Source organism: Chamaea fasciata, unplaced genomic scaffold (genome assembly GCF_029207755.1).
Source record: "Chamaea fasciata isolate MVZ Bird 193981 ecotype frontalis unplaced genomic scaffold, bChaFas1.0.hap1 SCAF_7, whole genome shotgun sequence".
Lineage (NCBI taxonomy): Eukaryota > Metazoa > Chordata > Aves > Passeriformes > Sylviidae > Chamaea > Chamaea fasciata.
The window spans coordinates 44237528-44381706 of record NW_027094092.1 but is presented as its reverse complement, the minus strand read 5'-3'; the positions used below and the strand labels follow the sequence as shown (position 1 = coordinate 44381706).

The 144179-nt window shown below is 36.8% G+C and overlaps 2 protein-coding genes across 4 annotated transcripts; one reads left to right on the top strand and one right to left on the bottom strand.

Annotated features, from left to right (window-relative positions):
• Nucleotides 1-60234: 60234 nt before the first annotated feature.
• FLRT2 (fibronectin leucine rich transmembrane protein 2) lies at nucleotides 60235-119179 on the bottom strand. 3 transcript variants are annotated; one of them, XM_066188612.1, is made up of 2 exons: nucleotides 119095-119179; nucleotides 60235-67589 (listed from the first exon to the last, which is right to left on the bottom strand). In XM_066188612.1, exon 2 carries the CDS (start codon nucleotides 67177-67179, stop codon nucleotides 65194-65196), a length of 1986 nt encoding a protein of 661 aa, XP_066044709.1. In that variant the 5' UTR covers nucleotides 67180-67589; nucleotides 119095-119179; the 3' UTR covers nucleotides 60235-65193. The 3 variants fall into 3 exon arrangements, with proteins under 3 accessions (XP_066044709.1, XP_066044707.1, XP_066044708.1); XM_066188610.1 differs by lacking the exon at nucleotides 119095-119179 and adding an exon at nucleotides 118858-118943; XM_066188611.1 differs by lacking the exon at nucleotides 119095-119179 and adding an exon at nucleotides 71858-71879.
• LOC136291569 (uncharacterized) lies at nucleotides 114393-122891 on the top strand. Its single transcript, XM_066186746.1, has 3 exons — nucleotides 114393-114494; nucleotides 118776-119377; nucleotides 122039-122891. Exons 1-3 carry the CDS (start codon nucleotides 114393-114395, stop codon nucleotides 122889-122891), a joined length of 1557 nt encoding a protein of 518 aa, XP_066042843.1.
• The last annotated feature ends 21288 nt before the right edge of the window (nucleotides 122892-144179 follow it).

Here is a 144179-nt window from a genome sequence, read left to right as displayed (position 1 = left end):
TTTTGTGGAGTCCTCTCAGAGCAGGTAAGTGAGTAGTGTAATGCTCCATATAGCAAATCTGATTAGAAAAAATTAATCAAAGTTGATTGCCTTTCAAGCCTCCAATTTTTATTAAAAATTGTCTTTTTCATGCACAATTCAAGGCTTTATCACTACAAAAGGTGCTATCATGCCAGAAAAGTCTAAAGACCTACCTAGTCTTTTAATGATAATATCTGAAACTTAAAATGTATCTTCTCCTGTTTTAGTGTAGCATTACATTATTAGGCATTATGGCATTAAAAAAAAAACCACCCAAACAGAACCAACCAAACAAAAATCCATTGTAAAAGAATTAAAGTAAGTAATCACAAAGGAAAATACTAATAACTTGTAGGAGATAAGCTGTAGTTGAATCATCCAGACTGAGCTACATTGGTGAGGCCTCTAGGCCGTGGCACTGAGGCCTGTAGAGGCTTGTGGCGCAGTTGGAGTTTCGGTGCCAGGAGTGTGTCGCATTTGGGGGTTTCACTTGGGGTGTTGGCAGGGGTCAAGGGGTTTCATGGTGGTTGGTGGGTATCGTGATTGGTGTGGACGTGGTGGCTACCTTGGACAGTTTGTTGGGCAATGGGTGTTGGCATTCTTTCCTGTGCCATGTGCCAGTGAGGGTGTACCTGTGATTGTGAACTGTATGGAGTGTGTGGAACCTGCCATCTTACATAGAATAAAAGAGAAATGTAGCAGTAATCATATTGATCAGACCTGCGTTTGCTTTGCCAACTTCCCTTCATTATTTCGGGGTTCCCCTGCGACTTCGATAACTGAAGGTATTTGGAGCAACATAGTTTGCATATTTGTCAGAAATTAGTGATTGCCTTTTTTGTTTCTCTTGAGATTTGTCTGTATATTAGGAAGAGGAGAAAATGGAACCTAAATCACATTATTAGCAATATTCTTTTATTGATGAAGATGGAATACAACAATTTTTCCTTCCTTTTCTTTCCTAGATCACTGCTTTCAAAAAAATCTAGAAATTCTAGAATCAGTGGAAATCTGATTTCCTCCAAAAATATATATAGTAGAAGTCATTATTCACTGCTTTCTGAGACATCTCCTATGTGACTCCTACAGTCAGAAGAGAGGTGTTAAAATTTTACTCTCTCCTCCATCGCTCCATTAGCATTGAAGGCAACAAGAACCTACATTGACTACACAATTCATTATTTTTATATAGTTTGTACTACTCAAAAGAGGTTTTATTGTGGTTTTCTTAATGATACTTTCACCCACTGGACTTGCATTTTCTACTGAATTTGAATTTTACTGGCTGCAATGCTTCTGGAAGGCAGCTTCCAGATACCTGTCAGTGACTAACTGCAGAAACCAAGCAGTGACAATAATAATGCTTTTTCATGTATCCACCCATGCAGAACAGAAACACCACCATATGACTGCTCTGGGCATTCTCAGATTATTAAAGACTGAATACTGACAATGCCTACAAAAATTTAATAAGAAAACTACATTCTTAGTTGACAGAATATTCACAAAAGAATGACTAGGAAGAAATTGTTAACTTTTCATAAATAAGAGGAGAAGACAATACAACAGCATACTACTATTTTAACACGTTTCACTGAATGCATGCTTATTTAGTATGTTAAAAAACGTTTTTTTAAAATTTTGATTTTGTATTCAATTTTATGTTTATGCTTTTTTAAATATATATCATCCATACATTGTTTGAAATGAAGGAGGGAAAAGCTGAACATTATATCAATTTCCATATGCTGAAACCCAACATAGTTTGGATCATTCAGTATTTGAACTGCCACTGTTTTATATTCTTATGGCAGACAAGGAAATTATCTGTTATACTTTTCATTGTATTCCTAGCCTCTGTCTTCTCATACTTCTTTCTTCACCTTGTTATGTATCAGTGAAAATAACAGAACTATTTCCTAGAAAAAAAAAAAACAACAAAAAAAAAAACCCCCAAAAACAAAAAAACCCCAAAAAACAAAAAACAAACAAAAGCATACAAACAAACAAACCAATCAACCAAAAAATACTCCAAAAAAACCCCAACCAACCAACCAACCAAAAAAAAAAAACAAAAAAAAACAAACCAAACCAAAAAACCACAAAAACATGAGTATGACCTGTGACTAACCAAAGGGATGGTTAGTAGACTGTTCACACATCATTTCTGTGTCATTTCTGTGTCAAGACAAACTTTGATGGGCAACGTTACTAACCTGAGACTGTTGCACGGTCAATTTAAGCTGATTGATGACCCCATTTCTATTCGTTCTAAATGTCTTGGATACCACAAAAGTACTTCGGCATCCTCAGGAAAGGTCAGGAGTTTAAAAAACTGTACTGATATACTACTTTGTCACTGGTGGAGATGACAAGGCCTGGATTTAACAAGACAGTTAAAGGGGCAGTAGCCTCCTATGCTACAGTCTAATTATGGTGTGTACAGTCTCAATCGTGTGACAGAAGCGGTGTATTTGGTATAATCATCCCATCCATGTTGGCCTCTGTCAAGCTATTCACCTAAGGGAGGCTAATAAATGTTTGTTGCTATGTTTTCTCTTGAAATAGATTGTAGATATGAGACAGATTTCTTTCCACAAAAATGTTTCAAGGCACTTAGAATTTTTTTCCCCTAGTAAAATGGAGAAAAGAGTGCATCTTATTGGTCCCATGGGAAGGAACTCTGCAGCCAATGTTAGAAAGTGAAAAATTGAATAACATTGGCTCTTAATACATTTACACTGAAACCCAGTAAATTTTTAACTGCCTCTATTGTGAGGTTTTGAACAGTCTTCTACTAGATAAATTATCTGAAAAAGTAAACTGTTTTCTGGATCAACTTTGATTCATGTGAGAACTTGCAAGTGTCCTGAATTTTTTTCTCCTATATATGATCCTAACTGTATTCTTTGAGCAAAAGATTGGCAGTCAGGAACTTAAGTTGTCATCTAGTATTATATTTTACTCCCATAGTCACTGTTGGTTTTTCCTTTCCCTAATCACAGGCATAATTTTACAGCAGTGGGATGGTCTTTATCTAACTTTGATCAGAGCGAGTTAGTTCGTTGTTTATAAATTTATGTCAAAACTTTATGAAAATAAATTTCAACTTCTGCTTAGTTCATGAATGATTAAAATATTGCTCAAAGTAACTCTGTTTGAACAGAGAATCGTGTCACCGCAGTGATATGTTTTTGCTCTATGACTAGATGAACTCCAAACAAAAAAATTCTATTTTATGTAACAAATATTTCTGAAATTAACATTTTAGTAAATATTTTCCACATGAAAGTGAATAAATGTTTTCAAGTAGATAAAAGTTTTATCCAAGGTAACGCTTGTAAAAAGTTTTTAACACTTGCTAAAATCTAGACTTCAGATGCTGTTGGATCATTGTATTTTGTGCAGTTTTTGATCAATCTCTTGTAATCTAATTCAGGTCTTTTTTAAATTTTATTTTTGTTGGAGTTATCTTTCCTTTGCAATGAAATATAAGAATTGAAATATCTTTCATGTTATACCAGACCTTTATTTTCATTAGATTTGAGAATTTCTTGGGACATGTGCAAAATTTGAAGCAGCAAGAAAAGCATGAGAGAAAAAAATTAAATATCAATATCTCTGTGGACAAAGAATCATCTTTCAGCAAAGAAGTATCTTTCCATATGCCTACGTGGGAAAAAATTAGATTAGAAATTAAATGGGAACATTATCTGCGTATTCATGTTTTACAGAATGGTAATGAACCCTTTGGAATAAGTTGTTCCCTTCCCTAACCCTTCGTAAAGAGTTTAGACCACTTGCTTAAATTGACTTTTCCTCTGCTTCTTGATAAGTCAAATGCCACAGGAATCAGAGTAAAAATATACTGACATTTATGCCATTGAAATAGATTATACCTTTTTTTATTGAAGGAAATTTTTAATAAGTTTCCACATATATACATATAAAATCAGTTAGAAGTTACAGTTGTCTTTTCTCTTTATTTTTAATTTGTACTTGTGTTTCATTGCTTGTCCTCTGTCAAACTCAGAAAAATTAATCTGCCTTTTTGCTGCAAGTATCATACAAAATCTAAATCATAAAAAGCACATAAAGAATAAAATTGGAAGTCTTAAAAACAATATTTGAACCTACAGCCTTGCCTCTTTGGAGGTGGAATCTCTATCTACAAAGTTCACCATCCATAAGAAGGAAAATAAGATCAATTCTGGTCTTGAACAGATAGGTAATTTGGAAATGTTCTGCAACCAATGACTGCCACTATGGAATTTCTAGGGAGCAAAACTCTCTTTGGTAAATTAAAGGCCAGATTTTAGCACATATTTTCATAGGTAGAACCCATGGATTTTGTTGATTAGTGTCCTATTCATTACCTTTCCCCAGGAGAAGAAAACTTGCTTTGTTGAAATAGCTGACAGGAAAGTCCACAGAATGGCCCTGGTAGCATAGGAGGTGTGTTGTGATTCTCTGGGAAAAGGTTTTTCCCCCCAAGACCACTAATGTCTGTAACCATATGGTTTGACCTTTCCTTCCCTTCTTTAACCTAATTGGCTGAGTGCCAGGATCCTCCCAAAGTGGGAAACTAGATAAGACCCCTGTCTTTCTTTGTTCTGTCTCTTTGGCCCCTGGAACCCTTCGAGGAACAAACATCTTGGAATAAGCCGGGGTAAGAACCCCTTTTGGAATCTTTTGTCCTGTCCCTTTGGAGATATTCCTCCAAAGCCTCTCCAGAGCTAGTCCAAGGGGGGGCTGCAGGGAGATATTTCAGAGGTGCAGAGGTTCCTGCTAGCAGCAGATGGGGGATTCCAGCATCTGTCACAGGAATTTAATTAATATCTAGTTTGGTTTTCAGGTCAGGAATTCCTTTAAAATTTGGTTTCCTATTTTATAACTATCTCGGAAAATAAACCCATCTAATTTTTAACTGTCAATGGATAAATAAATAAATTGTGTCTGAGGGTCAGGAAGGCCTAAGAACTTCACATTACAGAATCTTTTGAATCAAATCTGAATTAGTAGGAAACAGAACGCTGAGGTTGCTTAATGTTGTTTGTTAGAAAGTGAGTTGCCTGTCTCTGTTCAAAATCAACAGCTTTCTAGACCTCCACATCCAGAGTTTCAAGTAGTATTATTTATGCAGAGGCAGGAAATATCACATTTATCATACATACAGAGTTCTAAAAAATCTTGTGACTATAGACGTTGAATTTCTGTTTCAATTTTAGACAAAAGTTTTTTTAAAATCTGGAAGAAAAGAGTATAGAAAATTTGTCCTGTCATTTCTCATATTATTCATGGAAGAAAGGTGTTCAGTCTTCCTGAATAAAAACCTTTCTTTATAACTTCAGCTATCTAAAATTTCCATGTATAGTGTAAGAAAATAAATTTTCATTTCTTGTATTAAATACTGTTGAAAGTTATGCATCCAAAGGACAATTCATTTAATTTTATAAACAGGTGATAATTAAGTGACATGAGCTGCACTTTGGTGATATTTTTTTCTGTTTTCTCTTCCATTCTCTAATTAGGACACCTAGGCTCCCAGACTAGAAAAGGAAACAAATTTGTACATCGAAAAAACAAGAGGGAGGAATAGAAATACAAGGCTGTTAAGTCTGTATCTTTTGACTGAAACTTAATTTCAATTTCCTCTCCTTCTGTAATCTCCTTTTTTTTTCTTCCGTTGTTGTGGAAATAAAATTTGGTTTTGCAAAGAAAGCATAGTTTATGCAAATTAGCAAGAAGAAAAAAAATATATATATACATAAAAAAACACCACCAAGACTGAGCTGAACAATGTCAGTCTATTTCTAGTGTGAGTTGTATACATGGACCTGTCTAAGTAATCTGATGTAAGACCTCTATCTTCTTCACATCACAGCTTGGAGCAAAACGAGAAAGATGAATATTGTAGACCAACTGGCACTTTAAGTCTCCATAATAAGCTGTGTGTAATTTAAATCCTTGTTTCCTTCAATAATTATAGCAATAAGGACAAAAAATCAGAGCTTGGACTGAAATATGTGTTACCAAGTTGGTAATCTGCCATTTTCACATTCTCCTGTAAAAAATAAAGTTGTGAGTCAACAGAAACAGAAGACATCATCCCAGAATAACTATCTGGAGATGGCCCAACTATTATCTCATCAGAAGTTAATGCAACTATATTTAAAATTAAAAGCCAGAAAAAACAACAGACGGAAGGAATGCAGTCAGCAGCAAAAAAGCATTGCTGTTTAACTGTAATTTTGATCCTGAACCTTTCCCCAGGGTCCTTTTCCATCTTACACTGTATCAACCAGTTGGCTCACTGAGTGCTGTGCACAGGATGGAGATAAGCTGCATATGCTGCTGTGTGTGTTTGGCACACAGTGGGTGGCACTGCACGGCTGCTTGCAGATATTGGAGTCAGTCTAAGAACTTTGTATCTCCCCCACACCATTTGAAGTTTCCCTTGCTAAGCCTCCAACACCCTTCATGCTGTTTAATTTCAAACAGAATATCTCCTGAACATAGAAAGCAGAGAGTAGTTTTGTTTGGGCAGGTTTCTAAATTATTATAAAAGGAACAGTAGCACAATTATTTAGTCCTTGTGAATTTCATTCATTAATTGGAAGGGAAAATGTGATGGTGGTTGTTCCATTGTTTTTTTAGGGAGAGAAAGATATTGAAGAAATGGTTATAGCTTTTATTAGACCACCTTAAAAGTGAAGGAAAAGCTGAGTTTTGTAAATCCAGATCTCTCTTTCCTCAAAGAAAAACAGACCAAAAAAACCTTTTCTTTTTTCCAAAATTACAGCATTACATGGCTGGTGGTAAAGGAAGGGAGATTAGTAGGTTGGGGTATTTTTCTAGAAAAAATTGAAGTAGAAATATATTCAATGGTATGTGGATAGAAATATAGATGCATAAGGCATTTGGTTTTATTTTTGTTTTGTTTGTGTTGCTTTGTGTTTTGTTTTGGTTTTTTTTAAAGCAAAACTTCAGACTCAAACAAAACTCCTTTTACACTTCTAAACAGTTTTGGCAAAATTCTAAAGCTGTAATATGTCTTGACTGCTTTGTGTTTTTTTTTCCATGTCTGTTCCAATACAAAGGGTTAAAGATCACAAGTACCTGAAACTAATCTAATTTAATTTAGGAGAATGCCCAGGATTTGGACTGTGGAACCTGTGTGAAAGCAAATAATCTCAAAAAATTTCTTTTTGTTTTGAGCTAGGAAACTGCAAGAAGAGCATATGAAATTTTGTTTCTGACATTCATCTTGCTCCCTGGCTTACCTTTTTCCTGACACTTGATTTGGAATGAGACTTCTTTGTCCCACTTATTCATAATTAGTAATCTCTTATAGAAAACAAAGGAAAGAAAATGGTGATTGCACTAAGAGATATGGAAAGAATGTGTTCACTTATAACCCAGAGAAGCTACAATTACATGTAGATTTTATATCTCCTTGCTGTTTATCAGAGACATTCAGAAAGAATGACTATTATTTGTTCTTGTGAGACCTTGGCAAGAAACACAAAAAAGATGCAATAATCTAATAGGTAAAATCTATTGCCCATTGAGAAAAAAAGATATTGACAAATGCACTATGAAGACTAAAACAAAATTTATTAAAAGGTGAAAAGATTACAAAAAATAATGATTATGTAGGAGTTATGATAACATGGAGGATACATTGGCAGGAGAGGATTCCATCTCCATTCTGAGTCTGTACTACAGATGGGGACAACTAAAGCCCCCAGTGTGGTTATTTTACATTCTGGCTCTTGGGTACTCTTCCTGCCCATGCATTTAATCCATGGAGTAATCAGGGTTTTGAGCAAGTGCAGGTGACGACAAAGGCACTTCTAGAGTTAATGGCAGCATTTTCAAATGTCTGTCTAAAGTGTACAAGTGAGACTATAGATTTCAAACAAAATATAATCTGAATTTGGAAATGTGGGTGAGAGGTTTAATAAGAGATTAGCCTTACTATTCAAAAATGAATAGGTGATTAAAAGACTTAATGATCCATTTTTTCACCTGCTTTTTTCAGAATTCAAGCTGTGTACTTACTAAATTTGTAATGCAGAAACTTGAACACACAGATACACACATATATTTAATAAAAAGGAATGTTAGATTGCTGCAATGTACAAGATGGCACAGCCAACTGAAACCCCATTAGCAAAAATGTGTGTTTAATTAACATAGTAAAAAGAATTGTCAAACTTCTTTCTAGCCCACTGCAAACCAAATCCAAAATTAAAACCATGCATGAATCTTAAAAGAAAATCTATTGTAGTCAGTGAGTAGTATTAGCAAGGTTTTTGTGTCTTTGTTCTTTTTTTTATACAGGGATCACTTTAAATGCGTGATGTGCTCTCATGTATGTTTCTATACATTTGGCACAGATCTCTGACTGGTAATGATGAATTTTCCTGGCAGACAAATACTTAGTTCTATCAGATCATGGAAATAAGCTCTTTTGGACTGAGGTCTGCATGGAATTGTACCCGTATGTGTGCACTGACCCCAAGTTGACTAGAATGTTTCATTTCAACTATTTTAATGGAGATTGATAGTTTCTGTTGTTTTCAGAAGACTTTTTTAAAAATTATTATTTTTGTTTTGCCTTAAAAAAGCTCAAGAGACATCGCAATACTTTTGCCAGAGAGAAAATCAAGAGGGGAAAAGTGCAAGTACTGGTTTAGCTCATATAACATTTAACAGGATTAAATAAAAATGCTAGTGATGCAGAGAGTTTTACCCTAGTCTCTTCCAGAACTATGACTTCTTGATTTCACATGGCAAACCTATTCACATGAAAAAATAATTCTGAAGATGCATAACACAAAAAACCCCACAAAACACAACCACAACCAAAAACAAACAAACAAAAACCCACTAAACCAATAATCACCTGTGGAAATTCATTATATTTTGTAGCTGATGTATTTTTTAAGTTTTTTGCATGCTGGAGATCTTGCTGTTTATCCTCAAATTTATAGAGATATGCAGGTGTACTAGGCTTTCACGACCTAGTTTGGTAGGCTTCTGTGAGAAGCTGCTAGAAGCTTGCCTTTTGTCCAACGGAGCCAATGCCAGCTGGACCCAAGATAGACCTGCCGCTGGGCACAGCCACAAACCAGTTGGTGACAGTGGTAGCACCTCTGCATTTGAAAGGCTAAAAATGCCATGCACATTATCAGTGGGAGAGGGGAGTGAGTATATGTCAGAGAAACATCTCTGCAGACACCAGGTCAGAGAAAGGGAAGGAAAAGGAGCAGGTACTCCTTGTGCCAGGGTAAAGGCTCCTCTGCAGCCTCTGGTGAGCACCATGGTGAGGCAGCTGTGCCCGTGTAACCACGGATGACCAGGGGGAGCAGAGGCCACTTGCAGCATGTGGAGAACAGTAACTGGATGGATGTGTCCAAAGGAGGTTGAGCCCCCATGGGAAGCCTGTGCTGGAGCAGGCTCCTGGCAGGACCTTGGAATGAGGAGCTCACGCTGGAACAGGTTTGCTGGCAGGGCTTGTGGCCGATGGGGGACCCACATTGGAGCAGGCTGTTCCTGGGGAAAGAATCCATGCTGGAGCAGTGTAGAAAGAGCTGCAGCTCTTTGGATAGAACTGCAGAGTATTGGAAGGGCTGACATTGAGGATTTCACGGAGGGCAGTCTCTTGTGGGATGGACCTCCTGCTGGAGCAGGGGATGAGTGTGAGGAGTCCACCCCCTGAGGATGAAGGAATGAAAAATATGTGTGATGAACTGAGTTTAACCCCACCCCCCATCCTCTTCTACCACTTGAGGGTGAGAAGGTAGAGAATCAGGAATGACTTTGAGCTTAGGAAGGGGAGAGAGGTGGTATGAAGGTGTTTTTAAGATTTGGGTTTACTTCTCATTATTCCACTGTAATTTGGGTGATAATAAATCAGATTTATTTCCTGAAGTTGAGGCCATTTTGCCGGTGATGGTAGGCAGCTAGTTATCTCCATCTCTGTCTCAATCTGTACCGATCTTGAGCCTTGAACCTTTCCTTATATTTTCTTTCCCCTGTTTAGCAGTGAAGGGATTTGATAAAGTTGTTTGGTGGGCACCTGTTGTCCAACCAGGGTCAACTTACCATGCCAAGTGTGTTAAAAAATGTTGCATCAAATATATAAATATAACATCCAGTGCAGAAGCAGGAAATATAGATAGTAAATTTTTTACTTTATCTAATATTACTCTGGATTTAGGAAAGAAGAAATAATGGTAGACAAAACAAAAAGTATGTTAATAACTCAAATAATTATAATAAAATCTATTATTAAATTTCATTTTCACCGTTTGTAAATGAAAAATTATTTACCTACTCCTGTTTCTTCTGAGACATTTGTCATACAGCTTTCAAAAGAAGAACCTTTTCTTCTATTATGCAGGGTGATGGCTAGGCAAACTTTGTCTTCTCTGTTTTTAGAACAAGTCTTTACCTCCTCTACCTTGAAAAGCTATGACCCATATTCTGCATATCTTTTCATAAGGGTAACACTTCTACCAGTACAAGTAATACCATTTTGTCGGGCTGCTCTAGGGGCTGAACCTGCTGTGAGACTGAAGCAGAACACCAGTGACAGGGGAAAACCGTGGCCAACAGCAACTCTGACTTCTACCTAAATGAGGTCATCTCACACTCTTGGTACTTTTAGACAAAGAAAATCTTATTTAATGAGAAACTATGAGCTGAATTAACCAAAGAGCAAGTTAATTTTATTTCTAAAAGTAATGATAATTACTGAATTTTTATATGGGCAAATAGAGGTACCTTTTATAAGTGGATAATTTCTTGTGTCTATACGAATTCTATGAAATTGTTTTCACAGAAATAATATTAATAAGGCTAATTTTAGAAAAAATTTCCACTAATTTTACTTGCTTGAACAGATTTATGATAAGGGTCCATCTGAGGGAAAAAGGTTATCCTTTTTAACAAGCAATAAAAATGTCTTTCATGGCTTTTAGGTGACTAAGGAATGAAGGTTAGGAAAATAACTGAAGTACGGTGCTTCTGCATAGTACTACATTTGTGGCATAATTAATAAACCTGAAAATTACTTATTCACAATAGAAATAAGGTGCACAAATTCATAGCCAGGAGATTGTTGTGGTGCTGCCTATTATTTTGAGCTTGACATAAGTTTGATATTTTTCTTAAATATTCTGTTTTGGATCATGTAACACAATGCATTTCAGATTTCTTTTTACATTCTTTGGGAAAGAAATAAAAGCTATAAACTAAGATTTGTGAAGGTTCAAAATACCTGATAGAAAAAAAAAGAGAAAGGATACCATGAGCTAAAATTGTGGAGACTTTGTTTATTTCATGACTTCTAAGGAATAATCCTCGAATTTCAATCCTTCATGCTGGCAATATTTTTCTCTTCCAGAATAATTAGTAGCACATACTACTACTACTAATAATAATAAATTGCACATAATAAAAACTCAGTTATTTCCCTCAGAAACAAGAAAAAGTATGTTATTTGCCTTCCTTAAATATCAGAAAATTTTATCACATTAGCAAAAAGAGTTATTATTAGTTCTATCACCTTTCTGACGCTACAGAAAATTCTTCTTACAATAAACAAATTAAGTAAAATCAGATGTCCACTAAAGCATTAATAATTTTATATAGTGTTATTTAATTTGAATTTTTTCCAGCTCTGTCTAATGAGATTTTCTGCTTGTGGATTTACAGGTTGGGCAATTAGTCTACTTTTTATTGTAATTTTTCCTTTCGATCCATCTGCCTCAAATCATAAAAGTTCTCTAAAATCTATTTCATTTCAGCAGATTTTTGTTTTCCTACCTCTAAAGGCATGCTTTGAAGACTACATTTATTCTGCTTACTCATTCTCTGCTGTCCTCCTTGTGTCTCTGGGGAAACAGGAGCACAAATAGTGGAAGTGACTATGATCCTCATGAGGTCTTAGCTGAGTTACAACTTTGAGGCTATCAGAGCATGGATCTGCTGAATATCCTTTCCTCAGTAACGAAAAGCCTCCTTCCCCTGTCCCAATTCAAAGCATGGTACTGTCACAGTTGCTTTTCACCCTGTCACTCAGTTTTACAAGTCTATCGCTGTGGTTCTTCAGGACAGAATCCAAATTTTCTGCCCAGCAGAAAATAAAGCAATTGTTATAGTTGTTACAGTGTATAACTGGTCTCCCATGGGAGATATCACAACTCCCAGAGCCTCATGGGTTACATTGCAAGTATTGTGTGATACTCCTATCAGTGGCTGCAGACACTGGCCCTTAGGAGTTCTTTCTGCAGGGAATCCCTACTGAAATTATTCTCACCATGATGCCATTTGGCCTGGCAGGTGCAGCCAGTTCACAGGTGGGGCCATGTAGCCCATCCTCTTACTGAGTTTATGAACTCTAAAATATGGAGAAAGTTTTCATCTTGAACTTTACCATCACTAAACTGTTTTGAATTTGCTCAATTTACATGGGGAATATTTGCTCCTTGAATAACACTGCTCTTGAGTCTACAATCATGGATAAAATTGAATTATGCCTCTAAGATCATCTTTGGAGATCCAGAGTCACCCAAGGAGGTATCAGCTGATGACACCACCACCACAACACCAACAGGAAGGTTGGGACGGCCTGCCTGAGGGGTTCTGAATCACAATTGGCACATTTTTAAATGCAGATATTGTGTGTGGCTTCAAATTTGTTTCCTGTATACAAACTAGGAAAATTGATAAGTGGTGGTTTAGGAAGTTTCATCTATGAATTGTTTAAGACAATTTTCAGGCTCTTGGAAATGCAAAACTCCTTTAACTCATCAAAAATTCAAATAAATAAATGACTTAGATTCCCAGTCCTACTATACAAGGAACTCTATGGACAATTTGAGAAAATTAACTATTTAAAAATCTCATAACAGCTAGATAAATTTGAGATAACTTTCTTTGCTACATTTTCAATACTCGGCTCAAAAAAGAAACCCTTGGAGACAGGCATACATTGAAAGACAGGATATAGAATCAGCACTCCATATAAAATGGGATATAACACACATTAAAAAAATAATATTTGAAAGTAGAGAAAAAAATCACGTGGGTAAGATGAGATTTTCAAAAGCATGAAGTGTAGTTCTCTGATTGCCCTGAAATCAGTAGTGAAGCATTCAGTGACTTCTACAGGAGCAGATCAAGTACAATGCTGCTCACATTTTTAACTCCTACTCATAAGTAACTTTTATATATCTGAGAATAGAGAAACATGCTCTGGTAATGAATATTCAGTTACTCCAGAATATTCTTAGCTTTCATTTGAAAAGTATATGAGTACATATGGCTACGAAATGTGTGCTGCATCCAACCTATTTTCCTGATCCTTGATAGCACCAGTCTGTAATTGAATTGGTGGGCAAATTGATAATTGAACCCATTCAAATAGCTGAGGTGCTTTTTCAAAGATTTCTCTTCTGCTTGAAAAATGCATGTTTAATAAAATGTTTTTAGCTTTAAAATCCCTCAAAATCTTTTAGGAGTAAATATTGTTGAATTACACAGTGATTTTCTAGTGCAGAGAGGCAGGCAGATATGCTTACATATCTCTTCCTGACAAAACTATGATGACTTTTCAAGTGCAAAAAACCCATTTAAAGTAGCAATCATAAAGGGAGTGCCAGAAAACACATAATGAAACACTACAGATGAGTCCGTGCAAATCTGTACATTTTCAGCTGCATAGCCTGCAGCATGGAAAACTGTCTGCAGGATGCTTATTGACATAGCTGCAGGTCAGCTTTAATAATAGTAATACCTTCGACAATGTAATTGCTCAAAATGTGTTAGTTAATTACATGATATGGACATGAGTCTAGATAGAGCCCTTTAGTTTTCATTATATTGAATGGCAATCTGAGATTTAACAGCGCAAAACAGGAGACTGTGAAGTCTGGATATGATGTAAGGTGACTGGAGAGTACCACCAGAAGAATCAGGATGCTTTTTAGGAAAAAAAGTGAATGCAGGTGATATCTTCTGATGTCACCTTCTGCCTCTGTGAGACAGACATGATGTAAAAATGTATTGCACATTCTATCCAAATGCCTGTTTAATAAATTCGCATTATACCAAGTTAATTAATCACATGTGAGAATAATTTATCTTATCATATGAAATACAGAAATAAATTAGCAGGAGTACAAACCATTTTAGTTCCAGCTTAGAACTGTGGTATATGGATCACAAAACCAATCATACCCCGGACAGAGAAAATTACAGTCATAAATAATAATCCATTCAATGCCCTTCAGTCAGGAAATACAAAAGTCTCAGAGAATGTCAATAAACTAATTGAGTTTGAACAAAAAAAGGGTGAAATTTCAACAGAAAGCTGCAGTCAAAATTAGACAGGATCGAATTACATGGTTTTAATGGGAATATGAATCTGAATCTACAGTGTAACAAATATTAAACACAAATATCAACTATAATTGCCTTCTGAAACTATTTTTCTGATTGGGAAGTTAGAGAGAAAACAAGGAGAAAATTAATAGAAAGGAAAAAAGGTTGACAGAAATCAAAGTAGAGCAAAAGAAATATTACATTGGCCTAGACTGGCACTGCACCTATACCACTATTTTGCCCCTAAAGAAGGGAGGCCAATCCTTTGTTTTTCTCAGATCAAATTTTGGTGTGCAGAAGGCCAACACTGCACAGAAAAATGAGGCCTTTATAAATCAATGAAAAAGTGCATAAACAAAGCATTAGGACACGCTAGACATGCAGTTTGGTCAATACCCAACAAAGTAATCAGCTTTTACTTTCTTGTCTCAGTCATACTTTTCTAAAAAATAATAAAGTCCATTAGAAAAATAATTTTAAGACCTTTGTACTTTCCCATAAAGGCTTTTGTCTAAACATGGTGGCATACTAAAAAAGGTTTACACTCAAATAAACCCACTAGAACTATATAAAAAGCATAGATTTTATTTTACTATGAAATATGACACATAGGAATTAAAAAAACAAAACAAAACAGATATAAACTCACTCTCTGTAGGTTTAATTGATTTAAATTGCTTCAATACAAAAATTTATGATGTAATCACATGAACCTACTGCGCTACTATCACAGATTTCTTTAATCAATGAACAGTTATTTCAATAAAATATTGAATATGAGAAGACTGAAAGTATCTGTGTTCAACTGAAACCATATCAACATATTTGGTATTTAGTATCCACCTTTTATGTCAATAGTAAACAAAGTATTTTAGCACTATACTCTCTCGTTACTATGCAGTGTTGCTAAGGCAAGAAAACATTTACTTTGTGTATTATTTTTACAAAATTAGGCAACATTTTTAAAATTAAATTTAAAAAAAAAAATCTGCTATTCTTTGCAGTTGCTCTGATTGTATCTTCCCCGTATTTCAGATTGAATAACAGTCACATCTTTTTTATATAAGGGATTACTTTTTAAAGTCTTCAAAAATTACAGAGTTGTTTACCACTGTACGGTTGTGTTTCATTGATAGATGAGGTTCTTCCAGTTCATCAATTTGGTAAATGTTTTGAGAAAAATGGTGTTGAATAAAGATATTATTGATATACTTAGTTTGAAGGCCATGTAATGCAGCTTCATAAAGTCATACATATTTGTGGTGAATAGCTATTAGGTCATCTGATTTAGTTCAGCCACAAATAACTCAAATGAATTTTGCATTATTTGTATAAGGCCCTCTGGGAAATTTTTCCACCGACATAAATTTCAATTATAGTAATTGTATCCTGATACTCAAACTAAATTTTCCTTCACTCAATTTCACCTCACTCACCTCTCTCATGTTCTTGGAACTATCCAAGGTTGTTAATGTCCTTTTGTAAAATAATAAACACTTAATTATATTTTTCTTCTTTGTTATCAAAAGACAAGGGTAAGACAGGAACCCTTCTTAGTAAGGATGAAAAATGAATAAAGGGAAACAACCAATGAGACAAAGACCTCTGCAACTGTTTTGAAAAGAGGTGATAATCTTCATGAAACATTAAGAAAACAGAGTACAATTAGGCAATATTAAAAGGAAGGGTTAAGTTTTGTTGAGTCAGTGACAGCAATCTGAAGGGCAAATTTAATTCTACTTAATTGTTCTTTTGCATGTCACTGATTACTAGACCTTGATCTGTATTTCCAGAAGCCTGCTATGAAGACATTAGAATATGAGGAAAGAGAATATATCCATATTTTTTCTATTCTCCAATCATCGTTTAACAAGGCTATTTGCAGCTAAAGCATCTTAGGTAAACTATCATGATTTTCTAACTTAACAGCTGCTTAATTTGTTACTGAATTCAGTTAAGCAGTGCCTTTGAGGTCAATGGTCGTATTTTCAAAAAAGCTCAGATCTCATAGGCATCAACACGAATTCTCTAGATTTTTCACAGTCCTCAATGAGACATAGTTTGCAATGATCTTCTTGAAGCTTTTAATAACCATGTCATAACCACAATTTTTAAAATCATGCTGGTTTTTACATTGATGATTTGGAATATTTTCTGTTTCTTATTGTGTTTTGTCTTGATATATATGTGCAACAACACAAAAATTAGTCTTGAAGCATGAGTTTTATTCCCTAATTCAAGTATGATATTAGTGTACTAAACACAGTCTAGCTCTTAATTGAGTCATTAATCTTTCTTTTTAAATTTATGCATTATTACTTTGTCTTTAATTTTGGTTATATTGTTATAGCTTGCATTAAATCCAAGGCTAAAACAGCTCTGTCTTGTTGACTGTAAGCCCTTTTTAACTTCAGTGCATCTAATGCCAACTACTATTGCAGTTTCCTATATATTCTTCTTTCCGTAATGTTCATCAAGTATTAAATTAGTATTTATAACAGTCACCCAAAGGAAGCATCAAGAGTTGGCAGAGACAAAAGTCCATCTCAGAATGCACCTGATCCTAATTATGTTATTTTATATCAAATAAAGGAATTTAATAAGACTGGATCCAGGTCATCCTGGCATGGGTCATTTGTCTCATATGATTATTTGTGCAATACTTCTTTTAAAAATCTTTTTTAAGTTGTGGTAATTATAATTTAGGAAATAGAGGCAATGGCTTTTAGATTTAAAGAAATAAAACACTTGGCTGATAAATTTCAGTGTCTGATCACTGTGAACTTTGTGCTGATCTGTCAATTTCTTATTCTACAGTCTTTTCTTTAAGCCAAGTGGTTTTAGGTAAGAGAGCAACAAAAGATGAAACAACCCTGATCAAGTTTGGGTAGTGAAAGGGCTTGAATTCAGATAGTTCAGCTGCAGTGAAGCCAAAGATTTACTGTGACGTATCACTGAAATAAAGTACAGCAACTTCATGACTTAAATGTCATTAAGTAGTTACAAGAAATCTTGTAACTATTTAAGCCTTGATCTATGCCTGTACTATAAACTATGTCCAGTTTGCTTATCTACAAATAGATGTCATATTATTTGAGCTGAGATATCAAAAATGGTAAGAAAATGAAGAAAGATACATCACTCCCTTGACTACTTTTTGTAAAAGAACCTAAGATGTTATATGGCTTTCTAAACACAGATGACTATTGAACATACATGTTTTTGTAGACAGTATCTTCAAAGGACTAAAAATATTCTATTCTTTGGTATTATATGGCAATCCTGTAAACTAGTTAAATCCTGTAAACTAGTTAAATAACATTATCGTAATTTTTTTTAGCTGAGGAATCTGAGAAAGTGATAACTGAATTATAGGCTCATGTTAAAAAATAACTGACTTCAAATTGCAGAGAATGTGTACCTTGTGATTACATTCCTATTCTTAGATGGGGAATAGGTACAAAATCACCATGAAAGTTACATTTTTCCAATTATTCAGAGGTTCTCCCTAGTTTGCTGAATGTGAATCCAAACAAGGTCTCAAAATCAAAATGTGCATGAGAAGCAGAAGATATCTGACAAATTAAATCTACTGTGTATTTATTTGACTTTTGTAGTAACTATAGCCATTAGAGTGACTTAAATTTCAAAGCAAAAGTAATATGCCTTAACTGGTTATAGTTATGGATGTCTAAAGAGTTAACTTAGAAATGCAGGAAATTGTGTCAATCCTTCTCTGGGATATTAAATAAATCATCAGAATAGAATCAATAAATATCAATGTATTATAATGCACTTTTATAGTGAAATCATTAATTTTTCTTATAGCAGAGACAATTACATTTTGGCAAGACAGTCAAGAATCTACAGAATATATGAAAAGGATAACCACTCAAGGCAGTGTCATTTTATTATTTTCCTCCCTAAACTTAGTGCATCTGCATGCAAGATTTGTCTGTGTCTTTTGGCATTTCTCTAATCCCAGAATGTTGTGTGTAGTAACTTTGAACCGATACCCTCTAGTGGTAACATTCTCAATACAAAATGGATATAATTTCCTCCTCAGAATGGAGTATTTACTTAAGAACTAAAAATATGAAACGGATACTCTCTCTTTTAGTTTGCCCCTGCATCAACAAAGGGAAATAACCTTGGGTTTCTCTGCTCTCTGACAAGTTTATTTCATTCCGTCTTTTATCAATTCAAGTATAACACTAGGAGGCTTCATGGTCCCTTGCCCCTGTTTTGGAAAGATATGAAAAAATTTCATCTCCTGAAATAGATGTACAATCACCTTTTGGCCTATTTTCAGTTAAAAGTACTTTTTTTCTTAATTTCCTGCAACGTCAGTGCAGAATGGATTGAATATAAATTATTGCAGAAATATTTTCTACTGTTGGAACAAGGGACATTCAACCAGCATTTTACTCCCAGGTCTGTAACTGAGCTTTACCTTTGAATAGGCAGATGCACACTGCACACTCCAGTATGAAATAGGTATAATAATGATTACTTCCCTTAAGCATTTAGCGAACCATTAAAGGTGTATTTGTCAATTTTTTTTAAGTTTGAGCAGCAAGAAGTACAGATAGATCCACACCACTCCCTACAGTGCCCTTTCAGAAATAAGGCTTAATGAAGAAATGTAATCAGTGACATTTTCAGGATATATATATATATTCCTGAAGTTCTCAGATGCTCTTCTCTATCTCTACTACATAAAGAGGCAACCTGTTCCTTTCTTACCAGAGATGACAGAAATTACTAGATCATTCAACAATGTCTAAGACATCAAGAGAGAAGAAATCTTCTATCTTCAACTAATATAAAAAATTAGAGATGTTTAAACAAATATCCACAGGGCATTGGAATGACCAAAGCACCCCGAATCCCCAATGACCTGCAAGTACTGAAAGGCAGCTTGATTAAAAGATTTTTTCACTTACTTCACTGAAAAAGTTTTGCAGATATTCACTTAAAGAAGTCTACATGCAGCAAACAATTGGTTACCTCAGATATCTTGTCTGCATGTGAAAATAATGTGCAAACTCCAAATTTAAAATTACAGATGCTCCAGAGATATTGTCAGTCAGAGATCAAGTATTTGTCAATTTATAAATTTTGAGGAGAAGAAATAAATATACGGAGCAATGGAAGGAAGAAAATTTTGTGATTAGAATGGAAACAAAAATATCAGTGAGACCTCTTAGTAAGAGGTAAACAAAAAAAGTATGATGACTCGGCCTCTTTCCTGGGAAAGTAACCTAGGTATAGGTTAATCAATAACAAAAACCAAACAAACAAGTTAAAAATTAACCTTCAAGAAACTACGTTTCTTTTAAAAATGCAATAACTATTTTTGGAATAATAATTTCTGAATTTTAATACTGGCTGTCCTATTGGTAGGCACATATGTTTATTTGACCTGGAACTTCAAGCATTCTGCATGAATTTTATTTTCCTGTTGATTGTGAAATAAATCTATTTTTCTATCAGTCTGAGGAATCAAAGGGAATTACTACTAATACAATGTTAAGTGATTATTTGCTATGTGCTATTATAAGCAAAAAAACTTAGTCATTAAACTGATAAGCTTAATTCCACTTTGAAATATCTTCTATTCTTCTGTTCTACTTCACCAGAATAGTTCATAGATGCAAGATTTCAGAAAGGAGTAAAAAGGAGAAGGCTAATCATGGTGATGCTCTGTGAGTGTATATACAAATAATACAGCAAATATATGAACACAGAGAAGTCTGCAGTAGCAAACAAGGACTAGATACGAGTTGACATAAAGCGCATTGTATCTGTGCATTTTTAAACTATCTTCTCTGCACTTGTCCCAGATGCTAATCCTCTCTTATCATGTATGTGTACATATGTACATGTCTTAACATGTACAACGTAGCAAATGGCCATAGTTAAGACTGGCCCATTAGGTTAAGCTGTCTGTGCTTTCTCTTCATCCATAGGCAATACAAAACTTTCGGGAGCATATCAGATATATTTTCAGTCAAGAAGGAGATAACTCCAAGAAACATCTGAGTGTGGGCCAACTTTCAGCCACTGTAGGTAAATCTGTTTGATGTTGTGGTGGGTTAACCTTGGCTGGACAGTAGGTTCCCACCAAGCCACTCTATGAGTCGCCATCTGTGGGAGACTGGAAGAATTGCTGGCCCAAAACATATCAGATGTTGATTCAGTCTTACATGAGGCCAGCCTGTAATAAGCCTCCCTATGATGTATCAAGCTCTGAGGGTGTCCAGCACTTCTCAGAATGGCTTAGAATAATTGTGAGATGGCTGATCACGTGTGCTTTATAAAGCAAAGGTTTTAATAAATGAAAAAATAACAAACAATACAAAAACAAAGCAGAAGTCATGTTCAGGTGCAGGAAAGCCCTCATACCTGGCTAAGGCACCCCAAAAAGCACTGAGCACCTCTGTGCTCCTTAAGTACTTCATATTTTAGGGGAGCTTTTGGCTTGCTGCCCAATAGAAGCTAGCTACATTTCCGAGGAGCAGCAAGAAGGTCCAAGAGGTGCTCCTGTCCTGGCCCTGAGCCAATCACAGTTTGAATATCTCAGAAGATTCCAGGTCATTTTCCTTTTAAGTTCAGAAGTAAACTGAAACTCTTTTTCTTATATAGAATCATTTGCTCTGGTGTGGGAAATGCATTGCAACAGTGTGTGTGTGTGTGTGTGTGTGAGGGAAGGGGCAGGTGGTGAGGCAGTGAACTGCCCACACACTGCCCCAGGGCCTGTACCCCAGCCCCACAAGGCCACCAGTCACTGGCACATTGGAGACAGCGCTCCACACCTGCTCTTGCAGCATCAATATACCCATGAGTGGCCAGATGACCAGAAGTCCCACCTGGGGGCAAGGCCCAGGACAGCCAAAAAAGTACTTAAACAACGACACAGGGCAGGCATAGGTTTTGAGCCTACCTCCCCTTGAAATTTGTATCAGCTGAACGCTGCTGGAACCCAGGAGTTGTAGCTATATTTGTTCTATTCTGTTTCTCTTCTTTCTCTTCTTCCCATTCCTTGTTCTCAGAGTTTTGAGTGACTTAAAATTGTGTTGGCTTGGAATTTGCTAAGTTAATTCTTTGAGTAGTGTTTTATGTTGATTGCATGCTTCCCTAAAATTGTGTCAAAAAGTTCTCTGATTTTTGGAAGTTGCCAGTAAAGTTTTTTTGTTGTTTTGACCTCTTGAGAATATCTTGTTGTTATTTCTTCCTAACTCAGAGTCCATTAAAACCCTGTAAGTCTTTTTAAGGGACTCATTGAGCCTGTTTTTGGGGCCTTACACTTTCCCAGCTGAACAAGGGACTGAAAAGAAGATGGGAAACAACTCTTATTTTGAGTTAAGACACTTTATTAAAGTAAAAGCAACTATGTTGCCCTGAATTGCAGAAAGTACTCTTTACTGTTTTATAGTTGTCTGAAGGGTATTCTGCAAGTTTCTTTGTTCTGTATATCTTCAGATTTTTACAGTCTTCCATTTCATTCCTCTTGTTGATCAGGTTCCTGAAGAACATCCATCAGTATGAAAACTATTTTCATCACAGCAGACCTGCATTACAAAGCTAGTTCACATTAATTATGCAATAAAATGAGATTGTTCCTCATGTTTTTATGAAATGTTGGAGCTGACCTCTGCTTTATGGGGTAGTATAGAAGGCAAATAGAGAAGGATCAGAGAAAGACATCATATGTCAACTCCATGAGCATTAAAGGCAGCTACCACAAGCCGATACCAGTCCAGAAGTCACGTGAAGCCTACACTAGTAAGGGTAAGAGGCTGTAGAAATAACATACAACATATATTTTTCCAAACATGAGTCAAGCCCTTTCTACAATGGCATAAAGGCTTCCAAGCAGACAAGATTAACACACAGAAGCCTTCACTTTGACAAACTTCAAACTCATTCTACCCATGGGTTTGTTTCCCCTTCTAAACCAGTCCTATCATTTTTGTGTGGGAAAACGTTGCTTCTGCCTCCATTAAGTTTATGGTTAGGGCTTTAGTTGAGAGAGAGAAAGCCAACAGCTCCAACTGGAGGGAGGGCAGGGCACAAAAGGGGCTTCCAAAGGACATTTCCTTTTGCAGTCAACCCAACCTTTTGGTATTCACTTTCCAGCTCTAATTCAGCTGGAGTTCTAGACTTTCTAGTGTTCTCCACTGTAACCCTACTTTTAACCTGGAGTCTAACACCACTGCTAAAGGTATAGCAGGGGGTTTTTTTGGCTATGCCAGGCTTTTCTCACTTTGAGCCTTGTGTAAAGTGAGACGATGAATGGGCGGTATAGGTCTCACTGTGGCTTGGTGACACATCTCCCCCCATGCCCCATGGGGAAAGCCAAGGTCCAGCATTTGGGATTGTACTGCAGGTGCTTAACGCTTGTATATTTGACTGACTGGTTTGGAGGTAGATAAGCCTGTTACTGGAATGTAACAGGGCCTTTGTGAATTCACTCCCTGATGAAACCACATGATCAACTTCAGATAAGCCACCTGAATTAACTTCTTGCAACCACTGCTGGTGTTCCTCACACTGAAAACCATGGCTAAGACTCAGAAGTGTGGCTTAAGAAATGAAACAATCCCAGTTGCATTATACACTCTCAGGTACCCACTTACTATCAAGTTCTTTAGTATATTAAGTTTTTTAACTCTGTCAGGTATCATTTTGAGCTACGTTTCTTACTTTTGCTTTTTTTGTTGTTGTTGTTCTTTCTTTAATATAAAAACATTTTTTTAATCATAATTATTCCAAATTTTTGACAAAATTGTTCCTTGAAAAAGTTAATATGTTTTTGTACCAGTCTTTTAAATATGATTAATTTAACAAATTTGAAAAAAAACCTCTGACTAGGTAGATCAGTTTTGCTACTGCATGGAAAACATACCCACTCATTCTATTGCTGAGATGTGTCTGGAAAAAAAGAAAATTTAAATTTAATTAATTGCGTACCATAAAGGTCAGCATTAATGAAAATCAACATATGCATTATTGAGCCCATAGAGAAAATAATAAGTAATACTTTCGTGTCTTGTTAAAATCAAATCAAATGAATAAATATTGCATTTTATCAGAAAGGCCATTCTTGTCCCCCACAACAGAAGAAAGACCTTCAGAACTTAATGTAGCTACCTTGCAATTTGAATTATGGGATGATAAAGAAAAGTTACTTCATAAATTTCAGTCATTATAGCTGGTCACCATGTGTCCTTCAATGCTTCATGAAAATTATACTTTTTTTCTGTGGCTATTATAAAATTTCTCCTATTCACAGAAAGAGTTATGAGTTTTGGGAAAATTTTCAGTTCTTTCCATTGATCTTTTTTTCCCACTTGTCATCATGAAAGTGTTGATAGGAGACATTAATATGGCACTAGTGTGGGAAATGGCAGAAGCATTGTCAGTGCCTGTGTTTTTAGAAACTCAGAATTGCTGGTTATTACCTTTACTAAAATTAGTCTTCTCTTTTTTCCTACTGCCTTGAAAATTTCAGGTCTACTTGCTGAATGTTTGCCACTTCTTTTAATGGAAATAAGCTGTTAGACATATATGGATGATTTCACTTACTGTTGATTCACAGGTAGAGTCTCATACATTTAAGATGTGAGTAGTCTTAGATGTTAAAATATGGGGTCTTTAGGTATAGAAAAGATTTCCAAATAAACATAATCCTCAAACACATTGGCCCTGATTCTTGTTTACATAAAGACCCCTTTACAGATTCTGGCAGCACAGAGGAAACCTAAAGTATATTTAAATAAAATTTATGCCCACTCTAAAGTTTTTTATGCTGCCAGAACTGTGTAAAAGAAAATCAGGTCCATTATAACCAAGGTGATTTTTTTCTTTCAGCTGTCGCACTGTATATATGAAAAGGCATTTCTTTGTAACTTCCACAAGGCCAACACCACAAATTTAGAGGTAAAAAGGAAACAACTTTGTGGAGTTAATCAGGGAAGAAAAATTAGAATTATTCTGTTTTAAAAATAATTTTAAAATAGGTTCATTTTATGAAAAGCAATCAATTGAAAATTCCTTTCCTGATTTTTCTTTTGTTATTCTGTGAAGCTGGGGTGGGCAATGCTAAATATCAGAAACGTTGGGTTTGGACCAGGTTTCAAAACAAAAGAAAGATGGCTTGCAGAAAATCAAGCCTGTGACCCTTCTTACTATAGAGCAGTCATAGCTGTTTTGTAATGATAAAATAAAAACCAGAAAGAATCACATTAAATGGCATGTATAGGATGGTTCTTCTACCCTGAAGAAAATGTGTTATGGAGGCAAATTTTGAAGAGCTCTTTTAGACTGACCATGAAAAGACATGCTTGAAAATATATTGAAGGGACACATCCAGTGAATTGTTTTAAAACTGTAGTACCTCGGGCCTTAAGAGTCAATTGCAGACAAAAAAGAAAAAAAGACATTTCTGTTTGATTACAGCCCGTTTCTTGGGCAAGTTGAACAGAGTCCAAGGTCAAGCATTTGTATTTTCTCCTTGAATGTCCCTTATTTAGACCTCTTACCTGCAGTTCTGTCATTGGCCTTGCTCCATTTTAAATTTGTTTTTCCTTACATTTATGCCAAGATTCCAATGGATTCCAGCCTTTCCCTGTGCAGTAAAATCCTCTTATTTTTTCTCCCAGTAGAATGTGAAAGCATAGAAAACAGAAGACAGCTTACGCACTTAAAAAGATAATTTTTTTTCTGCATTAATTTGTCACTAAATGCATTATGTTCCAAATCTGTACTGACCTGAAATTTCCCTATTATTGTTTGAAGTCTATAGAAACTGAAAATCTTCAGTTCTCTGCAGTGTTCTTGTGCTTTGGGATTACTTCAGTGAACTCCACAAGCATTGGCAGTAAAACAGGGGATCCTGTTGGTAACCGTGATTTGTACTCCAGTTGGAAAGGATTCAAAACCCTTACTCTGCCCTTTCTCCCTTTATATCTGCTCTTCCTGTCATAACTTTTGCTTTCCCCTGATCACTCATTACTCCTGAGAACACATACATAGCTAACAGGAAGTCTGCTCTAGCAAAAATTGTTTTGGGACAACTAGTTCTTCATGAACCTCAGCCAAATTTGAACAAAAATCAAAATTTTCTCTAGTCCCTGAAATGGACAGCACAGTTTCCTGGATTCAAGTATAAGAAAAGAGGGTATCTGGGCTTTTTAACCTGTTGGTGCCTTTTGTTCATCTATTTCATCAATCAAGATAAAACTTAGATTCTTAGATTCTTAGATTGTTCTGCTTGGATTATCTTATGATGTTATTATTAGAGGTCTCACAAAACTGAGTGAAAAATAGGTGCTGCCTATTATCATGAAGAGAAAACAGAAATTTTACCTCTTAATATAAATTATTTTATCTTCACTGACACACAGAGAAAAAATGCTGAAATATCCTGGATCAAAGCCAAATGACAGTGTGAGGTGGAACAAAATAATCATTAGTTAGACAAAGAGCAAAGTATTCAGGTATAGTTATAAAAATGAGCTAGCTTTATACGTACATGTAAATCAAGTATCTAAAGTAAGAATCTTCTTCCTCTATGAGATTTTGCTATGTTTTCCTTAATATGAGTCTACTTGTTTTCTTGTCTCCCTTTGATTACTTGTACAACATATGTCTTTACTCAACTTGACTTCTATATATTTCTCCAGTTTGTGGGACTTTAATTACCATTTTAATTACCAATTTGATAACAACTTAAAAGACATATAACATATAATTCACGAATGAGTGAATAGTTCTCAGATCCTGGTTTAAAGTTCACAAGCTGTATCCACCATTGCAATTCCCCCCTTATCTGACAGAACTGTTCCTTTACATTCACACAAGAAAACAAAAATAACCAACAGACCTACAAGAATGATGTTTAGATGACTAAGTATTTCTTCTGTTTCAGTGATATAATAGATGCCACAGAAGGAGATAGGGAATTCTGAATATATCAGCAGAGCGAGAATCAGAGTACTGAAGACTGAGTGTGAACCTAAAGCAGCCTGCTTCTCTTCATAATTACTTATCATTAGTCATTTTGTAGGCAGATATTAAAAAATAGAACAAAAAGAAACATATATTGTAGTGTATCCACTGCACAACCTCAGGGCTGCCAGCACTATATAAAACAAGCAAACAAATAACACACCAAATCCACACAAAATCTTCAAAGACAGGGGTGAGTGGTATAACAGTTTCACCTTTCTTAGCACAATAGGTGAACTCAGCCAAAATCATACCACAGTTTTTTCAAGTTACCTTGCTGCAGTGTGTTTGTTCTGATGCTAAACCTGAATCGTCATCACTTTAAAGAAACAGGTAATCTTCCTTGAAAATATGCACAGGGGGAAATATAGCAAAATCTCTTCCTTGCTATTAGAGAACAATAAAGATTGTATTGAATTACTTTATGAAATTACACGGGGCCTGACTTGTAAAGGTAAAATAATAAGGATTTTATCTGAATTAAACAAAACTGGATAGAGAGACCCCATAGAAGTTTAAGCCCTAAGTCCCTCACTGTTTTTGCAACTACATCTGGCTAGCTCTTTTCATGCCCACTTTTGCATACATAGGTAGCAGTTTCAGAAGGGAGGGCCTGGGAATTCAGGCAGTAAGGAGATGGATGAGGAGAGCTCTTCTGGATGTAGGATCAAGGTTGCTAATCTGGCTTGCTGTCCAAACTGCTGAAACTCTGATGGATTCAAAGCCCTTTCAGAATGGTTTTTGGAGACCTGAATGCTCATTAACTCCTACTACAAATGCACCATTTACTGAGGCAAAGATCCTTTGTGATGTTGAGCAGCACCAGAAATCAGATCCCTTATGACAATGTTTATATATTTCCTACAAGGCTTGTTTCCCCTTGTAAAATGTACATCTCATATGCCTTGATGTATGACATCACAGACCTCCATAAACATCTTTCTTTTACTGTAGTCCAGGTGTAGTCATTCACCTGAGTCAATATATCCAACACAATTAATTGAAATAAATCTATAAATCTTGAACAGCTGCAGCTTTTGGAGAAAAAAAATGCTTTATGAACACAGATCTATTGTCACCCCCCGCACAGTCACATTTTCACCTGCACACATAAACACACAGAAACTCATGGTATATGACTCTAGCCATTCTCAATAGCATTCGTTCCACTTTAAAACACCTGTCAAAACAGCCATTTAATTAGGTTAAGCTGTCTGGCTTTGTGAAAAGGTTTTACTGTACTCTGTTGTCTTTACCATAAAATTAATAGTTTGACCAACTTCTGAGGGGACAGGTTTTAGCACTTGTGAAAGTCAAATAAAAGCCACTTTTGCCAAACAGAATAATAATAATATAAAAAAATAAAATCTCAATGTCTGAAACTTTGAAAGCAACACTTCATTTATAATCTTTTCCTGGTGCCAAAGTACAAATTATGTAACAAAATAGAACTGCAGCTGCAAAGAAACCAAGACTGTAACCTGGAGCACGTGTTGTCCTTGCAGTTCTTGGGGCAGCTGCAAGACAATGGAGCTATCAAAGGACTTGTACTTTACTCTGCACAACATATTTGCTGTCCAGTTCACTGAAGAAGAGGGAGTTTTACTTCGTTTTACTATCATCTCTCTTACACCTATGTAGGTCTCATTCCAGTGACTATCAAGGTAACTTTGTGCTGGCCTTGTGAATCACAAGCTCCCTGAATACCAATTTAGCTGGGAATTGAAAATAGTCTGGTGATACTGATCTATCAGAATAATCTTTTTTGTCAAGGGGCAACACTCAAAGTGGATGTCTAAACAAAAAGGAGCATTGTTAGGCATTGTTAGACATCTTGGTAATTGCTAAGGAGCACAGCCTCCTGCCAGCAGAGGCTGATTTCAGTGGGAGTAAAAATGTCCAAATTCCCGTCATTGCTTCTACCTTGATTTGCCTGGGGTTTTTTCAGGCTAGTGAGATTCTAAAATATAATTCAAGAGAAGCTTCCATTTTTATGGTGATTAATACTGGTGTCACTTGCTAATACAAGTGACAGTACCATGCTGAATGTCTATTAAGAATGCAGGACATATTCTTTAAATTTATAAAAAAATTAATATGATCCCTGAGGCTCATACAATCTAATTAAGATAGAGTTATGAAGGAGATGATCAATTAAAGTTTACCTGACAAGGCATATGCAGGTTTTAAAATTTTATTTTAGTTTTGAACTAACTGGTTACTTAAATGCATTGACTACTAAAATTTTGGTCAATTTGTTTATTAGTATTGTAACTGCAGGGTATGAAATCAATTTTATCAGAATGACAGCACCTTGAGTACATTAAAAATCAAATAGAGGAAATGAGAAGAAAAGAATTTAAAAAATAATCAATAATTTACATTTTATCTTGTGCTAGTTATGCATAGTTGGTTTTTTTGTCCTTTTCCTTGGGAAAAAATCTTATTTTAATTGTTGAATTAGTTTGCCTGCTCACAGAAGAGTGGGCCACTTGGGATAAGATGAAATAACTAGTTTTTATCAACAGCATTTCAAAAATACACTGCTCTCAAATACTCGTCTGCACACAAACTATCTGCACACAAACTATCCTAAGGTGCATCTATGCTACAGTTACAACAAAATATAACTCAGGTGAGATTTCCAATATGCATAAAAGCTTAATATATGAAAACTTAAAGTGTAACTTCTATTTTAGTGTAAGTATTGTCCATCTTCTATACAGCTATCAAATAAGTTACTTCTGTTGGTACTTCTTATTCTCTAGATGCACTTTCACAGACTCACAATAAAAGCTGAATTGGAAGGGACCCACAAGGGTCATCCAGTCTAACTCCCAGCCCTGCACAGCACCATCCCCAAAAAGTCACAACATATGCCTAGATCATTACCCAAATCATTCTTGAAAACTGTCAGGCTGGTGCTGTGACCAATTCCCTCACAGAGGCTCTGTAATTTTTTTTGGTATAAGCCAGCCTCAACCAGCAGTTTGTAATCTACCTTCCCAAGTAAACAGAAATGGATTTTGAACAAGCCAGCAAGCCATGTATTTATTCTTTAAAAAAAAAAAATCTAACATGCAACATTTTTTCATTTCTGGTAGCTTTTCATCCAAGCTTCCTTCTCTTTATTTTTTTCCCTGCTCTTGCTGTTTTCTGTAAATTTGTGTGCGATGAGTGAAGTAGAACTTTGTTTTCCAGGCTCATATTACACTTCCATGTGTGGCTTTCTTAAAGTCTTTCTGTTTCTCCAGTGTTGCTTTGGCTGAGCAGACGCTGCGGTTTACCAAGAATGTTCCCTGGAATGTGCAACCAGTGGCAACTACAGTTTCCATAAACCTCAGAGTTATTTTTCTGATAACCAGAAAACGTCATGCAAATAATTATATATATTTTAGGCATAATCCTTCTTAGCCAATACCAGTTTTTTTGATTCAAGCAGAACTTTTTTGCACCAAGTAGATCGCATTGCTTTTAGGCATTTCCTCGCTTGCTTTATTTGTTGTACAATGGCTGGACCATTTCTGCTTTGTAAAATGTGTATTGTGGACTACTATAGTGAGGTTTTCTGTTTGTTTCTAAGATTTTAACTTTATGCATTTTGATACAATACCTTATAAGTACTTTCAGGAAAAAAATACCCCCCCCCCCCCCCCCATGCTCCTAAGCATATGGTACTGCAGTTTTCCTTTTTGCTAGGTCTGTTGATCATGCAGCTACAAGGCACAATACTTTGGTAAGCTCATTTGACAGAAAAAGAACTACCAATAGTGTTCTAGTACTTCTATGGAGCAATATGCCCTCAGTGGCTTTGGTTCCTGTAACTCTTTCTAAACTTTCTTTAAAATCTTCATAACTTTTGTGTCAAAGAGATTTCCTGTCGATTTCCTGCAGATTTTCCTGCAGCATCATTTCCTGACAGCACAATGAAGATGGCAGGTGTGGTTCTGCTGGTCCTGGCTTGTCAGCATGATGTATACTGAAAATACTGGCCTCAGTGGAGATTTCCTACAGCTGGTCAACTTTTCTGCATTGTTCTTTATTATCGCTGTGTGCAGCACCCAAAATTTCACTCTAAGACCCGCAAATTGCTAAATATATTTGCAAATATTCTGGGTTCACAGAGAGGTTTTGGAATCCCATTCTTGGGTCATATATCTCTTTATTTACTGTCAAAGTCAGAAAAAAGCCAGCTAAACTTCTATTTCCTTGCTACCTTTTTGGCACACTTCGGTTTCAGTGAAAGCAGTGTATTTCTAACATTGTCTTACATAAGAGGTTTAATAAGTCCTTTTTGCATTTAGATAGATGTTGGCTTTTGGTTAGATCACCATCAGAAACAGAACAGTGCTGGAAAAATAAATAAGGCACAGATTTGTTAGGACACTTTTCTAATATGCTCTGTTCTCAGCAGCTCAACCCATCTCAAAAAAAAAAAAGTCTGAGAAGTCATATCCTGGGGCATTTACTGTTCTGGGTCCTGATGGGGTCAATGCAATACTTACCTAACGGTGCATGAATCTAAGTTAGCAGTTACATTTAATATAGCTGAATTTATGAGAGCAAGTAATTTAGCTTGTGCCGGAGCTATAGACTGAAGCTAATTTTCCTTGCATTCCCTTTTTGCTTGCCCAAACAATCAGCCCAGTGGTGCATAACTTCTTTCATTTTGTAAAAATTCTATGCTGGGTGGTATGATAACTCAATCTTATTCTTATGATTTCCTTATATCCTGGCATGTGTGACACTACTGCTGCTAAAGTTGTAATTTTGTACTGGATCGTGGTGTGATTGTTAATGTGTGTTCTTCATCAAAAGCATAATGGATGGGAGCAGTAATTGCATAGAGTTAAAAGGGGTTAATTGGACGTGCAGTCTTCTCTGCAGGTTGTCTGCTTGGCTGTAAAATCCAGTGACACTGCAAAAAAAAAAAATCACCTCAGTAAAAATATGATGTCTCGATATGACATACAAAGCATGCTGACATAATTTTGACACTTCACTATGCTAAGCTGTTATTAGTGCTGTGAATAAATTTATATAAATATTTATATAAATTCTGAATTCATTTTGTTAGAGGTTCTATTGCCACAGTTAAAAAAGGGAAAAAAATTGCATTCAGAGTATATGTATATATATTTATAATCAAGTAAATGCAATTTAAAAAAAAAGTAACCTGTATGTCTCTAAGTGTGCATATGAGAAAAATGGGGGAAGAAAGCGAGAGGCAGAGTCCTTATGAATTTTTTTGATTATCTGGAGATTCCTTTCTCCGTCAGATTTCATTCACGTCTTTTTCATTTTATAGCTTTGCAGGAAAACAATGATCAGTGTCTGAAAATCATAATGCCCTGAGCAAGCACTAGGCACAATTCTATATGCATTTATATGTACCCATGTAGCTACCGCTGCTACTCCACTCAGCCTCTAAAGGCTCTATGTATTGATGATGCTCAAGTATTGTAACTGATGGCAGAGACAGATGACAACAATTGTTATCTCAGTGCAAAAATTTCATGCTGCAAAAGCTGCTGACATTAATGGACCTTCTGTGGCAGCCCCATGAGTGAACAACTCTGCACTGAGAGTGGAAAAGCTCAGATTCTGACTGAAGTTATATACTAAAATGAAATACCATCTTCAGTGACTCTTGGGGAAAAAAAAAAAGTAATAATGCTTAAGAGTTGGGGTGACTTTAAGGGATAAAAATACTTCCCCATTTTAGTAGTACAAGAAATATGTCTAGTTCATTAAAGTTAGAAACACTGCTTCATATGGCTCTTTGGGATAGGAGCGATGGGACTGATTTCTGTATGCATAAGTGTAAGCAACTGAGCAGTTTATTTATTCACATATTCATTGTCCTACCTGACAGCCAACCTGAGGAAAAAGGTATTACAAATAATATCCACAATAACTGCATATACGATGTTACTCAAGACAATGGATGTACACAGAAGAAAACACTATACCCTCTATTTATGTTTAAAAGCCGTTACATATAGTTACAAAAACTCTAGTTTTGCTCAATAATTTTACACTAGCATAATTTAACTACTCACTGTAATATTCTACTGTTTGATAATCTTCAGAGGGACAAAGTATATTGATGATACTGTGTTTACCATACTTTCAAACATGTGTTCTCATAAAAGTGGCCATCTCTGTTTTGATAACGCATTTACAGAAAGGATTTGAACCAAAATATTCACACTGACAAAGTTTCGTTGATACATATTTCATTGATATAGGCAAAGCCTTAGTAACTTTGGATATTTAGTTACATCTAAGGAAAAAAATCAGTCAATGGGCTTTTCAAAACACACTTTAAAATATTTTGAAATTAAAAAATGCTAAACACAATAATATTAAACACAGTGTATATTTTTTTCTTGGCAATAATAACTTGATAATAAAAACAATAATCCTTTGCAAGAAGCCCTGTTTGTTTCACTGTGTGTTAGTTTTTATGCTAGCAGGACTTGGTATATGCATCAGCAGGGAGATATAATTCATAGTAGCAGCCACAGTGATTTTACACACTTCCTTTAAGGCAGTACTTTCTCAATATTTTACAAATTATGATTAAAGCTCACAACCTCATTGGATTTATAATAAAATAATGCCTTTCAATCATAAAGATGAACAGAATTATATTTTAGAGAAGAGCCTGCTCTCTCAAGCCCTGCTGTAAATAAGACATGCCCAGATAGCTTTGAAGAAATCTTTCAACAATCCTACTGGGTATAGTGGCTATTGTATAAGAGATGCAACCAATGGTTAATAAAGCAGTTCATAAATCTGCAATCTATTATCTGGCTGTAGAAATGATGCAGTTCCTTAAAAATACATAGAATGGGGTTGCATTGAATGAAATTAAAGGGACACGGTCAACCTGATATCTAACCGATTACTAAATGTGAGCTAAAAGTGCTTCTACAGACATTTTAAAAAGTGCTGCCTGCTTCCTAGAATTTGCAGTGGGATTATTTATAGGTAAATTACATATTTCTGGCTGATTGCTGGCAGGTCATAATCCCAAGTTTTTCTACTCTGATTGCTTTGAGTTTCAAAGACCTTAGAAATGGAAGCTTTCCTTCCCTACAGAGAATACCCATTCCATACAGGCTCGCACAAGTTTTAACAGAGTGAAAAGATTCTTTGTGTGCTCCTCCCAAGCTGCAAACACACATAAAGAACTGCTGCTGTCTGGCTGCAGGTAAGTACTGTGCTTGGAAGAACAACGAAAATATAAAAGGTGTTTAAAAGTGTTTTTTGTTCTGTACACCTATCAAAAAAAACACAGCAGGGCTGGTCCCCTGGCAATAAAAATAAGAGACTCTTCATTAGTGGTGTTGTGCATAAATAGACACATTATACCTGTCTGAATGGGAAAGATGAGCTTCTAGTGTGATGGAAAAATTCCCAAATAATTTATGGGGTTTGGAGTCATACTGAAAGGAAAGCAAAAGACACTAAAAATCTTCCATGGAAGTAAATTTAGGGTTACAAAGGGAATAATTATTTAGCACAGCTTTTTATTGCTCAGGTGGTAGTGACACAGAGAAAATGTAATTCTCACCAAAGCCTTCAATTTGCTGGATCTCCTCTGGCAACTTAAAATCTTTACAAATTTTATCCTATGCAACAACTGGGAAATGTTTAACAAAGATTGTTATTCGGTAAAAGACTCTTAAAGATTAAAATGAGGTTAAGACATTTGGGAGAGTAAATCTTAGAGATTATTTTTATTTTCGAGGTGTAAGGTACAAATCTAGAAGACATTTTGAGACATGCTGAAAACCACAGAGGAAACATCTTACTTTCTGGACATATTCATCTTTAGGCAAGTGTAGACAGAGTGACCGTGTCATGACAAGCTCAGAGCAACCTCCAAAAATGTCCAGAACAGGATAGCACAGAAAAATCTGACAAGTTGTAACAAATCTCACTCTCTCCTTTGTGAAGACTAATATGACAAAGTATGAAGGAGAGCTAAAATTAAATTCCCTGCAACATCCATATCTGATTTAGTTTTTTAATATATACTCCCAGTGGATTTAGAGAGACCTCTCTGATTGTTTATGTAGTGATGCTGAATTTGGCTGTTTACACAGCTAGATGGACAGTGAAATTTGTCTTAAGTTCTACTTTGGAGAAGCAGAAAATGTGCATTTTTGCAGAGATGTTGTTTAGGTAAAGATCAGGAAAAATCCTACTAGAAAACTTGATGCTTCAAAGTAGTTCATTAAGAGAGTAAGTTGTTTACCGAGCATGGGATTCTTTGTGAAACTTCCACTGTTTTTCATTAAACTCAGTTTTTCCATGAAATAAACTTTCATCTGCAGCAAATCAGACTCCTCAAAGTAGTTATTCCAACTCTAGAAGTCTCTTGAGCCAGTAATGCCTTAATCATACAGGGCGGAGGGAGGGGAGGATAGTGGAATATTAGGCTTAAGCACAAGTTAATCTTCAGGTTTCAAAGAACCATACAATATGCTGAGTTGGAAGGAGTCCACCAGGATCTAAGTCCTGGCCCTGAACATGAAACCCCAAGACACTACATGCCTCCTTTGGATACTATCTAATAGCTTAATATCTTTTTTATGATGTGGTGCCCAAAACTGCCTTATTCAAGGTGAGGCCACACCAAAGCGGAGCAGAGGGGAACAATGCCCTCCCTTGCCTGGCTGCTGTGTCTGGTGCCCCCCCAGGGTACACGTGGCCCTCCTGGCTGCCAGGATACACTGATGGCTCATGCTCAACTTTCCATTCACCAGGATCCCCATGTCCATTTTTGCAGTGTTGTTTTCCAGCCTCTCATTCCCTAATCTAGGCACAAAATGAGAATTGTCCAGTCTCAGGTGCAGAATCTGGCACGTGTCCATGTTGAACTCCATATTGTTGGTGATTGCCTATCTCTCTAATTTGTCAAGGTCTCTCTGCAGGACCTCTCTGCTCTCAAGGAAGTCAACAAATCCTCCCAATTTAGTGTCCTGGACAAACTTACTTAGTATTCCTTTGAGTCCTGTGTCTATGTTGTTTATGAAGATGTTGAAGAGAACAGGACTGAGGATGCAGCCTCACCCAAAAGCACTTATGACTGGCTGCCAGCCTGATGTCACCCCATGTACTATAGCTCTTTGTGCCTAATCTGTAAGACAGTGGCTCACCCACTGTACAATACTGTTATCCAGCTGTGTGCTGAACATTTTGTCCAGAACAATATTGTAAGAGAATTAAGGTAACAAAGGTCTAAAAAAGTAGAGGGTCAGAAAAAAAGTAAAATTAAAGCTCTCTTCATATGAGAAGGATTACAAAACAATAATATGAAAATTCCTGGACTTATTCTGTGTGCAATAAGCAGAAATGAGTGAGCCTCAGCAGTAGAATGCTGTCACTAACACATAAAGGTCCATGTCATGCTGTTCCTGAACCTCTGCCTGTGGCGTGTATCAGGTCACAATGCATCTGTCCACGTCCTCTTGTAATGTAGTAATCCTAGTATTATGTACTAATGAAGAATACTATTTCTCACCTGGACTTAGAAGAGAGCATCTTGCTTTGCGTTTGTGTGAGCCCTATTTCCAGGCTCCAGTGGAATTGCAAAGCTCCTCAGAGCCAGAGATAATGGCTCAGTGTGACATTTAACCAAACTCTGTACCATGCTTACCTGTAGCCTGAGTGGCCAGAGACTAGCCTTTATGCCATTTGCACATCCTGGGTCACTTTTTTCTGCCTTTGAAACCAGTGTCTATAAAATGAAAGATTAATGAGATCATCTGCAGCCATCCCTCACACATATAGCATTCATCCGCTCATCACGCTGCCTCAACGGAAACGACAGGCCTGCTTCATAAAACACTCTGATACGACAGACAGTGCAGGATCACTTCCCCAAACCTCTCTATTCTAAAACTCATGTGCCTGAACAAACTGAGCTGTCTGGTAAGCTATTAAAACAAGTCTTTTAGTACAGCCACAACAGATCAGCAAAATAATGACTATAAGCAAAATAGGTTTCCAAAATTTTTTTCTTACCTTTTTTTTTCTAAAAAATGATACAAAAATTAATTTCTATATTGGGATTAAAAAGAGGATTTGCAGAATAAATACAGAGAGAGGAGAAGGAAGGAAGGAAGGAAGGAAGGAAGGAAGGAAGGAAGGAAGGAAGGAAGGAAGGAAGGAAGGAAGGAAGGAAGGAAGGAAGGAAGGAAGGAAGGAAGGAAGGAAGGAAGGAAGGAAGGAAGGAAGGAAGGAAGGAAGGAAGGAAGGAAGGAAATTGATAGAAAAATAAGAAAGAGAGGGAATAGGAGGAGAGTAACTTGCATCTGTACACAAAATATATTCTCTACGGTGCAGGAAACTGAATACTACATACCTAGTGAACTCATGTATTAAGTGATTTATGTTAAAGAAAAAGTTTTACCACACTCTATATTTTCATAAACTGTTTATTCTGGTTACAAAGGAAACTACAAATCTTCAACTGATAACTGATATTGCTCCTTTTTCCATAATCAACTATTTAACTAAAAACCATCTGGCAGCCTTCTATATGCATTCAGCTCATTCTTCAGATTTTCATTTCAAATTATTTGTTATGATATCCAAAAGACCCTTGCTATAGGGGGAAAGGAAATTAATCCATGTCCCATTGTTTCTTGCATAAAACTAAATCCTGTGCTTCTTCCTCCTTCCTTTGGGAATTGCTGTGGTGCAGTACAAAGCATGCATTAAAGAAGAGAAGTTTTAATGGATCATTAGCTCTCTTACTGGAGGCTTCAGCCAAAGAAATATTTTGCTGTGGTCACTGGTAAACACAAAAGATATTAATGGATATGAGACACATATTTTTATATCCAATTTTTTCTGTGCTTCTACAAAGAAGAAGAATGCAGAGAAGCTTAAAGAAGTTTGAAAGGGACTAATATAAGGGCCCTGCTATTTAGAACATTTCCTTTGTCAAGGACATCAGGAAACTCAAGTTCCAGTTCTAATTCAGGCCATAAAAGTGACTGGATCCTTTCTGATTACCAGGTGTTCTACAGTAACTGTTCTCTGTTTTTTTTTTTTTTTTTTTTTTTTTTTTTGTTTTTTTGTTTTTTTGTTTTTTGTTTTTTTTTTGTGGGTGTTTGCCCTCTTTCTCCCTGTTCTTTAAAAACTGAGCAAATAAAATTGTCCTAATGAATAACTTGTGATATTCCAAAACATTTATTTTCATACAAAAGTAAAGCTTTATCCACTACAACCCATATGAACCTCATCATTAGTACCAGTGCACTGGATTACTCTCACCATTGAATTGTGGTAGAGAAAAGTAGAGAAACATTTTTAGCATACCAGACACGAGGCTAGATGCTGTAACTGCACTACAAGTATTTAGGAAGGAAGAGGAGTCAAAAACATCTTGAATCAATGTCCAGAGAACTAATTATCAGGGATGTTCTTGAAAAAAAGGATAACTCTAGCTAAAATAAAGTAGGGGATTAAAATAATCCCATTTGTTTTTTTCATTTGTTTCTAAACAGAATTTTTAGCTTTTTTTGTACAGTGAGTGCAGGGAATGAACACTGCAGCTCCTGGTAAGTCTGCAGTGCTCTGTGTTTTTCTTCCTCTAGTATGCTTTTCTGCTCTGTTTGAAGGAATCACTATGACATGCTGAATCAAATAAAAATCCATACATAGCCTTTCTAGGCAAAACAGACAAGAAAAAGGGGGAAGGGGAGACAATAATAAATAGAAAACCAGCCTGAACCTGAGAGTACTTGAAAACTTATTTCTCTGTCAGCATGTACATGTGACAAACAAGAAGGAAATATAAGGAAGCGACAGTAGTGAGAAAATAGACTGCAAATTTGTAAATCAGTAGACTGGATATTAGAGTAGAATGAAAATGGTAAAGCTTTGGGTGGAGCAGTCTTATCATTAAAGACCCTCTCTTTTCTTTCATCTCAGCTCTTGTTATAAAACCCAGTGAAATGGATTTTGGAAATTGTAAAACCGATTGGTAAAGTGGAATTGGTTTGGGGAAGATGAATACTGTGGCTATTGCTACTGAGTCTCACTCTCCCATATTCTGTCTTGCTCATTCACTGAGTCCATTTTTGGAATGCAAGAAAAACATTTCTCAGCTAGCACAACATTATATTTTTTTACCACTGTTTGACACTTTCATGGCCTGTGATCACAGTGGAATTTTCTCCATGAAGTGATATCATCTCCACATGACTAAACTACGGTTGAATATCAAGTTTAGGAAGAAAAAAAGCTAAACATACCTGACCACAGCCTTGTATCAGGAAGGAAGGTGTCCTGAGACTGACAAGCAAGGGCAACAGGTGGAAGAAGAAAAGGTTCCCAACGGGAGTATAAATTACACTGTTCTTGCTCTTTTAAATAGTTTGTGTGACCTCTAGTGGCCTTTGTTGCCTGCTGTGTCCCTGTGACTTCAATTTGTGGAAGCCACCCGCACATGTTGATGCAGCAGCATATTCACATGGATGTTAGATACTTCTAGATTTCTGTTATAGAAGCACAAGTCAGACAGGGGTTAGGCATAGATATATCCATACCTTTTCCTTAAATAAACAAAGAGGAAAATATTTTTAATGGAAATAAACATGTCAACTTCTATTTTCTCCCCAGAAAACCTCTCCCAAGACAGAATCACAGAATGGTTGAAGTTGGCTTACTCCAAACTCCTGTTCAAAACAGAGTCACCTAGCACAGGTTGTTCAAGTGTGTGCTCAGTTGGATTTTGGATTAACGCAAAGAGTGGAGAATCCACAGTCTCTCTGGACAATCTCTTCTACTGTTCAGCCACACTCGTAGAAAAAAACCCAAACCTCTCTCTTTCTTTAATGTTTAAAGAGATTTTTTTGTATTTTGGTTTATGACAGCTGATTCTTGTTCTCTCACCGGATTCCACTGACAAAATCTAATGCATATTTTTTTTAAAGAATGTGAAGAACATATGATACTCATAGGAGAGACAGATTAAAATAAGATATTTTAAAACTACACACACACACACACACACACACACATGCACACACACATATTTATGCTGAGTGGATTTTTCTTCCTTTCTCTTACCCCAGAAATTTCCAGGGCCTCTGAGCTGCAGTACACTACACACAGTTTTCACTCTGTGCTTTGTTTGGCTTGGCTACATATTTTCTCCCTACTGCTCTCAGCAGCCTCCTCTTTTCTGCTCCTTCTGCATGTTCCCAGACTGCCCTTTTTATTCCATCCCTGTTGACTTGTCATGTTCTCTGTGGCATTCCTCACTTCTGTAGACATTTGAGATCATGAAAAGGCATAAACTCTCCCTCAGTCTCCAAAAGGGAGATAGAATTTTACTGGAGAGAATTCAAACAGGTGATCTATGCTTTCCAGTCATATTTTCTAATGGATCACAATATAAATAATGTACTGTAGAAGAAGAATAAATAAACCAGATACTTTCCATCATTGATGAATTTGATGACAGTCATGTATAGATGACAAATATTACTGCTAGTTTTCCAGCATAGTGGTGTGTTTAGATCAAGATGGAATTTTCCCCAAAACTCCCAATGAAAAAGATGCATCAACACAAATGAGAACAGCTTCTTTTACAGGGTTAGTATTGCATTATGCTGTGAGCTGAAGATGGTGGGAGTACTTGTATAGTAAGGTATACACAGACAGATGATGTAATGAAGGTATTCACTGCTTGAATCATTTTATGTTATAATTTAGATGTTAATAGATTTATCTTTGTAGATCTTTCTTGCACTGCATATCACTGTCTTGTCCCTATTTTACAGAAAAGGAATTGAGTCAAAGACAATAATAAAGATCATGAAATATTATCACATCAATACATTATGCACAATAATGATAGATTGCATACTACAGTAATGGTTTGAATCACTTGGCTAAACCAACACAGGAAATATATAAGAGAAAAGAATAATGTTCCAGCATTTTAAACTTTTAGTTCTTATGTTTTATGGTTTTTTTAACCACAGTATCTCCCTCTTTTAATGAAAAGAAAAAGATGTAAAATCCCCCAATTTATCACCATGTAACCAATCTCGATTAACTTTAAATAATGAGGATGACCGTGAGAATAGTATCACATTAAAACACCATCAGAAAACATAAGTGAATTTATGAATTCTCATAGATATGAGCAGGAGAATTTTCTGATTCCAGCAGCATATCTGAAAGTAAAAAAAGCCAACAAAACAAAAATCCAACTAAGCAACAAAACAAAGCCAACAAAACAAAAAACCAAACCAAACAAACAAAAACAAAACAACCCCAAAAAACCAAACCAACCAACCAAACAAAAAACACATACACAAAAAAACCCCAACTCAACATTCATCCTAATTATCAAAATATATTTCAAGTCACCAGACTTCGATCTAGCTCTAGCTTGGAAATTTTTATATTCAGGGAATATTTTTTTTTTTACTTTTTTAGCCTTTTGATTTACTAATTTACATTACAATTGAATTCTAATACTCAGGTATGTCCAGAGAGACGGCAGGTGCTGAGCTGCTACAGCTCAGGCTGAGCAGATTCCACTGTTCTAGGAATAAGAAACTGATGTTTCTTCCCAGTTATGTTTACACTGTCTTGCAATTAAATAAACATGGCAAATATACACACCTAATTCTGTGGGTTTTAGGGATTATTTCTTCCTAAATAAAAAGCTGACTCCTCAGCTCTTTTTGAGAGATAGGATACAATGTACTGTTAACATTGACTTTTTATTTCTGCTCAGCTATGAAGATGGTTTATAAATGCTATCTCTGCCATAAGGTAAGTGAAGATAATAGACCTGATTTGTACACAGCATATGGGCCTTTGTATCCAATTTATTTCCTATTTTATTTCTTGGATTTGCCTGAGGCCTGTGTTCTGTTTGTATAGGATTTCATCCAAAAATGAATCCTAAAAACATCTCTTCAAAACGTGCACTGCCTGTTTTATTAACAAACTATAATTCAGACATCTGCTAAACTGTCCCCCAATATAACCATGTGAAAGACAAAATGAACAGAGCTGTAGCCATTTATTGTGGTAATTCTACATTGTGGAAGTTTACCATCTGCATTTAATGGAAATAGGTTATTTATAAAAATACACAGTTTGAAAACAGCTTCTGAAATTTAATCACTTATCTAGAGCAAAATCCTCTTACTATATAAGCATGCGTTTTAGATCATGCTGGGTGTTTTAAACTGCCTTTTTTAAGACAAATGAATAAAGTTTTAATTAGTATAGTTCAGAAAGCCATGAAATAGCTTAGTGGATCTAATTCCTGCCTAATGTCTATGACACTTGCCAACATTCAAACCTTTGATTCCAAAACCTTCACCAAGGTGTTTCTAGCCCTGGAAAAACCAAAACTCTCTCAGAGAGGAGTCTATGGTTTTGGAAATTAGAATACAATATTCTATGAGACTGCTGTACCTTCAAGAACAGAATTAGATTTTAGTTTCTGTTCCAAAGAACTTTGGCAAATGGATCAGAATTTTCAAATGGACTCATTTCTGTGTGGGGTTTAATCTAAATCCTAACATGACCAACTCAGTAACAGATCTTTTCTTACTGTTTTTTACTGCTTGCTACTGCATCTACAACAATTCTAGATGCTGCAAACATGGCTGTCTGATATCGTGACTGTAACGGAAGGTAAAACTGAATGATGGTAACGGATGATGCATCCCCTTGAATCCTCTGTCAGACTGAAAGAGAATGAGTTAAACTACTTTCAAGATTATTCGTTATTAAAGTAGCTTTGCCTTTGAAATGGACAAAACAAATTAATAGAATCTAGCAGAGGGGACAGTTCCAGGATTTTGTTTTCCTTATGAAATCTTAGTTTAACTAAAGTCCATTAGTACTTAACATAAAATTTCTTTGCAATAAATCCTCATTAACTTCCAAGGGATGAGGATTTCATCCCAACATTTTACAGTGTCAGAATTTACCAGGCAAATGAAACCTATGTTACTTTCCCTTTTTTTTTTTTTTTTTCTTTTTTTTTTTTTTTCTTTTTTTTTTTTTTTCTTTTTTTTTTTTTTTTTTCCACTGTGAAATAAGCTAAACACCTGCTTGCTTCCTTTTTGGAATTGCTCCAAAAACCAAAGTCAGAATGCAGACTGTGATTTATAGTTCATGTTAAAATAGACAACACATCACCAAAATTTTGCTTTTTCTCCCTTCTGATCAGGAGAGCTTGAACGGCAACCCCATCTACCAGGAGAATAGAAACATTACCTCTTATAAATAGAGGGTCTGTTTTTATACGCTGCCTGGGGGAAATTTTGCCCTTTTGTTTTTAGGTCCCAGGTGACAAAATAAAATGAAATCCAGAGCTTTGTTCTGAAGGAAAAAAAAACAACAACAAACCCTCAGAATCTTGAAAATTTTTATTTTATCTACTTCCACGAATCAGTGAGTGAAAAACAGAATGTCATTTTCCATACCCATTTCTAGTGAGTGTTCTAAAGAAGCTATATTCCATTAGCTCATTAGAAGATTTAAAAAGAGACAGCTGAAGGTGCACAGGGTGCTCACATCCCATCTGGTCATTGTCTCCAGAGATAGTACTCCCATTCTAGTACACATTTCTAGCAGGTATCTCAGAGAAAAGGGCCATGAAGGATTTGAGTGTGCTGGTGGATAAGAAGCTACATTTGATCCAGCAATGTGTGGTTGCAGCCCAGAAAGCCAATTATGCTCCAGGCTGCATCCAAAGCAACATGGCCAGCAGGGCAAGGAAGGTGTTTCTGCCCTTCTACTCTGCCCTCGTGGGACTCCACCTCAAATACCGCATCCTCAGCACAGGAAGGATATTGACGTGTTGGAACAAGTCCAGAGAAGGGTCATCAGCTTGATCAGAGGGATGGAGTACTTCTCCTGTGAGGAAAGGCTGAGGAAATTTGGATTGTTTAGCCTGAAAAGAGAAAGCTTCAGGGTGACCTACTTGTGGCCTTCCAGTACCTGAAGGAAACTTGCAGGAAAGGTGGGGTAAGACTATTTGCAACAGCATGTATTGATAGGACAAGGGAAAATTGGTTCAAATTCAAGGAGAGTAGGTCTCGATTAGATTTTAGGAAAATGTTTCTTTCTGTGAGGGGAAGACACTGGAACAAGTTGTCAAGAAAAGTGTTGGATGCCCCATCCCTGGAGGTGCTCAAGGCAAGGCTGGATGGGACCCTGAGCAAACTGGTCTGGTGGAAACTTTCCCTGCCTACAGCAGAGGAGTTGGAACTGAATCATCTTTAAAGCCCCCTCTAACCCAAACCATTCTATATTTCTATGATTCAGTGAACTTACAAAGCGCAAAGAGGAGTGAAGTGGCAGAAAGGGATATGTCCATATTCAAATTCAGGGCACATTGACAAGAATACCATTTAGAAGATTAAGAACACATGAGCTCAGAACCTTCTTAAATATCACAGAACTTTTTTGACCTGAGCATCAAACTGAATTTTAAAAATAAACAGATAAAATTACCATTAATAAATAGCTGAGCCATGCAATAAAAACTTTTGAGTCCTACAGAGACTCAGAAATTAAATTTCTGAAAGGTAGTAGAAAATTTAATGATTTTGAAAGACACTTCACAGAAATAAATGCAAATAATTCAAAAAAGTGCTTCTAGGGACATACACAGCTAAAGACCAACATGTATGACTTTCATACTAGAAAACAAAGTATAAAAATAAATAGAATTAAGAGAGAATATAATGTACATGGGAAGGTCAATATAAGTAAGTAAAATGTTGTGTCTCACAGAGTCACCAGAAGTCTTTCACGGACAACTTAGTATATGGATAACATGAGGAGAGAATGCTATCACAAGCTAAACAGGAATCAATTTTTCATTGTTCTGTTGCGAAAAATATAATGTCAAACTTGAGCAACAGCTGTAAAAGCAACATAACTCTGATTTTCTTAGTACTAGCTGCATCTCAATACCATATGTAGTTTTGTTGTAATGCACTCCAAAGGAAAAAAACAATCAAACAAGCTTCTTGGACAGATTCATCAGGAAAGAATAGATCTTAGAGGTATGAACAGTAATGATTGAAAAAATATGACCTTGATTAGTCAAGACATGACAGAGGTTAGAAAAACTAGTAGTTCTTACAATCAGAGAGATCATGTGGGAACAGCTAATAAAAGTTATTTCATTGTCCATGTCCAGGGTTTGTAGGATAAATAAGAATGTATTTAAGTTTCAACAAGGGCTAGACAAGGTAACTAAACTCCAAATGCAGTTCCCCAGAACATGACATTTTTTCACCTAATATAAAGCACTGGATGGATATCTATCTGGAATGTCATCACATAGAAGAGATGGAAGGATTACAGGGCTTAGAATTTACTTCCCAGATAAATTTTCTATGACTCAATAATTATATTCACACATTTCATGTTCTGTTTCAGGAATTTTAATCTAAGCACTTAACCTCAATAATTACAATAGTTTAGTTGTGACTTCAAATCTTATATTTCCAACAAAATGTCTCTGTTTTCTCACCAAAATGCACAGCTACAGTGTTTGTTGAGAGTTGCTACAGTATTCTTCAGAGATTAGTTTGAAATACCTTTATCCCAAGCCATCATCCTTTTAAAATGTTGATTAAGATTAGTTTGAAATACCTTTATCCCAAGCGATCATCCTTTTGAAGTGTTGATTAACATCATGTCTGGTCTCAGTCAAGAGCTGGTAATGAATGACAAGCATTTTTTCCAACTGTAACCTTGAATTAAGTATGGTTTTCAAATTGCAGGTTGGTTTCAGATTTAAGGGTTTTTATGTGGAGATGTTTTACATTGGAATGTAGACATTTAGTAAGAAAATGGGGAAGAGAGATTTACTTTACCACTAAAAGAATTCAAGATATATAAATAAGCAATTGTAGAACAAGTGGCTTTTCATTAACAAAGAACCTAAAAAAAATCCGAGCACCACTGTAATTTAATAGGAAAAATGTCAAAAATATTTCGGTGTACTTACAGGTGAACAAGCTTTGGGGAAAGTAGATTATTTTGGAAGGAAAGACTTGTAGAATCCCAAATTATTATGGGCTTGAAGAGTTCCTAGGAGAAGGTTTACACTAACAAAACCAAAACAAACAAGCAAAGTTCAGTGTGTCTTAGAAAGAACATAATATTGTCCAGGAAGAAGCCCTCAGAATATAATCATGCTCTAAAATAGAGACCTGTCTTGAATAAGAGAGTCTTCACCTAAATACTAGCAACAGAAAAACCTTTTGTTAGCGTAATTCAATAAATTAGTGCTTATTTGTTTCCCTTCCTTTACAAGGGTCTATAACGTTGTATATTTAAAAGCATAAATACGATTTTTTTGCATTTTACCATAATTTACTTCAGATTGTGGACATTAAAATACATAGATTTACAGAAAGCTATTTTAAATCAACAGATGTGGTGATCCTTGAAATTGAATTTTTATCAAGTTATAAGCTTTCCTAAATATTGATGCAAGAAATTCGAAAAGTAAGAAATCTATTCTTTAAGCCACCTGGATAAGAGGCATACCAGGAAATTAAAAAAGAAAGAAATATTTCTCAGTAGTAACAGTGTGTCACTACAGTGAACAGGACAACTAAAACCTGACGGTCCCAAAGGAATTGTTCAAAAGTGCTGCAGCCAAGGTGTTTTCTGTTTCTACTGCCCAATCACTTGAATCTTATTCTATGAAACAAGCATGAATAAGAGTTTTGAAGGTACCTGTCAAGGAGAGATGCTCACTTTACTGAACAGGCAAGACAAAAAAGAGGAAGCTTCACCCAGTATATTTCTGCAGGATAAGACAGAACAGGGAATTGGCAAAATAAAAAATCATTTGAGTCACTAAGGAATGCTTCACCCAAGAGAATGGTCCCAGTTAGAGCTGTAGCTGCACAGAGGGAATAAACTGGTTGCTTTTGATGACAGCTGAACAAGACATAATACGTCTGTTGAGAACAAAGATGAGGAATATAGGACTGTGAGGGAGAATAAAATGCTAGAATAGACAAATGCTTTTATAGTCCAGGAATACATCATGAGGGATGGGGAGTGTTATTAAGACAATACGACTGGAAGAACTGGCTGGGGAAAGGCAAAACATTGTCTTTGAGTAAGAAGTGTAGGGGGGACTCTCATTAGTGGGAGTTACTACTTATTTGCAAGCACACTGACTGAAAGTATGACCTCTCTTCCATAATAAATGTTGAATGACTAAAACCAGAGAAGTTGTGGATGACCGCACAGATAGAGCTGCTACTGCCAGCTCGCCAAAAATAGCTAGGGACTACAATCCACTCACTGACACAAATACTGGAAGGTCAGAGTAGTTATGGTGTGGAGATCAAAGACCATAGTGCAGCCTTGAGGTGGGAGGTGATGCACCAGCACACACCACACGAAGATTTCATGTGTCAGAAAAGAAAGGCCTAGGTAGGCCCTGTCTTCATATGCCATTTCAGGCATAAAATAGAAATGGGTCATGGAAAATGAGCAGAGAAGAATACAGAGAAGCACTACAAAGATGAGGAGCTTTGTCAGAGACAGACCTGTAGATTCTAAGACACACTCTACTTTTACAGCTATCACACTATGGTACTCATTTAAAAAGTTATTCTATTTCATGCTACAGGCATGGTGAAGCAAGCACTGCTGCAGCTTCTGTAACCAGACTCAAAATCTGAAAAGAATATTTGCTTCCAGGAAAGTCCCGCTAACTACTCTATCAGACGGTCCAGCAGACATTTTGTTGGTCTCCATCATTATTATGAGTGCCCTTATGGATCAGGCCAGATGGAGAAAAATACTGTCTCTAAACCTGGCAAGAAATTTTGCTGTCCAACATCTTAAAGCAAGTTTTTTGTCCTTTCAGATAACAATGGAAAAAACAATTTTTATAACCTATTATAGAATTATAAAATGATGACATTTGTCTCCTATTTTATCCAAAAGTAAATTATTTAATAGACATTTTCACTAAAAGTGCTTAAGGCTAAATTAAAATATATGCAACCAAAAATATTACAATGGCAGCATAGTATTACCTCATTTGTTTTTGCTACTCCAAGGTACTTATGGAATCTCTGTGGTTCATGAGTTTGTACACTCACACAGAGAGATAAAACATAAACCTTCAGATCTCAATGGATACTTTTTGTGAAGCAGCACTAGGTTAAGTGAGGATCTTTATATATTCAAAGTGTTATGTGGTGATTTCAAATGCACATTACATTTGACATAGTAATATATGACCGAAGGCTAAAGGGCCTGAAAATGTAGTACAGTCAGAATTGTTTCAAGAATTCTCTTGAAGTGAAGGTGTTGGTGCTACCCTTAATCCTTGAAAACTCCTTTAAAATGCAAACTTCTTGGGAGAGAAGCCTTGAGGAAATGAAGAGGTTAATGAATCCATCTTATAATGACAGGAAGTGACACAGTCAGGCAGCACCCACAAGCAATGCACAATAATAATTTGAAAGTCTATTACAGATGTTGTCTTTTTAGAACTTTATTACAAAGATATCTTTAGTCAAAGTAAATGATATTCACCTTACTAAACTGTAGGAACAAATAAAGTTGTGAAAGTAGGACACTGAAGTAAAGCCAGAATCAAAAGATGTTGTGGGATTGATTTTTTTTAATGTTTTTTAGATATTTCTGTGGATTGATGTAAATTAAATGTTTCAGCATTCCATTTCATTTATGATGCATCTAAGTGCTAAAATTCATATATGTCCTTTGAGACCAGAATTTACTTTTTCTCCACATTTCTAGGCTTTTCTTCAGTGGAATGAGTTCTGATTTAAAAGGAAATCAGTATTGTATTCTCTTCTGAAAGCTTTTTGGGTTTTTAATTCTTTTGATTTTATCACAGTGGCATAACTGACTATATTGGTGTTTTGCTGTCTTTTAAAATTAGAACCAAGAAAAAGTATACAATTAACATAATTTTTTTCAAACTTAAAATTGTGCAAAAAGTTTTGAAAATCTGTTTGATTACCAAATATTCCACAGCAAAATAAAAAAAAAAGTTCAGACAAAATGCATACTTTTAATTTTTAAAAATTTAAATACTAAAGGCTGATATTTGATGTCTTGATTCATAGCTTTTTAAATTTATAGACTTGGTAATGTTTCAATAAATCAGCCCATTTCATCCCAGATCAAGGTGCTCCAAGTAACCTGATGTGCTGCAGCACATACTAACTTCAATTTAGTTCCTAAGACATTCTAAGAATTTAACATAGTTAGTTGTGTTTCTATAGAAGTGCTGTTATTAGTTTGAAGTTTAACTGAATTAGAAAACACAAAAGTAACCATATTCTGAAGTGCCGAAAATGACCTTGCATTCAATGCTTTATTACACAATATATAATAAACAGGTTTAGAGTAAAGCCTCGGATCAAACCTCTGTTGAGAGGCCCCCAACACACAGGGTAATTAAAATCTACATTTAAATCTTACCATTTAGGACACATCTCTTTAGCTTAACATATGCCAAATTATAGGCTATAAAATTTCTTTGTCAAGACATATTTTTAAATGCAAAGAGGCTTTCACAAATGCTCTTCATTTGTTAATGTTTTAACAGAAGAACAAAGTGATGCACTGGGTGAATTATATCCTCTTATTCTCCTCTTATTCTTCTTATCCTTTCTGGTTTTCAAATTTTCAGACCCTGTCCCTGAGTGAGGCTTATGCAATCACCCCGATTTTTTTTTGTGGCACTGCTGTAAACACAACTCTAGATGTAATTTGTTTGATTTTCTTGCTCTTTTATCGTAGCAATACCCTGTTTCTCCCGACTCAGCTGGTCTATTGTAATCCTTAGGTGATTTTCTTGCAGCATCACTTAGGCATTTTTGATTGCTTTATATAGAACACAAACATTTTCTGTCCCATGTCTCCCTGTCAGACTCCCAGTCATACCTGTTTGTTTTGTTTTGTTTGCCTGGTTTTAATGTTTTTGGTTGCTTTTAAGGAAGTAATATCAAATAAGAGGCATTGGAAACAGCCAGATTGCTTTAAAATGTGTGAAAATTGATGGCGAGGTTAATTACAAAGAACCTGTAAATGCCCAGTCTCAAGGAATGAACTCAACCAGTTGGTCAGTCCATGGCTGTGCACTGGCTTATCACTACGTCACTTCATCACCATTTTCTCTCAGTCACCGGTGGCAGTTTTTGCCTATTGACCAGCCAGATTCAAATTTAAATGGTGGTAAATAGCATGGAAAGAGCCAGAAGAGCTGTTTAGCCACAACAGAGATATTACACTAGTGGTGGATCTGAACTAAACGTAGGGACAAAGTGGAAGTGGACATGAAAAAATAGGGGAGAGAAGAGTGGAGAAGAATATGGGACATAGAAAATAAATTCATAGCATGTTGGTCTCATCACTTGTTCAGGCAAGGATTGTGTTGTGGAGGGAGGACGCTGTCTGGGAACTTGTGCTTTTCAGCAAGTTGCGATATACTTTGGGAGAGAATTCTGTGATATGTTCACCTAAAGATTCTACACAATTAGAATCAATTAAAAGTAATGACTAAACAAAGAATAAAAGGAATAAACAGGAATAAGAAGAGACACAGATACTGATTCCTAATACACCTTTGTACTTGGAATACTACATCTTCTATCCATAAACAGTGTAAACACTAAGCGTAAGAGAAATTATGGAAGTACCAAGAGGAAAAGTTTCATTAGGAAAAGCAAAACAACTAAAATATCTAACATTTAGACTAAGAAAAATGGTTGAGGAATACTTAAGACTAAGAAAAGCTTTAGAAAATAAACTGCAAAAAATCTTTGCCGGATAAATTGATATTTGGATGGATGAGGAGGGCACAGAAGTGTGACTGGAATGCATTCTTCCTCTAGCTAAAAAAAGATTCGTGCCACCTTGAATAACTATTTTTGTATCATATCTGGGATGGAAAAAGAAGTGACATTCAAGAATAAGAGAGAAAAGGCACACATAGGACATCCAGATGAGCAATGATTAGAGGCAAAGAAGCATATTCAGGAGTTTGTTTTTGCTATATTAAAAGCCTGTTTTGAAAACAACTTCAAATTGTTTCATTTGATCATTTGAGGAATGTAACCGACACCAGTAGGTCTTTCAGTCAATTTATATTGGCTTTCTTCTCTCTAGCTTTTTTTTTTTTTTTTTTTTTTTTTTTTTTTTTTTTTTTTTTTTTTTTTTTTTTTAATTCAATATACGGGTATTTAAAGCTGAAGTACAGATACACCTTCAGTTATATGAGCTCTAATAAAACAGTTATTATAGAGGTTTATTCATTTCAGCACTATCTATTCAGTGATGTTTTATTTAACAGCAGAAAGTCTGAGAACACGTATATATGAATAATGAAATCATGTTTTCTTTTGAGGCTGGGTTTTCCTCCTTTAATAGAGGAAGATTTTTATTTTTGTGAAGGCAAGTTGATTTAATCATCTGATAGCCTTTAATTAAATTAAAACAAAGCCTATCACTCTATTACAAATGCATCAAGTAGACACATTATTCTGTAAGACAGAACAAGAAAGAAATAATAGAAAGACTGCCTTTCAAAAAACAAGAAAATAAGAAATCAGGACATTTTGGGAAGCCTAGTAAAGATTCTATTTAAGTAATAAAGATGCCCTATAGAGTAGACTAAGACATCTCATTTGAATATGATATTCCTTTAATATCTGTCTAGTAATTCATTTACTTTAAGCCAGATTTTGGATCCTTATCTCTTTAGATGAGCAAGCAATCAGCATTTAACATAAAACCAAACCTCATAAATCCATGCTTAAAGAAGTATTGAAAGATCTGGAATATATATCCTCTTCAGATTGAGCAACAATTCCCTACTTTTTGAACTTAGAGAGCAATATCTCAATATAATAATTAATCAATTACTTTAAATGTTGGTAAGGTTAAAGATTCAGAATCTGTTCAGAAAAGAAAAATAAGCCAGAGCACGAGAATAAGACTTTAGGAAAGTCTTATGAGAAATATTATCTCATTAGAGAAGCCAACCATCACACTGAGAAGGATAGTGTCTTCTAAAGTGGAATTGACAGCTTGTAAAGACTTCTCAGAAACTGATTTTTGCTATCTAAGTTAAGGTTGCAGAATCACTGCAGAAACTATTACTTACTTTGTCATGGGTTGCCACAATACATTCTTTTTCAGAAGGCTTTGTTTAGACTAGACCATAAACCTTAAATTGTAGAGCAGTGGTAGTAGAAAAAAAAAAAAAAAAAAAAAAAAAAAGAAAGACAACATTTTTAGCCACACTTGTGTTTTTCAAACTCTTAAAGCGAATTTGTAGGTACTACTAAAGCTGAGATAATGTTTTCTAATCCTTAGTAGATTTTCTTACAATTGTGCAGATGTTAGTCTCTAAACTAGGGTACAGAGGATGTACAGTGGCTTTATTACAGCATTTTTAACATGTGCACTATGTGGGAGTGTAGGCTCACTACTGAGCCTGAAGCTCAGTGTTACAGTATTTTCATTGCTAGAAATGGGCCACAGGATTGTACTGAGTTTATGAGGCCTCAGGACTATGACTTGTCAAGCTTACTTTGTATGACTTTTTCTTGATCTACCTGGAACTTTGCTTTGACCTGTTTAAGCTGTAACAGTATTTTTCTTTCATAACTGGATAACCATGTGTGTTTGTTTTAATATAGCTAGTCTTCCTATGGTATAACCAGTTTAATATATAGTTGTAAATAGTTGTTCTATATAAAATGAGATATTTGTGAGACTAATGTAATGAAGCAATGTAGAAAATTACAGGGCTGGTATGTTGGCAGAGTCCTTGAGAAGAGGGACCAAAGCAAGCATTATAGAGGAATAGTGGTGTGGGATAAGAGCTGAGTCACAGCCTGGCACCAGAGATCCCATGGCTATGAACAGCTTACCAAGAGTTAGTTAAAGAATTACAGACCTGAACAAAACTGGGCTTTGGGAGTATGACAAGTGCATCACATATAGTCAATTTGAATGTACTGTGGACTTGCCCAGAAATGAAGTAGAAACCATGTGTGAATGATCATTAAAAAATGGAACAAACATTACCCCAGCAGATCCTAAAGTGAAGAAGAAAAAAAAAAAATTGATCATAGTCTTTCCTGTGAAATAGTTTGGGTGCTGGTGATTTCTACATTGCACCATAACAGGTGGAAGAATCCCAAAGGAGAGTGAAAGATTCAACTAAATATTAGCAGCTAGGGAATGTGTGAACTGTATTTTTGAAGATTGTTTAGAATTTTTTTACTTTAGTTTGGTTTGGGGCTTTTTTAGTAACAGTTGTGTCCTTTATGCTCTTTATTCTCTTAATTTTTGTTATCATTAGATATTGACTGGCTTTCTGATTAAACTTTTCAGTTATACTAACAATGAAATCCTGGTTTTACATACAGTCATTGTTTGTTTTTTTTAACCTATCATGTTTTTAAGCAGAAGTGTGGATATCGTGATGATATAATTCCATTATATTTTGTATATTGTTCTTGAGTTTCTGTGAGGTTCACATATTAGGTTAAGGAAAACTCTCAAAATGGTAAAGCAGCTTCTTATGTTCTACTAAAATGTCTGTGGGTAAATTTACTATTTTTCAGCAGATCTACATATTGTGAAGTAAGAAAAATACCTAGCTTTTACCCAGTGCTTCTCTCCAGGTTAGTAAAAGATGTATAATTTTTCCCATTATAAGCAAGGATCAACAAGTATGCAGGCCCTAAATCATTAGCATTTTGGTGTCAGAATTTGTGTTTTCAATGAACTAGATGACCCTGAAGGTCAGAAATTTATATGTGGATCTACAGAAGAAATCATAGCTGACCTAGATGCCCTTCTACATAAATTATTCTAATCTGACAGTGGTTTTATAAGGTTTTTGGCTAAAAAGATATACTTCAGGATTCCAAAATGTGAAACTCTTAGAATAATTCCCTTTGAAGAAGACTGTAACAGGATCCACAGATTATTCCAGTCCTTTTAAATTCCCATGCAATTTACATTTTGCTAATTGTTTTTATAAAGAGATGCATCCATGTACTCTTTATGGATGTGGATACCCTATTAAAAATATTAATATAAATTCTTATATAATATGCAAAACTAGAGCCTTTAGCATAAACTTTGAATTTGCCATAAGTTACAAAAGCTTTTGCTTTTGTCAGTTTAATTTATGGTTCTAACGCTTTTTCAGGAATGTTGTGCGTGTGGCTGGTGAAAAGAAACTGTAAAATATGGATCTAGCATTCACAGTGCAGATCCCAGTCCCCTCTGTGCCATTCATGATGTTCAACAGGCTCATAAGCACCCTAGAGGTGATTCAGCAGGGATCCATACACTGATGAACGTGTGTTAGACTGAATGCTGCAGGAACACTTGGAAGGTAGTGTGGTGCTGAGGAGAGGTGACAGGCACAATGATACCTGTTACGTCGTTGTCATCCTCCCCCACCTGCTGAGGGCTCTGTGGCAGCTGTGCAGCGGACACTGCCTGGCAAACTCCTTGTGGGTCACCATCACAGCACTGAAAGGATGTGTCCTAATTTTCTTCTTCCCTCTCGTTCAGCTGCCCTGAGCGAAAAATGCACACGGAAAAATGGCATATACCTCTCAAGATTGGCTCCAGCCTGGGTAGTCAAGCAGGAAAAACAAAAGGAAAAAACCTGCAAGCAAATCCAACAGAGCATTACCAAAGGCTGTCAGGGCTGGAAGCAGCTAAAACACCAGAATATTTAGCATGGCTAAAAAATCTTTCTGAAGGACAGCTTCTGAAACAGAGTTTTTGAATAATTATGAGAAATATCTGATCAATGAGTTTTGAAGGCCATTGTGCTCATTAGAAAATACAACAGCATTTTACAGCAAGCAGTAAAATCCAACTTGAGGAAATTCATGTTATTTCAGGCATATCATACTCTGCACTAAACTAATGCTGTTAGTGTTTTACTCAAAACTTTGTTATTTGCAATGGTAATTTCACTTATCCTTCATCAGCTGTCTAAATCTAAATTCAAATGAGTACATATCATCTTTTAGAATTAATGCAAAGAACGCATTCATCTGACAGTGAATTTCTTTAATACTTCAAATTAATATCAGTCTTTCAAACACTGTTAATTTTTTCTCCTGATCCAGCTGTTTGCTGGATTATTAGGGCTTGAAGAAATGTTTCTCTAAACAATTTATCTTCTGTAGCAAGATGGAGAAATGTCTACTGTGATGTTGTTTTAACTGACAAGCATGCTGCTTTCCAAATTCACTGCAACATAGCAGACATTAGTTTCTTTGGGGAAGAAAATGGAAAAAGAAAATTAAATTTTTTAATGGAAAATGTATGAAACAAAGAATTTTTCTCAACCCAGGCAAAGATTTTCTAATGGTATGCTAATTTAATTATAATAGATATAATAAGCAGTAACCCTAATTGAATCCCACAAATAGAGAAAAAATAGAAGAAAATTTTCCATCTTTATACTTACGACAATTGTTTGGTACCCTAGGCCTGAACACACTCTTACATTTTGGCCCATAGTTATTTAAAAGACTTTTTCTGGCAGGATTTCTGTCTTTCAAATCTATCTCTGTCTCCACCCCTGCTCCAAGTACTAAAACAGCTTTGATGTTCAGAGTAGTTAGTGGAACTTCAGAAACTAGAAGGAACTTCACTGTTTATATCAGTTCATTTACTATTACTCCAAAGTAAAACACTGAAAGAATATTACCCATCAAATTTCTAAGTTTTCCTGTAATAAGACACTGGCTGTGCGGCTCATCTCAGCAAGATTTCATTTCAAACAGTTAATTAATGATTTGAGGAGGATGAGTGGCAACAAACACCATCCATGTGTGTTCCTACACACAAATGCATTTGCTCGTGTATAACAGAAGTGCTTGTTTGGGGAATTCCACAAAAATCCTGTGTAAAAACTCGGGTTCTGCATGAAGCAGAAGGTGAAGAGTGAGTAAAAAGACAGCTCCTTTGACAAGGAAAAACTGACAAATACAGGGTAAGAAATACAGACCACAGAGAAAAAAATTATATATAAAGTCAACAGTACTGCTAATGATGTAGAAGTATCTGAATTTTTCCCTCCTTGTTCATACTGGGTTTCAATTTCATACTGCCTTCTCTCACATTCTCTTCTGTCTGCACTTTTTTTAGGGACTACACAGAACTGATGCTTCAGATGTGCTTTGTGCATTCTGAAGTGTATTCCAAAAGGTGCACACTATCTGCTTCCAGGAGCTGAGATAATCTTCTCTGTAATTTTTAATTTTTAATGCATAGGCTGTCAAAGCACATAAATTATTGAAAGCATGCTCTTACTGACATTACAGTTCTTCAAAAAAAAAAAAAATTCCTGCTATTGTACCTCTTTACTCTCTTGAACAAGCTAAGGTGGAACTGAATTGATGCATAAATGGAGAGCAAAAGATCCATAATTGTCTCAACATAGATTGATCCATATTTATACTACAGATATGCATACCATATGTCTGTGTATTTGTGTATTTGAATATTTGAATATATATAAACATGAAGAAAATGTATAAATACAGTGTGATTGTGCAGACATTTATGTGTGTGTAAAATGGTGAGAAACCAATAGTGCAGTGGACAGGTACAGAGTAAATTACTACTAGAGCAGCCCAAAAACGCAAGCAATCACAAAAAACTTTTTTTTTTTTAATCTTAAATGTAAACACTAATAAACCAGATAACCATATGAGGCATCAAGCAGCAATCTGTCTTCTAAGCCAATCATGCTAGAGAAGGTTGATGTGACAGAAGAAATGAGCAAAAGCAACAGAAATTGTGATATTGGTGCCTCTGGATTTTTGGTAGTCTGGATATAAACTGAATTCATATCACAGTAGAAGGTCATTACTTCATGACAAATGGCTCAGTCTATTGGCAGCATTTCTGTAGCTTAGCTTTGTTGGGTAATCATCACAGTTTGCAGGTATAATAATTTTGTAGAAATCTTTTCCTTGTGTTGTGACAAATAAGCAATAGTACAAACTGCTTTGTTTCAGGTATTAAGAAAAAATTACTTTGACAAGAAATAAGGGAGAAAAGTAATAAAGATCTAAACTGAAAGTAGTGTCTGATTTGATGGCTAACACGATGATCACATCTGCTGTGGATTGGCATCTTGCCTGCAAGGACCTTACTAATATTTGTATTGATATAAGAAGAGTCATCAGAAATGTGGCCATTTAAACCTGACTTGTTGCACACTCATTCTTGAACATTGTGGTGTAGCTGGCACTCCAGAACTTAAAGAAAAGAGTAATTAGAGAAAACAAAGTAAACCCCAGATCCTTCCTTGCTTTTATGGGCATGGGTTTTGGTTTTTGACACAAGTCCTCCAAGAGCACGAACCTCAGTGAAGGCACCTTTAGTAGGGTCCTGGACAAACCAAATGTCCTAAATAATGATGCAGAACACCTGTAATTTGCTGCATCCTTCATAACATGATTCAGCTCTACTTCTGCCAGCTGCTGTAATCATCAAAGAGAAATGCCAAGACTGCATGCATTTTCTGTTCTGGCCACCTTGTTTCTTGAGGGAGATCTCTGTGAAGTAGCTGTATTTCCTCCTTGATCACTACAAAAAGGAATCCAATACTTGAGTAGGGAAGAAGAAACCTCTGTTCTCTTCTCTTTGTGCAGCTGCTAATAATAATCTGTAAAACTGAAACTATGAAGTCAAAGTTCCTATAACCACAAATCTGAGTTTACTCAGTGTTCCTAGCTCAAATTCTCAGCAGGATTATTGTAACTAAATGTTAAAAAAAATTAATTCAACTGAAAATTGATATAAAAATTTTTAAAGATAATTTTTGTTAACTGAATATTCTTAAATTTTGTCTTCTGATAGAAAGAATACACAGTCTTACCACTGCTAGAATTACAGCAGAGAATAACTAAAATTTGCTCTACTTTAAATTTGCATCACTTCAAATTTGCTCCATTTTTGTAAAGTTAAATTACAAAAAGGAAAGCGAAAACAAAATCAGAAAGCTCTAGGCACATACTTGCTATTTCTTTCCCATTAAAGCAAGTGTTGCACATAAAGTAGTCTATTCCTCAAACTCTTTATAATTAATAAAATAAATCAGTGCATGCAAAGACTTCAAATAAACATCACGACCAATTAAAAATAAAAAAGAAAACACTGACTTCAAAACTAACCTCCAATGAAGATGTAAGTAAAAAGCTGTCTAAACTAATTTCTTGTGAACTGGAAATTAAATATATGCTCATAGGGACAGGAAATATGAAAAGCTTAAATACTTTTAGGAACCCTTTTTCAAATTGCCTAAAGCACTTAACTGTATACTATTAAAATAGCTATAATAAAAGGGAATATCTCCCCTTACTCAGGTTTCTACTTGTTTATTTTTCTAAGTCATCTATTCTTGATAACTCATACGTGCTTTTTGTCAGGTGTAGCATTTTCTTGTAAAGGAAATAATGTGCATGCCTTGCTTCTGCAGTCCTCACTTACAAACACATGCTAATGCCCTGCTTGAATAAATGCAGTTGTTCATATCAGCATATACTGCAGAACTTGACTTCAAATCAATTCTCGAATTTTCTAAACTTGTTTCCTAAATGGGTAGAAAGTCCTAACATTTGCATTGTAAGTCAGAGAGCAATGAATTATGTTTTGGTTTCTGACCTGTGAATGCCCAAAGCAGCTTGTGAAAACATATCAGGTCAGGATTATAAGATCATAATTTAAATTGTTTGACTTTCTAGTCAAACCAACACTGTCTCTTCCTATCTTTCTTCTTTTTTCTTTCTCAATATTCATACCTTCATTTTTCAGTCACAATTCAGCCATAATATGAGGTTATAAGTAAAAAAATGTATGGGTTTATGTGAAAAAAAGAATGTCCTTGCTATGCTCACTGGTCCATTTGTGGCTTTAAATGTCCTATCTTCCATGGTTTTATACTGGCCAGTGTTGCTCTGTACATACTTATCCATCCCCTCCCCTCCCCCCCCCACCCCACCCCCCCTTTTCTGCTCAGTCTTTTTCACAGCTTTCCCAGCTTTTCATAAGAGAGGCATAGGCCTACCGCCTTATTCAGCTGATGTATTTCATTTGGGGATACATAGTGTGACATGCTGTACAATGTGTCATATCGCATAGCATATTGTTTTTAAAAGTCCTTCAGTTATATACTATTGTGATTTATAGTTGAAATCAGTGGGGTCAGGATTTCACCACAAAATGTGCTAATTTGTTTCAGGAATGAAAATTGTTGCTAAAAATTTCACCAAGTATCTCTCTGTGTAATGAAAGTATTTTAGCAATTTTTAGTTTCAGCCTTTGTTGAAAGTGGCATTTCAAGTAGAATTAAAATATTTTTTACATACTTTAATGGTGGAATGCAGTTTCTCCATATGATACTGTAACTCTTCTTCAATGGAAGAACTCTTTTTAAAAAGTGGAATATTAAAGACTTTGACTGAACAATAATGAAAAATACTCCTCCATGTGCTTTCTTTGAGATATTTTTGTAGCTAAATCTATGCACAAGAAATTTATGCACAATTGAACATGTATGAACAACTACAGATAACTGAGCTTAGAAGTATTAAAAATAAAGTTTTCTCTTTGCTACAGTAAATAATTCTGGGTTATTAAAAGATTACCTGATGAAGTCAGTGGTTGTCAACTCCTTTTTTGAAATAAAATATTGTCAGTTGCCCTCATTGTCAGAAATATATAACTGATGGCAGGCATTTTTCATTTTCATTATCTCTATTATCCACTCCCATGTGGTGAGGCAAGTAGTTTTAGTTACCAGAGTTTAATGTGCTTCAGTAGAAACATCAAATCTGGTGAGGTATATGACAGGGGAAAAGAGGCAGGACAAGGTGTGGATGCACTGCACACCAGCCCTCGGCAGTTTTACATGATACTCGGGGTTAAGAAAGGGAATAAGACAATTTGTTGAGGAACTGTGACACTCAGCAATATTAAATTTCTAAGCTTTGAAATAACATAGCTTGTAACATTTAGTATCTCACTTTCTGGTAAAGCAAAAAATTAGTTCTTGTATATGGAAGCAGAATAGGAGTAATTTCCATTTCTAAGTAGCTAAACCATCTCTTTATATATAATATTTATTATCATATATATTATGTATAAGATTTGCTTTATACAAAAATTTATTAAGGCTTATGTATGAATGTTGGGCATTTTTGAAAATTTAAGAACAACTTTGAAGGGAGAATAGGAAAAAAATCATATTTCATGTCAAGGAAACAAGGAAATGGATAATAGTTAAAAAACAGCTTCATGATTGTCATGGATGAATGTCAAACACATTTATCAAATGTCTATGCATATAATGAGTCACAGCTTCCACAAATATATATTTGTTATAGAAAAGTGTAGCTCCTAAAGTGTACCTATTAACTGCAAACACCAGAGTACAGTTTGTACTCATTTTACACTGTTTTTCTATATGCATACTAGAAATCTTTTTGAAAATAAGATTAAATCTGAGAAACTAAGGTAAAAATTATTTAACTCTTTGAGAGATGATATTTTTCTTTTAGAAACTGAAGAGAGGATTGAACATGCAGAAGTTTCAGTAGAACATCTGAAAATATCTCTGAATGAAAGTACAAAAGTTTTATATTTTTTGTCTCTTTCAGAAACCCACATCCTTATTTTAATTAACTTGCTCATATAAATACAGCAAGATTGTTGTATTTTTTTAAATAACTCTTTACTGAATATGTCAACAAGATAATATATAGTGTATAGTGAGGTTTTGAAGTTAACAATGCGTGCAACATGGCAGATTGCAGAGAACAGATAACGCAGACTTCAAACCATCTATTTTTCCATGTTAAAGATAGAAAGTATACCAAACACAGAACAGAATCAAGTGTGCATATCAGTTAAAATCAATTTTATGAAAGATCATCTTCAGATATTTGGGATCAACTCATCATAACAATTTGTTTAGTAGCTTATCTGTTTCTGAGAGGGTCAGAATTCAGCTCTCATGAGGCACATTTCCACAGAGCCCCAGTGTAATAAAAGGTTGCCAAATCTCTTCTGTGCTAGTTTTCCATATGGACGACTAGCCAGCGTCCTTTTAAAGAGCAAAACATTCTCTGCTGTACAAAAGTTTAATGCCAAATGCTTCAATATTGCCTGTAGTATCATCAGGGTTACAAAGTGCCCTGTTCAATAGAGTTCAGGGAAGGAGTGATCATCAGCTTCCTAGGATTATCTCTGTGTTTAGAAGAGAGCATCAGGCAGGATTTGATGAGGTTCAGAGCCAGGAGCTTTTGGTTTTGGCACTCACTTCTGTTTTGTTTTTCCACTGAGCTGTAAAGATAAGTCATGTGTAAAACCATAATTCTCATGTTCTAAAGAAAAAAAGCTTTATTATCTGTATGTTAAATTTAAGGTGAACAAGTACTTTAAATGTAGAATTCAATGGGAATTAACCACTTTACTGTCAAAAGCTGAGACTGAACGTTCACTTCAATGCCATTAATAAAGTGCCTTCCGTAGACCATTAAAACAATAATATCAATATGTATAAAGTTATTTTGTTTGCAAAATTGTAATTAATAAATTTTTCAGAGGCAGAAACTTGCTCTCATGAAAAAAAGAAAATGATTCAGAGAAAAATATAGTTAAACTACTCTAGTAGCAAATATCATGTGCTACTTCATTTTTCTGTTTTACATGATATTCACTGTAGTCCTTTATTGGTTTATAGGGAAAACTGCTAATATCTTTTCAGTTCAAAGTAGCTTATTCCCTAAATATTCTTTTAAAGAAATGCAGTAATAATGTTCCAATAAGAACCTGTTAACACAAAGTCCATGCATTAATCAGGTGCTTGTTACTTCCAGCAAGACACATGCCGGAAACACTTGTTAAAGTGAAAGAATCCATGAAAATAAGGACCCGTTTCTAAATAAATATGTCTTCAGAAGGTAGCCAATTACTGGAAACAGCAATGTTGTGATACTTCTTTAACACAATTTCAACTAAATGCTTATTTTATTCCACTCACCAATCTTTCTGCACATCTAGGTCAACTACTAGCAGTACACAATGGAAGATGGGCGGGATTTTGTCTGAAAAAAATAATTTTTCCCCAGATCCAATGAACTTGATCAAATCATAATTTAAAAGTGAACATTTTGAGAGAATTGTACGTGCACATATTTGGCACTTCTGCCCTATTGCCTTTAGTTATTATATGTGGTCAGATATTTGACCTAAGTGAAGATCACCCAATTTTTACAAAGCTCAAGGGAAAAGCTACTAATCTTAAACTTTATATTGCCATAAGATTATTGTCCATTTTTAATTGTGATTTTTTCTACATACTTTACCTAGTGAAATTTGCTCACTAACTGCTTATCTAGGTGGGAACTGAAATGAAATCTCAGATTTATTTTTTTTGTTTATAACTGGCAGTTTGAGAAGTCCCAAATTTTGTTGTAGGTTGAAATACATTAACTGCTCTGGAGCTAAGGAACAATTAAATTAGAAGAAACATTCATCAAATGGCACATATGACCCTTCAGCTGACTACAACTCTTAAATTTTTTAGATAATATTCCCAGCTCTATCCACAAATTTTGGTATACAGTGCTTGCTGTTTTTTTCAGAAGAGTCTTTATAGTATAGAAAGTTTTGTCAGTATCCCATACTAATTGATATATTCTTTTTAATACTGAAAAGAAGTATAAAGTATGCTATCCTTAATATCATTGTCATTTTTGATCTAGGTAAGCGAGTCAGAGTCTACAAATAGATATCTTTCTACAGATATATAGATATATGTTTCATCATTCAAGATCAAAAAAACAGTTTGTGAATGCCTTCTATTTTCACCTTTTTTGGGAAATAACCAGATTTGTTGTCATCAGGTTGGGCTTGTGGATCATCCACCTGCGGTACAGGCCAAACTCCCTGAATAAGTCAATAGCTACAAATAAGGTGCCTATGGTATATTAAGGTTTAGAACAGAAGATTCGTCTTGCATCAGTCACTGAAGTACAAAATACTAGTAAGCATGTACTTTCAAAGGAAGCCTTTTAAAACCAAATGTACAACCAGTTATTTCATTTAAATTAAATACTATGTCCACACCGAAGAGGAATCACTGGCTCTGCTTAACTTCAAGCAAACTCCAGCATGCAACAGAAGTGTTCAGAAGCACAACTATTTGCTGCTTGTCTTTTGAGCTGTGGCACCTAAAATATGTTAAACAAAACAAACAAACAAAAAAAGAAAAAGAGCAAAAACCCACCAAAACCAAAAACCAAACCCCAAAATTATCAACCTTATCATCATCTTCAGTAAATAGATCATGGAAAAAAAGCTCTCCACTTTGCATAGACATTTCTATCTAAAATTATGGCATTTGAAATCATATGGCAAACTTTTAATCAGCAAAATTTTAGTGACTTAACTACTACAGCAGCCACACAGGTTTCTTAGAATACTGCTATAGCTGCAGAAAATAGCAAATATATAGAGTGCAATTTCAAATATGATTTTAGAAGGGGTTGGTGGGAGGATGTGGTTCCTTAAAAAATGGTCATACTTTGCCATCAATCATAACTGGGTTCATTTTGTCATTGCAGAAAATTAGTGTTATCATGTGATCTGAATTGCAAATACATGTTTATAGACAGCTGAGTTTCAAGAATGGGTTGAGTGAAATGAGCGAAGGAAAGGATTAAAACCCTCTCTTCCAGCATAAGGAGATTCATAAAGTGAAGAGTCTAAGCATTCCCCTGTGAAAGTGCTTCAGCCTTTACTTCCTATTCACATGCAGCAATTTTCTGTTTATCCCTAGGTGATCACTGTAAAACTTTCTTTCTTTGGTTCCCTACTACCTCAGGGAAGTTTTGTCTCTATCCTTTATGGGTTTGTTTTTTTGTTTTTGTTTTTGTTTTTCTTTTTTTTTTTCTTTTTTTTTTTTTTTTTTTTCTTTTTCAATGTGATGTAGCTTTAGCTTGTCCCCAAACTCAGGAGAAAATTAGATATATTAAAAAAGAAAACTGAAAAAACCCCAAATAATTCGATTCCACCACAGTTCTTGGCAGTCACTGAGTTAGCAGAGTGGCTGAAACATTACATAATTTTGAGACTTGCATTATGGTTTTAATACAAGCATGATATTTTGCATAGTGCATGTAAAGCTCAAGGACTGAGAAGGTATTGCAGCTAAAGTATTTGAGAGTATAAAAAAGCAAATTCTCAACCCATCTACTGCTTGTGAAGCAGAAATCATTATGGAAAACTCAAAAATGCTTAAGGTAAAAGAAGGGTAATTCAGATGGGCATTGCGTACCTGTGTTCTCAAAATCCCCCAGTCAATCAAATGCTTAGCTAATGTCATTCTCTGTATATTTTAATTGGGAAGGGAAAAAAAAGCAAAACAAACAAACAAACAAAACCCACCAAGATTTGTACATGATTTTCCCCACTGAACATATTTCAGTTCATAATAGCCCTGGAGGTCTTTCCAGTACTAAATAAATTTTACATTTTATTTCTTGTTTGTTTTCTCTTTTTGTCTTTTTTCTTTCCCCTATTTCTCCATACTGAACATAACTCAGACCCTTAAGTCAAACAAAGCTTGAACCACACAAATTATTAGCAAAGCCTTTCCATTGCCATTATATTTTGCACCATGTTTTCAGCAATATGCACTTTCAGATTTCAAATTACATGAACATGTACATGAATACTGCAGAGACAGGAGCACTCAGAATTTCCCTCCCTCTGGCTTGAACATGCTATGTCAACAAATGATGCTCTATTAAGAGGTGCAACTTAATGACAACTCTCTGTTACACACTGTTACATAACCTTCACCTCCCACTGAGAAGGGTCGGAGAATGCCTAAAGCTTCTTAATCCTAATGAAAAGCATGAACAGTTTCCTAGATAAAGTATCTAGTATTGGGGACATTTTCCCAGCAACTTTTGCAAATAGGAATCAAGGTCACTTTGAGTTTGACACTGAGCTCTTTCCACGTTTCCTATTCCAAGTAGACTGAAAAAAAAGTAATCAAACAAGAAAGTAGTTTTTTTGGCAGCACTCCGAACTCCAGCTTTCAGTTGGAGGTGAGAAGTGCAGAACTGACAAAGAGGAACGGATGTATTTCCAATTGTTTGAAGCTCAACAGCAACTGCTGGGTTCAAATCATAAGGGTTGTGCCCATTTTATCTGAATTGCTTTTGTCTGTTCCTAGTGACCCCGTTTTAATATGCACTTATTTTCTTGTATTCCAGGACACCTAGAAACTTAACATCCCTCAGATTGCTTCGACAGCAAAGTGGTTAATGTTTGAAGAATGAGTAATTCTTTCCTTTGCCATGACATTGGGTTCTTATTGTACAACCCTGTACAGTACTCAGCAATATTTTTTAAAGATTTAAAAAGCAAAGAGTTACAAAACCATTTGCAATTAACTTGAAATAGAAAAGATAGCACTTTTTTTTTTTTTTTAAATCCCATTATATAGTACACCGTATAAATTACAGAGTATTCAAATGCATAAATGCATCTGTGTAACATTTATCAAATGCAATTTTTTTTCATTTTCTTAGGGGGCTTATTTTTTCTAGAGTTTTTTCTCCTTGTCCTGGAGACCCCCATCTTCCCTCACTATCACGTATGACAGTGCTCCAGGTCTGAGACATTGCTGTTGCAGTATCGCATGTTGTTGGGGATGTGGCAGTCTGTGTAGTTAATGCCCCCGTTTGGGGTATAAATGGGCTGCAGTCTGAAATCTCCTTTAAGGAGCTGATCATTATTTAAGGAGACAATCTGGAAGCTGGTTTCCGTCATCTCCAGGATGGAGTTGTCCTTCTTGGTCCCTGCCTCACAGTAGTCATCTTTCCGACGGCCCCGGTTGTATTTCCACTTCTGGGAGGTGTAACGACCTTTTTTGTGCATGTGCCAGCAAAAAATGCTGAGCAAGACCACGAGGACAAATATCACTGCACCCCCAATCAACCCTGCCAGCAGAAATGGGGAGCCTAGGTTCTGAGAAGTCGTCTGCTCATGGCTAGAAGGGGTGTTGCTGCCATTCAAAAAGGAAGCCTTGGTTGTGGCTTCTGAACAGACAGTGTCTTCTCCAGTTCGGTAGTTGTTATAAGTATCCAGTGGAACCAAACAAATCCGGTAAGTGGATTTGGGCTCCAGATTTACCAAGCTTGATTGCTGCTTCTCACCACTAATTATTCGTTCATGAACAATTCCTCCTACCAGACTATGGCCCATCTTAACCCACGTGAGTTTATATGCCATCACGGTAAAAAGTGACATCCAATTGACTTGGATGCAAGTGTCATTCACAAAATGGATGGAGAGTTGAATCCATTCAGACAAAGGAGGCGTCACCCTTTCTCTGTCCTCCCTGTCAGGCACAGTGGGGAGTGTGGCTATGATGGGAGTGAGAGGATTATATTTACTACTTGAGGGAGGAAATGATGAGCTGGGAACTAATGTAGTTGGCATGGTTGTTGCTGGGACTGGGGTGATGATAAGTGGCAGACCAGGGGTGGTGGTGGGGCATGACAACATATTCATATTGAGCTCCCTGACTGCCATACCTCGGACCTGCTCTGGTCCCTGGCACATAAAACCGCGTACATTGATGGAAGCAGGAATAAATTTGAGCCATTCAGTGACCCACTTGATACTGCAGTCACATAACCAGGGATTATTCCTTACAGTGAGTTGTCTCAGGTTATGCAGATTATCAAAAACTCCCTTTGCCAACATCCGAAGCTGATTGTTGGAAATATCGAGACGTTCCAGTTTGTGGAGGTTTGAAAAGGCTGTAAGTGGTATATGGGTTATCTGGTTGTCCTGCAAGTAAAGTCTTAGCAGATGTGTACCTGGAAGATCGGGAGGAGGGTAAGTCAGTGAATTCCGTACTATGGAGAATTCCTTGAGCTTGGAGAGGTGGCTAAAGGTGCCTTCAGCTATGCCTTTATTAGTAAGGAGATTGCCGTCCACGATCAGACGCTCTAGGCTTGTAAGATTCTGGAAGGCCAGGTCTGAAATGACAGCAATTCGGTTTTCGTCTACACGAAGTTCTTGTAAGTCCAGAGGAAGGCCTACTGGCACACTGCTTAAGTGATTCTTGGACAAGAACAGAAGCTTGAGGCTGATGGCTTCCTGGAATGCCCCATCCTCAACGCCAACAGTGGAGATGGAGTTGTCATCCAGGTGCAGTTCTTCCAGCTTCAACAGCTGAGCAAGAGCAGCACGTGAAATGGTCTGAATGTTGTTTTCCTGCAGGTGGAGAACCCTGACATTCTTGGGCAGGTTCATGGGGAATTCATCCAACTGATTGCCATACAGGTAGACTGTGTGCACAGACTGGACATTGTGCAACTCTGCAGGAAATCCAGCATTATTAATTTGGTTATTATGGAGGTAGAGCACGGTTACACCCTCCGGTATCCCAAGAGGCACTGAGGTCAAGCTTCGTTCATTACAGTAGACAAAGTTTCGGTCACAGCGGCAAACTTTTGGGCAGGCCAAAGTTTTGGAGACCTGTATGTAGAGCCCCAGGGAAAAGATAAGCCATGATTTCATAAGAAGAGCCCAATCTGTGGGCCACATTTTAGTCCACGAACCCATTTCTAGTTTAAAGAAATAAAGTACCAAAGTGTTTAAGAACTGATAACAATAATAATGCACAGATAACAAAATCTCAGGTCATTAAAATTGGCTTCTACTTATGTCCAGTACTCAGGCCAGAGTTAAAGTCCTGGAGGCTAAGCATGAAATAATCCTTTTATAATTGGCCTACCTCCTACTTTTGATAAGGAAAACACAGTCTTATTAGCCAGGGTTACAATTTTTGTTGCCTTCCTCCATGTGTGCTGAAAGAACCAGTAGACATGTCTTTGCAGATGAGCAACAGGTTACTTTAAAGCTACCAAAAGTCACTGTGCTTGGAGTGATATTTCACTGAAGCCTGTTGGTTTCTGTCAGCTTTCTGAAGTCAGCAAAGTCCTCATAGCTGCTATCTGCCAGATCTGGCCTGCCTGTAAAACGAAAGAGAAAAGAAAAAGCTGAATAGCATGAAATGTTTAATAGGGAAGATCAAGCCTATTAGAGGACTATTCTAAAGCTGAGCTCTTTATGGATTTCTAGGGAAAAAAAGGGAAAAAAGGCATTAATATTAAACATTAGCCTAATACTACTGTTAAATAGTCTTGAAATAGATTTGATGTAAAGTCATTGCAATGACTGAAGGACTTTCAGTGACTTCAATGAAAGCTAGATCTATTACTTGCATTTGCATTCTATACCTCTAGTCTTTGTCCTCTCACAGTCTGTTTAAAATTCTAGGACTAAAAACAACCCAAAACCTAAACCATTTAACTGGAAATTTTTGATCAGGTAATTATATTTCTTTTGCGGAACCACTGACTTCAGTGAGTGCTATTCACTGATGCCTGACAGAGTAGACTCTGGGCTGTATTATTTAATTACGGTTTTATTCATTTTCATTTAATTCATGTTTTTTTTCATTTTCATTTTTTAATTTTCTACCAGACTCTGGAATATTCTGCTTCTATTTCTGTAATACCATTGCATATATTGTCCAAATTAATGTATACTGCCACATTATACTACCTCACTCTAGTGAATTAGAGACTTATGAGGAAATTCTTTTAAACAAGTACGGTAGTCCACAAATGTAAGATACCCTGCAGTAAGACATGTATTTGCTAAAACTATCATCTTGATATTGGTTCTGATGTGAACTTTGCTGTCAATAGATTTCACAACTTGCATTCCAGTAAATGAAACAAGCTCACATCTGCTAAGGTATTGTTTTAGGAGATCAGCTCAAATTGCAGCAGTTTTGCAGAACACTTCCTTTGAAACCATAAAGGTTAGATATGGCTTTTAATTTTGCTACACAGTTATCTGTGAATGGCTACATAAACAAGTATGTTAGCTTTAGTATAGTTGAGTTCCTTAATGTGTACTTTCAGCTTGTAAGGATACTTTTTATGTTCCTAGCTACTACTTATTATTCAGATCTATAACCAAACATTCCCACTCTTGAAAGGATGCAATGAAAGGTACTGTGTTGTTTGATGTTATCTTGTCTAGTTACATGTTGTTTCAAAAGACTGTCATCCCCTCACCCCCCCGTGCATTATACGTAGTTGGGCCTAATGAAGGATATCAACCTCGGCAAGTACAAAGCATGTGCAGATCTCAGGGTCTTCAATTGCAGTGACACAAGCACAATAATTTTCCAGGTTTTGTTTCTGTAGATCAAAACTCAGGCTTGGATTTCAAGAGAATAGAATTTTAGTGAAAAAAAAAATCCTTATCCTTAACAAAAAAATGTTTCAAAGTTGTGATTGCTTTATTTTTCAAATTTCTTTATTTTTTATATTTATATTTATTTAAACAATTAAAGAACATCCAGGTCTTTCAGAAAGAAACTTACTTTGGTGGTACATAAAACTTTGATTTTCTGATACAGCTGTGCAGTTTATAACATGTCCCTGGTGCTACCTTTGAGAATTCTATGTAGTGTAGAAAGCATCCTTATGAGTCAAACTGTTATAACCCTTCAACCTTGCACTTGCAGATTACTGCATTTATTTAGAGCATCGTCAGGTATCAGCCTCAATGTTCAAGCTGCTGGAGACAAAAAAACGTGAGACCCTGAAAAATCCTGTTTATCAATATGAATTCAAATTTTAAAGGTATGTAAATGTAATACTGTAATACACTTTATACTGTGTATTTTTCTTTTATAGAAACAGTAAGATTAGGTACCCCACTGTTCATGGTTCTCTCTCTCACAGGCATATTTCAGTTAAGAGTCAAGCATCTTTTCAATTATGCCAGATGACGTGATCCTGTGGAGAAACTCTTAACAGGATTAGACTCTAACATGAGCCTAAGTGTGACAGTTTATCCGCCTTTAATACGGCCTGGCTCCCATCTAGATCACAGTGCTCTGATCTGTCATGACACTCTCTCTTAAAATGAGAATGGATATGCAGAGCATCCTCTGAGATGCTCAGGACCACACAGAGTAATAATAGTTGTTCTCTCACTTTTCCATCATCAGAGAGAGACAGCTTGTACCTCCTAACTTATCCAATACCCTGCACTAAGCTCGCTTCTGATTGTAGAGTCCAGGGACTGATTAGGTTTTATTTCACTCCTGGGTATAATAGAAAGCCCAGCTAAGAACATGCAGCCACAGGCAGTTGCAGTTCCTGGTTTGCTGGGAATCTCCTAAGAAGGGACTGTCATATTAAAACTGATTTATGCATTCACCTCATTCTAGTACTCTGTCCAATGTACCTCTCACCTAAGTATATGTGGCACCTGAATTAAAGATTTCAGTAATGATTCAAACAAATTAGGTCAAGCACACATCACTTCTCATTAGATATTAGAGGAAAAAGAGCTTTGATTGGACAGTCACTTCTGGAGCTTCTCTCCTTTTTTTTTTTTTTTTGTTACATGGATTTTGCTATTATATATCTATTAAAACTTTCCTAATGTTTTCCTCCCTCATAATGGTATGAAAGATAATCCTCTTACTAGTGCTAGTATCTTAAAGTCTAGATATCAATCCTTAATAAACTGATACAACAAAAATCAGCACAGATTGCATGTATTTGATACTACTCTTGATCATATTAAGCAAGAGCACAAGGACATATCTAACTAGATATTTATGACTTCAGGGTTGACTGTGGTGTAACAGAGGTAAAGAATGAGGAAGTAAGGATAAAACTGTGTGTATTTGAATAACGTTTTTGAGAAGGATTTTACTTCAATAGACTTTTACAACTGCTTAATACTAACTTAAAGTAGGGCTCATAGTTGCTGTATTTTTCCCTAATGAAAAAGTGAGTTGTGTCGCTGTGTCAGAAATCTCTACCCCAAAGACATTAAAAAGAACAAAGAGTTGGAAACCTGCTTGATTAAAAAAGAAAAAAAAAAGAAAAAAGAAAATTCTGGAAGGAAAACCATTGTCTGTAAATTCCAAAAGGCTAAAAAAGTGTAAACAGTTTTTCCTTCAGTAAAATGCCAGAACTGAAGGCAGGTAGAGTCATTCAGCTTCCCCCACCCCATTCTTGGCATCCTGGCTTCCTAAAGCAAACTCTGTTCTCAATATTACTGCAAATACTAAACTGAGTCTCTGAAAATTTACTGATTTTTTCAGAAGTAGAAATTTGGAAGTGAAGGACTTAAAGGCATTCCTTAGCTATTGTGATTGTAAATCTTGGGAGTTGACTGACAAGCTGTAGGCAGCAGTAACTTTGCTTATTTGAAGTCAGAAAGCTCTATAAACCAATCTAGGTAGAGAAAAAGGCAATTAACTTAAAATTAAAGAAATCAGCAAGAAAATGCCTCAATAATAACACATCTGTCCATCACTAATTTGGAAATTTTTGTTTCTGTTTCCTCCCCTGTACACTTGATTTCTGTTATTTCTCACAATATTCACCTTAGACACAAGCTATATCTTCCAAGTGTGTAAGACATTTTCTGCCTTACTGCAGCCAGGATATTAAATCCCATTAGGATTTACAGAATGATACAATGAAGTTAAGAAAACCGAATTGAAACAGATGAGAAAATATCACATTTTAGGTGGCCAAGTCTGAAAATTTGGCTTAGTAGTTCCTGCAATCAATGGAAATATTTAATTTCATAACTTAAAATGCATTTCTGATCAACATTTTTATCACAATGTCTTTTTTCAAACCTGCCTTGTTTAAATGCCATTTTGGCATAACTGATGCTAGCTGGAAAAGAAAAATTCTGGCTTTATGCACTGGATAAAATATAAGGTGTTTTGATTAAAGATATTTTAAAGGTTGAAACATCTGGATGTAAGTTGGGAAGGTGAATGTTTTTTGTTAGTCATATCTTTACTGGTCAGAATCCTCCATACAGCTACCATCCTTTGTTACCCCGCTGTGCATAGCCATGAAGTAATTAATATATTACTGAAAATGATACTCAATTATAAATTTATGGCATCTAGGGGAAAAAAATCATCTCTCTCGTAGTCTGCTTGAAGAATTTTTTCCTACCTCAGTGACTGGTATACTGCCTCAGTGGCTCTGCCTATGCTGTCTAAAGAATCTCCAAAGTTGCCCTTAGGACCATCTTGCCCATTTTTCATCCTGCAGTCTTCCAAACATGCAGTCAAGGTCCCTGTGGCTACCTGAGAACCTAATGATATTCAGGAAAGATAACAGAGAATAAAGGGAGAAGACAGCATATGAAGCCAAGCCTACATATGAATACTTACAGCCCTATGCTTAGAAGCAGAGAATTTTGAGGTGCTCCTATAGCCAGGCTGTCCATCTTCATTAGCCTAACCATGACTTACATAAAGGCTATAAATTTTTCAGAGATAATAAAATTAAGAATACTTGGCTATTCTTCCCGTCAAGGAATCCTGAAAATAACAATAACAACAACAACAAAAAAAGGTCAGAGGAATCCAAGACCTTTTCTTTTCTGATAGTCAAATGAATCCAAGGCATTTTTTTTCACTTAGCACCACTTTTCCCAGCAGTTCATTCATTTATCTGGACCCGAGTGTCATGCAACATAATCTGAAAGGCAAGCAAAACCAAAACCAAATGGTCATACTTATTCTTTTCAGTTACCAGCCAGTGACTCTTATTTAGCACTAAACCATTTGGCATAAATTTTCTTGGCTGTACTGCAGACCAGGGTTATAATCAAGTCATAATCTTACTCTACATAATTATAATATACAGTATGTACAAGGCTATTATGTCTGGAATTGAATGACAAACAGAAAACAAATCTAATTCCATTTGTATGAAATCTAGTACAGAGTTCCTTGTTCTTAAGAAAAATGTCCCTGTGTATCTATCGACTGGCAACAAGAAATACTACAAAATAATACCTGAAAAATGCTTTTTTTCCATATAAGTACAGTTCACATCTGTGAGTGTACACATTAATGAATATCCTGGTGTTTTGGGGGAATTTTTTTTTGTTTGGTTGGTTTTTTGTTTTTGTTTTTGTTTTTGTTTTTTTTTTAAGTGATTAGGAGCCTCGGCTGATAGTTTGCTGTATAAGTTACTTGGGTTTGAATTTTGTGTTCAAATTTTAATATGAATCTATAATCTCTGCATCAAAGGCACGGGGGAAATTACCCAAAGGAATCAAAATGCTTTTACAAGAAGTCCTTTTGCATGCCTGCTCTTCTGGCTGCTTCATAGTTATGGGTATGTATTATGTAAGAAGAGGAGTGAAGGAAGAAGGAAGAGAGAAGAAAGAGAGATAGAGAGGAAGAAACCATCCTTTGTGCTCTCTTCTAAAGTGAGTGTTGATGGCAGGATAATGATCAGTAGCCCAGTATAGGAAGAAAATCTTACAGTATCTCTGTACAATATTACAGACACAATGTAATCTATATGAACCAATTTTGGTAGAGAAGAGCAATACTGTCTTTGCAATACTGTTAGCAAAATGATTCAGTAAATGGTCACATCTGAACTCTTGTGCTTTTTTCTACTCTGATCAGGATGTTTCTGGTTTTACTTCTCAATTTGCATTTATAATGATTCTCAAAACCTCAGATGAGGCAGCCTGAGGATGCAAGTGAAATTGATTTGGATCTGCCTAGGTGGAGACAGGAGAAAATTTAGCGAATGGTATATCTTGCAACAATGGGTGTAAAGACATAATTTGCTATGCTTGTCCTTCTGGTTCTTCTGTAATCTTCTGGTCCTCCATGCCTTTTTACTCTTCCTAGCTACATCCTGCCAATTATTATGTGGAACCATTGCCCAGAAGGATGCAGGCTTCAGGAAATCCCTTTTTAAAAGGCTTGCTATTACAGCAAACAAGAGCTTTGTTTTTGAAAATTTGGGTTTTTTACAGGTTCAACAGGACTCTGATACAACACAATTCCTGACTGCCAGGAGAGGGAGCTAAGCCAGCAGGAAACTTTCTCTCCACTGAATAAAAAAATGAATAAGTAAATGTGGGACTTGCTTTCTTCCCACTTTGTCCTCGCACACATGCACACACTTCTTCCTCTAAGTTGTCTGTGACTGCTGGCTTGTTCGATGGTGTCTATTACACACCTGACAAACTAGTTGTATAGGACTTTGCTACTGGGAAAATTAATGTTCATGTAGTCTTATAAAAGCACTATTCCCAGCTTCACTGTTCAAGACTTTTTTACTTGTGGTTTACTTCAGAGTGAAATTACTTCATAGGCAAGAGGAAACATGTAAGAGGAGGGAGAGAAAAGAGAACAAATAATGGAAAAAAGATAGGTTTTGGGGGGAAAAATCTCAGGTAGAACAGATTTTTTTCCTTGCGCACATTAACAGGAACCAGTAACAGGTCAAGAGGGAGAACCTACGACAAGACATAATCACTAGAGTGGCTGCTGTACTCCAGGAAGCAGAGCTGAAATATCTACAAGATCAATAGCATTAATGCCTTCAGGTGGGGCCATGAGTTCAAGGCTGCCAGTCACCCTGTCAGGCACTGTGCTGTACGACACACCCTGCTCAGCTCCACAGACTCCTTCATAAATGGGTGTTGAAGTGCTAAAGTTCATGTGTGGAGACTACCTAGACTAATGTTATCTTCAATCCTGTGTTTAATAGTTACTGAATTTTAAAAGAAGGAAGTTATTCTGAAAACTTGACATTGCACGCTTCATCAAGACTAGCTCACCTGTGAAAACTGACAAACCTCCGAGCTCAGAAACAACTGTGTTTGCAGTCTGTGGCAAAAACAAAACAAAACAAAACAAAACAAAACAAAACAAAACAACCCAAAACAAAACAAAACAAAACAAAAAAAAAACCCACAAAAACCAAACCTGTCATTGCTCACGCACCCATAGGTAAATACAAATTTTGTCATTACATAGTCTTAAAAATAAGACTATTTTTGGTAACAAAACCCATAAATGAAATACCATAACACATCTAGTGGAAAATATATCCATTGAAATTCATGCTTTAGTTGGTCATACCATCCAGTCTTATCTGAATGACTGTTTGCCTGAATTAATCTTGCATGGACCTATTTCTATTGATAATTTCATATTAGGAGTTGTAGAAATGGAAAACTGCCACTAGGAATGTCCTGCGTGTGGAGTCCTGAATTCTAATGTAGAAAACATCCAAGCCTAGTATTTCAACTAATTGTAGCTGTTAGAGTAAAAGTTAATGAGGACACACATGGCAAATTAAAAAGCAAAATCTTTAATTGCGTGTATATGAGCAGACAGGACTCCCTTACAGAACACAAGGAAGGAGAAAAGGTGCAGAACTCCAGGTTTTTAACCAACGTGAGCTTCTGAGTTCTGTAGGACTTCAAGGCAGCCCAAAGTCATAGATAGCCTAAACATCTTTTTGTAAGGAAGTATTCCTGCTTTTATTATAAAATTGCTGAATGCTGAAAAATTACTCCAGATGGTGACCATCATGGTATTTTCACTCCAGTGGGCAAAAAGGAACAGATGACCTCCTCCAGGACTCATATTAAATGGAGTATTGCACCTACTAGCAAAGGGTTATTGGTGTCTTTATTAACCTTGCCCCAAGGCCTGCTCTGATTTTTCACCAGTCTAATGCTGCAGTGTTCAGAACTTAACAAATTTGTCAAGCAGTGAAAATGATCTATTTAGAATGGCAGTAAATTAATTCCCTAGTCTTTCATCCCCAAAAGCTGTTCTCATATCTTAGGTGAAATAGTTTTGATGGATCTCATCTAGGACTCCATAAATTCATCAATGCACCATGTGATGATGTGAAGTTGGTTTGAGAAAGTTAGAAATGGCAGATGAAAAGAATCTCACATGAGGAGTTATCAGAAACATGTCAACAAAATTCATTTTCATTAAAATACATTATTTCACTGAAGCCAAAAACTTGCATGTAGATTTGTCAGTTTTGATAATGTTTTCAATAGGAAATGTGTTTCTGATCCTCTGTGATCACAGACAGAGAGAGAAAAAACAATAGGGGAAGAACAAAAAATTGACTTTTTTACCCAAAAATGTAAGTTTGGACACAATTCCACTTCATAAAAGCATTTGTAAAATAGTGTTTACATTCCACAATATAAAACTGTGAAAATTGTTGTGGAATTATCTGCCTCTGGACGGCTGTACTTAACACAGTGAAAGAAATAGAAAGATAATCTTTCTTTTCCTTCTTGACTTTTCCGTCCAGAGGGCTTACAGCTTTCCTTGACAAAACTGGACACAACTATTTGAGAAAAACTAATTATACTAAACTAATTTCTAATAATTCCCCTTTTGGAACACATGCATTCTGTACTGCAGTTAGCATAATGCGTTTTGCACTAAGAAAAAATGATGGCAAGCTGCTGTTTCTTTGCAAGTAAATTGGTCCCTACCTATAAATTATTCTACACTGTGAAGCAAACAGTTTGCTTTTATCTAGAGATATGTGGGCAGCCTGGCAAAACGTCTGTGGAGAATTTGAAAAAGCTGCTTTTAGTGACCTAAGTGGCTAAACATTGCTGCTTTGGAGACAACATTTTGACACATTTTAAATGTGTTGCACGGTGCTACATCATTGATGAGATCCTGTATGGTGTCACATTACCTTGTGGGGTATCGTTCATTTAGGATTTCAGGCAAATAAGCGTGGGCTGTCATATTCTTCTCTTCCATATTTGTAGCATATGGCCTGGAGAGAAAATACATCAGGAGCTGCCCCTCAACTTCTTAGGTACCTCAATATAAATAAAGTTGAAAGTGTCATCATACGTTCATCTTTCCAACAAAGGTAGATGGAGAGCTCTCTTTCCTATTTTAATATTACTTAGCATGCTGCTCTTTCACAGCTCTAATAACCACTCCATAAACACTTCTAAGGAGCTATCAAGAAAGATTAATAAAGTTGTTTGCATTCTCAACTTCTGCTTCAAAGAACCTGTCATGTATGGTGTAGTCACTTATGGGGCCAGTGAACAGAAGATGTTCCCCAGATATACAACAAATCCTGTTTATATGATACAGTCTCTGTAACAGGCAAATAGAAAGTTATCAAACAAAATTCTTGAAAAATTGTCCTCAGATAGCCAGTTAACAGAAAAGGAGAAAGATATTAAAATGATGGATGAAGAATGTACAGCTAAGCCTCTGAAATCCCTGTTCAGCTAAAGAGCTGAATTATTTATCAACTGTACAATATCTCAGCATCAACAGTGCCTGACAAGAGCCTGGGGATCTGGATTTGTTATCTTTTCCCAGTGATCCAATTACACTTTTCTGTATGCACAGGTGGAGAAAGTGCAATAATCTCACTGCGACACACCAGTCACAACACAGCACTTCATACAGGAAGCAACTTGTGCTCCCACATATCAGAAAAAATAAATTCAGTAATATTAAATGCTAAAGGTATAGCTGCAACTTTAACTGTCTTACAGCAGTACAAAACATCCATACACTGGTTATCTGGACACCAGTAAACCCAGTGATTTTTCTGAGTACTGAGAAGAAAGAAACACCAGAGGCAGTAGGAGAGAAAAGTTAACCAAGGATACAGACCATTAACAGATTTTTTTTTGCCTCACTTATTTTTGTTGGGTTCTGCCATTTATTTTTTTTGCTATTTGTCACTCAAGATTCCAGTAACTCTATAACTATTTTCAGTGAGAGAGTCCCGTTGCCTCTTTTTAGTATTGCTGGTCAAGCATATCTCCTAAGAATGTATATACATATGAGGACTAAAAGGATTGACGAAAATATGACAGGATTAAAGAATTTCTTTGCAGCAATGGGGATGTGAATCCTCCCCAGGTGTTGATTCAGGCAGAGAGTAAACTTTTTGGCAAACTGCTCCAATTTGGTTCTCATTTACTACCTTTCCCCAAGAGCCGTTCAGATCTCCCATTTAACCTTGAAAGTTCTTTGAGAAAAGAAGGCTGCATGGGACAGAATTTGACAGGGGCCACTTTGGTTTTAGGTACAAGTAGAAAAATGAACAAGCTAGAAATAGTAAATAGACATTTCTAACCCAGTGATTCTCAGCTGTGGAATTAAAACCGCAAGAATCTCATGAGAACTCTTAAGGGATCACAAAACAATACATACAGGCAGTGTTAGCCAGCAAGAGTAGCGTTCCTGAAGGATGAAGGAGTACCGCTTATACATTTAAACATTGAGTGCAACAGTTTACATCAACCAAGAAACTACTATCTGCCTTTAGTTTCTGGCAGCAGCTCAGTTCCCTGGGGAAGAAGAGACAGAGCAGAAAAGAAATGGTGTTTACATCTGCAGTTATGATTTAAGTCACTTTTCAGTCTTCCTTCTGCTACACTATTTCCTTGAAGGAGCAGAGATGTTGCCAACACAGAAGGTGCTCAAAGACAAAGCAGAGCCGAAAGGACATAATTTCCAGAAGCTGGATGTGTTGCTCCAGCCAATTTTTCTTTTGCCCCCTGCTGATGACTGTAGGATTGAATATTCTGTGTGAATAGTTTCACCTGATATATCAAATTCCAAGCTTTCTGACCATGAACAGAGAAAGAAGGATACAGTAATGGCAATAGGTCTATTTTTGTCCACAATGTACAGAGTAGATACACAAGAAAGAGTCTGCCATCTTTGAGTATTTATGAAGAAGCAGCTCAGAAAAAATCCCTGCTACTCTGTCCTGAAGCTTCTATCATTATATTTTCTCAGTAACTGCTCTAAAACACTTTTAAAAGAGCTTGTCTAGCTTATTTCAACTGTAAAGTTCAAAGCCTTTATGTTGAATGAATCCTGACAAAGATGGAAAAGAACACAGAAAGCAATTCTGCTTTGTTTTTCCACTTCTCCCTTTTACCTTTGAGGTCTGTGTGTGGTTGCATCAGTTGATCAAAATTGCCAGGAGGCCCACAGATTGCACATACCAATAGTAAGGCAAAAACCATAGTCCTCTGCCATTAATGCTTCATGGTGGGTGATTTTTAGCCATGTGCAGACAGCCAACAAGAGATTGCAAACCACTTAAACTCTCTTAAGTAGCTTTTAAGTGGGTCCTAAGAGGTACAGAAGCCTGGAGTTGGCCGTCAGCTCAAATGCAAATTCCATCTGGCATGTGCCAAATCATTCCAGGCAGCAGAGTCCTTATCAATACGCATCCTTGTGCTACTTTTCAGCACAGTTGTTACTGCAAGGAATCATAAAAGTCTTCTCAGCATTTTGTGTATATACAAAACTGGACATCCCAAAAGACTTCAGAAAGGCAGAGAGGCAGTGCACAATAAAACCTGAGAGAGGGCCAGAGGGAGAAATATATAAAGAAAAAGTGAGATAGAGTTTTAAGCTATTCTACAGGCAGCAAAATATGCCTGCTCAAAAATGCAATTATTGTTTTCTTCTGTTTGTGAGCACTCTATTTTTTCAGGTCATTGCATGAATCAAATAAGACGCTCATGTTTTCTATGCAGACCTCTGGGTACTTTAAATGAACTACATATAAAGATCTGCTACGGGATTTGGAGATTTGCTGATGGGCTTTTCTTTGTACTAAAAATTGAGTTAGGTCCCTAATACAAGTATCTTTGTAAGCATGGGAAATCTTGGATTTTGATTTATGTCTACATCAAAATTTTACATCCTAAATGCACAGGTTCTTTACTTACACTTCTGCTAATTAGGCATGTAGTTGGCACAACCCATTGATGTAGGGTATAAAGACAGTGTTAGCTTTACATGCAATCCATGGTATTTTCACAGAAACACAAAATCACAAGGTTGGAAGAGATCTCCAAGGTCACTGAGTCCGACCCAGCCCTACAACCTCAACTAAAACTCAGCAATATTACCACTTCTCATCTGCTCTGACCTCTACATGTTCCTTTTTTGTTGGGGGGTATAAATTAAGGGAACTTAAAAGCAAATCAACTTTGATGGCCATGGAAATATTGCTATTGCTACATGCATAACAACAGGCATGGACTTGCACCTTCCTGCTCCATTGTATACACTGGATACATACATGTGTATGTGGAAGCAGAGCAGATGAGGAAAAATATCAAAATCCTCTGCTTAAAATTCTCTGCTTTATGGAGACATGAGTGGCAGAAGAGCCTGTAAATCACGTGGAAAAAGGATTTTGAGAACTTGAGTAACTGCAGATGTTGCTTTGATTACACAAAGGCAATTTTCTTATAGTGCAAATCCCTTTTTACTTCACCTCTTTCTTTGAGCTACGCATCTGTGTTGTGTTATGTAGAATACACAGCTTAGACAACAAAGTGGCACTGACAATTAGAATAAATATGAAGGGAGGAAGTCATCTGAGGCTTCACCCACCACCACCACAACTCCCATATACCTTCAGCTTAGATTTGGCAAGAATTTATCAGACATTTCACTCCAAACTCATCTAGACATCTCTGACCCATTACAGCTAACAGCTGACCTTCACTCAAAAAGTAGTGTGAAGTAGTAAAGGACAAAACATAAAACAGTTACAGTTATTCCATGGATAAGACTTACTGACTCATAAGACTTCAGCCCCTAACAGTTCAGATTTTTTACTGTAAAGTATTATTTTAGAAATTCTTTCCTTCCTATTTGAATCAAAATAAATTGCATTTCCTAATACCATACATCGTGAGAGACGCTGCCACATGCTCTATCTAAACACATTCTCAAACTAACGCACCCTGGCAGCAGGTACCTTCAAGGCTTTTGAGTCTCTTGGGAGATATTGCCCTCCTCTGTTCCACTGAAACAGAAAACCATCCTGTATTCAAGAGAAAAAAAAATCTGTTTCTATATTCACTTAAAATATTTCAAGTATTAGCCCTCTTTTATAAAAAATTTTTCAAAACTTCTGCTTAGGGCTTTTATGAAGGAGGAAATCTTGTCATGGCAACAGTGTACACTACTATTACTAATAACCAACTACTTTTAAAGCACAGATAAGGACTGACTAAACACATGCCAATATTTGAACACATTCACTGTGACTGTTCTGGCCACTTTCTGAGTTCACTTCCCACAAATCACTGAGCTGCTCCAGAAAAAAGAATATGTGAGGTGATTTGAATAGGTACCTGCTGCAAACTAACTGCAAATACCAGTCTTCACCTGGGAAGCTTGTGACTCACACTGCCTCACAAGCATTGAATTAGGAAAATTCTTGCATAAAAATCATATTTTGAATACCAAGACACACTGAGATTCATTAAAATTAGTAAGGTATCTGTAAAACGTGTAACAATAAATATTCCTTTCCACAGCAGACAGTGAAAATTTCTGTGGAAAGGGTTCCACAATTTATTGGTCTTTAAACAGGTTCCCTTAAAGAGAAGAGAAAGGGATGCACCCTTTAATACATATAGTTTCACTATTTCAGGCACTTCTGGATGTGTACAGGAGGAAACTGCATGGCAAAAAAGCAACTCCAACAATTTCTTGTCTTTTTTGGAGATAAAACACTGAGATAGATGTAACACTGTTGGTCTGTCTCAGCTGAGAATTTCTTGGTTTAGTCAGTCATATCTTATGGTCTGAACTAGGAACTGAGCACAACAACAGAAATGCAGCATGCATGGACCTGTCCATGACATTTCCAGGGTATCTGAGGCAGAAATTAGTGTCTTCCTGTAATGTATCTGAGAGCTTAAAAGTCATTGAAACAGCTCACACTCTGCATTTTGAAATGCTAGTTGGTTGCTAATGACCATAATTATAATGTTAAACCTAAACTGACCAAATCAGGTATTCTCAGGAGCATTTCAAATGCAACAAGGAGGGTGACTTTACTGATCTATATTGCTTTAAAGGACATAAGTTTTTAAGGCAAGTAAGAAAATAAAATGGTAAAATGATGATGCAAAAAATGTGCTTTCAGGTCTAAGTTCTGGCTCCCTAAATAGCAATGTTCAGCTTTAGCTTTAGAGGACTGGAAACCTTATAGAGTGGAGTAGTGACCACAGAAAGGAACAAAACATATCATCATGTTTTATATTCTTTTCTTTAATGACCTCTGCACCTTTACTGTATTTCCAGGAAGCCAAAATGTCTGTATATAGAATTTTCCTGCTTTGAAATTCTGACTGTTTTGAATCTAGTGTTTCAGTTAAAACACAACTATAATTTTTATTTAACTAATTTTTTGTATAAATGTCTTTTTTTTTTTTTCTATTCCATTTGAGTTCTTTGTATTATATAAATGGGATCTTTCTTCTCAGTGAAACTTTGGCGAAAGAGGTCATCCAGTCAGCTGCTATATAAAGTCTATATGAAGTCTGTGAACTTTCTAGGTTATGTAGGGTTTTTTTTGACTGCTGGGAAGGTTGTCAAACACAATCCTTTGAAGAAAGACTTGCTCACTGTCTCTCTTCACATCCTTTGAAGTAAGATATTTAGAAATATCCTCATCTTCCACCAACGTATAGAATCCATAAATTTACTTGTGTTTCAGTGTAAGGAGAGTTTAGAGAAAATGTCTCCCTTTCTAAATTAGACACTCATCACAAAGAAAATTTCAGAATATAGTGATAAAAAGAAACAAAAACAGATGATAACCACATCTTTACTTCTGACACTGTGCTTGATTTCATTTTACCACCACCTGTAACACATTGATATCCATCCTGATCAATGTCTTTTCCCTTTTTGTGGATGAACTTCAAAAACTTTCATTATTCTCTGCCATTGTTAACCTAAGCAATAACGATCATGATTTCTAAAGTCTATTTTCTAAGCAATCACTATTTTCCTGCTGTTTGAATGTTCTATGAACAAATAAAATCCAGAGATGGTCTCTTGACAGCTGTGGCACTGGCACTTAGTAAATACCTTGTAACAGCAAACATGATTTTTTTATTTCCTTCTCTAAATAAATGAAGTTACAAATTTGTGATCCCAGAAGATAATTTTCTTTCCATGTTATATTTGCAGCCTCTCTGTCAGAGAGTCAGGTCAGCATTTGCATCAGTTACTGCAGGACATGGTAAACATCATCTCAGAATGTTAACACAGCCATGAGAGCTCTAATACTGCTTTATTCCTAAAGCATAATTATACCCCAGGATCTGTTGGGCACAGTCATATTTGCCATTGTATACAACATTATTCACCCTCTCATCATCCTTTTTAATCCAGGCTAGGACAGTAGTGTCATTAGAATCATCAGTCATTAGAATGGGCTATGAGTATGGTGAAAAATGAGGTGGTAACTTCAGGCTATTCCTTAGGAGAAGTAGAGTCCGAAGTGGTGTGAAGAGGAGGCAATGCTTGTGTGATGGTTTCTTTTTCCTGACGCCAAATCATTGCTTAAATACTGAGCCAGAAGCAGTCAGGCAGGCCTCTAAAAGGGGAGCTTGGAGAGATTAGTGTCACTCCACTGATAGAAAAAAACTGCACTCTTCAGTCTCTCTTCCTGGTAGACATTGACGTTTTCTGTGACAAGCTCTTTGGATGAAAACTACCCTACAGTTAGAAGCAGTAGATAAAGACAGGATGGAAAATGAGACCATCTTTCTAATGTATGGCAAGTAGAATACCCTTGCACCTCTAAAGGGTGCTGTTTAATCAATGAAGTAACTAATTTTTCTAAGAAACGCTATGGTGGCCTGGACATTCCTTAGGATTCACATTTGCTATTCTTATCCTCATACCTATAATCACAAAGTTTTGCATCTCAGGGAAGACAAGCTTAAGTACTTCTGGACCCACTGGTTCAAGGAGAAGGTGCCATAAAAGACATGACAAGCATATTAAGATTCACAGTAAAATCAGGTTCCAAGTCAGAACCTATAATCAGACATAACACCAGTAGATGTGTTTCTTAAACTCAATATGAGTATTAAGTAAATATGACTGATTAATTCAATTATCCTACCTGGCTTCCTACTTAAATATTTATGACAAGTCTATCTCTCCCAAGCATAATAAAAGGTAAAATGAAGCTATGCACCTAAAAACGGTATTCTCCATCAAGTGTGTGGGTGGGACGTCCCAGATATCTCACTACAAAGGCGACAAAAATTAACAAGATTAAGTGTTCTCTGCTCCTTGTGTTCAACAAGCAAAGAAACAGGGTTTGGAGCAGTACCACAGACTTCCTTTAGCAAGTATCATGGTAGAAACAGAGGACAGTTTCCTCTTCTGGTACTTTTTTTGAAACTTTTAAGGTTTTGGATTTCCCTACTCAAAATAAGGAATCAAAAGGTTGCGCTTCATATGGTTATGTGCTGGCTTTGTGAAGTTCCATTTTTTTTTTTGCTTATACCAGCTACAGTCAATTATATTCACCCCCTCATTCACTCCTGTCAGTTTGGGGTTTGCAAGCTCTGTCCTGGAACAGCAGCCCTGACCATGCTTCTGAGCAGATGGCTGTCAGCAGGAGTCAAGCTCATTCCCTGGTTCATCCGTACACTACAGCATCGTGGGCCTGGAACTGACCCTGTGTCACAGAGTCCAGACTCCTGCTCTCACAGGCAGCCCTGCCACTGAAAGGTAATACCTCAGCTGGGAGCTGATGTGTGGTTTGTTCTTCCTGCTGTGAACCCCTCCCTGTTTTCTCCAGGGAGATAAGAGTATGTGCTTCAGCTGCTTTTGTTCCCAGGGTTTGCTAAAGATCCCCCGCAAAGCCAAGGGACAACAAGCATCATTAGCTTCCTGCTGGAATTTAAAAAGCATTTTCATTTTTCAGTTTAGATTGTGAAATTGAGACATGGGGCTGCATGTTCTGGGTTCAGCTGTGAACTGCATACAGCCCTGTGGTAAATATACATACTGCAGAAACTGCTCGACTGCACAGCTCAGACTTTTCCAAGAAATACAGAATGAGACCCAGTATATGGTATATAGGAGAGTAAGGCCAAGGGCTTGAGGATATCACATAAGTAAGTGTGTGATTTAGTACACATCATTGTGTACTTGGGTGGTTATTCTGAGCCACCTTCAGGATGCCTTCTTGCCCCCTTGGAGCAGACCAGTACGAGTACAACTCAAAGTGTGGCCTAAATCTGCCTTGGTTTTTGGGATTGGTGTTGTGACTTTACAAAAGACTATGGTAGATCTTCTGCAGAGTTAAATGAAGTAGCTTAAGGGTTGGAAAGTGAGACAGGAGCACAAGTAAAATGAAAAGTTACAAGTTCCTGTCTCTCAGTCTGCATTCAATCAATGAAACCACATGTCCTCTCTGCTTAGACATACAGCTTTGAAGACACGGCCCTTAATGGCCTGAGGTTTGACTGTTCCAGCTTTGTTATTTTGGTTTGTTTTTTTTCTTTTTAGCCCTTACTACCAACCCCAGACAGAATCATTCAAAGCAAGTAGTGGGAAGAAGACTGGTGTCACAGTGGGGAAGTCAATTTAATAGAAGCGCTTGTAGAATTTTTTTTTGTTTCTTGAAAGCATGTAAATAAGACAGTATGATTTACAAGGACACAGGGAAACAAGCACACAACTTCCCCTGATGTTGTGGTTAAGACAGCTTGGAAGCTATAGTGCTGTGCAGACAACAGCACAAACACACTACAGAAAGCCAAGGCAACTATTCAAATCCATCTTTGTTTTAAGCACCAAAGTGACAACGCTGGTTTTACCTTGTTCTCTCTGACAGTGGGTGACAAAAGGTTTTTTAAATGCTGAAATGTTCCAAGTCTATCTTTTCTGAATTGCAGAGGGAATTTGTCTTCTTCGCTTTTGAATAACAAAGAGTGAAAACCAGAAGGAATAGTTGCACATACTATGTCAAATATGCATGGACGAAAGAAAAGTAAATATAAACCTCAAACAGTGAGACTCATACGGATTAAAGTGCCTAGATAATACAGCATGTAGGTTTCAATGTGTCCTGAATGAGACGTGGTAGAACTCATGGTAACTATTTTACTACATGAGAAAAAAAAAAAATAACCTCATGTTGCTAACGTGGCAGATTATCTCAATCCCTTGATTCAACTACACCATGTGGACAACTTTGTGCCAAAGTTAAATAATCTTTCTTTCACCACTTCTTTTAGCTCATTTTACTTTTCATTGGATAAGCCATCTTAGACCTCAAATGGAGACAAAAAATTGCAATCGCAAAAAAAAATCTCCTTTTATTCTGCTCCTGGAGTACTCTTGATTCAAATATTATGATCTTCTAAAATATATTTATGATTTTGAATTGTTCAATAAATTCTTCTGCAAATTGCAGCTATGAGATGACTTATTATTGAAAGTGTTATTATTGCAGTTGGTCACATTAGTCATGTGAAGAGCTTTTGGGTTCATGCTCAATGCTCAGGATTTCTAGGATTGATTTTTCTGGTGGAAATACTCATAGAAAGCTATGTAAGACAAACTCAGCACAACAGCTTACAATTCTCTTTTGAAGTCCTTCTCAAGACACATGTAAATATGCCCAAGAATCAAGGAAAAAGGAATGCATATATATCTCTCCCATTTTCAGGAATTCTTGCTTCCAGGTCCAAATTCTCCTGTGATGAAAATGGCCATTTTATTGTGCTTGTCTAGCTCAGAACATACTGCATAATATTTTGACACTTCAAACTGGTCTGACTAAGTTATGGCATGTACATTTAGAGAAATCAGTAGAAAGGAGATGTATAATTATTAGCAACTTACAAATGGTTGTTTTTGGTTTTTTTCCAGGTTTGTTTCAAAATGTATGTAAGATTTGTGGAGAAATATTTACTTTTTAAAACAGATGCCACAATGTGATAATGAAGTTTGAAAATGTGAATATTCTTCCTCTCTTAAAAAAACCCAAACCAAACAACAACAACAAAAAACCCCACAACACCCTCCACTGTAACTTTCTTCCCAATGTCATGTGCTAATATGTCATCATAACATCTGTATTTTTCTCAACAAAATTAATATTGATGTTTTAGTAGTGTTAAAAAGAGATTACTGAGTTATTTTATTGCTTTATTTTGAATATTCAAATTCTATAATGCTCTATTTATCATATTTTCTATTTTTCAGGTAGGTTTCTTTGCACAAAGCTGCCAGACTATGTTTATTAGTTCAAGAGAAGCCAGAAATTATTAAAACTGATAAGAGAAGGTGATCTATAGGAAATGTATAATTTTGAGAAACTACTACAAAATCATAGTCATGGATTCCTTTCCCATGTATAAAGTTTCATGGCTCTGATCCTATTCTACTGCCTTTGAAGTCAATGGAAAAATTCCCATTAGATTCAGTAGGCCCTTTGTTTTATTTCCAGAAGTATTTTTTAAAGTTTCCCATTTTGAAGTTCCCATGATTTAACCTTGGGTGTGACCTTGAAAGAATTTTTATGCCCATGAACAGAGAGAATTACTGAAGTCAATGAGCCTGGAGGGCTGGACCAAATATCATCATTTATAGGGCTCTATTCTGTTAACTGCATAGAATGCCAATCATTTGACTTGATTTCTCTATCCCACTTTATAATTCAAGATACATAGCTGTGCAGCTTATGCAATAGTTATACTGCTAACAATGGCAGCTCAGTAGAAAAACACAGTTAATACTTTGTGGAATGACAAAGACATAAAACTGCAAGAGAGTAGTTTCAGTATATTAGGGAAAAATAGCAAAAAGGCAATTTTCTCCAAGTTTCTTGGGACTATTCTGAACGACATTTAGTGTAATAGGCTACAGAGAAATATTTTCAAGAAAGTAGCTAAAACTTTGTTTTACATAAATTCAGTTGATTCAGGAAAGCAATTATTGCTGCATCAAGGGATTTTTAAAGACCTGAATAATAAACAAGATAATGGGCTCTATCAGTTTCATGGGATATTTAAGGGTGTAATTCACTATTCAAAATAGAAAATTTATCCTAAAGTTTCATCTGGTTGCTGTGCACCATCCTGCAGTGTGTAAAATCTCACTGCCATGGTTTGATTTAATTGGAAGCGGACATAAAAAAAACACAGCATATTAACAGTAGTCTCACTAATTAATGTCAGCCAAAATTTAACTCATTACAGGCATTGTTGTATTTTACTTTTACTCACATCTTCCTAAAAATCAATGCTCCCTCCATCCTGATGAAGCTCTCATTGATACCAGCATAATGCCAAGGAAGAACCCAACTGGAACCCTGTACTGGATGCTCTTTCCCCTAGTCTTTAACACTGACCTAAGTTCACACACACATATCTGTATTTCCACCTTTTCATTCCCTTTTTCTCTACTGCACATTCTTCTTCCTCCCTCATCTCTGCACTCCCCAACATGAAGCACAATCCACTCCAGGAGGTTTCTATAGAGTTCAGCAAGCGTGGATGGGCTTCTGACCAGTATTCTCTACGTCCTGTGACTTACATAAACTAAATGGCATTTGGATTTCTGAAGGAACTGTATTTGGTTGGAAAGTGAATACTTCTTTTATTCTTAATTTTTCAAAACAGAATTTCTAAGGGTTGTTTTTATCCCTTTTAAATATCAAAGAAATTGTGTCTCAGTGGCTCCAAGCTCCCCTTAGATTTGTGAGCTGAACATTTTGTTTCCTTTAGTGTGCTGATATCTTCCCGAAACAGCATCAATGAAAAAAGCATAGGAAATAAATCCGTCTTTCTTGAAAGAAGCCTTGTCTGCTAAACAAATGGATTTAAGGAAGTCCAGGCTCTACCCATAGGAGATAGCAAGAGCATTTAACACTTACAGTAAATGTACTTCTGTGCTAAATTACTTTTCACCCCTCAAGTGCAGTAGAAACATTAGGTAGTGATGCTCCAGTCCAAATAAAGACCAGCAAATGCATAATCAAGAAGAAATAAACATTAGAAAACCTAAAAAACCCTGACATGCAAGTAGGCCTGTTCATTACATTTGGTCTGATTTTATTTCATCTCTAAGTACAATAGTATCTACCAGACACTTCCCTGCTGAAGGCCAAATGTGCAAAGGTTCTCCTGACCTACTGATTTTAACAAAACATGTTTCAATGTTTCTTTAAAATTAAATGTCTAGGTTTGGGGAGGCTAGGCATCAAAGGAGTACTGGATACCTGGAAGTAAGCACCACACAATATATTTTCGTGCAATGAATTGAACAAAGACATCACTAAATTTACTATTAAACATTGCTAAGTGATAATTTACTGGAAAAGTATTGTAGATGGTGAGTTTAAGAATTGGGAATAAAAAAGCAACGAAGGACTCAAAAAGTATGGAAGGAGCAGCATATCATGAGACATCTTTTATGGTTACAAGTAAAATATCTTCAAGTAGGCTTCCCTTCTGTATTTAGGACCAATGCAAAAATGCATAAAACCGAGAAAAATAAATTGTACATCAATAAGGTCCCAAAAAAGAATGGTCAAATTCTACAGAAAATCAGGATAAACCTGTGATAAGAATCATGATTATCTAGTATGTTGTTACCTACAGGAGTTTGAAAACATTCAATTTCTTGATTGCATTATATTTGTTTCAAAGGCTGATGGTCTCCTATTGTATATATTTGCCCTTCTGTTGAGATAAAAAAATTCTGGGTTTGGGATATTTTCTACTATTGACTGCTGGACAGCAGTTGTGAAGGGGAGAAGGAATGGATGCACCATCTCCTCTTTTCCTTAGCACTCTTCTGTGTTCCTTGGAGCAGCACAGTCTCTTAAGTGCACACTTGAGAAGCATGAAAAAAAAATTGCTTTCAGCTGAATCTATTGTCAGGTTTGGAGCTTAACCCATTTTCTCACTCCACTTATATTTGGAGAGAAGGCATTATTATCCTTCCTAGTGTGAATAGTATACTACTTCCTATGCTCACATGGGAGACCACATGGGGAGTTTCCTTTAATAAATTCACAAGTAAGAAGTTGCTCTTACTTGTGAACCTCATATTATTTGTATTGCCAGAACTGTTTTGACTTATTCTAAACTGGGCTTTAAAACGAATTTTCTGGACTGAATATTAGTAGGCAAAACAACCAGTGTGAATGGTTGCAAGGCTCCTTCTGGTATTTTTCTACCAATTCTAATACCAAGGCAGAATCAATACTCTCCTCACACCTCTACTGAAAATAATGCTGCCACAAAGGCTTTGTAAATCCCTGGATCTCACATCACCTAGGCTCTGGTATCTCTGCTCTACTATAACGCCTGACCTGTTGCTTTAAGGTAACTCTGGTACTTACAAAATTTAGAGGCACTTGATTTTTCTCTGCCAGAGAAATGCTGAACTGCAAGTCAAGTTCAGAATCCACCTCTACAAGGGAAACAATGTGTGCATGAAAAATCACTGAAGCATTGTTAGAGCCATGCAGGAGTTCCTACCTCGCTTCACTGGCAGTGTGAGCACAACAGGATGAGGACACATGTCAGATGGTGGATTTTATAGGGAGGGCTCCAGTGTGTCCCTACTCTCAGTGATGGGTGTTCAGCACACCTGCCTCTTCCTTGGACTAAGGAAAGCATGCATACATGTGGAGGCTCTGGCCTTCTTCCCCACCTCAACTATTATAACCACTGCCAAAAGTAAAGAATGTTCTTAAAACATTACCAGCAGCTTCAGACAGAATAGAAAATGTATTTACTTTGTCTGATAATACTGATTATGTAAAAAAGAGAACAGAAATTACAATGTTTAACACTTTGTATAACAACCAAATCAGAAACTGAATTGTTTGGGAAAAAAATCACAGGGTTATCTCTTAGCTAATATCAGATTTCTGCTGTATATAAGACAGATATGGAAGTTTCTGAAAGAAGAGTTCACTGTAATCCTTTGTAAAGAAATTCCTAGCCAACTTAAATATAGAATTTGCAATTAGTTACAACTACAATTATTGAGTCAAAACTCAGATGGGAATACCAGACGTGAAAAATCAAATTCTTTAGTTATATTGATTAAAAATATAGAGATAACTAATGCTAGGACTATGTTGGAATACTTGTTTGAATATTTAATAACATTCCCCATTTTCAAGCATATAATCCTAATAATGTGCATGTGTGTTTTCTAAATGGCAAATTATTATACCTAGTACTGAGGGACCATGATTACACAAAGAAAGTAAGATCTTAAACTAGCAAGAACTGTGAAAAAATTAATGAAGCTTAGAGGTATGGCAGGCAAGGTCTGAGTGAGATCAGGATGCTTTTTCAGACTAAGAGGTGCTACCAGTGCATGCACCACAGTAACCCTTGATTCACATGCCCTTTTACATTTAAAAGCATGTTGTAAACATGAACAATTCACCAAACATTTCTGTAGGGTAGATAAATACTATAGAACTAGTTGAAGCAGAAAAGTGAATAGCTGTATTTTGAAGATTTTGGGCAACCACAAGATTTCTAATAGTATTTTAGATGTTTAGCACTTGACTGGTATGTACTTTTCATCAGTGCATATTTTTTGGTGAAAAGTTCTGAATCAGTGATGTTAAAAATCTTTGTAGTGGATTGCTATAATTAAATTTTTAATTGCAATTTGGATTTGAGTACTATTTAGACATGGTTGATATTTTCAGTGGTCATTCAAACTAGCATCCTCCTACTACTGATCTGGGACCAGTGAACTCTGAGGGTTGGCTTCAAACAGTCTCACAATTTTTCACAGACAGAAGAGTTAATCAACCACTGCACCTCTGCTTGGCCAAATTCACATTTACACAATAATAGTGGGTTAATACATACTCTTCTGGGCATATATTCTGAAAAAAAAGGTGCAATGGTCATATTCACATTGCCTACTTCAGGTATCATAGTTACCTATAGCTTTAAGTCACTTGTAAATCTGGAAAAATATTATTAAGGCTGAGGTAAGATGCTTCAAAAAATATCAAGAGTTCTATTTGTCATTGCTCTTAGAGAAAAAAAATATTTTAAAATTATAAAATTCTATATAGTTCTCATTTTCACATGGATTTTTTGAGATAAAAATAGAAAATAATCAGGATTTAGAGCTAGGATAGTTCAAATTCACCCAAAGCAGTAAGGGTCAAATGCAATTAGCCCTAGCTTCCACATCAAAGTCAGACAGATCTATAAGAGTTTCTGCATGACCTGTTCCTAGCTTCAGCCTATAAAAGTTTAGATTGGAAAGAATTTCCAGAAAAGAACACCGACTGTAGACATTGTATTAGATTAATATATGAGGAATTATTTGGTTGAAAACTGAAAATAGACTACAAAATCCCTCAAACTTTGGCATGTTATTTCAAATGAATCTCAGTTGGACCTGACAACTGTTACCAGCTGATGGCAGCTCTGTGTGAAATAAGGAATTAGATTCCAGTGCAGCTACCACTGGGTACAGCCAAAACCACAATTCCCATTTGGAGTAACTGTGCAGTTGTGCCAGAAGTCCCTGAACAGTAACAGATATGAAACTATCCAGTTATACCCTAGAAGGTCCCTCTGAGATAAGGTGAGGGACAGAATGAGATGATATGGATGTGTGAAAGGAGGATGAAAGCATGGCTCGTACTTCCATAGCACCTGTGCTGTATTTCTTCTTTGAATAGAGACATCCACTGAGACTTTCAGCCTGATAAACCAGCACTACAACAATTAATAACTGAAAAAGTTGAAACTAAATCTTTTCTACTCACTGAAATGACAAGATGGGAAAATACAGTACAATATATAGGCACGTTAGTATATTTTCTACTCTGTATCAAAATGAAAAGTCATTTAAATGCCTTTATTCTTAACCATCTTAATATGGTATCAAAGAAAAATTGATCACACTCATGTCAACCCTCACCAGAAAAATGAAGGGTAAAAATTTTTCTATACTGAACATAAGATTTATGTATGACCTCCATTAACATTAATGAGAGCCTTCAGCTAAATCCCCAAGCCCTGCAGCAGACATCTACACTTAATAATTTAGTCAAGAACTAAAAAGATGGTGGATTAAGAGGTAACAAATAGCTAAAAAAAACCCCAACAAAACAAAACCAAAAAACAAACAAACAAAAAACCAAAACCAAAACCAAAACCAAAACAAAAAAAAACAACAACAAAAAAAAAACCAAAACAAACAAAAAAAAAAAAAAAAAAAAAAAAAAAAAACAAAAAAAAACAAAAACAAACAAAAAAAAACCCCCAAAAACCAACCAACCAACCAAACCCCCAAAAAAGCCCACACCAGAAATCAAACAGTAACAGGAATTGCAATGTGGGACAGCAAAAAAACTGCAGAAATTTTTAGCTTGCAGAGGAATGAGGTTGCTGGATCCAGGGACCAGGAGGGTAAAATAGAGCTGGTGTGAAGAGGCAGAAGTCCAAGAAGCTTAGGGAGCTCACTAGCCTATCATCACCTCCAGAAATAGTGGCATATGCCTTCACAATGGTGCATAGGTTGGAAGGTATGGTATTAATTTACAGGGATGAATCAAAGTGATGCTTTCTGTTTGTTTCTGGTTTTGTTAGTAATTAGCTTCATGGAAAGAAAATTTTCTGTCCTGGTTTCAGAAAAGGCAACAAGGGAGAAGATGTATATGAACAACCCTGTGCTTTTCCAAGCAAAAAAACCTCAACATAATTCTTTAAACCAGATGAGCTCTTGGTCTTGCTGGCTGTATATTTAACACAATTTTCAACAACATAAAATTTCATTCTTTAAGTTTTTCTCTATCTCGTCACACTGTAAGTGCACTGAAAAAAATAAGAGGCACATTCAGGGATGAATACATCAGTTTTGGCAATCTAAGCTGTTGTACCTTTCAACAACTTTTGTTCCCTTTTCCCACATCTTGTAAGTTAAATCCCATATCAAATCAGACCCTCTACAAACAAGTAGAATTTGATGTAAACGGAAAGCTAGATTTAATGGAATTATAACAAGAATACTTTGGGAGCCAAACTCTAAATAACAGAATTTCTGCCAGTGAAGGTCATCACAAGAGCAGAAAATCTAATAAACTTCTTTACTATGCTATCACCTTAGGATTTAACTATAGACAAACAAATGTCAGAAAGTATCATTTCCATGCCATGAGGGGCTGCAAAGATATATATTTTGAATTAAATAGCTATTTGAAAGGCAGAAAATAAGTTGAATTTAAAGCAGTCTGACCCAGTATAGCTGGGAATCTCTAGTATGTGGTGTGAGAAAGTATTTTTCACACCTGGAAGACCTTTGCTGCAGAACAAGGTCCTTATGCAGGGCAGGCAAAATGAATAAAGATTTTATCTACCATGTGTTCTAGGAAAAGGCCAACTTCTTAAGGAGTTGAACAGGAAAAATTAAATTCAAGTATTAATTTAACACGTAAGAGACTTCTCCAAATTGTAATTTGCACTGTGATTCTGTTAAGAAACTCAGATTTGGTTAACATTTGTGTGATTTGGTCAGCATTTGTGTGATGCTTCTTTCTAAAAATGTTCAAAACCTTCCCGCACTCATTCAAATCACAGTTTGTCTCTATTTCAGCTTCCCCGTAGTGAAGTTCAGAAATTTATCTACAACTTGTAAATTGACACTGCAAACGCTTTTTCCCTCGTGCAGGTCAAGAAGCCTTGGTAAACTAAGTGTCCATTTTGTCTTCTTATTTTGCATTCAGTCATATCTATAGTTAGATTATTTCTTTATGAATAAAGAATCACCAGAGTAAAATGTCTGCAAAAAATTACAAAGACCGTGTTTCACAGTAAGAGATGTAATCTAAAAGCTGCATAGCATTAAACAGAGAAGAACTCTGATTTATGATTGATATATTGAAAAGAGTTACAGTCACCAAAACCAAACAAGAACATGATTGGAACAGCTGAGTGCTTCTCCCTCTCTCCCTCTTCCCTCCTTCTCACTCTTCTATCATTGAAATTAATACATTGATGTTGACAAATTTTACCACAAATTCCTGAAGGACAACATTTTAAATATACAGAATCTCATTTTTCTTTTACTTATAAATTAAAAAGCTGTCATCATTTTGAAAAAGCAGTGAGAGTTCTAAAGAAAGTCTGTTTTCTAAAATTTGTGAACAAGAAATACACTGTATGGGCATATGTATGTATATGTGTACATTTTCTTGTGAACTTTTTTCTCTTCCTTCCAAATATGATACAGACCTACCCAGAGAAATGGTTTCAAAAGCGTTAAAGGTATAATATTAATGCTGTACTACACTGATGTCAGCAATTTACAGCCGGATGGTGCGTTCCAGTGCCAGAAACCATGGCACAGGAGAGAATGTTATTTTAACAGCATGATTCTCTATGAAAGCCTGTCATCTTCTGTTCTTGAACCTTTGCTAATGTACTGAGGCGACATGCCCAGATAGAGAAGGAATGTTTTTCAGCTGTTCTGTGGTGGCTATTAATATAAATACTGCTATACAAAAAATACGATGCCACTGTTTGCCATCATTTTAAATTGACAAAGACATAGGAATCTCTTGGGACACTGTCTCTAAAGGGCCACAACCTTCATTCTTTATTCAGATGAAACTCTTAATAACCTAGCTCACAAGAAACTTTCCTTTTAAGAATTTTAAGCCCTTGAGACCGTCTGGGCGCAAATACCATGCTGTGTCAGGCCACATTCATTGTGACTGACAGGGCATAATGCAACACAAGTTTAAATTTTTCTGCATTGCTGCTCTCACACCCATTAATATTTGCTTAGCATGCCTGACAATACCACAGTCAGAGCCAGCACATGCCCAGTAGCAGAGAGGAGCTGAAATTCTGACCAGTATGACTGATGAACCATTTTGTCTTACTAACAGCCCTCACAACTCACAGTGGATGAATAAAAAATTTAACATATAAGTCTTCCCAAAATTTCCTTTCTTTCTGTTACCACTTCCCCAAAATACTCAGCTGTACTACAAAGATATATGTTCTTATTTTTCATAACAAAATAAAAAGCAGAGAGAAACTTTCTGTCTACTAAGGAGTTTTTTTATGTATGGCACTTTACCAGTTGCTTACCATTTTCTTCTGGCTAACAATTCTTGGAATATCATAGCCAATGATTATAGAGGTAATTCTTCAAGACTTACAGACATGCCCTTGTAGGCAAATGATCAACAGTGCATGTTCTTGAAAAGATAATTCTGTCTATCCAACTCATCAAGAAAGGAATGTGAGTAACAAAGATGAGCAGATGCACCTTATTCACCTGAGCCAACTAGGTCACCCTAAGCAAATGTAGCACTTCAAGGCATCAGGTCACTCACAAAATCATCTTGGTGATCTGAGAGAGCAAGAAATTTCTGCGGTATCACTGGATCTTACAAAAAAAAAATCTACAGAGAAATACAGCTCTACATTTGAATTTCTTACATGTCTGTAAAAATAAAACACTTCTTTAAAGTAAATGTTAATACTTTTTCTACCAACATTAAAATGTAACATGCATGTATATATTAGTGCTCATATTTGAAATACAGTGGCATAAAACTGGTTGTTTTACCTGTTCATACCTACTCATACATAATTCCTGCTCAGAAAGTTTACCACCTACCTTTCATGTACTTTTTTGCCTCCACTCACCCTGATCTGCTTTTCTGCCAAAAATACTGGAAAACGCAGAAGTATAACATTATTTCTCTTATACATTAAAAAAGAGGGGGAAAGTGTGTGTGTCTGTGGGGAGGATCTAAATCCAACTCTCTGACTGCATCACCACTGGAAAAGAAAATCAAAGTTTTACAGTATCTCAGCGAGGGAAGCAGCTAATCACAGAAATAGGTGATCTACTAGTCAGAGAACAGAACTGCAATTTGTACAAGCACATGCTGTAGAACTAGAGGAGGCATCCTGGGTCAGTGAATCCAATCCCCTGCCATCATAAATAATCATGTCATATAATCCCATTCATCTCATTTGAGCTCCATCTTAAAACCTTTTTTATGAATTTGCGGAACAAATGCATTCATAGCTAGTTTATATTCATTTGTTCTTGTGTAACCTTGTCCTTTTGCAAAAATAACTCATCTTCCTCCTGCCCCCCATTTATTTATAGAAGGCAATCGTACTTTTCCTCAGCTATTATTTTGCTAGGCTAAAAATCCAGCTCCTTCAGTCCCCTCATGTAAAGCAGCTTCTTCATTCCTCTAGTTATCAAAGCAGCTGGTCTGTGTACCTGCTCCAGTTCAAAGACACTTTTTTATTAATACTCTCTTCAATGCTCCAAATAGTTTTAACCCTTCCATTACTAATGTTCAAAATTTCTTTACCTACTAGAGATACTTCATTTCATGCATACTAACCTGTCATTCCTTCCTTCCTTCCTTCCTTCCTTCCTTCCTTCCTTCCTTCCTTCCTTCCTTCCTTCCTTCCTTCCTTCCTTCCTTCCTTCCTTCCTTCCTTCCTTCCTTCCTTCCTTCCTTCCTTCCTTCCTCCCTCCCTCCCTCCCTCCCTCCCTCCCTCTTGGTCAAGGCACTCAAGTGTTTTGTGATTGCCTCACACATTCAAGTGTACCTTCCCAGCTGTTGTTTTCTTAGCCTACAAGTTAAACCTTTTTTTTTTTTTAAGTAACAATATAAATGCACCAATATTTAAAACGCTTCAGTATTTTAATAATTTCATCAAAGTTCTTTCTTAGAATGGTCAAAGAGTTTTCCGATATAATGGCAGTACTCTCATGAGAATTTATCTTATATATGTTCCATTGATTAATTTTATTCTAATAAAATAAATTTCTAGATGAAAATGTTAAATAATTATCAGCACCAAAGATAAGGTTAGAGGAATTCCAATAGTAATATCTATGGAGACAAGTTACTGAATTTTTTAACTCTCTTCCTTTTAGTTGTTTAATACTTAAAAAATATGCTTCCAGTCTCTAAGTCTCTAACATTTTTCCCCATGCTAAAGAATTTCACCAGATCAAATGTTCTTTTGAAGTCTAGATAGAAAATGTACATTATCATTTTCTCCAAGTAAACCAGTTATCTTGTTAAACACAGTTATCAGGCTAGTCTAGCATGACTCCCCCTCTATCTCTGGATAATGCAAATTGTATTCCATCCCATTTTACACAGATATTTATATTCTCAAATATTTGTCTCAAAATGTGTTTTAAATCCTTGCTTATGAGAAGGGCAAAGAGCCTCTTGCCACACTAACAAAGATAATCACTTCCTTCTTTTTCTTTTTTTTATATCTTCTCCAGTTAGTGAAGAACACCGTAGGGCTTACTGTTTCAAATCTCTCAGGTGAAATTTATACATCCTTAATACTAGCTGCATCCTCAGATGAAGAAATATCAGTTTTTAAATATATCCTTCCACTACCTTTTCTCTCTGCCTTTGCATATTTTAGCGTCAAACCCACCGAAAACTCAGTAACAGAGTTCGAACCCTGAGCCTAAGACTTAATTAAACTTATTTGGAATGAGTTATAAAAAAATTATCTCAACTGTTTCCCTGCAATAGGGATAATGAAATACGTCACTCAGAGCAAGCTTGTTTAGCTTGCATTTATATTTTGCTTTAGAAATAAACCCCAGTGTTTAAACCCACAACTGTATCTCCAGTGAATGACACTACAATTTCCTGTTCTAAGTGCCCAAATGTATCCTTCTGGGATTGTTGGAACTTGTTCTGGATGAAAATCTCTCACATGAGGTATTTTCTAGGAGTCCATCTAGATTAAATCATTGTGGTCTATTTGTCACTGTTGTGTTATGATAATAAGTTATTATAATATTACTATTGTTACATACTAATCCTACATTGTCAAAAATTGCTACTGTTTTATTAAAATGACTTCATAATTCATTAAAGCAAGTGACAAGAAGAAAATGCTGCATAGCCTGAAAATTATAATCAGAAATACATGCTGCATAGGAAGAATTATATGCAAAACATCTTTATAAAACATAGCTTACTAACATAGGCTGGATATATGTAGATTGATCAGAACTAACCTGGTAAGTAAAGGCTGGAAAGGCACACATTATTAGACAGAATGAGAAGATAAGTGCTAAAAAATACATGAAAAAGAAGATAGTATAGCTTCTTTAACCATATGGTAAATGGCATGATTCTGAGTAGAAGAAGAATTGTTTGATAGGGAAAATATAGACTATACATCACAAAAGGGAGAAAAAGGGCAAGACAGACTAGTCAAAAGCAGCGGCCATCACCAAAGGCTTCAGAAAGTCCTGAAGACTAAAGCACCACAGATCCTAAACTCTTAATTGTTCGCATTTGTAAACAGGTTTCTGAGCTTCTCCCTAGTTCCTGAATGATTAACTGCTGTCTTATTCATTCCCATACAAGGACACATAGAATCTCTTTTTTTTTTTTTTTCTACCTAAGAATGTCTTGTTATTCATATAAATAGCTTGTACTTATTCTGACCATAAATTCTGCAGCACTTTGTTCAGCAGGATATCTGGTAACTATAGAGAAGACAATCACTTTGAAAAGTAGTTGACTTCCAGACCCTTGATCTGATCTGAGGAAAAAGACACTTGAGAATATTCTCCTTATCTCCCTAATAGCTTTTGTATTATAATATCACCTGCCTTCTGAGCTAAATACTTCTATTTTGTGAACGTCTCCTTACAATTGCAACAAATTACATTGTGAAAAATGGATGTTTCTTTTTGGAGGGAAAAAAAAAAGCAAGAAACCCAGAAAAATCTCTCTCTTCCTGGTGACTTCAATTTTGAAGAATTTGAGACATTTAGATTTTTATGGGACATTTCATACAAAGAGAGTCTTTCACTTCATCATCAGTTTTAGAGACAAAAGATGACAAAGCTCTGAACAAAATTTCTGGGATTGGTAAGAATTTTTAACCAGCTAGGACCAAAGGTTAAATTACTTGACCAAGTGAGCTCAGTGAGTCAGCAGCAGAGTCAGAAGGAATAAGCCTCAGGAGTGAAATTTCATCTTTTTAGAGCCAACATAATTTTCCCAGCATATTCTGCTTAGCCAGGATTTCACTTCTGTTTCTATAATATGCTTCTGCCTCCTCTAATCACTAAAGCACAATGACTCTAAGTGGCTCTTCAGTTACTAAATTTTTAAACTCTTCAGTTACTAAACTCTTAAAGGCTGTTTCGATGGTGTTGCTGGTGATATTTTTTGCCCTCTCATGTACTTGATTTCACATGATTTTACAAAAGTCCTCATCAATCATTATTTCTGTAATATAAGCTTAGGCAAGCAGCTTGATTTAAAATTTACTGACACTATAATCCCTTTAAATAGTTCCAGCATAGCATTAACTTATTATAGAGAATGAAACTATAATACAAAAATTGAATAAAGTAAAATATAAATAAAATTTCTGAAGAAAGACGAACCTCATGTCAGGCTATTTGCACCAAAGAACATGAGCGCAATGTACCATTTTGTGAACTTGATCTAAAAACACTCTAGCAACTTTCATTTATATGTATGGAACAAACAACAGTAACATTTTTGTCATAAATATTTTGAAACTGTGGAACAAAGAAAACAAAATAAAACAAAACTCTTGTATTTTTGAGTAGTCTGGAGAACCTTGAGTAGGTCATCAGACTAAATTATTCTTTTTTCAACGGCAAAAAGCTATTCAGTTAGTTTCTTAAAATAACTTTTATTTTTAGATCATTACTATACTTGATAAATTTATCACAAAAAATTGTAAATGCCAAATTGCTTATAGTCTGTTGAAGCAACACTCAAAAATTAGTGGAAGCTTAGCTTTAAAACCTCCAATATTTTATTGAAAAATCCTGATTTGCTGATGATAGTGACTGTCCAGAATTTTGCACAATATGCTTGAAAAATATTTGAAATTCAAGAAGTGAGTCCTTGATTTAGTGCTTATATTTTTAACCAGTTCAGATTGGGCATATTTTCCAATGCAATTTTACCAATGACATTCAATCTGGACAGTTACAGTTCACACATTGCTGAGATAATATTATTGCTATTAATAATCTCAAAGAAATTTTGAGTTTTAAGGCATTGCGTAGAGCCTCAGATGGCTGCAAGATGGTCATTATTTTAATAGCTATAACATTAAAAATACAGGAAATTTCATACACTTGCCTTAGTTGTCCTGTATGTTTACCTTCAAAAAGCCAGAAATTATTTTGACAGGAAGAACATTTGCAGGAAACATAACACTATATAAATGACACTGTAGTGCAAGCTAGCCTTATGGTAATATAAATATTGATGTTACTAATGCCACCTAAAGTATCCACTGCAAGTATCCAAATAGAAATATACCTGCCTGTTTTGTGTGCAGGGTAGCAGTTTATGTCAACAAGGCATTGCTTCTAATGCAGAGTTTCATTTTAAACTGACTTATTGCACAGATGTCCATCAGAAAGGGAAAGGAGATGGAGGAGATGCACAACAGGAATACAAGAGGAACAGGAAAATGAAGACCCAAATGTACTCAGGGTTAACAACATAAGTTCCATAGTATCTTTCTACAGATTTTCAGTGTGTGATTTCCACTACTGGCTGCACTGTAGGTACTTCTGCCTGAATGTGGTTCCCTGATGTGAATGGAGATTCAGACATTTTTAAGGGTTTAGCAATTAAGGCCTAAGGATACAATATCTGGAAGATATACATAACAGATCTTATGAATAGGTACCTGGACAAAAACTCTTCCAGTGTTAAACTGATTCTTACTACTATTTCAGTGCCTTGTGGTCTTAATTACCTAAGGCTCCAATTGAAGACGATGTTGTAGTCACTGCATTCTCTGTCAGAGGAGAAGATATGAATCCTATGGTATGGCTCAACTCTGATCAATCAATTTTGCTATTCCAAATGACCAAACATGGTTAATTAATTTATCTTAAGCAGTGAGAAGGTTTCCTTATGCCAGCTGTTCCTGGTCTGTCACTGCAGACATATTTTCAACACTAATACATCAGTGCTTTGTCAAAGCTAATTCCATTTGTGCCTAGAAATAATTACATAATTTCTTGGAGATTATGTAATAATTTTTGCTTTTAGGAAAATATCCTGAGGTTCTGCTTATTTGAGACAAAGGCTAAAAGAGTAAAGATGCCATTCCAGCTAGTGGGAAAAGTATCATGATTTTCAGTTTCTCAAAAATGCTCAGCATCTCTCACTCTTTGTTTTGGATGATATCTGGAAAGAAACATGTTTCAGAAGGGCAGTTTATCAGGTCTGTGAAGAATTCGAACCTGAATGTTCCAAGTATATATGGAAAATACATATAGATGTATCAGATCCTGGTTTTACAAACTTTGTTTAGATCATTTAGGTTCAAACCAGTTTTTGCGTGCTTTTGATGAAAAATGCCAAGACGCAGTACTGAACCTGAATCAGACTCAGAATTTCTATGTATTATCTTAGATTCCAGGTGCACATATAATGGTTTTTTTTTGTCTCAGTTTGTGATGCATTCTTGTCTCAGTGCCCATGTTCCACTGAAACAAGAAGAAAAGGAACACATCCTTTTCCAGGTGGCTTGTAGGACTTCACAGTAGAGCTAAATCTAGTAATCAAATCACAAGCTAAGCTTTTATATGTAGGCATTTATTGAATGGATGCTTGTTTCCACGACAGGGAAAGCAGAAAGACCTCATAAACATATTAAGAGTTATAGCAACTACTCAATGAAGTGTTTGAATGAAGTCTTAAATTAACAATAAGGGACATGGAAAGGGTAGTCAGAAGAAGTTACCCTGTTGCTTTTATGTCACTGGGAACCATTTCTATTGATTTTGCTGAAGGACAAACCATTCACCTAAGTCTTTGACTCCAGGAACTTCAGAAACTTATATCAAAACAGAGAATCTTAGCTATTTCAGTGCTATTATGCCACACAAATCCCTAAAAATAGATTACATCCAAATTAATCAATTACCTGTCACAATGGGCTGGTATTAAATTTCAGGTGTGTTTGCAGCTTAAACCTATGTTTAGGACACCAAATAAATAATTCTTATTGCATCACCTTAGATATGACATTCCACCAAATCAAAATGTTTTATTTGAAATTTATTTAAATATTTCTAAAATTTTCAGCCAATTCTGGACATAATATGGGAAAGAAAACTTATGACTATGCTAAATTCAGGAGGAACGGATTCCTCACTGGTTTCTTATATTCTCTTTAATTTTTTTTTATCCTGGAAAGGTAATCAGATCATCTAGTTGACTGTTCATTCTTCTGCTCAAACCCTGAACTAGCATAACTATTCTAAGAAAATTATGTCAGTACAGACCAAGTGAGGAGCAGAGATGCATGTTCAGAACACAGAGTATATATTCTAGCATCATCAGATACACTGAATTTTGAATCAGTAACTGGATGCCACATTTCAGCCCACTGAAGCTCACCTAATATGATATTGCAGAATATTCTCTTCAGGAAACATGTGGGAATGAAAATTTCACATATATATGAGAAACTGCTAGGATAAAGTGCATATTGCAAAAAAATTATTCCAACATTTTTATTAGGGAAATTAGATTGGGAAGTTTTAGCCCAGAGACAACTTGTGCAAACCAAGATGTTGGAGACATGCATAAAAGCTTTCCCTCAAAATAAATCTTAATTCCTTGCATGTCTCTAGAAAGAAAATGGCTTTGACAAGACTGTATTTTGCCTGTTTCATTTAATTATTCACATCAATATTTACCAAGGGAGATTGGTCTTTGCTTAAATTCTCATTGCATGCCAGACAACCTGCTGCCTATTCTTATTACTTTTATTACATATTGCTGTTGTTCTGTGGATTTTGCAGGCAATACTGCTACAATTTAAATTTTAAAAAAAGTCACCATGAGACAACTTGATCTACAGAAAGAGCTTTTACTTCAAACTGTCTCAGATTTATATTTTAGGCCATACTGCGTTTTGAAATTAAATCTTCCTCACTCAAAAACCTAAAAATATAAAGGTGGTTCTTCTTGGTCCTTCCAATGGACATAGTTGAAAGAAATTTCCACTGAAAGAAATGTGTTTAAGTATGTGTGGAGAACTTGCAAAATGCTTATCATGTTCAAACCTTATTGACTTTTACTGGGATTTAAAGTAGGCTGAATTCTGAAGGACTTGACCTCAGCTATGGAAAGGAGACTGCTTCTCAAATTTATTTTTGATCTAACTGGAAACAGAAGGAGCCAATGTCATATGCAGCATGAAATATAGACTTGCATTTCACAGGAATAATATCTTAGTCACTCTTGGGAGAGAGTGGGAATGTAGGGGAGAAATCTAAAAAACTTCTATGGTTTTAGCATGAAATGACTGCAGTACAGCTGCATGATTCTTAAGCTTTATAAAGTAATCATAGATAGTTTTGAGTAAGGGTTTTAAGTAAGTATTTTTTAATCAGGTAATGTGGAGTTAATTGTCCCAGGAGCAAAGCCCCCAGAAGTCAGCCATTGCTGTCTCTCTGTTACAGTATTCTTCAGATTTTTGCTGTGTTTTATGAAGAGCCTCTACGATGTCCTTCACCTATTTACCCCGAATTCACTTCTTTATATAGAAAAAAACAGTAATTTTGAAGCAGCAGCTTCATTAGGAATCATCTGATTATAGTAGAATTTTTAATGCTTGTACTTGGGCTGGAAGTAGACAATTGTTCTGCTGCGTTTATTTTTATTATTCTCCCAGGCCCTTCATGTAACAAAATGGTCATATATACTAAGCACACGTATGAGTTTCTCTACAGGATGGCATACTAATCAACAAAATAAACTAAGAAGCTCTGTTGAAACAGTGTGAAAATTTTGCTGTTTGTGGAATGCCATTTTTTTAAAGTTTATATTAAAAGCAGAGGATTCTTTTACATTTACCTATTACTTAGTATTTTTAATGAAATCTAACACACTTTTACAAATGAATTTTTGAACATGTGGTTTGGACTAAATATAGTGCTTTTGATTCTGCTTTTTAAACTACCGTGGATATAGGTAGCATGCACAAATAGGCAGATCACTGTAGTTGCCCATTTGATTTGTCAATGTACTGGTATCTATACATTGATTCATAAACCAAGAGCACTCTCTACTTTACTCAGCCATTCAGATCTGTACATGCACTGTTTCTGATTATGTACAGCTCCAAATATTTTTTGCCATGACACTGTCAATTGGTCTGATACAAGGATGTTCATCTCCTTTCTGCTTTATCCTATAGGTGAAGATTTGAAACAAGGAGTAAGTCTCTTCGTTTTCATTTATGTAGATGTAAAGTAATTCCAGATTTTAGAAGAATAAACCTATATTTATACTGGAGAAAAATCTGTGGTGAAAAGTGTGACCAGTCATACTTTTTTTTTTGCTATTTTACAATTCCTTTTCCCTTATTGGTAATGATACATCATGAGAAAATTTAAGCAGTGAAAAATTATCAGAAAGATTCCCCTCAAGATTCCCCTCTATTTAAGAGCAGTAATATGCAATATGGAGTTATTTATTTCACATTATTTTATTTGCAGCATTGCAATGCATATAAGGGAGAAGTTCCCCAAATGACCGTCAGTAATTATAGAACACAGGCACTCATTTATAATAAGGAGAATCTTCCTCCTGGAAATTGCCTGAAAAGCAAGAAATACACTGGGATTATGAATTCAACTTGTGTAATTACCTGAGAGAAAGGAAGAGGAGATTTGATTCTTGTCAGGTCAGCTCTAATCTCATTTTCCCACAGCCTAAAATGACAGTTTTGTACTGATATCTATTAGTGGACCTGTGGACTCTTGCCTCACTGATAGGAGATGTTAAAATAGATGGAATCATAGTACCGTGAAAATGCAACCCTTTAATCTTGGTGGGAAGACTGAGGTTTCAGCATATCCAGGGCTTTAAGCATTAGAGGTTACAATACAAGGGCAAAGTGAGGCAGAGCGAGAGAGCAAGGGTGAGAGAGGGATGCTGTATACAACATTTCTAGAAGAACAATCCATTGGGAGTACTTTTTGCAACATCGCTCTTTGCAGTTGGAATATGTAGCACAATTGACGTCATTTTGCTAATTACTTACTAGACTGTGCATGTGTATCAAGTCAGTGGAGTTATAAACATGATCGATGCACCCATAAATTATTGTGTGCACAAACCAATGCCCTGAATTTCAGCATCAGAAGGGAATTTAAAGATTTTCAATTCTGACTGATCAGGTCTCATGTTGAGTATTAATAATTCTCTGCATGATATAAAGACATGTAATATTATTGAACATCGCAGAACACTTTTGTAACGGCAGCTTTCACTGAAGTTTTACGTGTTGGCATTAGGTTAACACAGTGATGAGCGGAATAAGAACACACAGAACAGAATGCTATGTGGCTCATTATTATTCACTTTGTTTTATATCTAGTTGCAAAACATTGTACCAGTTTCTATAAAGGAAAAAATGACTAACAAAAGGACACATTTGTTATTAGACATTAACTGCCTCTGGGGTACAACTGAAATTTGTTCTGGAAAAAGGCCACTAAATCCTGAATGAAAAAACATCACTGGTTACCAGCTAGCAAAGTCTTACTGTAAATTCTGGAGATAAATATTCACTGAAAAGCAGCAATACTGAATTTTCTCCAGTAACATTACAGCAGTAGTCTCATGCTGTTCTTATCTTTCTTAGACAACACCACCATCATAATATGCACAACTATAAGCCTAACCGAAATTTAAAAACGGCAAATTGATAGAGAACCTCTATCATTATTCTTCCTACTCCTGCAATAGAGAGCTCCTGCAGCAGGAAAAATTATTTAATTCATTAAAGCTGATAACTTTGAAATTTACTGCACGTGGCAAAAGTCCACTGTTGCATTGATAAAGCCATTATGTCTATAGTCCTCAAGCAGAAGGAAATGATGATTAGGCCAGTAAATTTTTTAGAGCTGTGTTACATGCCCAAAATGGTCACATGCCTGTGAAAAATCAAGCTACATTGGTTATAGCAATGGTGGAATGCATGAAAAATGTCATGGAAAACATGTCAGTCACAATGAGCACAACAATTGCTATGAGATGGATATAAGGATCAAAGCTGCAGTATGAAATAGACGCCTCAATAAATTACTCCTGAGATGACTCCGAATTTCCAAACTGTGTGGCAAATAGCTAGAGCAGTGCTGTAAACCTGACCTTAGGCAATTGCATGCTCAAGCATTTCCAGTCAAATCAAGAAAAAAAATATTTACTTTGTGTGAGAGATTCGAAGAGCACAGTCCTCTATTGATTCTGAGGAAGCCAAGGCACAAATAGCAGTGTCAGCTCCCGGACTGCAATCCTTTCCCCTTATTGTTTAAGAAGGAAGGCTGGCCTACAGTCATGGCTTTAACAAGGAGCTCAACAGAGAAGTTTTCGGTTTTATGTTGTGGATAATTCAGCTGTAAAGTGGTCGAGCCCTGATTTACGCAAGTGCTGCTACACATCTAATATCAAACAGCTTTCTGAATCTGCCTGTGCATCAGAATTCATTGATCAAATGCTGTTCTTAACTCTTCCTCCTATCTTATGTTTACATTACCTCTTTTTATGTCAGGAAAAATAGTGCAGAGTTTGTTTCTGAAAATGTGCTTTTTATGAGGACTTGTACAGTGTGATTGAGGCTCACGTCTGCTTTGTAAGAACAGAGGGAGAAGAGCATGTGGAGGTCAAAGAGCAGTTTGTCTTCCTTACCTAACAAATCTTTTCACTTCTGAAAGGGACTAGAAAAAAACACTCTGTTAATAGTGGAGCATTTACCTGAGTCCACTTTTCATATCATGTAGATCATGAAAGACTATGCCTGGATTTCAAATAATAAGAAAAAGATTTTGTATTCAGCAAGAGAAACCCTGTGTCATTTACTCCCCTCAAAAGCTTTTAAAATATTGCACTTTTTTGTTATTTCTTTTAGACTGTTAGGAAATGAAATGAATCAGAAACCATAACACTGTTTCTGTTTTCAGGAATGACATATTGACTAACTTCTTACCCTAGTAAGGGTATTTTAATTTCCACTTGTACTTCATTTGTCTGAATTGTCTAATAAAGTATTTGCTAATCTGACAAAATTAGAGTTTTCTCCAATTTCCTAAAATCAATTACTTAAAAACATGTTTGGTTAAAGGGAAGGCAGATACCAGCAAACGAATCACCACACACAAGTTCCCTGGCACAGCTCTGCCAAAGCAGTTCAGTCCCACACCTGTCCTGGAACTATTCACAGAGCTAATCTATGCAGTAGTTATTCCCGTGTGGGCAACTATCCATGAGAGGCTTGACTGAGACCAGCCAAATTCATCTGCCTTGTGTTTTATTACTCACAGGAAGCTTGATCTGAAAGAATGAAGGACTAACATGTTAACTCATACTGTGCCATTTTTCCACTGAGGTTTTTTTTCTCTTTTACAGTTACAGTAACAGAATTCTAGACAGATTCTTTACTACAATTTCTGCAAGAATATAAGTAAGCAAATAACTAGAATTACATGTTGTTCCAAATATTATTGCTACTACAACACTCACGGAGAAGGCTGACACTGTAAAAAAATTGCACACCCTCACTAACAAAGCAAGGACATATATCTTTAGTATAGGCTTCACTATGAATTATCTCCTTCCTTCACATTAAGGGCTCAGACTTGGTGCTGATGCTGATTGTGGGCATTTGGTGTGCCTGGGGGAAGAGCAATTCCAACCCTCCCATATGTGCATACACAGGGAGTTTCTGTAGCCATTTCTGGTTTAGTCCTCAGTCTGTACCACTTCTTGTGCCCTGACTGCAGAATCCAGAGCTGAATTCTGCCCTGCCTCCAGCTGCAAGCAGCAAAAGTATACCGCAGACCACAGTACAGAGTTTGATCAACGTTTGACCTAGCCAGTGATTTAATCAACAGGAGAGCATAAATGCACTGATGATGCAGAAAAACATCACAATTCTGAATATTATATAGTGCACAATGAACATTTCCTTCATCGTGTTTCTTATAAACAAAAGTAATAAAGACTCACTTTGGTGTCATTTGCTCCCATGGCACTGTCCCCATTGCTTCCCTAATTCAGTCTTTTTTCTTTGTCACATAAAGGATCTCTATAGTATATACTTTAAATTACAAATAATATTAATTATTCCCCATTTGATTTATCCATGTAAACACACTTTCTGTGAATAAACCCATTCCTGAGAGGAACATTTAAGACTAGTTTCTCACATCTCACTAAAGATGCTTTATCCATCCCATCTTTATTCTGTATCTGTTTTTTCTTATGGTTAAAATGCATAGTTTCTAAAGACACAAAAATGAGAACACAGAATTATATTAACCAGGGAATAGGCTAAAGAAAAGACTCAAAAAACCAGCAACGAATCTGTTCTAGAGGTAACACACTCTGAGAGAACATTAACTGTGTGATAACTCAAATGTGTTATGCCCACCACAGAAACAATTAGGGAAATGCAACAGATCCTTTTGTCCCATCTCAGCTTGTCCTAGAAGGTGCACTGTTCTACTTCTCCCTCCCATGGCAGTCATTTGCTTCTCAAATAAATAACAGCCTAGGTGGTAAAAACTGTGATCATTAGGAAATTCTGATTTTCTATTGCACATAAACTTGTTTATCTCTGGAATTCATTTGGTCTGGACATTTTGATTACTCACTTTCATCCTGTATTTCAGTTATTTTCTAGTTACTTTCCCTTTCCAGCTTTCATCTTCCCTTGGCACAATACTTCAATACTTGACTTTCAAAAATTATATGAGAAATATTTAAATGAAAACAAAAGCTTCCAGGAGCATTATTATTTCAGTTTTGATAGTATCTTTAGGATACTTGTCCTCAATGCACCTGACATGACAGACATAAGAGGATGAACTCCAGCTTAAAATAAATATCCTTCTTAGCTGAAGAGCTAACTAAAAATTCTGATTCAGCCTATGCTGCCGCATCTATTTAAAAAATAGACACAGTGAAAGAGAGAAATAGAAGAGTGGTATGCTGCTACCAGAATACAAACACATGTCAACAAAAGTACCCCAGACAGTGGGAAGGCAAATTTCATAGCAAGGCTCCAGGTCTTTTTTTTAAAATTTTCTATTGTATTAAACAGGAGATAATCTTTTAGCGTTGCACTGAAAGAGTTAAAAAGAATGCCTTTCAACAAGCATTGGCTATCAATCAACACAAGACAATATACAGCTCTATATTTAAACACCCCTTCCCAAGATTGCCAAGTATTTTTTCACAAGACTTAAGCAGCCTGTGAAGTGACACTGATGTTATCTGAAATTTAAAAGTGTTTATTCTCCTAGTGCTCAAAAAGGATCATCTTTCTGCAGCTGGTTGGCTGTACTAGAGGATGCCTTCTCTGGGTCAGCACATGCATAACCAGACAATCATTCAGCAGCTTGTAAAATATGATTGCATATGAGATATTGATGGCCTAAGGGAAGTTCTGAATATCAGAGGTTCATAATTAGAATATCTATGCATTTGATTCAATAGAGTTTCCATCAATGTCACAGAGATGAGTGGTTATGAATTTCAGAGTCAAATCTGCTCGTAAGGACTGATTTATGTACTTTCAGTTTTGGACAAATGAAGGGTGAAGAGTTAAAACTCTTCTACCTAGAGACCTCCTTATCCTTTGAAGGGCTCTGAAATTTATAATTGTGTCTCCTGATGCTCAGGATCAAGCTCCACAGTTGGTAACTCATGACCTGTTTATGATCATGCCATCCATCCATTTTCAGTCATTCTGTCCTATTATCTGTAAATTCACAGTCACACCATGTAGGATGTGTGGATCTGCTGATAAGACATTTTTGCAGGAAAGAGAATCTGGGCAGATCAACAGTTCTGTTGCCAGAGCTGCTGGCAGCAACTCTAACATCTCATTTATTCCAGATTTATAAAGATACACTGGGCTGATCTGAGAATAGAACTGAATGTTTGACTTCTGTGATAATAGACAAACCTGTATGTGGTACTAAATATAAAGTTAAATAGACGCTGATAAAATTATCCAGTGGAGAACAGAAAACAACCATCTTGTTAGCACTGAGATTTCCACAGCTCCTGAACTGTGGGTTTGGGTGCCCTTTGGTTTTGCTTTGGGGTTTGTTTCAGTGGGTTTTGGTTGGGTTTTTTTAGTTTTCATTTAGTTCTCAATGACAGCATTTTACTGGAATTATACATAACTAAAAGCTAAGGTTCTAGGTTATCACACAAGAAGGGATGCAGAACCCTGTATCCAGAATTTAAAATGAAATCAAAGGTCAACATTTTTCTTAAGACTGTATTGAATGGAAAAATACCTGTGAAAACTGTTCTGTATTAACAGTGGAGGGAAAGCACTACAGTAGAAAACCAAATAAGCTAGAAAAACTCATATAACAGTTTCCATTTCAAAGTTCTGCTGTATCACTGTCTGCCCCACTACCTAGTTAAATAATAAAAAAGGAAGATGCTAACTAAGCTTCAGAAGGAAACAGATTTAGTTAAATGATCTTTTGCTACTCTAATTCTCTAGAAAATATCTTTTTCGTTGTTTTTTTCCCCATATTTTTTGTATGTGTGTCCCCGCATGCATGTATTTTCATTTTTATCATTTTAAATATATAATGCCACATGAATAAAATGATTTTAAAAGGGAGATTTTTGTAGGGCTCAAGATGGATAATGGAACTAGAGTAACATAATGGTCAGATGCTCTGCCACAGATGCTTAGGCATCTCTGGGCAGTTATAAAGGACTTGGCTCTCTCTGTGGAATTCAAAGTGCATATTCTTAAAGTAATGAGAGGTGTTCATTATGCTTCTATCTTTCCTAAGTATTTTCAAAGCTGCAGTGGTAGACACTTCTCTCCATGAGTAAAGACTGTAATTCTGCTGCAACATTGATAAACAAAAAGGTTTTGAAATTAGTTTTGTTGAACAATGAAAGTAATTTCTCAAACTGAAGAAAAAAAAATGACTTCTACTGGCAAAATGCATTTTACAATTTACAGTTGAACTGTTCAAGAAGCGGCTCTTCACTGAGCAGCATGGCACAGGGCCAGAATGAGCTATTCCAAAAATCACTGTTAGGCATATACCAATTTGATACACAGGATTTAGCAATACATATGAGAATGACTGTCTGTATATGATCATGTTCAGTTAAATCTTAACAGTCTCTCACTGTATACTCATCTTCTACGTCAGAAAATTTGTTCTTAGACAACTAAATTTGCCTTAAAGAAGGAAAAATTTATCAGGCTGGATAATAGCATGTTTAATTTGCTTAGTTTACTTATTTTGTTTTGGAAATAAATTTTCAATGGATAGTTCAAAGCATAAAATGATGAAATATTGAAAAAGTTTAAATTAAGGAAGAAAATATCATGAGCATATGAGAGAGAGAAGTGTGAGCTGTTGGTTAGCATTTCCTGTCTTTTCTGCCTCCACTTTCTCTAATCCAATGAATAATGTGGGGGCTTACAGTAATGGATCTGTACAACATGATGCAATATGCATCTAGAACAGTAATATATTTAATTGGAGTCCTACAGTCACTGGATCTAAGATAAGAACAATTCAGGTACCAAAATGTTGCGAGTTTTGTTGGTTTTGTTTGCGTTTGGGTTGTTGGGTATTTTTACATAAAAATTGATGAAACTTAAGAGTAAGTTATCAACTGATATGGCTCAAGAAATAATGTGTAGACTAGGAGTATTTATGACTAACTCCAAAGCTAAGTGGGTAAAGATAAGGTTAAACCTAGATGAGCTAATGAAATGGCCTGTGAAACCAGACAAACAAGACTGTTAAATAGGGTACATTTAGCTGGATGCAAATCTCTCAATGACACAAGAAGCACCACCTAGGAAAAACTTCCTAGATCGCAAATGAAATTATAAGGTACTGCTAACAAATACTCATTCATTTAGAGACAACTGACATGGTTTCAGTTAGCATTTAAGGCATGAAACAAGCTCACTAAAACTCCCTCACTTACCAAAATCATAATTCATTAAATGACATGCACACAAGATGTCCCATCTACAGAAAGTTTTTACAGAAGTATAGTTATGTATGCTGTGCCTGTGACAAACACATATACTGCTACAATTGTAATAAAGACACAATTCTAGTAACTTAAATTACTTTTACCTACATAGCTTGTTTTCCTGTACATACCTGAAGAAACTAATATTGAGAGCATATATACATTAGTATAACCAGAGACATGCTGTTGGGGTTGTATCATCTTCAATTACAGCTAAATGACATCACTTTGGGGTATTTAAATCATTACTCACATGAGTAATACCTAATAACGAGAAGAGTGTTTGTGAAATTAACTTGCCATGGAAAGAGAGAAGGATAGAGTCTGGAATCAAGTCCAACAATTTAAAATGCAGTTCTTCAGCTGTGAAGCTGTATTTTATATGGTAAGGTAAGTTTGCTACAGACTCTTTCCATTGACCTCGGGAGCAATACCTCTTGGGAGCACCTCAGCCTTCTTACCCAGTATAGAAATTTCCAACACACTGGAGGAAAGGTATACCTTTTTTATTACTGTTTAATTTGATTTGCAGCTCACCAACAAAATCAATTTTGAATTAATACTAATTATATATGCTTTGAAAGTTCTGAGGAAGACCTCTATGATAAAACAGTCACAGTCACCTATATTTGTAACACAAAGAAAAACTGTATATATGATAAAATGTAATATGCATGTACATATTTATGGCGTTCATTTGTTTTTCAAAACTACATATTAATTCTCATGTTCTGTGAGTATGATATTGATAAAAAGTTGAGGGTTCTTTTGGCATTAGTTTCCAATGACATTTAAAAGGTCATCTTTTTCTCTGTTGGAAAAACACACAGGAAATCTTAAGAGAAAGAAATATTTGTACTCTGAACCTACAGGTCTGCAGCTGATGAACCTATGACTGCAGTTTGACCATGTTTTGATCCTCTGCAACCTGTGTGAAGATTAAAGACTGTGCATGAGCATCACCAAAGCCCCTCAGCATTCCTAGGATGTGCTGCTGGAGCACTCCCACACAGACAACCCTTTCAAAGATGACGTCTCTTGGATAACTCTTACAGAGCAGCTTGGCCAGGTATGAGCTGCTAATGCAGCTATGTGTTGCAGCACTGGAAGTACTGTCAGAAAAAGCTATACTCTTTAGATGAATTTGACCTGTTGGTTTTGTGAAGGAAAGACAAATGCTGCCAGTGAGAACTGGGAGTAACACTGCAGCACACTGATTCCTGTTTTCAGGAGGTGCTGATGAGGCTTTTCTTTCAGGGCTCTCACCCTCCCTGCTCTCAAGCGGTCAAGTAGTACTTCCATATAGTTTACAGTATTTACTACAACAGAAGTACGTAGCATAAGCCTGCCCACGTCTTCCTGAACACAGATACACATGACAATGAATGTCTAATAAATCAGATATGGAATTTCAAAGTCTTTTGCTTGTAATGCTCCCACAAGATCTCAGACATTAAAAAAAATCTGGAAAATTTTGTCTGAAGAGAATTTTTGGAATTTCTTTAGATTAATTTAGTTATCTAGAAGGAACTAGCTTGATATCTATATGATACTTTTAAGATAATTAGATTACCAATGACAACTTGGACACAATAAAGAATTTTGGCCAAAGAGCAGAACTTCTGTCACTTCACCCAAATATTTTCACTGTAATATATTCAAAAATAAATGATGATAAAAGGAAGTAAGTACTGAATTCTGTGGCTCAAGGTATGTCTCTGCCTAGGCCAGGATTTGCAAAAACATGGTGCAGACCATCCACCACAGTAATCTACAAATTGATACAGCCTGAACTACCTTGCAAAATTTTTCTCTTTCTTCAAAATGTTTTGACTGCAGTCTTTGACCCACAACTGTTGCATAAAATTACAACAATAACTTATATTGTGACTAGTTAGCTGGTGTTTAAGAGTCATGAAAGTTGCCTGCTGATTTGAAAGCCAGGCCAGAATGTTATCTGTGACATCTAATATTCTGCTTAGTAATGGGCAGATCCTACAAAACACTGACCTGGACCTGTTGGAAGCAAGTCACCTCTCACCTGAGGCCAAAGTAAAGCCATCACTTTGCAGGACCAAATCTGGCAATTATATGATCCTGAATACCAAAAGAAGGATATTTTCTGAAAGGACTTAAGCAGTTTCAAAGACAGTACCTTTGAATGATAAACAACTTTCTGTGTCATATGCCTTTTTACATACATTCTTGCATTAAACTAGGTTAGGAAAGATTTATGAAAAAAAACCTCACACCAAATAAAGCAGACAGAGCTTGAAGTAAAATATACAGAAGACTGTTTCTAGGTAGAGTTGAAACACAAGATTTCTTTTAAAAAGGGAAACTTCACAGAGCTTGTTCTGCATCATTAACTTTTCAGGCATGCTGAATAGAGCATGATGGATTTGTTTTAAGTTGCTGGTAGTATTTAATTTTGATACAGTTCAAGGGGCCACATCAGAAGAAGGAATCAAAGACAGAAAAAGGCAAACAAACAACCTGTTAACCAGGAAAATCATCAATTAATAAAAAAGGAAAGATATAAGAAGGTCCCAACACCTTTCAGCAGTGGCTGAAAATATCAGATTAAATTGTTGTATTCCTGGGGCATATTGTTTGGCGTGATTAGAATATAATTTGTTAAACAGAATAGAACTTTTATTTCAAACACTTCTTTCCTGAGTATCATCAATGGATTAAGGTTTGGGTTTGTTTAAAATAAATGAATAAAACATGCCATCATTTTAATGATGATCTTTTTGTGGTTGTTTTTCTTTAAAAGAAGTCAGTTACTTGAAAGGTGTGGGTTACACATAGCTGTAGGGAAACCGAAGCTCATATCTTCAGTGTATGTTAAATTAGTCTTCTTTAAAAAAATAACAATTGTATATTATTCTTTTCTACTTTTTTAAAAAAAATTAAGAGAAAAAATTACAAATATTTGTTTAAAAAGAAAAAGAAAAAAGAAAAGAAAAACCAGGTTTTATACCTCTGAGGCAAGTTCCAACTATTTTGGTTTCTTGAGGAAATAAATAAAAAGCTTTTCAGAAAGACTCCTAAAAAGACTGCCCAAGGGGGAGGGAAGGAAACACCTAAAAAACATCACATTACCAAGCGCTGAGGTAATCAACTACAATCTGAGAAATGTCAAACAGTGGTACTCATCTACTAAAAGATTTTGCTGATCAAGTCCTTAACTGCCATTTACAATCACTAACAAAAATATGGAATATAGTTGTGGATATAAACAAGAGGCAAATTAGTATTGGAAAGCTGGGTTTAATAATCCTCTAAAAGAGTCCATCTGTTTCATAAAGACCCCTTTTTCCTTGATCTCTTGATCTCTTGACATACATGCCTAATATAGACAGCACTGGATTTTTACTTTTTTATACTTTTTAAACACCCTGCTACTATAAACTCTACTCACAGTATATCTGATCTGAGTGTTTCTCTGAAGTTTCAATTAAATAAGCACTGAGGGGCAATAAAATTTCACACAGGTTCAGCCTGCTCTAGAGTAAGTATTATAACATCAGACAAATATAAATGCAATTCCTTTAGTACTGATGTTCAATAGCACTGGTTACTTCTTATTTTTCTGATTTTTGCAAATATTTGTCATATTATCACTGGAATAGCTGAAACATACTGAAAGCTCTTTCATGTTTGGAACTGGAGTTCAGTTTTGTTTTCCTGCTCAAAACACTAGAAAATCACATTTTTTTTCACTGAATATAAGATTGACAACCTAAAAAACCCCAAGTGATTTGCAGGTGTAAAAGACTAAAACAATTTATAGTCTGCGTTTCCAATCCACTATGGTGAAGGGGAAAAAAACACCATTGACTACACCCTTCTCACAGATAGAGGTCACTAATGGACTGGATTTGAATCTGCCTAGTGAAAGCCTGAAAGTTGCATGAAAATATCCTAGACAAAAAATGAACTCCTTTTGAGATTAAAGAGGTGACAGAAATGATTAAGAAATAAAGCTCTCACCTTCCTGAAAACAGTATTAAGTGTGCCCTCTATTTAGTCCTTTATATAGAAAGCTCAGTACAAGAAAAGCCTGATAGTTGTACTTGTTTCAACTCCTTTTTGTTTTCTTCACTTGGTAAAACTATGTCTCTCCTTCTTTGCAGTGGGAAGGGTAGGGAAGTCAGCCCTAATGACATCCCACATTTTAGATACTGCTATTTTAAGCAGTTGAATGCTAGCACATTCTTGATTCTTGAAGGAAAGCATAGCCTATGTAATGTAGATTCCAACTGGAAGGGGTGTAGGGTTGCGCAAAGGAGATATGTCTACATCCTAAATCAAACTCTCCAGCAGGCCAGGATATAAATGTGACTTGTAACAGTGGTTCAAATTAGATCCAGACTTCCCCAAGCCAAACACAGATAACATCACCTTACACAAAATATTAGGGTGTACATGTGTGTGAGAAGTGACACTTAAGAAAGCTGGGTGCATTCCAGCACCACTTCTTGGTATAGCCTTGGACTTTGGAAAACACTGATGACTGTTCTAGTCACAGTAGTTTTATAGACACTATATTTCCACAGTGCTCTGCCTTGTTTCACCTACAGTACGCCAGGCCTGAACTCTCTTAACTGCCTCGCTACCGTATCAGGACACAGAACTATCACTGAAATAGCTTCTTGAAATCTCTCCTCACATAATTTTCAGAAACAAGATCAATACAAGAATGATGTTAACATTCTAACATCACTTTTCCCACATAGAAACAATGACTTCAAAATCACATCTGTTATGTCTTTTTTTATTATGCAATGTTTAGATCGTTTTCATTAGGCAAAGTTTATGTCTCAGTTGATAACATTGCATACATTAACTCTTTCAAAGAAGAAGGGAAAGAGAGGTGGATAGAGATATAGGTACAGTACCTTTTAAGAGTTTTGAAAAAAATGCCAGGATGAACTTTTCACCTTTCAAAAAATACATATATTGAAAATCAATTAATTATCTTTGTCTTAAACTACATAAATACATAAAGGTCTTTTTTTTGGAGAAAGACCACGCCAGTGAATGAAGCCAGGAATTAAGTCCATAGAAATCTGTGGGGGTTTTTGTATGGTTACTTGGGTTTATTAAACCCAAGCACTGATCAATCCCAACCTTTAAACTGGTTTAATTTCCCTGCAAGCACTGTGAAGTTAGTTACAGTAAATAAACCTCTTTAACATACACCCTGACTTTCAGAGAGAAAAAGAGAGAGAGGGGTGGGGGTGGGGGGGGGGGGAGGGAAGGAATGAGAGAGGGAGAGGGAGGTAGGGAGGGAGAGGTCTGACTTGCTTTTAGTATCTTTTCCTACTCCTCGTGTAAGGAACCTCTCCCCTTCTATTTAACTGAATGCTACATTGCAAAAAACAGTATCTGAAGAAATATAATCAGTACCTTCCACACACAGTGCAGGAATTTACACGGATTTGTGCCTTGGATTTATTAGCTTATTGTAAGCCTTAAAACAGATTTCCTCCATTAAAATTAATTAAAAGCTCCTGTTGACTGCTTCCCACTCTGAAAAGAAGGTGGAGAATCTTATTCTCTTAACTTTGCTGATTGTTTATTTATCTTTTATGGGGTTTTATACCGTATTCAAGAGAGGTCTTTTCAGCTGCTTGACTTCCTTTTGCGATCTGCTATTTTTTGTTTACACACCATCTCCACGCACCCAGCCCCCCCGCAGTATTTTTTCTTATTTTGTCAGATCTCCGTCTAACTCGTCAGGTCTCTGAGCCCTCCTTTGTACTCCGAAGTCTTGATCCGATTCCCTTAACCTCGCCCCCACCCACTCACCGCCAGCCCCGCTCCGGAGGCTGCTGATGGGGATCTGATGGATCCTGCTGCCGGGCGCAGCTCCCGACTCTCCCCGTAGATTCCTTAACACTCAGCAGCGCCGAACTAAGCCGACAACCTCTTCCAAGCAAGGCTCACCTCTAAAGGTCCCGTTTCTCCGAACCACCTCCCAAACAGAGCCTCTGGTGCGCTCTGCCGGTGCCCGTGCCGCAGGGGTAGTCCCCGACTCTCCCCTCCCCACGGGGTAGGGGCCAGGCTCGGCACCCTCCAGGCTCGGCAGTGAAACGCGACCGGGGACCCGGGACCTGGCTGCAGCTGCCAGCTCCGAGTGCCGCTCCTGAGCCAGGGGCTGGCGCAACACAGCCCGGGGAGCCTGCTAGCACTTGCCGCCGGCCATTCATAAATCCACACTCGTGTGTGCCCGGCGCCGCGGACATGGGGCTCTAACGCGGCGAAGGCGGTATTTCTGACACAGCCTGATCCCGGCTCCTCAACTTTGCCATCTGGGAGAAGGCAAAGGGCACCGCGGCTTTAGATCGCCCGGGGCTAGAATTACCAGAAAGGAAAAGAGTGAGAAATGAAATCCCAACTGTACCTGGCGGTGTCTGGGAATCCCTCGCCGGCACCGATCGTAATCCCCCTCCGCGCCTCTGGCCCCCCACACCAAAACTTTGCCGCCGCCGCTCCTCGGTGGTGGCCGCCGCCGCCCTCCGCCCGGCGCCGCTCCCGGCCGGCCCCACGGGCCCGTTCCCCGCCGGCCGCCGCCGCTCCGAGCGACCCCCGCGCCTCCCGCGCCTTCCTCCGCCCTTACGAGGCGGCGGCATCGTCCTACCCCCTGCTCCGCCACCTCCTCCTCCGGCGCGCAGCCCACGGCTCTGGCATTCCCAACGCACTTTCTCTCCTCGATTCGCTCTCTCTTTCCCCCGCCGTTCCTCCTCCTCCGGTAAAAAAATAAACACGAGGGAACCGCGGCTAAGCTTGGTCTTGGGGTTTCTTTCTTTCTGGTGTTTTTTGGTTGGTTTCTTTCTTTCTTTCTTTCTTTCTTTCTTTCTTTCTTTCTTTCTTTTCTTTTCTTTTCTTTTTCTTTTTTTTTTTTTTTTTTCTTTTTCTGTTCTCTGGAAATGATGAAAGAATCACATAAGGAGCAGGCACGACGACCCAGGACCCTCGTAAGTCGGAGAAGGCATCGGACCCATGTATGTGAGTATATGTGTGAGCGTGTGTCTGGCTCTCTCCAAGTCCTGCGCCTGCCTCCAGCCGGGATTGCGGGCTGATCTTAGCAGTAATGATGCCTCACATCTCACTCTTCCCTGCTAATGTAAGTCGTGCCTTTTTTTCCTCCCTGCCTGACACCCCAGGGAGATGTTTACAGTAATGAATTCAGTTGATAGCCATCTCTCTCTCTCTCTCCTGGAGTCCCTCCCACATTTCTAGTTTAAAGAATACTTGGAAGGCAGGGCTGCAACCTAAAGCTTTCCAAGAGGCAAAGTCAGGCTAGATTTTCTTTTTTTTCTTCTTTCCTTCTTTCCCTCCCCGTCCACCCCGTTCCCCCCCGCCCCCCCCCCCCCCCGGGGCTGCTTTTAACCCCTAGGTTGCTGAGGACAATTTAGCGAGCTTCATGCGTTTGGACTCGCCCTCCGCCCCGCTTTCAGCAATGGGAACCAAGCGGGCGGCGCTGCCGGGGGATGTGCGGGCTGCGCAGACCCCCATCCCCGCCCTGCCTCACTGCCGAGCCCGCCGGGCCGGCGCTGCGGGGGAGGAAGGTGCGGGTGTCGCCGTCCTTGGCGGCGGGACCGCCCCGGCACGGCTGCTCCGGGGACTCTCGGAGTGTATCGGAGCGTATCGGAGGGGAAGCCGGCAAGTGAGCTGAAAAACTCCCCGAGCGGCGGTTCTGGGAGATGCCCTCGCTAGCAATAATTACAGCCGTGCTCTCCACCAACATGGCGATATTTCATGTGCAGCAGCCGACAAGCCCGCCTCCCCCACATCCTTTTTTCCTCTTCTTCCTCCCTTGCGAACTTTTAAATACGCAGTACCAGTATTCAACAAATATAACACAGAATAAAAGAATCTCCGACCCTCAGGGAAGAGACGGACCTCCTCTAGTATTCTGATTTTCATCATCAGTCACACAGACTTAAAAACCTCTGGAGAAACGCCTTTTGCCCTAAAGCGGTAACAACACCCACCCCCCCCCAACCCCCCTATTTCTCCTGTACACATTCAGTGCGTGTGCATATGAATGTGTGTGTCTGTGTGTGTGTGTGTGTGTGCATGCCGGGCTGTCTGCGCTTGTTTCGGAGTAACCCTTCCCCCGCCGTCCAGCTCCCTAGTAGGCTACTGCCTTGTCCCGGCAAGTCCACTTAAAGACACGGGTATTTAATACCGAGAAGCACTTGAGCGATAGGATACAGCCGTCAAGGTAGGACGTGGGGTATGCGAAGAGAATTTGCCTCAAACTCCTACATTAGCAAAGAAAACGCACAGCACAGCTTTTGCTGCGAGTTACTTTAAGAAACGGGGTGAGGAGGGATGGAGGAGAGCGAGCTGATCAATGCCATGTGTCGAGGAAACAGAAAAGGGAACCGAAATGCCTCGGGGTTGGCTTCCCCCTCACCCCTGGCTGCTCAGTGCCTTCTATTTGCTCGGCCGTACCTCAAAAGCTGTATCACTCGCTATTACCTCCGCGCCTCCTTCGCCCTTCGCTTGGCGGGGCTAAACCACTCAGGGCTTCAAAGGCTCAATAAAGCCGTGCCGGGGAGCCCCGGCGAGGGTCAGCCCAGCCGCCGTGTGCTCGGCTCCTGCCCCCGTTCCCGCCCTGCCCTCCACCCCCTGCCTTCCAAGGGGCCTTCGGAGAAGTCCCCGCGTATGGACAGCCCGGAGCCGAGCCGAGCCGTGCCTCCCGCTCGCTCGGAGAAGGACTTGTGCCCTCACCTCCGCGGAGTGATGGGGGTGGGGAGCGAGCACGGACCGGGAAACGCAGGTAGCCAGCATTTCTCGGGGGACTCGGCAAGAGGAAGGGAGTTAAGGACGAGACCCCCTTCCCTCCCAGCTTGACGCCCCCAGGATGGAGGGGCGGCAGCCCGGGGCCCTCCGCGGGTCCCAACGGCCGGGAAGAAGAGGGTGTGACACGGGTCAGTCCCGCGGTCAGAACCTGCATCCCCGCCTCGGAGCAGGGGCTGCGCTGTAGTCGAGTCTGCTCGCAGCTGCCAGCTGGTCCCGAGGGATGAAAGGATCAGGAGCCCCGTAGAGTACAAAGCCTAATGTTCTACCTTGGTGGTTTTGTTTTGGTTTGGTTTGGTTTTTTTTGGTTTTTTTTTTTTTTTTTAATTTTTTAGGATCTTTCTTTATTTCCACCTACATACTTTTCAGAGCTCTTATTTGAACATGATTTGTATCTCCCTGATGAAGCTGATGGACAACCAGTGCATTTTCTGGCGAAAAAAACCCCTCTCTTTCTCATGTTTAGTCCACCTGTCCCTCTGTTTCCCACGTCCCCCATACTAGCAACCTGTCGTCAGTACAGAAGGCAGAGCTGGCCATTGTCGATCACAAGTATTTCTGTCCTCTGTGCCCCTAATCGGGGAGGAAAGTGGGAATGTTAAAAACTTCTGCATAGTTGCTCTGCTCCGCAGTCTCAGAGGGATTAGGCGGAATTATTTTTGCTCCTCTCCCTGTCCCTGGACCCTCAACCATCCTATACTTCAAATCAGTGAATGGTACTCAGGACAAATCAAGATCGTGTCAATCCAGAAAGTGACTTAATCAGGCGTTACCTGTTCCTGCGGAAGTGAGTTCCTTCTCTGTAGGTCACCCAAATCCCACCGGGTCCGGCAGGTTGAAAGGGGAGAAAGTGACAGAAGAGCTGGGCTCCAGCATGATACTGTTTTAAGGATCACCACCGAGGTCTCTGTTTTCCATAGCTGCCAATGGTCACCAACACCCAAGGTTGCTCTCAAGGAAAGAAGGAAAGAAATTATCTTCCCAAACTGCTCTCCAGACGGTCATTTGACCCTGACACCCACCGATGACACTGAAGAACACCCCGTTGAAACGGCTAAACGCCTCGCAATTTCCTGTCTTCTCTTCCCCCGGGCGGCCCCGGCGCACCGCCGCCGAGCGATCTTATCGCCGTGCGATCATTATTCACCGGTGACAACCCGAGATGCGGCGCTCCTAAGTGAGGGTGACAGATTTCAAACGCAGGGCTGCAGCGTATCCAGCCTCAGACATACTCTTCCTCAAACTTTGCCTAGCAAGCAAGTCAGCAGCTTAACCCTTTGCAGCTTTTTTTCTCGCTCGGGGACCGAGACCCCAGTACCGGGGAATGCTGGTTTGGGGGGAATGCAGGACAACACGACTACTTGGCTGGGGATTCTTCATTACGTGCCATTTTCTATTCTTGGTTATTTTCACTTGAAACAGATGAGAACCGCCAACTCTGGGGAGCAGATGGAGGGCTTTTCTGTGATTAGGGGCTGGAAAAATCCTCTTGGCAAAGCAGATTGCTGGGGACTCACCTGTGGTCCCTCTCTGTCACTGAGTCTGCAAATTCATCTGTGTGGCACGAATTCCTTTCACACGCACATATACAGAGCTTCTATGCTTTCCCCAGCGTGGTGTGGTTAAAAGTATAATTCCAAAAGTGCCATTTCACTCAGCTCTCCAGATTCAGCTCTTTTACAGGTATTAACTACAACAGAGAAAGGAGCAAGTGAGAAAGAAACAGATTTTCAGGAAAGAAAGGAAGAAAAAAGCCTTTTTCACACATGCACTCTGAACTCAAAGGAAATATTTACCACCACCAAACTCCAGCAAGTCAGAACATGTTTTCACCTAAGCGCATGAAATCTTAAAACTGAGAGAAAAGCATGTGCAATTCAAAGATGAAATGAAGTGCCTGAAATCTTTCCAAAGTGTGTAACACCAGCCCAGAGCCCGATGTCAAGACAACATCATGACAACAGGGAAACAGGATTAGCAAACTCTATTGGTTGCCGAGTATTCATTTATATATATTTTCAGCGCATTAGGATGTTTTTGTCACCCTTCTCTGCCCCCATCCCACCCAGCCCCCACCAAAAAAAAAAAAAAAAAAAAAAAAAAAAAAAAAAAAAAAAAAAAGGAGTGGGAACACGACCTCTCACTGCAGCTCCGGGAGGTCCTTCCAGAGCCCCTGTGGTCATGCTGTAGGAAGGATGGAGAGGCAGGTAGATGGGTATGAATGGGATTTTCAGTGCTTTCTTCATTAAATGTGTAAGATAAGGCTGGACAAGGGAGGAGAAGAATCCTACAGTAAGCAAAAGGACAGGAAAAAAAAATGTTCTCCTCCCACCCACATTTCTAAGTTCCGATTTTACGCACAGCAGGCAAATAAACCCCAGTTGAAGAACAACCCCCAGCCACACTCAACCCCTCCCCCCCAAAAAAACCTCACCCAAAACTGACCCTTTAGACATCACATATATCCTTGTCCAGTTTGTGACAGCAGGTGACGTGGGTGGGGGCCGTGGGTGGCCCTGGCCGGGGGAGGTTTCGCGGACGGCAGGGGAAGCGCTGCCGCAGGTGCGCAGCGGGAGCTCCGCGGGCGCGGAGCGGGGCCGCCTGCACGTCCCGCGGCGCGGCCAAGGTGGCAGCAGAGCACAGCGCTAGGATGGACACTTCCCCCTCCGCTTCTTCCGACAGGCGCTGTTTAAACTGCTGCACACCCTCACCCCTCTTCCCCCCTCTCCACCTAATCTTGGTAATAGTCTGATTACTTGGACTTTAAACAAATTTCCCCCTCACCATCACCAGACTATAAATGTATCAGGGATGTATTTATATATTTATTTGCTAGCAAACCGCTTTGCATGGCTGAAAAGCTGTAAACTGAAAGGAGAATATAGAAATATATTCACTTTAAATTATCTGTGATCATACAAGATGGGTAGCCTGGAGTGATGGTCCACTGATCCATAATACAGCCTCACTTATTTTATAGAAAATGTAAGATGAGGTAACATTAAGAAATGTTATAAAAATGAAAGTGTCCTTTTAATATTTCTTTTCTTCCAGCTATATTGTTAGATTGATTTCTGCACCTTGCAAGAAAGAGGGTAAAAGGAAATGGGCATAATTTTGTAACTGGGAGGTTGGTCTAAATCATACTGAATAATCTCAGTTTTTGTCAGTAATATAAAATTTTACTTCAGGCCTTAAATTCATGCAGCTGACAGAAGGGAAAAATCACCAAGTATATTCTTCATCAAATTTTGGAATATCTGCTTATTAAAAAAGGTTTTGAGGAAGGGAAGGGAAGGGAAGGGAAGGGAAGGGAAGGGAAGGGAAGGGAAGGGAAGGGAAGGGATGGGATGGGAAGGGAATAGGGAAGGAAAGAGGGAAAAGAAAGGGATGGAAAGAGAAGGAAAGGGGAAGAAAAGGGGAAGGGGAAGGGGAGGGAACCGAGTAGACACAGTTACAGAATATTGATTTTTCTTACTATAGTTTTCATGCTTACGACAGTTGCTCAAATGTAGATCAGTCCAACCAACATTTAGTTTAATTTGATAAAATTAAGGTAATTAAAGAGGCTAAATCATGACATAAGAATCCAGCAGTCATTAAACATTGTTCTGTATTGTTTCTTTGTGGTTTTGTTTATTTCATGTATAGACAATGCAAGGCAAAATAGAATAATGAGAAAAACTGAAATAAATATATATATATGAAAAAAAGAATAAATTTGTGATTGACCTAACTACCTACCATGATGACTGGAAGGTATAAGTAAAGCCTTCTGAATAACATACAAATAGCTAACATAAGTTTTTTCTTTCACATTTTCTAAGCGTAATTATTAAGGTCCTTTTCATTGTCATTGCCAGCTTTTAAACTAAAGGAATATCTTCCATCTCTGATTCTGTCACTGCACCTTTATGTTTCTGGAAAAAATAATCCCCACATTTGTATCAGACAAAATCTTGCTTCACTCTATAAAGTCGAGGCACCTCAGTGAAAGTCACACAGCATTAAGTTGCTCCTTTGGCATTCAGTGCTCTTCTTTTATTCTAAGTGGAGAAGCTTAGAAGGCAGACTATCAATCTACTGTAGCATCCCTTTCTGATCGCAAGGCTATCTACCCAATCTCCTATGGGAGCTCAAGAGCTCACTCATACTAATTTTCTACTGATTAAAAAATCAGATTTATTTGTACTTTCTTGTCCACAGGTTTGGCAAGCTCAAATCATTCTTCCACTTTTGTCTCAGTCAAGTCAATTTCTGTGACTTTTTGTATTTTCTAGGGGATGGTTACAATTATGACAGAGTGCCTCTAAATGATCAAAGAGGAGCCAGTTTTCTTTCAGCCCAATAAACATGAATGAACATTAGAATCGTGAGAATATATAAAAGTTGGACAGGAGAACATTATTTTTAAAAAGACAAGCCTGATCAAAATCTCTCAATATTATTTAAGTAGAGAACATTTTAAAATGCTACAATTTATAATATAGACCCCAAGGCACATGGCATAGCATTAGCTTTATATTTGTTTGATTTCCATGTATCACTTTACACAAGGTTAGCAAACTTTGATCTAGAGTATTTCAAAATATTTCGAGCTCTATCTGACAACTGTTAACCCTCTTTCAATTCAAGCTAATTATGTGTAATAGAATACAATGGGGAATGCAAATTTTCTATTGAAATGTATTGATTTTTGCCTCTTCTGGATTAATCCGAGACTCTGATAAACTGGTAGCATCATTTGGTACAGCCTTTTGTAGTCTTTTCTGTTTGTTTATTTTAGAACATATTGCTGTAAAAAAGATAGGTGAAAAGGAAAATTGGTTTCAATTACCTAAAGAAAAAAGCTATAAAGATGTTACCCTGACCATCAGGGTCAAGAAGCAGAGGCTCCATGATTACTCAGAAATAAATGAGCAGTAATCTTGACATGCTGGTGCACCAAGAGGTCCCCTTTCCAGGGGCTATTACTAGAGGGCAGAAAAACGTGTCACCGTGGTACAGACCAGTTACCTGAAAGGAAAGGAAAAAAACAAAGCAAACAACAACAGCAACAAAAAGACTAGACAGATGGTATCTCTTTTGAATCCTGATAAATTGGCAGTAAGCTTTCAGGTCTGCAAGAGGATTTTGAGGCAGTGAAAATATCTTGTGAAACCATTTGTCTTGCTCTTTAGCAGTGCAAAGCACCCACATCACAGATTTGTGGACTGAGGGGGATAGGAAGGTTGTCACAACAGTCAACAACTTCAACTCTTTCAAAACATAGGATACCAGATTACTTTTGTTCAGACCTAAAACTTTTTCTTAGGATGTATGAAGAGGGTTTTTATATCACTTCAATAATCTCTTTATGAACAGGAAGGCACTGCCTTTTAGACTTTAGGGAAATGTTGTGAGGAGGAACAGGGACCTCTGGTTAGATCTACTGAACCAGTGAAAGGTGCCCATCCAGGTAACCATGGCCTGCTGACAGAAAGTGCATTTATGAGGGACACACATTATGTTGAAGTAGAAATGCAGTTCTAAAAGTTATGAGGCTGCTTACTAATCAATGCTATGAAGAATATGGTGCCTAGTGCCAGTAGATTTTTTTTTATTTCATTCCCATGGCATAGCAGAACTGGGAAAGTCTAAATTTGCTTCACTGGTGGGATGCTGAAGGAACCTTCTGGTGAGAAAACCTATCTGCACAATTGCACCAAGACTGCAAATTTAGGGTGAACTTAATTCAGCTAGGAGTCATTGTTAGGCAATTCCATTCTTCTTATGGAATTGTGTTTTCCATTCAGCAGTCATTACAATTCTCAAGACCTTGAACAATCCCTGAGGAAAGACCAATTTTCCTTTTATATATACTTTATACATTCAACCTCTGAGGGAGTACTGACCACTTTATATAAAACCCCAGCTATTTGCAAAGATAACAGGATATGGGAAATTCTTTTTCTGGATCATATGTATACATATATATTTATTGTCTTGCAGAATTTATAACTAAGTAATTGAGGTCTGCTTCTTCTTTGCTTTTAACTGAGACCAACCTTTCCTCAGTTCATGATGAGATTTCTATTCAGTTAATTTTGCTTTGGTGGTAACAAATTGCACTTGAAATCTACCATGAGATTATTTAGTTAAACATACCACACTTAAAATGTCCTAGGTGGAGTAGTTATGAAGAAGAGCCAGGAATATACCCCCAGGATAAACTGAACTTTTTACTCGCATCATAAAATGATCCTCCTTTCTGTGCCTCAGGCAAAAAGAATGCTAAGAAGTTAAGGTATTCTTTTTGGTAGAGTTAGAGAAGACAGTGAAATCCTCCCTGAAGAAAATGAAGCAGCTTGAGTGTGTAGTCGTTTATGGGTGAACTTTAGTAAGTCCAAACAATGAGTTAGGGAGAGGAGAGTTTTCAGGTTTTGGCTCATTCTTTTTAATTTTGAGGCATATGCATATTCGTCAGCATTTGTCCTTCAGAGAGACAGATTTTTGCAAGCTCAGAGATGCTGGGGTTTCACTGTAGGAACATTTTTGGTGGGTTTTTTTTTGCATTTGTCAAACACAATTTGTCTTAACCACTGTTGAACAAAATAGGTTAACTATAAACTTCTATTGTCATTGTCCTTGGATTTCTCTGGTCTCAAAGGTTATTGTTGGCTATTGAACCATATGGCCAGTCTTAGCATTCTCATTATTTTTAGCTTATTGCTGGACTTCGTGTAGGGAACAGCAAGAAAAAGGGAGGATAAGCTGGAAGCCAAGGGTGATCCTAGAAAAAGGCAGTGCCCTCAACCAGACCTCCAGAAGGGAGACAGGGAGGACAAAAAAGCGTCCATTAATACTCTCAAGCATACCAGAATGGAGATTCAGGCTCAGGGTACACAGAGGATTGGAGACAAAATTGGAAAGAAGGCTGTCATGCCTGTCCAGTGTCCATCCGGAAGAGAGGACTGGAGACCTGCACACCTCCAGCAGTGACTGCATCTGGTCACTCCCAAGGTAACACAAAGCCCCTGCACCAAAGCAGAATTGGAGAGTAGTGAGGAGGGGGGTTCTCAGGGAAGGATGGATCTAGTCAGGGCACATGGGCTCCCCCAGGACTCTGGATTTATGACACTAGCCACCAGTAACTGCACACGAATACTTGAGGAATACATAACATCAGTTCTCTGAAGGGCCATTTCATAAATTCACAAACAAGCTCAAGCTCTTTTCTCCAACAATACTTAGTTTCACCAGTCCATACTGGATAGTCTATTGTGTTGCATATTTGAAAGATCAAATATTTCATCTATATGTAAGAAAATTTAAAGCTCTTTTCAGATGCTATCTTAATGCTTCTCTTTTCTTAATATTTTCATTGTTGTGCATGAGATTGGACAGACTCAGAGAGGAGATATACCATTATCATTTTGAACAATTCCTTATAATTTTTCTTATAATTGATGATAATTCTATGGAGATAATTTATAGAGTAAAACTATTGCTTGAGACATGCAGACTTTTACAGTCATCTAAACTGAGGAGGTTTAAACAATTATTGATCAAAACTTTTGCTCTGTGCTCCTGAAGGTACATTTTTGCAGCAGTTATTACTGAGATGTATTCTTGAACGTCTGCAGATGACAGCAAAGTATGTACTAACACTGACCAGGGTCAATTTCCAGCTTCCTATTTTTTTGCTAGGCTGTAAACTGATAACTATCAGGGGATGCTGCCAGTCTAAAAAAGCTCTTCCTGTTGAGGAAAAAATGAGGAAAGGGATGGGTGGACAACTGGGGGAGGTAATAACTTTAACCAGTGCTGCTTAATCCCCCACTGAAAATGAGTCAATAGTCACAGTTCTAAATTAAAATTAAAAAAAGGGAAAAGTCTCTAACTGTCAAGAATGCAAATCCTCAAACTAGAAAAGCCAACCCCCCCCCCTCCCCCAACAAACCATTATTAAACCAATACAAATTTAGTGGACAATATAACTATTGGAAAAAAGTAATTCCTAGTGAATATTGGGTTAGAATTCCACATAATGTCGTAGATTCCTGTCATGATTTCCATTAGAAATGCAGATTTTGAATCTCATGATTTTCAATTTTGTGACTAAGAAAAGATTAGAGTTTACAGTTCTGGTTTTATTCACTTTTTGTTACTGCAAAAGTTGCATTTATTGGATTGTTTGTTTTGACTCCCCCTCCCTTTTTTCCCTATAAACTGCCCAGAAATGCTGAACAATGTTTGGGCCTGAGCTAAGGTGTGTGTTGCAGTCAGTACCTGTGAACTCTCCATTGCCTATAGCCTCAAGCCATTGTCTACTGTCACCTACCTTGTCCTCTGATAGAATTATTTGACTTAGCTAGGTTTATTTCAGGTTTGCAGGGGATGATATTAAATTTATCATTTCCTAGGAAATCTGTTCTTGGAGACATGTGAGTAGATCCTTTGGGAACATCTCTTCTGTAGTTGTACTAAAAGACAGACCATTAAATTGCTTTCTACGTATTTGGTTACTATGACAAATCTGGAATTCTATACTTGGAGATAAATGGACAAAAATGTCTCCTGCTGTTGCAGGGCAAACTCTATTGAGTCAGCTGAGTCAGATCACACTGACTGCACAACTTTTGAGTCAATGGCTCAGAGAATGAGTATAGCTGTGCCAACACCCTGCTACTTCTGGCCATGCCATTGTTTGACACTTTAGAGAAATGTGCAAAAAATCCATAAACCACCTGGCCAATTGTTCAAGTTACATATCTTGATTAAAAAAAGTTATGGATGAAGAAGCAGAAGTCAGGGAAACTGATGATATTTTTCTAGTTGAGTGCTCAGTTAGACACCTTAACAGAACATGAAGAAGCTCCCTTTTGTTTCTCACTTTTTTCTAAATGATCATATTTTATGAAGCATGCACGTACTAATCCAGAGACATAGACAATTAGACTATTAAGATTCATTAAATGCATTGATTTGTCTTTTTCTTTCTGTTTCTTATCTCTTATTAATGATATACAGTGACTTGTCTCTCATTTTTTTCATCTGTTTTCATCTATATTCCTCATATTTTATCTCGAACAAAGAGTAGTCTTGTGTCACGAAGGCTCATCAAAGTCATAATTGCACTTCATTTATCTGCATTGAACTATCTGTCATCCGTTAGCATTTTGAACATTCCATAATCTTTCTGCACTTGTCTGCATTCTTCCTCATTTACTTCTCCTGGACCATCCATTACTTCTTGCTAGCTGATTTCTGCTTTTAATTTTTTTTTTATTAGCATGTGTGTTTGCAACCTAGCAGTTTCAACCCAGAAATATTGATAATGCTTTTTTTTTTTTCTGCATTTAGCAAGAGTTTATAGTCAACACTAGTATTTATCTACAAGACTAATGTGCCCCAGAAAGGCAGGATAAATCTCAGTATTGAGGATCTGTTATACACCACAACAGCCTACACACCTTTTCCTAATCTATCTTTTATACTCTGGACATTATCCTTGACATAGCCTAAAACTCAAAGCACTAAATGTAAGTTATTTCTGTAGAATGATCAGCTGATAATGATTAGATTAGTGGCCAGAAGGGGATAAGGACTGTTACTGATGATTTAAATTTCTTCTTGTTTTTATCATGCATCATGTTTTATTTTTTACTTAATTAAAATATTACCTTTTTTTCCTATCGTGCAATTGCTTATGCTTGTCCTTTTCCTTCTAGGTACCTGTCTCATCATCTTTACTATATCTTATTTTAAAAGACCTGTCAAAACTGGGTTACAGAAGGTGCTTTACAAATTAGATAAAGAACTGAAATTTAAGAGGGCTGCTTTGAAAAAAGTAAACGTGGAAACATTATTTTTGGGCTGTACAGATACAGTGTTCCTTTACTGTAAAATGGCACAAATTAGCATCCTTTCCTTCACAAGGAAATCCTTCTTATGAGTAGGTGAAAGTTATCAGACAAAAGGTTAATGTAGAAAGATGAAATAGTATATACTCTATGTTTCAGATTCTTAACTGAGGTACATTGGTATAATGGAATCAATGAAACTATGGTGGTTTATATAAAATGGAAACAAATATGGATGGGTTTGTTAATTTGTTTTTTGCATTTAGCAGAGAGTCAGGCAGATTAATTAACAGTGGCATAGTTACCTCATGTAGTCAAGTTTCAGAGGCCTAGAAACTATTTACTTGAGCTCAGGTGAACAAAACGCTATTTAGTGTTTAGTAATTCTTTAGAGTAGAAATAATATCAGGTCCCAAGATATCTGCTGAAACTCTGTTTTCATTAATATCTCTCTGTAATTAATTTTTCTACTTTTACCCAAACTGAAATTTCTGATAGTGTGTGCAAACTATTAAATAGTTTAAATAAAAAGAGCAGAAGCCAAGTCAAAAGGGACAAATACTTCACCAGCCTTAACTTTTCATATGTTGTTTTAATTTCAATTAATTTTATAAATGCTAGAAATAATTTATATCTTTATATACACTGTACTGTGAAATTAAGCAAACTAATCTTTAACAGGTGTTATATTTTTAAATTAGCAATGGAAAAATTAAGGGGTCTATGAAGCATCCCTGGAGTATACCTAATTTGATTTTTAAATGTTTTTATTAAGCCAGTAAATTTTAACTTAGAAAGAACACATATCTTGGAAGCGTAATGAGATAATCCATCATGATGACTAATTATCTTCAATGCCAATTATACATTTTCAGTCTGAATACCTTGAATTTTCAGTTATTGTACCTTACTACAGATTATGACATATGAACCCTCTCATCACAAACAAAATGGAACCATCTCCTTAACTTCCTTAAGTGGCAAAATCTTTTTACGTCTTTCCACTCTTGTTGGTTACTGGTTCCTTGTCAACTACAGCATCACCCACCCACACATCCCAGCTGCCACTCTCTTATTTTCCTTCCAAAACAGCAGAATACATCACCTGTTATCAATGCTGCCATTCATTCTCAAGAAACAATCAAGAAATAGGTACTTATCCAAGGGTCCTGGCAGAGACCCATGTTTGAAAGATTGAGGAATTCTATTTCTACTCTATTTTCTGGTATTCATCAGCATAGAGTATAACATGGCTCTGGAAAAACTTCAGAACTTCAACCAGAAACAGCTTGTAATACAATGTCAATAGAACAAATTCATAGTTTTGGCTGAGCAGCTGGTGAAAAACCAGATTCCAGCTGCACCAGGTAGAAGGATTTCCATTTTTCTGTCCTTCAGGGCCACAGATGAGACTTTATGTCTGACTTCCCATGTTCTCTGCTTCTCTGGTGTTCTGTGGAAAATTCTTTAATATTCAGCTTGCCTGTTCCTGCCATATAATTTGTGCTGCTAAATGCTATAGCACAGTCAGGCCTTCTGACTGTCTCTTTTTCATTGCTATTTAATCCCCTTTGCTACCTTATACCTCCTTTCTGCCTATAGATTGGCTGTGCCACTGCTGCCACTTGTGTCACTGAGGTTGTTGTTTTATTCATCTGTGCTGAAGTATGCTGTGGATTAACTATTTCTATTATTCTTAACTTGGACTTATTTATGGCTTCAAAAGACATAACTCTTCTCATGTCACCTGATTTTCTCATCTTGTACTCCTCCTCCCTCCTTTATTCCCCTACTCTTTCATTTCTTAGCTTCCTTTTATCTTGGCATAGAATCTCAAGCCCTAAATCACAAAGCGCAATGTAATAAGCACAAGTGGCTGTGCTGTTATAACTTACAAAAGAAAGTGAAAAAGGGTCAGGGAATATGCCCCCATTAATCTCTGCTCCTTCATTTTATACGGCTGTTTCTGCCCCTGTAGGACAGATAGCAAAAGATGCCAACTTTCAACTTCATCTCAACCTGCCTATAGGCAAAGACAATATGAAGTGGAAGATGAAATGACCATACCCCATTGACATTTTCTAGGAGGTGTTTTTTGATTTTGTTTTTGGTGTTTTTTTTTTTTTTTTTTTTTTTTTTTAATTTTTTTATTTTTTAATCTAAACACAGCACATGGTATACCAGGGTAAACTGCAGTCCTCATTCTCTGGTCTGCTTAGTAATAGCAGGTGTAAGCAAAACCTCTCCTCTCTTGAATATCTGACGGCATCTTTTAGAGCTAGTCTGCTCAACTCATTATTGATCAGCCTCTCCACCCAGCATTAATTGTGAGATTCAGTGGTTGTTGGCTTTCCTACTCCTGCCACACAGCTGCCGGGGAAGTTCATGAGAGTAACAAGCCTGAGAGCTGTAAGTTAAAGGGGTGTGGAGCCAGAGGGTGGCTGGCTATATTTGGGACCTTGTGGCACAGTTCCTGATCAAGAAGAGGGTCTACTGCTCTATGTAGTTGCCACTGAAAGTCTTCTTCGTGAGTCAAATTGAGGTGAAAAAATTCTTAACTGGGTTCAGCAGTGCTTCAGGCCACATATCCCAAGTCCTTCTCTATATTTTGGTAAACAACAGGCTTCCATTGTCTCTGAAACTCAGTAGAAACCTTCTGGTCATTTACCAGAGAACAAAGCATTTTGGAAAAAAAAAAAAAAAAGAAGGTTGTGACTTGTCTTAAATGTTGGGGATGCAGTGGCAGTATTTTGGTCATGTTTTGAGAAAGGATTATGATGGCCCTCTAACACTAATAACCACCCACTTCTTTCATCCAATTAGTTCATCTGCCTTATGTTGTATTTTCTATATATCTGCGACCTCTCATTTCTCATCTCTCCAGAGTGAAAGAGTGACAGGATGGCTCATAGCACCATACATGATTTGAAAGATATTTACAAAAAGAGTTCCCTAAAGAAAGAGATACAGGGAACACTATAATTTACACTATTTGTGCAGCCTTCAATGGAAGCATGAGAAGAAGGCTGAAAGGAAAATAAAAGTTACGAAAACTGAAAATGTGAAGTAGAGATGGGGACAAGTTTGGGAGCAGTGAGTATGTGAATGCTGTTTCCTATTTAATTTAGATTCAATGTGTTGTTAACCAGCAGCCTGCCACTTTTTTTTTTATTATTATTTTTTTAAAATTTTCACTTACACATATTTGTCAAACCATGAAAATCCATGGCAAACCAACCACTTTTCAGTTTTAAATGCAAAGTAAGTTTTTTTTGCTTTATTACTTTATCCAACACAGTATTTTGGGAAAATAACTTTTCCTTAATTCTTTCTAACACGGGCAGAGATCTCTGTATATGCAGTGTATAGCGTACAAATACAATCTATTACACAAATAAATATATTTGTATAGTCAGGGATCTGTCTATAATGATACAATCTTTAAGCCAAGTTCAACGTTTATACAAATTGTCTCTCCATATAATTCTAGTATGTTTGGATTAAACAAGTCTGCAGCTTTCTAATTGTCATGGTTTAACCCCAGCTGCCAACTAAGTGAAACTGGCACATTAATAAAAGATCTGACTCTTCCTTCGAACCCTGCACAGACTGTACATCTGGGAGATGATTTTGGAGGTGTGAAGAAGCCAAAACCTCACTTCTTAGCATGTGTTCTACTCCAGATTAACATGTCAGCACACTCTTTTGGATTGCTTACCTGTTGTTAGTACTCTGTGAAGGGATCCCATTGCCACAGGACTGTTTCCCACTCAGGTTAGTGGAAATTGTCAAATTGTGTGTCAGCCTTTTACAAATCCCAAATCTAGTTGGGCAGTAATGAAAGAACAACGTCCTTTTTAAGCCAGTGTCAAAACAGCATCTACTCTTGATGTCCTGTTCAGTGGCTAATCACTGAATGCTGGGAGGGGAAGGAGTCTTTTGGTATTATCAGGACAGAAATAATTCTTCTCTCTTCTCAGAAGAATATAATTAACTGACGGCAAACCCTCATGGACTTCAGTTTTTCAGAAGAATCCATACAAATCACAAGTCATCATGGCCAGCAGTAGGTCTGTTGCTCTGTTGAAACCTCAAAATCTTTCTTTTCTTACATGGTCTGAACTCTCAAGTCATAAAAGTGATATCTGCCTGCCTGCTTGCTTTTGCCGTGTTTTGCTTCTAACTTAAGAGCAGTAGATATTTTCAGAGCAATTTGTGATAACATCTCCTAAAAGCTGAAAAAAGCCTTACTAATGATGTTGCAAAAAGTTTGATGTTTTCTGAGGAATGGTCCTTCACACTTCCATTCTGGATATCTGTTAAAGAAGCAATTGTTCTCGCTGATGTAATCCTTGGTTTCAGTTACACCTGTTACAAAGTAGATGGCGGATTCTCTGCATCCTCCACATCTTGGTAAAGGGTTTACATTGATACGAACTGTATTAGTTTTTAGATCTCATAAAAACATGCAGATGAGTTTTGGTACTGGTAAGAGAAAAGTTGAATTATGAGCAAGTTGCTGCAGTGATCTTGGCAGATCCAGTGGTTAATTGTGTGACTACTGGAAGTTTGTGCACATTTCTGGATGTTTGTTGCAATATCCAAGTTTTTTACCATTGCTTTTCATAGGTATGCTGGACTTGCAGCTGAAAAGTAAACAGAATTAAAAAACCCCCGTTAAATATATAATGATAGAAGAATATAATTTTGTGACTGGATATATTTTTACATAATGTAGAATAATGGTTCCAGAGCCCACTGGGTGAGTAAAATGTATTTCTTAAATCATTCTAATAATACTTTCATAGTATTAAGGGGTAAATGGGATAATTACAATTAAATACATTTAAGGACATTTTAATGAGTTTCTTGTGTATATTTATGTGTGAGACTCGTGCTGCTAGATAGGATTTTTCAGTAATTACTACTTAACCTCTTAAATAGTGTCCCCCTTAATTCTAATGGAAAGGAAACAGGCTGAAAAGTCATAAGGAAGGCTTTAATTTAATTTGCTTACTTCTCTAAAGATAAACAAAATTTTAAGATACTCACACTTAAAATAATAAAAAAAAAAAAACAAACAAAACCAAACACCAAAAAAACCCAGAGACAAAGAGGTATATTTAATGTGAATTCACTGAACCAGATCTCTTGAGACCAGAGATCAGAAGCATTTGTGAAATACGTTACTGATGGACAGACACATTAAGAAGTACATGGCCAATATGTACAGGTTGACTGGCACAAATGCCTTTGACATGGCCATTCCAAAATGTGCTGTGACTGGAGTAGTCTATTTTCCTTGGTGGCAAATAAGTGTGAAAAAAAAAGATTTTATTTTGAATGATGTGTAACAACTCTAGAAGTATCTTGCAAAAGTCTGAGAGAGAGATATGGTCATTCAGAACAAAATCCTCAACAAGACAACATGATACACAGAATGTATTTTCTTTTCCAGGAGTTTTCTTCTCACTTACTAAAGTAAGTTTTCTTCTCACTACTACAGTACTGTTTAACACTAGTTCAATACATTGCTGAAATTAGGTTCTACTCATTGTCAGATGAACTTTATCCTCTCAGAACTTTAAAATTTCCAAGGATGCAGACTGTACTCTTGGCAATCTATTTCATTTTGACTTTTTTCACTGGGAAGAAGTTTTTCCCTATATTATGAGAAGTCAAGGTGGTCAGGTAAAGCCCATGGTGACTGGAAAATACAGAACCACCACTATAATTTTTAAAAAAATGTAAAAAGGAAGACCTAGGGAACTACAAACTGGTGAGTTTCACCTCTATGCCCGGGAGGCTGGTGATGAGTTGTGTCCTTCAGGGCTCATTTTGGGAACAGTGCTCTGTAATATCTTTGTGAATGACACAGACAGTGAGATTAAGAGCCCCCTCAGCAAGTTTGCAGATGACAAGAAGCTGAATGGTGGGGGTTACAGAAGAAAAAGATGGAAAATCATCTACAGGGACCTGGAAAAAACTTGAGAAGTGAGACCAAGAACATATTGGGGTTCCACAAGTTCAAGTGCAGAGTGATGCACCTAGGTTGGGGCAATCTCAGACATGAGAACAAACTGGGAGAAGAAGTTCTGGAGAGCAGCCTGAGGAGAACTTGGGGATTCTGGTGGACATGAGCCTGCAGTGTGTGCTTGTAGCCCAAAAAGGCAACCATATCCTGGGCTGCATCAGAAGAGGAATGGCTAGCAGGTTGAAGAAGGTGATTCTTCTCCTCTACTCTGCTTTCATGAGACCCCACCTGCAGTGCTGCAGTGCTGCCCTCCCCCCCCCCCCCCCCCCCCCCCCCCCTGATCTCTGGGGTTTTCAGCACAGAAAAGACATGGACCTGTTGGAGCAGGTCCAGAGGAGTGCCACTAAGCTGGTCAGAGGGGCTGAGCATCCCTCCTATGAAGACAGGCTGAGACAGCTGGGGTAGATTTCCCTGGAGAAAAGAAGTCTGTGGGGAGAATATGATGTGGCGTTTAGGTACTTAAAGGGTTCTTAAAAAATAGAGGGGATATGGTTTTAAACAAAAAGAGGAGAGATTTAAGTTAGATGTTTAGAAGAAATTCTTTACTGTGAGGGTGTTGAGGTACAGGAGGAGGTTGAGAAGCTGTAGATGCCCCATATCTGACAATGTTCAAGGCCTGTACAACCTGATATAGTGAGTGGCATCCCTGCTCACAGCAGAGCTTGTAACTAGGTGGTATTCAGGATCTCTTGCAAACCAAGGCATTCTATGACTCGATTCCATGATGCTCTTTATCAATGTCTTTACAGGATGTAGTTGGCTAAAACTGGACAAAGTAGCTTTACAGCATTCTAAAGAGTAGCATGTAAATGGGAATAAACAGTTGTTTTGATTTCTCAAATGTGCTCTCTTGTTCCTACAGCTCAGAATGCAGTAAGCAATTTCTGTTGCAGGTACACATTGATGGCTTATGCTCAGCTTGCTCACCACTGCAAACTCCAGGAATTTTCCAGTAGAACTGCCTGGAACTAATCCAGCCCAGCCCATAACACTGCAAAAGGCTCTGCTTCCCATGTACAGGACTTTACATTTGTCTTTGCTGAATTTGATAAGACCCATTCCTTCAGAAAGTCTGGGTCTCTCCACCCTCAATTGTATTGATTGTTCCTCCCCTCCTGGTTGTCACCTGCAAACTTGAAGAAAGGGCACTTCATCACCTCCGTCAGCTTATTGTTAGAGACACTAAACAAGACAGATATGTAATGCAACATGAGTGTTTCAAGAATTAAAGTAGTTCGTTCTTTCTGGTTCTGACACCAAGTCTCCCTCCTAACTGTTCTTAACTCTGACCAGCTGAACTAAGGGTGAATGGATGGGCTCCACACCAGAAAATGTCTTTTATTTCACTGAAAATGTTGTCTGAATGAAGACCAAAAGATTGTGTCATTCATCATACTGGGCATTCCTTCAACAAAGGGATTTCAAGAAAATCTCTGGTTCAGCAAATGCATAAAATAGAGTCTTTTCATTTTTATCGCTGTACAGTGCAGTACTAGCAGGGTAAGCTCTGTGTATAATTATCATTTCTGAGAATGAATTGAAATAAAGGATCTTTGTGATGAAATATGTACTCTAAAATGAGCGCTATATTCTATGGATTGTCATTATTTTGAAGTCTTAAAATAAATAAATATTTCCAGAAGCAAACACAGGCCATTTAGACGCCAAATTCTTTCATTTTCCTAAGCATCCCTTTGAATGCATAGAATCCAGCATTTAGCACTTGGCATCTAATTAACTTGTTATCAGGGAGGAAGTCACAGAGCAATGCCATTCCCCATTCTCATAAGTGCTAGAATCTGTTTTAAATATGTGGAGGCAGAGCACTAATAATAACATCTTTTTTAGCTTTACTCGTCCCCTTCCAGCTCTACACCACACCTTAAAGAAATCCTCCTCCAATCTCAGGGGGAAAAGAAGGCAACAAAAAACAAATCCTAAAAAAACCCTCCATAGCAAGATATAATCCTGAGGATGTTTCCTATTATTAATGTCCATTGTTCTTTTATTCTGCTTTGAGAAGCCTCGTTCTTAGTGCATTTTTAAGCTAATGGAGATGAGATTCTGGGGAAGATGAACTAGGGAGTTTGCATATTTTCTATAACTAGACTTCCAGGAGACCAATTAATTTTAACTGGAATGATAGAAGGACAGTTGTATTATTCACCTTTTCAAAGTGAAGAACAGGCTTTGCTTGTATTGAGTAGGTTCATCAAATTTACATCACCATTTAATTAAATGTTTGTAGCAATAATTGACCTCAGGAGTAAGTAATTTGGTAATAAATAGATTCTGCTGTTTCTAAATACGATTTTACTTACGCTGAGATGCTATTCATAGCCTCACAGCTTTGCCACAAATCTCATTAGTAATTTACTTAAATGCATATTCCATTGTAGAATTGACAGTGAATCAGAACAAAGTTTAACAATAGAGATTCCAGAGCATGGTCCAAAACAGAAAATAACATGCATTTCTCTGAAATTTTTTAGAGACAGCTCAAATCTGAGATTAAAAAGAAAACCAGCAAAAATAACAAACCATCAACAGAAAACGAAGCTAAATCCCAATTTATTTAGGGTCTCCATGTTTTTCTATTTTTTTTTTAATCTTCTTAAATAATTGCTGTAAGAATTTGGTGCATATCTCAATTTGAGTTCAATAGTTTTTCAAGTAAAAAGGCAGGACCTTTTTATTAGTTTTGATGAAATGCAGTGATAACCTCTAGAAACCAAAATGGACAGACATTTCATGTCCTCCCTCCTCCAAACTATCGATTTATTACTCTGCTTTTGTTTAAAACCTATGAGCTAAGTTCAGAGGTGATGCATAAAATGTGTAATTTAGAGTCCTTTATGCTCAGTTAGACACCTTAAGACCTACTTACACTCACTTACTACAGTATAAGTCAGTGAAATGGAGTGTAAATGGCTGTGATTTACATGTGGAGGAGCTGGCAGACTGAGAAGGTATTACCTCTAGAAGGGAACAGACTTTGTATGAGCACTTTCTAATATTCAGGTGGTTTTCTTACTACTCCTCTGTACCCCAGAGTAAGGATGTCTGCATTTGACTGCTTAAGCTCCTGCACATTCAGTGAGACTTGCTGGGCCAAAGGCACTGATGAAATATAAGAAGCATGATAAAAGTCGTGTGCTGAGGAGAGAGTATGGAGTTTATAAATAAGTAACTAAAGGCTACGCTTCCCATTCCTCTTTGTAGTTGGCTATAAACCCAGCAGTTTTGTAGTTACTTGTAATGACTGTCCTCATCTATGGTTCTTGCTCTGCTTTCTACGAGAAAAGAAGAAAGGGAAGATTTTTACTTTCAGTGCATGCTGCATGTTTTGCCCTGATGTCTTGTTTGACAAGCTGGCAGGTAAGAGGAAAGCTCCACCATATTTTCTGTGGGATAAGAACATGCACCTGGCAGTTACCAAGCTGCTGTAATTTTACACTCATACCCTGCGGTAAGCTGCTCTTTTGCCAAGTGAGCTATGTAAAACCTTGTCAGCTTCCAGAACTGTACCACTCGAAACATGCCTGTTGAAACACTACCAGTATAGAGGCAATTCCTGCAGGATAAAAAACCATAAATCTATTAATATCAGTTTCTACTGCCTTAAAACCTCTCCTGGTAGTACACCAATTTAATAATTAAAAAACCCCCCAAAACCTGACCAGAATACTTAGCCTTAGATCATGGTTATAACATCAGAAAGACTCAAGTTTCAAGTGAATCTGAAGTACAAAGAAAATAGTGAGATAAAGCATAAAGAACAAAGTAAGAGAAGCAATGGAGATACAAGCCATCCTAGTAAAGACTCTGGGAAGACATTAGCCTGGGCTCCCCTAGAAAATTTTGGAGCATATATAGATAAAGTGTGAAAAAAATAAAGCAAAAAAATGTATCCAGCTTTTGCTTTGCTGGCAAAACAAAATACAATTGTTCTGGCCAAAAAATATTTCAGCAAGTGTTGTTCATTTTGCTCAAAATTCTAACACTAGACTTTTTTTTTTTTCATTTTTCATTTTTCTTTTTTGCTTTTTTTTTGTTTTGTTTTGTTTTTCTTTAATTCCACGTTTTGATAGAAAGCCTTTATCAACTCATTATTGAAGTTATATATTTAATTACACAAGATTATAAAGGTATTCATATGGGTATGATCTATATGTAAGCTTTTTGCTAAGTATATTAATATTAGATATTGGTAAAGTTAAATTTTATAGATAGAATTTAGCTATTATATATTTTTTATGTACAATATTTTTTATAAATTCTATTTTGTTCTTTTCCCACAGCTAAACTGTAAATAGGTTGCTAACTGCAATAAGTAGACCTACTCTAGGATTAAATTGCTATTTCAGTTTGCATTCAAATCTCGATTTATACTAAGAAGATTTTGCAGTGCCGCCAAAAGCTTTTTTGATGCAGGACTGAATCCAGCTAATGCTTTCTGAAACTGTAGTCAAGGCAAAGAAAGTAATTATTTGTTTCATATTAGAATGATCATGTGTTCCAATATAAATTCAACTCACTTTCTATACAACTAGCTTCATCTTGATTAGAATTATAATTTTCATCCATTTTTTCACTTGTTTCTAAATGAAATCTTGCAACCAACCTTGAATTTACACATGCACATTTCCCAGATAACAGTATTCATTCTAAAATGATGAATGTCAATGTTACCTAACTCATCTATTAAGTCCTTCTTTCAGTAATAAAGACATGAATCATCAAAAATTTTGCCTGATTGGTGGCTACAGTTATGGTTAATTTTCAGATCATTGTTAATCTGTACCCCAGAAAAACCCCAAATATTTACCTAATTAATAATGAAAGGAATATCCTACCTGTTTTTGTTTCAAAATAGTTTACATTGTATCTTAAAACGAGTGTTTTCAAAGAAAAAATATAATTGAGACTAAATATGGCACTGAGTTTAAAAATAAAAGGAAGAGTTTGGGAGATCCTGTAACTAAAGAGGAAAGAGGGGTTTCTTGTGTTGCTCTTTGTTAAAAAAGAAATATAAAGTACAAGGAATAAATTTAGAAGAAAGAGAATATATGCAAGCTCACTTACATAGTATATCCCCAAAGAGGATAATGAATATGACACTACTTGGACTTACTGCTGATGTTCATGTGAACAAATCTTTAAGGGAAACTGACTCAGCAAAGCAGATAGCTACCGCAAATGTCAGTGAAACAACTTTCTATGAACTAGCAAAGCACTGGAAAAAGTTTATGTGTATAAATGCAGTTAAAGGAATCAGCAGCCTGCCCCCACAGGGGCTGTTTCAGTGGCTGTGATCAGCCGGATGACTTGGGGCAGGGTGAGACTGGGGCAAGGGTAGCCCTGGCTGACCTGAGAACTCATCACAGCACAGTCAAACACGTGGAAGTGTTGATTTGCCAGCACCACTGTGACATTTGAAAAGTATGACTGTGGTTTTGGAATTAACTAGAGGGAATATAATTATCTATGATATTTATGTGTCTCCAGTTACTGTGCTATTTTGGTGCCAGCTGTAGAGCTGGGATAATGGCAGTGGCCCAGAGAGATACTTCTCTTGCCATGGTTCTTCTGAGGACAGTATAAGATGTTTTTATATTTCTTTGTCTTCCTGCATTTCTGCTTACAGGATACCTGGGACTACCGCACTGTGTCCCTAAGATTCACAACACAAAAAAAGGCAGAAAATAAATAAGAATGATGGAATTTATTTCATACAGTCATTGGAGATATAGATCCACCTTGGCACATATTAACATAGGAGTTCGGGAAGTACATTCAGACTATGAACTCTTGTAAGATGAAGCCCTAAAAATACTTTGCAATGAATTCATTACCTAGATTTAGTAATTTTTCTTTCTCCTGCTTAATTTAATCAATTTTCTGGAGAAGTTTTGACTAAAATTATATCTGAATTGTAGGGTGAAGTTCTCGTTTATTTCTGTTTGACAGATTTTGACCAGTTAAATTTGAAGATACAAGAATTCATCAAACAGAATCAAAAGCTATTTGTGAACACCTTCATCTCCCCACAGTTTTAGTAAACATCTTCAACCATTCTTCACTAAATTCATCAGCCCTGGTATCAAGCATGGGAAGAATTGTAAACCTGAAAAACTGCCTTTAAGCTGTTAGCAATGCTATGTAATTTAAGAACAACAAGGTTTTGAGTGCATTAACTAATTTTCTGCTTTGTAGAAGCCTTAATAGCCCTTGCATGGGTAAATTAGGCATTTTCTTCAAACATTACCCTTCTATTGAAGAAGTTCCTATGTATGAAAAAAGTGTACAATGTTAGCCAAATCCATCTACTTGTTTCAGCTAGGATTCTTTTTTATAAGGAGAGTGCATAGCTATTTGTAGATGTTTATTGCATAGTTACTTATTGACTATGATTCTGACTTGCTTGAGAACTGCGTTTAAAGAGCAGATTCATTGCTACAGTATTTTCAAAGGTTCTTCACCTTTCTAAGGTAGTTCTGCACCTTTAAGATTTGAAATATTTTATGAAGTCTGATGCCCGAGGTTTATACATTGACATAATTCCAACCTTTTGTTCTTGTTCTTTGGTTTTAAAGGGCAGATTTTGGTATACAGTTTTTTATTCAGAAGATGTATATTTTTAGGGTGAAGAAAAACACACCTTCAAAGGTACAAAGCTATACTAAAATCTAGGACCCACATTCTCTTATGACTGAACTACTGTATCTTCACTGAAGTAAAAAGAGGTGCTCCAGATTGTCAGAAGTGTGAAATGAGAACAGGATCCTTCCCTAACATGCATCACTGTGAATTTTAGCACCATACATATGTCTAAAATCCAAAGAAATTCCTATCTATATTTGGCTTTGGAAGCACATGAAATTTGAGTGAGCAGTTTTCTCAACCAAGAATTAAAAATAGGAGATAGAGGTATCTAATGCAGAGCAAAATCAAATAAAAATGGCATATGAATCATTGAACAATTCACACTACAACCTTGTTGATTGGTTCATGAATAGTTTATGTTCTCTCAAT

What these genes read in the sequence shown, in the direction of transcription:
- FLRT2 (XM_066188612.1), bottom strand. Translation starts at nt 67,179, where the DNA reads ATGGGTTCGTGGACTAAAATGTGGCCCACAGATTGGGCTCTTCTTATG.
- LOC136291569 (XM_066186746.1), top strand. Translation starts at nt 114,393, where the DNA reads ATGTTATCTGTGACATCTAATATTCTGCTTAGTAATGGGCAGATCCTA. An exon ending in ACCTCTCACCTGAGGCCAAA is followed by an intron (nt 114,495 to 118,775) that starts GTAAAGCCATCA and finishes ATCTGGGAGAAG; the next exon opens with GCAAAGGGCACCGCGGCTTT. An exon ending in TTTTTTTCTTTTTCTGTTCT is followed by an intron (nt 119,378 to 122,038) that starts CTGGAAATGATG and finishes ATCAGGCGTTAC; the next exon opens with CTGTTCCTGCGGAAGTGAGT.